This window comes from Podarcis filfolensis (assembly GCF_964270895.1).
Source record: "Podarcis filfolensis genome assembly, chromosome: 16".
NCBI lineage: Eukaryota > Metazoa > Chordata > Lepidosauria > Squamata > Lacertidae > Podarcis > Podarcis filfolensis.
Genome location: NC_139620.1, coordinates 14,198,551 through 14,320,446, shown reverse-complemented (window position 1 = coordinate 14,320,446; position 121,896 = coordinate 14,198,551). Strand labels below are relative to the sequence as shown.

Genomic DNA, 121,896 nt, shown 5'->3' with positions numbered 1-121,896 from the left:
CACTTGCCTGTTTTCAGTGAGGTGATTCCACAGCACAGGTGCCATCACAAAAAAGACCCTTCCTTCTAGTTTCTGCAAAGAAGGCTTCTGCAAGCTGTGGTAGGATTGCCTCACATATTGCAATGTTGCAGGCACATTCAAAGTCCCTAATTTCCTCTAAAAATATGGGAACCATCGTTTCCCCCTCATAGAACCACACTTCCCAGCCCCTTAGCAGCTTCAAGTTCCCTGGATCCTTTGTAATAAGCCCTCTATTGTGTGGATGTGAACTTGAGCTTGATCCAACCCATTTTTTTTGCTGTTTTGTTATGTATTTATGATGTTGTAGGGGACTGTTTTGCAGACTGAAATATTATTAAATAAATACCTTATTAATAAAGGAATCCTGGTCAACATGTCTCTCTCTCTTTTAAAATATTATTAACAAGCGTTAACGCATCAACACATAATTTTAACAAATTGACACTTACGCCAAGGTGGGGTTTATTGTTTTCGTTTGTTACTATGTTATGTATTTATGAGTTTATATATTTTAAATATATCACGCTGTAATCCTCTGATGAAAGGCAGTAAAGAAATTTGATAAATACGATATGAACAAATCATTAAATATAATTGTACAGATTAATATCTGGCCCAAGACAGCTACTATCTTGCATTTTAGTTGAATTGTTTATTTTAGTTCCCTCGTCAACCAACATGGTTTTCCCGCCAAATCTTTCCAGATTCACGCATGCGTCCTCGGCTGCTGACTCTTTGACCGCGAAATTTATTTCCCCTATGAGGGAGGATTTTCCCGTTGCGCCTGCGCAATATAGATAAATAGTCACCGTTGGTGGCGTCACTAGCAAGTCTTTCTTGTCTTTCTCTACGCGTGCGCCTTCATGATATTTGACAGCAGGGCCGGCGGGAAGAGCGTGGGAGGATTCAGGTTTTTTTAAAATTACGCATGCGCTAAAGATGGTGGCTGCGGGGCGCATGCGCCATGCCGTGGAACTGAGTGAGATGCTTATGGAAGTCGCCCTGGTGAGCTCGAACGGCCGGTGGTGCATGCGCACTTAAGTACTCCGCGGCCGCAGGCGGCAGAGGGGAAGATGGCGGCGGTGGTACAGAATGTGGTGAAGCTGTGAGTGCAACTCTCGTTCTTCCCCCCCTTCCCCTCCCCTGTTTGGTTCTAATGGTACAGCCCGAATCTCCGAGAAATGCTCGCAGGAGGGTCGTAGGAGAGACCATTCTGTTATCGGGGTGGACTTGGGGGCGGAATAGGAGGCGAGGGGGCAGCTGTTGGCTCTTTTTATTGTTCAGGGCTGAAGTTTTTATAAATAAAAAATTAAACTCCCTTTCTATGGGTGGAGGCCGGATGAGGAGAGGGGAGAGTGCCTTCGTCTCAGAGTTTTAAAAGTGGATGGAAAAGAGGACATCTCGCCTTGAAATATCCCAAATTTTGAGATGGGGGATTGGAATGAGAAAAATAAAAGGCTGCTCAAAAAATAAATAAAAAACAGAGGGCGGCGAAGTAGAGCCCTCCCCAGGGGGGAGGAGAAAAGAACAGGACCCCCCCCCACTTTCCATAAAGTCCCAAAAGAAAATGGGGAATGATGAGAAAAATGGTCCTTCTACCTCATGCCCCCCCCCGTGGAGCTCTGAAAGAGGCCGGGAGGAAGACAGCCTCCTTCCCTTGAAACAGTAATTGTGAAATATAAACGGGGTGTGGGGAAAGGGGGGAAATACCCATTCGGGGAAACAGAGATACAATTTGTGTCTTGAGAGGGGAATACACCAGGTGGTCCCTCAAAAAAGTGTGTGTAGGGTGGAGGTGGAGTGGATTTTTAAGAGGAGTGTGTGTCAAAAGAGACTATCTCATACCCTTAAAAAAAAGTCTTTTAAATGGAGGGGGGAGCAGGAAAAAAATCACTCTTGAAAAGTAGGATTCCAGTCATGGGGGTAAGAATGAGTTTCTCCCCACTTTCTATCAGAACCCAGAAGAAAATTGAGGCGGGGGAGTGAAATGGATTTAAGACGAGAACATAATATATAGATCTACCACCCACTCAATTCAGATATCCAGAAAAAAAAATGTGATGGGGGCACAGTTAAAACAACACAGCCACCTTCTCTTCCTCTTCTTTATATGGGAGATGAAGGGTGGCAAGAGATTCTGGCTACCAAAGAAGTAGAGTGGCTAGAGAAGCTAGGGCAGGGATGGGCAACCTGTGACCCTGATGGACTACGACTCCCATCATCCCTGACCATGCTTGGCTGGGGCTGATGTGTCCAATAACATATGGAGGGCAAAAGGTACCTCGTCCTTGTGCTAGAGAAAAACAGATTCCCCCCCTCGCAATGTCAGGGGCAAGTTCCAGGGGCTGGAATAACAAGTGAAGAGATGAAAGTTGCTTGCCCAGTAGGAGGAGAGGCTGGAGTGAAGAGCACGAAGACTCACCTTCTTGCAAGAGTTTAAAAGAAGTTTTCAGGTAGGGGAGAGAATGATTTGAATTCCTGCCCCAAAGAGGCAGGATGGAAAGAGGAACCATGACCCATAATGGTCAGGACTCCTAATGGGAGGTGGGCAAAAGTGCAAATCAATGGATCATTGCTCCATTGCTCTTGAATGGAGAAAAAGTGATGGGCCTGCTTTCCACATAAGAAAAGCTAAGCTTCTGAGCTGGTGTAGAATTTTAAGATGGCAACTATGGCTATACAGTACGTGGCTGGTATTGGATATCAAGAAGTAATGGATGTAGGGTGGACCCAGGTTCCAGGTGTGGTGCCTTCTGGATGTTGCTCTGGACTCCAGCTCTCATCAGCCCCAGCCAGCATAGCCAATGGTCAGGGATGGTAGGAATTGTCCCCAGGGGGGCACCATGTTGGCAACCCCTGGCATACGGTATGTTGGCACCTGAAGGTCCTATATGATACATCCTTGCAATTATGTTGTTGTTGGCATCCATCTATCTTGAGAGACAAAGGAGTGCGCCTCTGAGAGTAAAGTCAGACTGCTGCATTGGCAGCACCAAAGTTACCTCTCTCGGCACTATCCTGGGCAGTGTGTATGGAGGTCCTGGGCTGCCCAGATGACAATCCTCCCTCCTCCTTGGCCTCACTGATGTGGTCCAAAGGAAAGCAGAGCAATTTTTTTGGCACCAGCTTGGCTGCAGGAGCTGCTGGAAGGAGGCATAGAAAGTGCCCTCCAACAGTCTTAGGGACTCCACTGTGGATTTGTGTAGGGTTTACTCCTTAGCCTTTTCTTCTCCTGAAGATATCCCGCAAGGCAGTGGAGGTTTTGGATCAGAGTTTTCCTTCTCCTAGGTGGGCTACCTTTCCAGGTTGATGAGCCACAACTGCTCCTCACTTACCTCTACAGCTCCTGCAGAAACCACCTTCTTGACCATTGGGCCCACTATTGGTCTTGTTGACTCAATCCGCCAGAGCCTGTCTTCGCATGCAGGGGACGTTCCCATAGCCGTTTCCCGGGTTGTGGCAATTTTCTGTCCTGATTTGCATCCTCTAAATTTCACATAGCTGCTTCAACTGATGATAGAGCGCCAAGAGGATTATAAAACATTGTAAACAAGGTGGACTTGCAATTTAATTACCTAATTTTCTCTTTCATCCCTCCACTCCCCCCAACAAGCTTTTTTTCCTCTGGCAGCAAAGATATTAAATTCTTTCCCCCCAAAGCAAGCTGATGCCCACCAGTTTCTATTCCCTTCCCTCAGCTACTTTATGTGGCGAGATTGAAACACTAAAATTACTGTAATTATAGGCTGCTCAATTAAGGAAACTTCATTGCTGCCACACCACAGATTTTTAAAGAACAAGAATATAAATGCAAGCGATGTATTTTTTTCCTCCCTTTCCGCTTCGCTCTGAGAACTCTCCATCTGAGTCTTCACTAATGGGATTATTGAATAGAATTGGGCATTTTCCTTCTTCTGTGATTGTAATAGATTGAAAATGAGATGTGGTAATATAAAAAGCTAGCTCTACAGATGCCTCTCTTTTTTGTTCCAAGAAGGGAAGCTTAAAACCAGCTTTGTAATCAGAATTTTGATCCTGACACCTTAAAATTAAAGTACAGTGGTACCTCGGGTTACATATGCTTCAGGTTACAGACTCCGCAAACCCAGAAATAGTACCTTGGGTTAAGAACTTTGCTTCAGGATGAGAACAGAAATCGCAGGGTGGTGGCGGGAGGCCCCATTAGCTAAAGTGGTGCTTCAGGTTAAGAACGGACCTCCAGAACGAATTAAGTTCTTAACCCGAGGTACCACTGTACTTTCTGCACCCCGGTTCAACATTGTTGCAATTATTAGCTGTGGGAAGGTCCAGCTTTCTAGATTTCTATTTGTGTGATGTAGTCAATCAGTTGGTAGAGCATGAGACTCTTAATCTCAGGGTTGTGGGTCCGAGCCCCACCTTGGGCAAAAGATTCCTGCATTGCAAGGGGCTGGGCTAGATGACCCCTGGGGTCGCTTCCAATTCTACAATTCTATAGTTCTGTGAACCTAGACTCTTGGTGAAATATCTACTGTAGTTGGGAAAAACTTCTTCTAATACAGGAGTAGGCAGAAGGTATAGTTTGATGCACTGGTAGATCTTGAGGCAAGTGTTTCTGACGCCCAATGATTTAGCAATAGCAATGCAAAAAAGTTTCCCCACAATTAGATTGAGGACATGAAGAAAGCTTGAGTGAAAACCATAACAACATAAAAATAGCTTGGATTCTGGATCACACTAAAGGCCCATCTAGTCCAGCATCGTGTTATCACAGCAGCAAACCAGATGCATATGGGAAGCCTGCAAGCTGAGTATTCAGAGGTAGAATGCTTCTGACAATGGAAGAAGAACATAGCCATCATGGTTAGTTACTGCTGATAGCCTTATATTCCATAAATTGGTCTAATTTTGTAAAGTCATCCATATTAGTAGCAGTCACTAGCTGCTGTGGGAGCAAATTCCATAGGTTAGCTAAGTGCTGTGCAAAGAAGTACTGCCTTGCATCTGTCTTGAGTCTTACCACATTCAGCTTCATTGGAAATCAGTGTTTTTACTTATGTTCCTCTCATCAGTTTTATCCTCTTTTAAATTCGCCCAGGAGTGGATCAGTTCTGGTCCTGAAAGCAAATTTATGGGCTGAGCATATTATGTTCAAGAGGCACCTTGCTTCTTAATTGCAAATGGCTGGTTTGTGCATCCTGAGGTCCTTTAAGAGCAAAGTGGATTTATCAAGCCTGAAGTTGACACACCTATGTTCTAACGCATGCTTGCTTTTGCCTCCCACCAGCCTTGGCGAACAATATTATAAGGACGCGATGGAGCAGTGCCACAACTACAATGCCCGACTGTGTGCTGAGAGAAGTGTCCGATTGCCATTTCTGGACTCGCAGACTGGAGTGGCGCAGAGTAACTGCTACATCTGGATGGAGAAGCGGCACAGGGGGCCAGGTTGGATACACATAGGATGTTGTGAAAACTTGAAGTTTAGGGGCACTGTGGTTTTCTTATTTGGGCTGCAGTTTGTAACACTTTGGGGTCCGGCAGCAGATTTGCTTGTTTTTGATAAGGCACTGCACCTGTTTTTTGACAGCTCACCTGAGAAGTGGGTGGGTGGGGAGAGGTAGGTCTCTTCTTTTTCCTTCATGGAAATACCTTTACTCATTTCAGGGAGCCTATCTGCATACACTGCATTTATTGTCCTTTATTTATTGGTCCATATCAACTGTGCGGATTAGTGGCAAACTAGGATGGACGTGGGTAGCGCTGTGGTCTAAACCACAGAGCCTAGGGCTTGCCGATCAGAAGGTCGGCGATTCGAATCCCCGCAATGCGGTGAGCTCCTGTTGCTCTGTCCCTGCTCCTGCCAACCTAGCAGTTCGAAAGCATGTCAAAGTGCAAGTAGATAAATAGGTACCGCTCTGGTGGGAAGGTAAACGGCGCTTCCGTGCGCTGCTCTGGTTCGCCAGAAGCGGCTTTGTCATGCTGGCCACATGACCCAGAAGCTGTATGCCGGCTCCCTCAGCCTAATAAAGCGAGATGAGTGCCACAACCCCAGAGTCAGTCACGACTGGACCTAATGGTCAGGGGTCCCTTTACCTTTACCTAGGATGGATTGTAAGGAGTGGATGTGTTAATTCCTGAAGTGAGGGTTGTTGGGGAAGTGCTCAAGGCTAGAGCTCTGAAAAGGCTGCATTGACCTGATAATCTTACTCTTTTCTTCCTTTTCTGTCCTGGTTTGCTTTTTTTATTGGAAGGTTTGGCATCTGGCCAGCTCTATTCCTACCCGGCTCGGCGCTGGCGGAAAAAACGTCGTGCTCACCCTCCTGAGGATCCAAGGCTTTCCTTCCCTTCCATTAAACCAGGTACATATTTTCCTTTCCCTCTGAGCTGCTGCTGGGACTTCACTTGGGATCAAATTAGTTTTTCCTAGGGATTGGGGATGGGTTTGTACATCATAGCAAACTGATTAGAGAGGGCCTCTTCTGCCAGGGTGAGTTGCATCACCGACACAACTGTGCTTTCAGGAGCATCATTATCAGCATCTCTAACCTTCCAGGTAAATTCCTGTTTTGATTTTAGTAACGCTTGGAAGTCTTTGAGCCCTGTATTATTCAAAGGCTACCCCTTTCCCCATTTATCCCATCACATCTCTAATGCAGGGGTGGCTAATGAGTGGCCCACCAGAGCTTGTGGAACTAAACCTTTCATCAGCCCCAGTCAGCATGGCCAATGGCCACAGATGATGGAAGCTGTAGTTCAGTGACATCTGGAGGACCACAGGGTACCCACCGCTGTTCTATTACCACATGAGAACTTATTAAAGTCTTGATATACTAGATTGATGAACTGTTTGACTTGCATTCTGTTGTTGGACTCCAACATTTCTCAGCTGCATTCAGCATAGCCAGTGGTCAGGGGTGATGGGAATTACAGTTCAGGAACACCTGAAGGGCCACAAGTTCCACATCCCAAATCAAGGCAAACCTTAAAGTTCTTTTAACGGGTCAGAAATAAGAATTGCAATTACACTCCTGACATGCTGACTTTTCATGAGATTCACACATTGTAGCACATTTACATTGGATTTTAGGTTTCTCCAGGAATGCTTACATTTTGGCAAAACACAGGGGAAGAGGAATTTTTCCTAAGCTGGAAGGCAGAGCAATGGAGCCCCTCCAGCTTGGGAATTTTTTCCCTTCCCTTTCTTCTGCTGTGGCTGGTTCCAAGATTCCACATCTGGAGGGCCACAGGTGATAACAGTTGTTTGTATTGGCTGTTAAGGGTTCTGCTTGGGGCAAGTATCTTGTAGCCAGGGACAGATGAAATAGGAGGGCCTTTACATGCATGAATCGTGGTTTTTGTCTGGCCTTGCTGGCCGAGCCAGAAATTGTAGTTGCTGCTACCCCTGCCCACCCCACCAAAAGCTGGCCTGAGGTTGTTGGGGATGGGATGAGAGACTGAGCATTTGGCGGCCACTTTTCAAAAGTGCACAGAGTGCCTTTGAGCAGCAGAGCCCAACACTCCACACCCTGCCCCAATGGGATCACTTGGTAACAACCTTAATACTATACCCTTTGATCTTTATGAAAAAGACACACCAATCACACAGCCTGATTCTATGTGAGCCATCCACATAGTGAGTTGTGTCCTCTCATTTGCCTAAGGGGTGGTGATAGCAACGGCATGTGACTATATTGTTCGCTGTAGCATCCTCCCTTTTGATTTCTCTTTCAGTTTCAGGCCCTGCCTTCACCCAAATGTGTTCTTTCATCTCTCTGCCTTTTGCTTGTTATTCTTTCTCTTAGTTGCCTTAAAAAACCCCTCTGTATCCACTTTCTCCCTGCCATGCATAATTTTATATTTTTCTACCATGTTGCTTCTTATTCACCTTGTTGGTCAACTAAAGAGCCGGAAATGTTGCAACCTTTCCTCACAGGGGAGGTGTTTAAAAGGCTTTGTTCCACAATGGGCTCTGCTTCCTTAACTGAGGTTCACAATCCTTCCTCCAGTGCGTTCTTTCCTTCCACCATGTATTGGAGCCTCCAGTCCTTCTCCTTTGGTGACGTGGGTGGCAGTTTTAGCAACGACCAGCAGAGGCCCTTGGTTGGCTCCTGGTTTGGAGAGTTCCCTACCTGGTGAGATCGAGAGTGTCTTGCTCCTTACTGACTTCCCGGAGAAATTTAAAGTCGTTCCTGTTTACCCAAGCATTTGATGGCTGACAGATACTGACCATGGCAACCTTGAAATTAGGGACTGTGAGCATATGTGATTGCATTAAAATGTCTTTAGATGTTTTAAATTGTTTTAAACGTGTTCTTTTATTTTAAATAGTATAGCTTAAACATTTGGTGTTTATCACCCTGGGCTTCTCTGGGAGGAGGGGCAGGATACAAATTTAAGTACATAACCAAAAAATTACACAGCCAACCCTCTGGATGTTACTTCTGTAGACACTGAGCAGACCCTAAAGAAAGAGGGTTTGATCTCTCAGGATGGCAGCAGCCTGGAGGCCCTTTTGAGGACGGACTCTCTTGAGAAGCGCAGTCTGCCCGATCCTCGTACTGACGAAGACAGCCTCGGCGAGTTTCCTGTTGCCAATAGTCGCGCGCGGAAGGTAATGGCAGGCAGAGGGTAGCATTGACTCTGTTTCGAAAGGGGGCTCCATGGTAACATATGAATGGCTCCTCGCAGCTTCTTCCTACCTCTCCTCTGCTGTCCTTGCCTTTAACTACAGAATGGATAGAAATCTTGCACCACGGAGACCTAGTTTTTGTACCCACAAAAACAGAAGTTTGCTACATGAATAAATTGTTCAGATTTTTAACAAGTGCACAAACGGTTGCTGAGGTTTGAGCACTTAAATCCAGTTTACACCAGAACAAGGAGCTGTGTGGAGCTTTAGGCTCCTAGCCCATGACTTCTGGAAGTACTGCTGATCCCACCACCCCCTCCTGTTTCGCCAGCTTCTCCCCTCAGACATAAGGGCTCAAAACCTGCTTCAAATGCAGAAGAGGGAGAGAGCTGAGAGCCTCTTTTTTGCGTCTGTGTAGTAGCTGAGGAGTGCACAGCCGCACCCCTGCTGGTAGTGTCCTTTCAGCTTGTCAGACTGCTTCTGTCTCAAAGATCCTCATTGCCAGAAAAATCGTTTCATGGACCAGTGTTTTGTTCCACTGTGGTTCTAGGCATGCTTCTCTCAGCCCAGCCCAAGGTCTCTTCTGTTGTTCCCCTGCTCCAGTTTCTTCAGCTTTATTTGTTCCCAATTCCACCCTTTTACTACAAACTATTGGTTTGGATTGCAAGAGCTTCCTTTAATTTTTTTTTTTTAAAGAACCAGAGTGGAATTTAGTGTGAAATGAAAGCCAGTCTATTTTGCAAAAGCCATGCTGGGATGGGGGGAGGGGTGAAGCTAACAGGGAGGAGGTGGTGGTGCAATGACACTTTCTGGTTTTCATCAAGTTTTTTGGCTTGGTGAGATACTGAATGTCATAATACACACTGGCTGCTTCCCAGGATCAACTCTAATAGCCTAGTAAGGCAACCGAAGACGGAATGCTGTAGCTTGTCTTCCAGCATCCAGGAAGACAGGATGTGTGTGTGCGAGAGAGCAATAGAGAAAAGAGAGAAAGAGCACTTGCTGATTTTGAAATGTGGGCATGAAATGCGCTTTTTTGAGCCCATGTGTTTTCATAGAATCAAAGAACTGTAGAATTGGAAGGGACCCCCAAGGATCATCTAGTCCAACCCCATGCAGTGCAGGAATCACAGCTAAAGAATCTCTGAGGTAGAATATAAATGTAGCGACAAATAAAATTATATATGAGGTGAAGAAAGCAGATATAGAAGACTTTCTCTTGTTAATACCATGACCCAGGGTCATCTGATAAAGCTGAAAGGTAGAATCGCAGAATTGTAGAGTTGGAAGGGACCCTGATGGATCATCTAGTCCAACCCCCTGCAGTGCAGGAGTATACAGCAGCTGCATACGGGGCTCGAACCTGCAACCTTGGTGTTATCAGCACCATGCTCTAACCAACTGGAAGATTCAGGACAGAGAGCAGGAAGAATTTCTTTACAGAAAGCCTATGAAATCTGCCTCTGCAAGATGTGTAGGTGGCCCTAAATGGATAGTTTAGTAGATTCAATAAATTACTAAAAGATGAGGCTGTCAGTAACTACTTGTCATGATGGCTGTATGTCTAGATGATGAAGGGAGAACCTGTGGCCCTACAGCTGTTGTTGGACTACAGCTCCCATAATCCTTCTTGTTCGAGGCTCATCTGAGTTGGAGTCCAGTGACATTTAAAGGACCACAGGTTTTCAGTCACTGGTTAGGCTCAAAGGCACCATGCCTCTTGAGTATCGTGTGCTGGGGAACAACAGTAAGAGTCCATGCCCAGCTTTTCAGTTCCCCATAGGTATCTGGTTGAAACAATGTGCTGGACTACCTAGGGCACAGGTGAACCTTTGGCCCTCCAGATGTTGCTGAAATATAACTCGCGGGGATGATGAGAGCGGTAGTTCAGCAACATCTGGAGGGCCAGAGGATCCCCACATCTGGGAATAGGCTTTTGCTCTGATCCAACAGGGTTTCTCTTATGTCCTTAAGACAGTTTTTAATGTTACCTGAAAGCTCTGCAGTGAAAATGAAACTATTAGGTGGTCATTGCCATTGGTCTAACTAGAATGCATTTGAGGGGGTGCTTCTTAGCCAGACTTCCAAGTCTTCTGTCCGCCCCCTTGTCTTTTTGAATCTGTTTGTTTTCTCTACAGTAGTCTTGCTTCTCTGTTCTAGCGGATCCTGGAACCTGACGATTTCTTGGATGATCTAGATGATGAGGACTATGAAGAAGACACGCCAAAACGCCGAGGCAAAGGCAAGGCCAAGGTACAGCTCACATATTGGGGCTCAATAATGCTTGCTCAGTCTTGAGTCAGTGTGCGCTTTGAGTCTGCATGGAGTGGAAAGGAGCACTGGGGCTCTATGGCAGTGGCAGGCAAGGAAATTCTATGGATGTCCCAAAATATGTTGGGTGCTGGAAAGGAATGAACACTCTATGGTTGTAGAGACTAGTGAGAATGGGATGGGGAAAACATGTGGTCTTCCAGATGTCTTTGTACCTCGGTATCCATCATCCCATCCTTTCTGTGGCTGATGGGAACTGAAGTCCAGCAACATCTGGGAGGCCACAGCTTCTCCATCCCTGTCCAAGTATTTCTCAGTCTGCCTTTCTGTAGTTTTAAAAACCTTGTTGTCCCTGGGAAAAACATGCATGGACACTCTCTCCTGCCCCCATGCCCCAAGGCTAAAAGGTTGAAATTGATATAACACCATAAACACAAGGTAATTGTAAGTACTAAAGAAAGGGATGATTTATCCTTGCGGGGGAAGGGGGGATTCTGGGGCTATAATTGCTTGGCACAGTATTGGTTGTCATATGAATAATAATGAAATGGAAGAAGAAATTTGAAAAAAATCATTCAAAGCATGTGCCACTGTGGGGCAGTAGTGGATTGTCTTTTAAAATATTGCCAGCTGAGCTCATCGACTCTGCAGCACTTCATTAGTATGACTCGCTCTGCTTGGCTTTTTGATTTACTGAACGAACTGTCCTACCCTATTCTAGTGGTGAAAACGTACTGAAAGACAAACAAAACAGTTTTAAAAGTTAAGACTTCAGCCCTGAAAATGTCAATTGCAACTGTTCCCTTAAAGCATCTTGGTGATGGCTGTGTTACTTGAGAAAGAGAATATGTGTGATTTTTTCTCCTCTGAAGGTCACTGTATGTAAATAATGGAGCATCACATAAATGCATGGTGCACACCATGGCTGCAGTCTAGAGTAAACATTTAGCCGTTGTGGTGGGAAAGACATAAGTTTTTCTTCATGACGGATCTAAAGTTGAGCTGTTGGGGGTGGGGGAAGAGTTCAGTGTGGCACCAGTGATTATCTCCTGTCTCATAGATCTAAATAATGGTGGGGTCACTGTCTTCAGATCATACTTTAATACTGTTCTTAGCCATGGATAAATCAGTTAATTTAATAGTCTCATAAAGGGCTTGAAAGTGTTTTTGAATTCCCTGGACCCACAAGAACTGTCCAGCAGGAGTACTAGTAGTTGTTATTATTCCTTGCTAAATTATATGTTCATTGGTCTTCCCGCAGCGTGGTGCCCTCCAGATATTCTGGACTATATTTTCTATCTCACCCGGCATTCCCCCAATGTACACTCTCTAGATGTTGTAGACTACAACTCCCAACACCCATTGGGAGTTTCAGTCCAGGATATGTGGTCTGAAGGGTGCTAGGTTGGGGAAGGCTGGCATACACCACCTAGCCTGTATCATGTCTCCCAGTGTGGCCAGGCATATCTCTCTCTCTCTCTCTCTCTCTCTCTCTCTCTCTCTCTCTCTCTCTCTCTCCTCCAACCCCCAGCAACTGGCATTACTCAGATCCTTTTATGAATAACAGCTCATTTGCCATGAATTTGTTTATTCCCCTTGCTTCACCCTGTGGCACTGAATCTGCTTAACTTTCCTGCAGGCCTCCTTAACAGCTACTTGATTTGTTTCAGCTCCACTTTATGTCACCTCAAGGTTTTTTTGGTGAGGGGTTGTTGGGTGAGGCAGTTTTTCCCTTGCTCATGACATTCTCCTCTCTGGCTTCCTAGGGCAAAGGAGTTGGGAGCGCCCGGAAAAAGCTGGATGCAGCCATTTTGGAAGACCGAGACAAACCGTATGCCTGTGACAGTGAGTAAGAAGGCGAGCCGTGCTGTGGGACACAGCTGTCGTGAGCAGAACACCTTTGCTTTTCCTAGATAGGAGGACGGTGTGGTGGGGAGGGTGGGGGAATGGAGGATGGAGAGGTCAAAGCTTCTTTGAAAGAGGGGCTGTGTGAGCTACTTGTCCTTGGTCCCTTGCTTTTTAATTGAGCTTCTTGGAGGCTATAACATTACTTGTCTAGTTTGGGAGCATTGGAGGTCTGGCACTATCTGGAGTCTCCTGTGGGTATGGGCAGTTGCTTCGATGAGATCTTAGGCTGATAAAATGATGCCTTTTATTTGCCCGGTGTGCAAATTTTCCTGTTTCACAGAGCGCTTTATTTTGGCTGGTGAAGAGTTCTGTGAAAGTGCACAAAATTGCATACTTCTGCACCAGCTTAAGTCAGCCCAATAGGAGATAACTTTACCAATGTTCTCATCTCCTTTGGGACAGACTTGGCAGACTAACCCAGTCTTGTCCATGGAGGGTCTTAGCCCTGCCACCATTGTTCCTCTAAAATGGAGACATTGGGGATTGAGCCAGGGCTTCATGGATGCAAAGCAGGTGCTCAGCCACAGTGCTCCAGCCCTGCCTTCCTCTGGCAGATCCCAAGACGTGTATAGACCTTGGTATCGCTTTACCAGTCCATTGGGGGCTGTGTTTGTGTGCAGACACCCAAGCTATGTGACCAGCCCTGCTGTGTGTGGCTGCCTTTGCCAGTTCCATATTGCATGACTTTTCTGTTCTTTAGAGCTGCTCCCTGTGTGCCAATCTGGAAATGAACGCCCGTGCAAACCTGGTTATTAACGTAAAAGGTGGGGGGCAATTGGCCAGAATTTTCAAAATTGCAAACAATGAGTTTTTGAAATTACTTTTCTTTCTCTTCTCCTTTTACTGTCCTGTAAGAATTTTATACTCCCCCTTTTTACTTTAAAATAACACCAGTAAGCATTTTTCTTTTCTCCCTTTTAATCGTTGTATATAGCTTTACTGTGTGCATGTTATGTGTGTGACCTATAGAGTGTTTTCACCTTTTCTCTCATTATTCTCTTTCTGTATTTCAGATAGTTACAAACAAAAGCATACCTCGAAACCTCCTGACCGAGGTAGTCCATTCTCTCTGTCTTGCTATTTATTTCCTCCTGACTTTGTTCTTCTGAAATGTTAGTTTTAAAAACTCTTCTTTTTTAAAAAGCAGGTCTTTTGATGCAGGGCACAAAAAAACCCCTTCCCTCATATGATAATGCAGTTCAGGTTTTTATTTAGTGTGTGTGGCCTAATAGGGTTGGCACCCAGCTTTTTGGCCCGATTCTCTCCAAGTTGCTGTGGGAAAGGTGATAAATTTTTGTCTGGAAATTTGGATAAATACATATCTCCCTCAGTGGCTCATAGCAATTAAAATTCAATAAGCATTGTTATTGTAAGGTGCTGTGCATTGAGTTGGGAAGAAAGTACATCAGGATGTTTTGCAGTAGATTGGCAAGGGATTCTGACTCCCTATTGTCTAGCAGTAACAAATGAAAAAGCTTTCCCCTCCCTTCCAGCCCCAAATTAGGTTGCTGAAAAAGAAATGGGGAGCTGATTTTTATGTCAATGGACTTGTGAGCTTCGCTGTGCTACTGACCACACATTCCTGGACTCATCATGTGCTCATAAGCGGCACCCTGTTCTTTAAATCTTGAGAGTGTGTCTGCCCAGCTACTGTGCAGGTACTCTGATTGGTGGACCTAGTAAAACCACCACCACCATCACCAAGTATATTCCTCAAGCCTGTCTGCTCACCCCTGGCATACATGAACAAAAATAAATCTGTCTTTGCACTCAGGCTTATTTAATAGCACAATCCTATCTATGTCCACTTAGAAACAAGACCAGTTGAATTCATTACGACTTCCTCTTAGAGAAGTAGGGTTAGGATTGTGCCTGAAAGGACAAGAGACACAAGGGGAAATGGGTAGAAGGGAGATGGATTTGCCTGACCTAGAATGAAGTGGTGAGTTGCTACCAGGCATTTAAATTCTTGTGGGACTGGGATGATGTTCCCTGCCTGGTATTTTTACTGAAAAGGAAGTGATGCAGTTATCTAGTAGCCCTTAGGGTGGTGATGGGCCAGGATGTCCTTCGTCTTTCCCCTTGTAGTCATTCCAGATGTTTGGAGGTGGGAAGCAAGTGTCTTGAAGCTGTTTCTTCTCTGGTGGATCTTCTCTTTGTCTGATCCCCTTCTTGGAAAAGTGGGGGGAGACTTCCACATGGCCTTGATCTCTGGCTAGTGACAGAGGCTAGAGTGGCCTTCTCTTCACTTCTGCAGTCACAGAAATTTGTCCTTTGGTTCTGACCCACTGAGGTCAGAAAGAGAGGTGGTTTGTTGTTTTTTTACTCTGAGTATGTGACTCTTGAGTGCTTGCTTCCTGTTGCTCCCAGGGCAACAGGATCTGCCACACCAGGAGTATAGCCTTAAAGGCCACAAAAATTAGTAGCTCACAAATACTTCCACATGCCCACACATGCTGTTATTTCTGGCCTGAAAGGGTAGGTGGGTAGAAATAAGAGCCTTTTTTGTAAACTTGGCATGCTCTGATTTGCCCTGGGTGACCAGGCTATTTACAACTTTACACTGCAGGAGGTTGAGTGCTGCAGAATTGGGTCTAATAGCTAGTTTCCTTGAGAAGATGCTGGATTTTGCTTGGGGGAATGGATGTTGGCTAGTGAAACTGTTGTGTATTTTTGCCTTCTCCTGTGACTTCTAGTTTGACTCGCTTGCATGAGTCACCTGGCGGATTTGGAACTGCAGACCACCTTTTTGTGGTCTTTGCTTGCAGCACTCTGTGGTTGATCAGCAAGGGCTTTGGTGTATAGCAGGGATGAGGAACCTCTGGTCCTCAATATGTGCTGGGCTCCAGCTCCCATCTGCCCCAGCCAGCATGGTCAGTGGTCAGGGATGATGGGAGTTGGAGTCCAGCAACATCTGGAGGCCCTGTCAGGTTCCCCTATCCCTGGCACATAGGCTGAATTCTTCCCATCCTGGATAGCTGTTGAATATTATCCCCCACCCTACCTAACTAGATGTGCTAGGCAGCCAAGTTGTTCCTTCCAGAGCTAGATAATGTATTAACACAGTCCCAGGGTCCAAAAGGCCTTGAAATTTTATAAGCTCTGTTAATGATAGGCTAAGCCCTGAGTCTTCAGTTTTCTCTGCCCTTTGGACTCTTGCCCCTTCTTGTAGCCACCTGAACCAAGGGCCAATTCCACCTTTGGCCACAACCTCAACCAGTTATGTTTCAGTTTAATGTTTCATTCTGGTTTTAAAAGTATTTAAGCATCATGGGAAAAGGTACCTCAAGTATTATTGCAGGCTTCTGAGAATGAATTTATATTTATATTTTGCCTTGATTTATTGTTTTTTTTTAAAAACTCCCAAAATAAATCTAGAGTAATTTTTGTGGTATTAAAGAAGCCTGTACCCAATAATGAGCTTTATACCATCATTTTTCCTCTAGTTGTATTTTGACACAGTGCACATACACAAAAACTTGCATGATCTACTATGTCATTCTTCTTCAGCTTTGGGTCTCTAGGTGTTGTTCGACTATCACTCCTTCCATCCCTGTGATCCTTAGATTAAGGGCAGTATAAAAACAACAACAACAATAACAATACTGGGACCTGTAACTGTTCTCATAGAATTGTAGAGTGGGAAGGGACCCCAAGGGGTTTTTACCACCTTCCAAGGGAGTCTGTTCCCCTCTCAAAACAGCTCTTACTGCCAGAAAGTTCTTCCTAATGTTTAGTCAGAATCTCCTTGTCATTTAAATCCATTGGTTTGATGTTCCTGAACTAAGCCCCCCCCCCCCCCCCCCGTCATCCATGGTCATCCTTGCTGGGGCTGATGGGAAGGCTCTTACATTTGCTTGCCTTTGATTTGTCAAGCAGTGCAGCCTGATTTTACCCCTCCCTTCCCTTGGAATTAGCCAACCAGAGGAGGAAAGGGCGCTGGGCAAAGGCAGGGCGGCAGCTCAAACTGCTAATCTTGGGCACATCCCTCATGTAGCAGAGCCTTCTGAGCTTGCTGAAGAAGTTGTGGAACGGCAGGATTGTGCTCTTCTGGGAATGTTTGCTCACAACTCTGAGCAGAAGAGAAACCCACAAGGGTAACCCCTGTCCCCTGGCAATCCTGCCCAGCCCTTCATTTGAAGCCTATAGGGAGACATTTCTTTTTCTTAAAGCGCTGAAACTCAGGAGCATCCAATGAAGCCGAATATTTGAAGTTTAAGGCCAGACAAAGGAAGTCCTTCACACACATAGTTGAACTACAGAATTTGCTCCCACCAGAGGCAGCGATGGTCACCAACTTAGATGACTTTTATAAGAGGATTAGAGAAATTCATGGAAGGTCAGACTACTAGTGGCTATTAGCCACAATGAATTGTCAGCATCCTTCGGGGGTCGAGATGCAAGCTGGCTAGCCCCTAGCTGGATCATGCCCTTCCAGCCGTGACGATCCCCCGGTCTCTGGTGCGACGTAAATCAGCGACTCAGATTTCAAAAGCCTGAGCACGCTATATTAGCAGAGCATACTGTGCAAACAGAACAGGCGTGAGGCTTTTGGAAACATACTAACGGCTAAAGATTTATTAAGCATAAATCAGGGCAAAGAAAACATGTCGTCTCCCTTTCTTCTCCTCAGAGAGACAGTGAAAAGTAAAAGCTATACACAAATGGAAGTTCCCAGCATACTGTGCTGGAATGTAAACAGACATGTGACACATAACAATCCCGTGTCTGCTCCTTAAGGTGGAATGGAAATTCTCAACATGAATATGTTATTCCTCCTCTGTTGGAGGCAGTGTATGCCTTTAAATGCCATTTGCTGGGAATCGTGAGGAGAACACGGGTGCAGTCAGGCCCTGCTTAAAGGCTTCCCCTAGGGATCTGGCTGGTCCCTGCTGGCCTGAATGGGCCTTTGGCCTGTCGCCAGGTTCTTACCTTCTTACATCTATGCAAGTCTGAAGAACTAATTTATTTTAATTTTATTGTTTTTATTAACGAAAACCGGGAGTCGGTTCTGCAAAGGAAAACATTGGAAAGAAGCAAATTTGCAGAGTATATTCAGCCTTGCCTCCATTTTCTGGTGCCATGAGCAAGTGGGCTGCAGGAATGAACATAGCCAACAATTCTCAGTTAAAAATAAATAAGTCCTATCTCAAGTATCCCGACCCTTAATACGTGGCTCTGGACTGTTGGTGAGAGAAAAGCGCTCTTCTTCTGCCCAGAAGCACGCAATGGATTGTATCCATCTAAGTTCTCCTTGGAGTAGACACAATTGGAAATTAATGGCTCAGCTACTGTTGAGCATGACTGATACTGGATACAACTCAGTATTTCATGAACAAGGTCCCATTGCACTGTGTGTGTGTGTGTGTGTGTGTGTGTGTGTGTGTGAGAGAGAGAGAGAGAGAGAGAGAGAGAGAGAGAGAGAGAAGAGCTATAAGGAAAGAGGACGGAGGTTGTTTTTTCTCCTACTGCAGCAGCTCCAAAGTGAGCTTTCTTTTGGTAAGCTATGTTGAGCCTCCTTGGAAGCAGCATGTAGCAACCACTGCCTCTGCGGAGGGAGCCTGCCAGCATAGGCTCCCTACTTAATCAGCTGTGTTTACACAGCCCTTAAGAGAGCCATTACTTTTTCCCTGCAAATTGGCTTTCCAGTCGCTGTGCAAAAGACTTGCTGGACTTAATGTGCTTTAGAAAACATTTGTCTCCCTCCCCGAAATCAGAACTTGATTAGACCTGGAGTGTTTATGGGAGATTGTGTGTTTGTGTATGGTCTCCAGCCCCAGCAGGGTTTTTTTCCCCAAGCAGTGTTCCTTGCTAGATATGGCTCACTTCCTTGTTTCTGTGCCTTAGCTACTTCCAAATCTGGAGCACACTGTTTTGGTGGTTCAGCCTAGGCTGTTGAGCTGCGGGTATTAATCCCTGCTCTCCTTTAGATATCCATAATGCAATTCTAAATCAGAGCCAGATCTTCAAACAAATTGCTCTTTTCTTTTTGCCAAGGACTTGAGGGTGGAAGGTGGAGGAATGGTGGGGTGGCAATTGGGGAAGAGTGGACTTGCAGCAAGGCTGAAGAGCTGTGCAGGGCAACTAAATGCTGGCCACTAGAAATATGCTCTTAGCTTTTCCCTTTCTGAAACCAGACAAACAGGGTTTCAGGTCGTTCTTTCATGAGGGCCAGAAACATGTGCTGTGCGTCTTAAGAGTCTTCGATTACTTGGAGTGCCAGACATAGACAATTGTGTGCTATCCCCTTTGTTCATTGCTGTTTGGTTGGGGGTGTGTGGAGATGCTTTGAGAGCATTCTGACTGCAGGTCGCAAAGGGTGCTACGACATGAACTTACCACTGTGTTTAGAAATCTGGTTCTGGTGCTGAGCAACAGCAAATATTTTCCCCACCCTTGCTTTGAGATTTGTGCAGTTTCTGTAACAGATTGGCACAGTAGCACATTGAGGGGATGGGCAGTGTGTGCTTTTTGGAGTGGGGGGGGGAGAAGGGGATAAAGATTGGCTGAGAATGGGATAATTTCGTTGCGAAGGGAAGGGGGAGGAAAGCAGCTCCTCTGGGGATGGGAAGCTCAAACCTGTGTCTTGTCTGCCTTAAAATTTTCTTCCTGTTCAGTCTGTGGGAAGCGTTACAAGAACCGTCCTGGGCTGAGTTACCATTATGCGCACTCCCACCTGGCTGAGGAAGAGGGGGAAGACAAGGAAGACTCGCAGCCCCCCACGCCTGTATCACAGAGATCTGAGGAGCAGAAATGTAAGTGTCTTCCTCCTCCTTCTGGGGCTTTTCTAAACCTTAAGGTCTCTTTATGTAAGTTCTCCTCTACCCCAGCTTAAATTGGATCTCAAGATTTGCCCTGGAAAAAGGGATAGACCTAATGCGAGTCCCACACTTTACTGTCGTGTTGTGATGTCGGGATTTATATGAGCCAGTTGAAGGACTAAGGGAGTCAATTTCAGCCAAAATGGTGACATGTGCTAGCAAGTGACCAAGCCTGTCGTGCCTTGAGCAGCTGCATGTGGAACCATCACAACCAGGACTGAAGGGCTGGACCAGGGGTCAGCAACCTTTTTCAGTCGTGGTCCGGTCCACCATCCCTCAGACCATGTGGTGGGCCGGACTATATTTTGAAGAAAAAAATGAACAAATTCCTATGCCCCACAAATAACCCAGAGATGCATTTTAAATAAAAGCACACATTCTACTCATGTAAAAACATGCTGATTCCTGGACCGTCCGTGGGCCGGATTGAGAAGGCGATCCTTAGGTTGCCTACCCCTGGGCTGGACCTACGTATGTCCGAGCCATAGGTAAGAGCCAGCTGTTCTCTTTAAGCAGGCTGTGAATACAGGGTGAGCATAAAATGATCAGGACGAGATGCTATAGCCTGTATCCTGTAGTGGCAATGGGACAGTGCTACTGAGAATGTACACAAGAATCTTTTCTCTTGTGGTCACCCCTTCCCTTTCCTTTGAAAGAAGCTGGGCTGCAGTTTAAAAATAATAAACTCCCCCTAGGTCTGGGTGGAGTGGTGGGGGTGGGGCTCTGTTTTGACTCTGTCTTGTCATTGATTAAAACACCTTTTTCCAATAGCCAAGAAAGGTCCGGATGGCTTGGCCTTGCCCAACAATTACTGCGACTTCTGCCTTGGAGACTCCAAGATCAATAAGAAAACAGGGCAACCTGAAGAGCTGGTTTCATGTTCTGACTGTGGACGATCAGGTATATGAACTGTGGGGAGCGGTAGGGCCTGATCCTGCCAAGAGCTTGGGTGTCCTGCTTAAGTTTTATGGGTTTGCTTGGCATTCCACTCCTGATCCTTCCCACCTGCACCTTCCCATGCTTGTTGGTTTTGGTCCCAAGAACAACCTTTTCAAAAAGAATCTAAACAAGAAAAATGAAGCAGGCTCAGGAGGCATGTTCTTACAGCTGCCTCCTGAAGCTGCAATATTTTTTTAAAAAAAAACAAAACAGTTCTGTTGGTTTTTGTTTTTGTTTATAATATTTTTTTTTTTACTGATTTTCCACATTTTTAACATCTTTACAGTAATCATTTTTCATCTCTTATTTATCAGGTTCTTTTGACCTCTCGGACTTCCCTCTGTGGGTTCTCTCCTTGTCCCATAATTAATTGCATCTTTTATGTTTTCCAAATAATTATATAAATCACAAGTAAAATGCAGTAAAATTTCACATTAAAGTATCTTCACATTCCTGTCAGTGACTTTAAAATTTTACAGTGATCTTTTAAATAAAGTAAGAATTTATTCCAGTCCTTTTTGAATACTTGATCTTCCTGGTTTCGGATCTTTCCTGTCAATTTTGCCGCCTCCGCATAGTCCATCAATTTCGCCTGCCATTCCTCTTTCAATGGCACTTCTTTTTGCTTCCATTTCTGGGCTAGTAGTACTCTCGCTGCTGTTGTTGCATACAGAAATAATCACTTATCTTCTCTCAGTATCTCTTTACCCATAATACCTAATAAAAAGGTTTCTGGGGTTTTTTTTTTAAAAATTCCTTAAACATTTTCTTTAACTCATTGTAAATCATCTTCCAGAAGTCTTTATCACATAACCACCACATATGGTAAAAGGTACCCTCTATCCCCTTACATTTCCAGCATAAATTTGAGCTCGTTTTACACATTTTTGCAATTTTACTCAGTGTCAAATACCAGCGATACATCATTTTCATAATATTTTCTTTCAACAAGTAGCATGCAGTAAATTTAATTTCTTCCCCCCATAGTTTTTCCCAATATGACATTTGAATATTATATCCAAAGTCTCTAGCCCGGTGTATTATAATAACTGCCTTAACCTCTTCATCCTTTGTATGCCATTCCAAAAGTAATTACAATATTCTGTTTGGTCTTATGTGAACATTGTGAGAATAAAATTCAGTAGCACTTTCCCTCTTCCTGTCAAAACGCTTGCCAACCTGGTTTTCCTTGGAGAAAAGATGAGCAGCAAATGTGATGAAGAGGCGCAACGTCTTTGTTTGTTTATCCGCTTGCTGAGGTGCCCACACAACCTTCCTGTCTTAATGCCTGTCCCACTGTCTCTCCCCACCAGGGCACCCTTCATGCCTGCAGTTCACACCAGTTATGATGGCGGCGGTGAAGACCTACCGCTGGCAGTGTATTGAGTGCAAGTGCTGTAACATCTGTGGCACCTCTGAGAACGATGTGAGTACCCCTTCTCTCTCCTGCCCCTGCCCTTTGCATGACTGAATCCCTTCTCTCTGTGTCCTTTCATCCTGAATGTCCCTCTTTATATTATATGCCTAAAAGGTCTCAACAATTTGCATCTGGAAATTTAAATGCATTACACCAATTCATGCAAAACTGTAACATTCTCACAGACACCCCCCACCCCCAGTTCAAGCCTCAGGAAGCACACTTCCAGCAGAACAAAATCCACTCATTAAAAGCCTGGTGGCAGGTGGGGTCATAGGCCAAAGTGGTTGGAACAAACAATGTAAATTTTAACCTTTTAAATTTTTTTTTTGCAGTAGACCACTTTTACACGCACCCCTCGTTCCATCCTCTTTCTAGGCAAGTGACAAGTGTTTATCAGAGGTCAAGGCTACCTCCCAGCCAGGAAAAAGATTGCAAGGATAGTGCAAAGCAAAGTCAATTAGGGGCTTGGTCTGGGGGAGAGCTCTGAGGGCCAGATAGTACGATCTGGAGGGCCACATCCATTCCCCAGGCCTTTAGTTCCCCATGGTTGTCTTGAGTGCTGAAGTGTGGCAGTGGCGTGCATTCCTCTCTAAGCTCCTTGAAGCAAAGGTGGGATATAAATTGGATAGATTAAACTGCAACACCTTGATTTTTAGGGGTGCAGAGGACAGATTTTCTCCCTCTCTGAAAAGACGTGGAATAATTTGCATTCTTTGTTCTGGCTTTTCTTCCCTCCCCATCCTGCTTAGGACCAGCTGCTCTTCTGTGACGATTGTGACCGTGGCTACCATATGTACTGCCTCACTCCACCCATGTCAGAACCACCGGAAGGTGAGTACTTCTCTGCTTCCCCGTTTGCATCTTCCCACCTCTGTGTGATTTTGGGTTTCTCCTGGTTTTTGCATAGGGAATCCTGGAGGCCATAGTTCAGTGATAAAGAGTGACTGCTTTGTAGACAAAAAGCCCTGGTTCAATTTCTGGTGTCTCCAGGTAGGACTGGGAGAGAGAGACCCCTGCCTGAAACCCTGGAAAGCTGCTGCCGATCAGTGTGGACATTGCTGAGCTTGGTGGATCAAGGTTCTGACTCTGTATAAGGCAGCATCCTATTTGGGGGCATAGAATTAAAGGCTGCTCTGCACAGCTTGCTCACCTGTTTTGTAATTAACTGGCCTGCAATTTAAATAGAGTAAAAGAAGAAGAAGAAAAGTTCCTTCTGGGCCTCATTCTACTTAACAAATCAAATAGGATTTTTCTTTTTCTTTTTTAAATGCTTTGGGATTTTAAACCTGCCTTAGCGTGCCAATTATATAAAAGAAGAAAGTTTGCATGTAGCATGACATGGCAAAACGCTGGTGACTTGTAGCAGGCAGTTTGCTGACTCATTTCCTGAGCAGGCGCTGACTTGGTATTTTGAAAAGACGCTTCCAGCAACAGGCCCACAGCCAAAGGTAGCCTTTGTTAATCTTAAATCACCTGTTTAATCTTTACACCACTTCTTTTGAGTCGCAGGTCACAGCACAGGCTTTTCCGAGGCCTAGTTGGAAAGGGCTTCCAGTCAAGGCCCACAGACTGCCTGTCTACTGTAAGACCAGTAGAAGGGGCTGTAGGTTTGGGACGGAGCAAACATTTCACACATGGTAGATTCTGGTTCTCATCCCTGACACCCCTGCTGTGGCGTCAAGTTCTGCTGGTGTACAGTGTGTGTCTAGTGTAGCTATAATGCATCCCACACACTCCATAGAGGACAAGTCACATACCTGTAAACAAGGAGGTGGACAAAATGACACTGTGTGCACCACTGTCTGCTGTGCTTAAATTTAGTTTGCTTATAAGTCGCTTTTCCACTTTGACCTTGGTGGCTCACAATAAACATTAACTTATTATCAGAACATGCAACATTTGAAACAACTTTGTGTTTCAAAACATACCATTAAATTCAAAAAGGACAAAACCAGCAATTCAATAAGCATAGAATAAATTCAATATTACGCTAAAATAGCCAAGTACTTAATGGAGACCCTTTCTCAGTATGTCCCGTAGTTTACGATCAGGGAGAGGGGCCCTTCTCAGAGTATCATTGAGTGAACTTTTGAAGAAAGGGTATCACTTTTGGAGTGAACAAGACTTGCTTGTGCAGCATCCCTCACCCAAATTTAACAGCAGCTCAAAGATGGGTAACCTGGCACCTCCCAGATGTTGCTGGGCTACAACTGCAGTTCATCATAATTATTGGCCATGCTGGTTGGGGTTGTTGGGAGTTCATGTCCAACGTCCCCCAGAGAGCCACTGGTTCTCCCACTGCTGCAATAGGTGTCTTATCCCTCCCCCTGCCCTCTTTTCTGTTACAGGAAGCTGGAGCTGTCACCTGTGTCTGGATTTGCTGAAGGAGAAAGCCTCCATCTACCAGAACCAGAACTCCTCCTGATGGGCGCTGGGGCAGCAGAGAAGAAAGGGAGCTTGAAAGAGGAACCGCCAGTTGTCCACTACCTTGCAGGGCTCTTTTTTCCCCTTTCTTGGTTTAGTCTTTTTCCTATGCTGCCTCTCACTCTTGGTCAGTGTCTCCTTCACCAGTCGGATCCAGCCCCTGCCAGCTCTCTCCGTTGTCCTCTGCGCAGCGGTTTTTGGGTTTAGAACTTCTCCTTCCTTCTCTCTCTCCCTGCTCTCCTGGGAGGGAGGATTCTCCATGCCCTTTCCTCACTTGCCTCCAGGCTGGCTGAGAAGCACCAAACAGATCATCATATCTACGGCCTTAATACTCAAGGACAAATATATATATATATAGAAATATATTCCGACCGAACTGGGCTTGCTGGGAGGAGGCGACTCCTTCTCATCTCACTAACATTGTGCTATTGAATCAACAGCTGATCTGCAGGCTTCTATGTCTCCGAAAGCAGAGCCAGCAATTTTAAAAACTTTTTTTTAAAACACAAAACCACCACAAGCACTCTTGATACTACCCACAGGGCTTATAGGCTCCCTTCCAGCCCTTGACCACCTGTTCTTCCCTCTCCATAAGAAAGTGGATTTGTCCCTTATATAATTACGAATGGATCCGGTTCTGGTCTGGAGCAGCCTCCTAGACCTGAGAGAACTCTGGGAAGGCATTGTCCAATGGAAAACCTACCTTTGGCCTTCAACAGTGTGGACCAGGACTTGGCTCAGGCAGGTGTGAAAACAAAGTGACTTCGTTTACCTCAGTCAGGGAAGAGCTTTTGAGGCTTCCCCTTGTCCTGATGGAGGCTGGATCCTGACCCAAAGAACCCTCCTGTCTTTAACACAAAGCACCATTGCCTCCTTCCTTGTTTTCACACACACAAGGCTCTATATATATTTTTAACCAGGGGTTGTGTCGGGGTGGGGGATTGGGATTGGGGGAGCAGAGAGAGGGTTCCAGCACTTTCCCCCACCTCTCTTTAGCAAGCCCTTAACCCGTGGGGTGTTGACTACAGCCCCCCCACCCCAAAACAGAATTTCTGTGCCATGGTGGGTTTTAGTATGTTTTTAATTCTCGGGGGAATGTTTCCAGTCCTGGCACCATTTTACATTTTCCCTCGTATCATCCTCCCACCATACGGGCCTCTACAGGAATATGCGAGTTGCTCGGAGGTGGATGAATGGAGGGCCGGCAGCTCTTTCTTCCCTGGAGCAGGGCTTGTTGGCAGGAGTTGACCCTGGTCTCCCCGCTGTGCTGCGTGCCTCTCTGGGGACGTTGGCCACAGATCTCTGGGGTTGCCTGTGCGGGCCACTTCTTTTTTTCTTTCCCTAGCCTCACTTGATGCCTACTTGCTGAGTCCTGATTTCCCACATTCTCTGTGTGCGTGTCTGCAGGTGGAGGGCGAGCCCTTATACCTTTGTGCTGCTCTCCAAGGAGAAGTAAACAAGCTGGTATGCGGAAGCCTCCTCCCTTTCCAAGAACGGAAGCTCTCTTCTGCATCCATCCTGCCTTCCCCCTTGGTTGCCTTCTTCACCTCCCCACCCCCACTCTCTGGAGGAACCGGTCCTTAATAAGAAGTGACATTTTGAAAATCTTCCTTGGAAATTTCCACCTGTCTTCCCCCTAACCCCCTTTGTATGGCACCCCGTTTGGGGAGGAGAGGTGTTTTTCTCTGGAATAGGGTTCTGTGTAATATACTAATGATGTGCCTGTTTTTTCTAAAAATTGACTTCATACCTACCTCCAAAGCCCCTTGCCCCAGTCATACATCCTCTTGCACTCCCCCAAAATGCATCCAGCCCTTCTCTGCCCACATCTTTGCAGAGGCAATACATGAAGACTCAGGGGGACTGGCAAATCAGAGGGGGCTGGTTCTTTTTAGAATAGCTTGCCTCACCGAGTTAACATCCATCCTGTGAGTGGGCACTGCAGCCTCTTGCCTCATCTTTCCTTAAGGCAGGGGTGGGGAACTGATACCCCCCCAAAAGATATTGTTGGGCTATGGCACCCATCATCATCTCTTGACCCACTGGCCTTGCCGGCTGCCGGAGCTGCTGGGAGTCGGACTCCACACTCCCAGCCAAACCGCAGGAAGGGTCGCATCCTTGCCTTTGTTCTCACTACCCCGCTAGCTAAGGTGGGTCTTAGTAGGGCTGTATTTGGAAGGGGAAAGAGGCACTTTGGCAACCAAAACGGAAGCTTTCACCCACCCACCCCTGCCCTCATTTGCTATGCCATGTGGACTAGAGGCTTTCAGGATTAAAAAGGTCCACAGACTCCCCATTGAGTCTATAAGGGATGTCAAGAGAGGTGGAGTCATTGTGCACTTACAGCCCTGGATCCCCTTGGGGGCCGCAACCCCACACAGGGAAGCCATTTTGGTTTCTTTAACCTTGCACTTGATTTCTCTCCCATAGCTGGTTGGGATTGGGTAGGAGGGAACAGGTAGAGGCGGCCTGTTGATGAAGGGGGGTGGGGTGGGCAAACCTTGCGTTGGGGGGAGTTGCTGTCCCAACCCCAGATGGGGGCATGTCCTCGTTCAAAGCATCACACCCGTGTCTTAAAACTCACAACCCGAATAAACACCAAAATGGCTTGTTTGGACTAATTATTTTTATTGCAGTCTTTTGTCTGTTGGGGTGGGTTGAAAGTAGCTTTTCTGCGGGGGATTTTTTTTTGTAAAGCAGTGTTGCATTATGGAGATTTTATGCTCAGGTTAGATCTGTTGGTTTGAGGGAAGGGGAATTGGGAAGGGTATATGAGAACATGGTCCATGTTCTTCTTTTTTAAAAGTGGGCTTTGCTTCAGTGCTCTCTTCATCTTGGGGAGGGGTGGGCCTTGGGTTTTCAAACCCACATCCCTTCTATTCCTTGAGCACTCAGAAGCTGAACAGAATACCTCATTCCCCCCCCCCTTTTGCCACAAGTTGATTCTGCAGCTCCTTGCACCTGGATTCCCTCCTGCCCAGCCGTTGCCAGTTTTACAATGAATTGGTGGCTATGTTTCTCCCTCTCCCCAGGCAATTAATTATGCAGATAATTTTATTTTTTAGGTTTGGAATTGGTTATGGTATGCTGAGGCTCTTCACCGCCCCCCACATTTTTTTTTTAAATTGCAGCTGAAGCTAAGGTGTGTTTTACCTTTTTTGTTTTATTTTAAGGTATTGTAATAAGTATTAGCGAATAAATCATTTTTACACAGAAAGCGCTCTCTGGTTTCTCTGTCCAACAATCATCTGGCGCTCTGGGATTTTTCTGGGTTTTGATGCGATTAGGGGAGTGGCGAGATGTTAAGTTTCAGGAAGCAAAAGGGTAGGAATAAATGAGCAGTTCTCCAAATGGAGAGAAGTATTGAATCGGAATTGTAGAGTTGAAAAGGACCAGAAAGTGGAGTTCCCCCAAGGATTGAGACCTGTCCTTTTTTTAACTTGTTGATAAACGATCTAAAGTTAGGAGTGAGCAATGAGGTGGTCAACTTTGCTAATGACACTTAACTTGTTCAGAGTTAGAGATTTCAGAGCTCCAAAAGGACTTCCTCACACTGAGTGAATGAGTGGTAAAATGTCAAATGCAGTTCAGTGTAAACAAGGGTAAAGTGATGAATTCTGGGGCACCCCCCTCCTGAAATTCACATATATTTTCATGGGGTCTGAACTGGCAGTGACAGACCAGGAATGAGACCTAGGTGCATAATACCTCAATGAAGGTGTCGACCCAGTGTTCGGCAGCCATGAAAAAGGCAAATTCCATGCTAGGGATCCTTAGGAAAGGAATTGAAAATAACTCTACATCATAATGCCATTATACGAATCAGTGGTGCAGCCTCATTTGGAATGCTGTGCTCAGTTCTGGTTGCCTCACCAGTTGAGAAAGTTTCAGAAAAAGGCAACCAAAATGATTGTGGGGATGGAGCAACTATGTTACGAAGACTGCAGTTACCACCATCCCTGACCCACTGGTCCTGCTGGCTAGGGAAGATGGGAGTTGTAGTCCCAAAGCAGCTGGAGACCCAAGTTTGGGAAACACTGATCTAGAGGTTCCCACAAATGGAAACCAATTTCCCCATGTGGGTGAAAATCTGTCCAGGGATTGAACCTGGGACATTTAGCTTGCAGGCAGCAACGCTACAGCCCTTTCTATTTGCCATGGGTGCCTGTGCTAGTTCAGCTTTAAAAATAGAAACCTCAAGGGAAGGGGAACCTGTGCTGATGTGCCTTGCAGGGAAAATGAGCACGGCCTACAGCTTGGGGTTCCCCTCTGCAAAATCCCGTGTTTTTCCTATATGTTGCAAGGCTTTCCTGCAGCCACCAAGGGGCAGTGTAAGCCTTTTCCCCACTGTGTTGTCCAAACGTCTTAATCCAGGAGTAGCTAAACTGCCTTCTCTAGCTTTGCCAGAGTTGGACCATCAACTAAAAAAGGCATCCCGGATTAATTTGGCAGGACCATCTTTAACAAAAAATATGTTTTATTTTTAATATTAAAGGGGGTAAAGGGGACCCCTTACAATTAAGTCCAGTCGTGAACGACTCTGGGGTTGCAGCGCTCATCTCGCTTTACAGGCCGAGGGAACCGGCGTTTGTCTGCTGCCGCAGACAGTTTTCCCAGGTCATGTGGCCAGCATGACTAAGCCACTTCTGGCGAAACCAGAGCAGTGTACGGAAACTCTGTTTACCTTCCTGCTGGAGCAGTATCTATCTACTTGCACTGCGTGCTTTTGAACTGCTAGGTTGGCAGGAGCTGGGACAGAGCAATGGGAGCTCAATTTGTCAAGAATGTATAACTTGCTGTTGAAATGGAATACTCAGGATGAAATGGTGAAATCTGCTATGATTAAATGGGCACAAGATGTTGGACATAATATTATGATGGCTGACTGGGAACAGTTATGGACCACAGGTATGAAGTTCACGGCATGCAATGCCTTAAGAGAGAATATAATGAAAATGATATACAGGTGGTACATGACACCAGTCAAGCTTGCAAAAATCTACCATTTGCCCGATAATAAATGTTGGAAATGTAAAGAGACTGAAGGTACATTCTTTCACCTTTGGTGGACATGCCCAAGGATTAAGACTTTCTGCAAGAATACTTATTGCAAAGTGCTGGAAGACACAAGATCTACCCACCCGGAAAGAATGGCAGATGAAGGTGATGGATTACATGGAACTGGTGGAAATGACTGGCAGAATCCGAGACCAGGGAGAAGAGTCGGTGGAGGAAGATTGGAAGAAATTTAAAGACTATTTACAGAAACATTGTAAAATTAATGAATGTTAGAAGGATGTTGGAATGATGTTATGTGGCTTTAGCAGAAATGTTATAAAGGATTTGGGAAAAACTGACCGTTAATTGGTGAAAGGAGGGAAAGTAAAGTTACATTGTATTAAGATAAATTACAGGACAAAAATTTGAAAAGATGGAAAGGATTTGCTGAAACAGATAATCGAACTAGAATACAAAAAAGGGAGGTGTGAGGAGGTCAAGGAAATAAGCTAATGAAAGATAAGTTATGGGAAGATTCACTGTATTTTGCTTTTTTAATGGATTTTATTTTTTTTGTTTTTTCTTTCTTTTTCTCATCGTTTTTTCTTTATTGTGATGTGTTGTATTGTTTTTGTTTAAAATGGTGTTTTTTGCTTTTTCTTTCTGTAACCTTCAAAACTTTAATAAATATTATTTAAAAAAACAACAACAGAGCAATGGGAGCTCACCCCGTCGTGGGGATTCAAACCACCGACCTTTCGATCGGCAAGCCCATGCGACACAGTAGTTTAACCCACAGCCTAAATACAGCGCAGAAGGCAGACACCATAATAAAGCAGGCCTTTCCCATCAGGCTGGCACAGGAGGGAAGGCATTTTCTAGGACAGTGTGTGTTACAAAATGTACATGCATAATCTCAAAGCTTGCCAACACTTTTAGGCCCATGGGCACATTTGGATTTTTCAGGGAGTGCCATGGGTGCCACCTCCAATGCCATTCTCTCCCTGCTTCCTTGATCAGCCCATTCCTGAGACACAGAAGGAAAGAGTGCGCCACACTATATTTCCCAGTCATCTGGGTGAAGGTTAGAAACAATAGAATTATTCTGAGCCTTGAAAAGTACATAGAGCTGAAAGAGGAAGTGGGAACGAATGTGGCTTTTCCAACTTCCTCCTTCAGCTCTATGTACTTTCCATGGGAGCTTCCCCACCTCTTGACTAAGGGGGTGCTGGGAGGGGGAGAGGGCAGAGGCACCCCAAGCATCAGGGGAAGAACTTAAAGTTATCCTTGCGCCCACGGGTGCCACGTTGGAAATCCCTGCGTTATCTGAAGCCCAAGAAGCCCGCGTTCCCTTAAAAATTGTACATTTATGCAGGTTTGATGGATGCTCAGTGGATTAAGTAACTCACACTTCTTTCATTGGGCCACAGCCTTATTTGTAATCATGGGCGACATGAAGATTGCATGCTGTTTTGGTTTTGTTTTGAAAAGGTGAAGCAGGTTCATAGAATCGTTAAAAGCTGGAAATGGCGTTAGACGTTTATCCAGCCCAACTGCCTGCTCTGAGCAGGATCTATAACTTACTTATTTCATTACATTACATTTATACCCCACCTTTCCTTCACGGAGCTCAAAGCGGCATACACGATCCCACCCCCCACCCCCCATTTTAATCCTCACAACAACCCTGTGAGGTAGGTTAGGCTGAAAGTGAGTACCTGGTCCAAGATCAACCAGTGCACTGAAATGAATGAGTGGGGACTTGCACCCTGGTCTCTCAGGTCTTAGTCCAGCACCCTAACCACTATACTACACTGTTGTTGGATGCAGCTAAAACACCCCCTGAAATATAACTCTCCAGGCTCTGCTCAGATGTCCTCAGCAAAGGAGAACATGCCATCTTCCTGGGCAGCCTGCTCTGTACCTCTTTCCATTACCAAGTTTCTCCTAATCTTTAGTCCAAAACAGGTTCCCTGCAATTTCCACCCATTGCTCCCAGTTCTGCCTTCTGGAGAGGCAAACAACGGTAAGTCTGTTCCATCTTCTGCACAGCATGGACTTGCTGAAGACTATTGTGTCTCCCCTTCTCTTTTCCAGGCTAAATACACCCAACAACTTCCACTGTTCTGCACAGGATTTGTAAAGTACTCGTTTTTATTGTCCTTGTAGCAACAGAAATCGTGAGCAAGGCAAACATGAATCATGTGCATAGGGTTGTAGCTAGTGTTAGTGTAGCTTAGATCCATTAACTCCAGTGGGTCTGATCTGAGAACTTAGTTGGATACACCTATGGTTTTCTCTCTCTGTCTCATAAAGTCTCTGCTAATAAGCCTATAAATTCTGAAATCTGAATAACGAAGGGACACTGATTCAATCTGCACTTTCCCTACAACTTACTCTGCTTCCTTTATTCCTTTTGCAAAGAATTTGTGGTGGCCTAGAAGTTGGCAGAGGAACACTTTATTTTCTGGAACGAATTTTTTCACAGGCAGTCTACTTCTGAATACCAGATTCTGGGGGTCTAGGTGGTTGAAGCCTTTATGTCCCGTTCTAGGATGGAGTGTCCCAGTGGTTCTTATGTTCTTAGGAGCAAAATGTCTTCTGAGCTTAAAAGTATATATATATTTAAGCATCCATTAAGGGGGAGACCACCTCTGTGCCTCTGCAGTGCTGAATTCTGTAAACATACCCAGGCATATCATAGTTATCCTTCCAAAATATAAATACCTAGCCCTAAAATTGGGAAGGATCTCTGTTCCATCCCCCTCTCCGTTTGCCCTTCCTTATTTTATGCACCACGTCGGGGTCTTTGTGCCCCCTGCTCAATGGACCGGTGCCACCTGGGAGTTTCTCCCTTCTCCCTCTAGCGTCGCCGACCCCCACGACACTGCAGAAGCATCCGGAAGGTGGTCCGGAACGACCTATTGCAGAGGGCGTAGCACATGGGGTTGATGGTGCTGTTGACATAGCAAAGCCAGTACCCCAGTTTCCAAAGGCCTTTGGGGATGCATCCCTGGCAGAAAGTCGACACCAGCACCATGATGTTGTAGGGAGTCCAGGTGATGATGAAGGCCAAAAGGATGGCGCTGAGTGTCCGGGCTGCTTTCTTCTCCTTCATCAGAGAGAGCGTTTTCCTTTTGGAGACACGATTCTTCCTCCTCTTCCTCCTGAAGGCTTGGCTCTTGGCCGCTGCTGGAGTCTTCTCCATCAGTGGTGGCATCGCTGCTTTCTTGAGCTTGTTCTCCAGGACCGGAGGTTGCCTTGGGATCCCGACGAGGACCTTTCCGCCAGCCCAGTTCCTACCGGACGCTGCCTTGGGATCTCGGCACTGACCTGGCCGCGGTGGCTGCAGGACAGTGTTGATCATGGGCAGGCGGATGACTGCTGAGCAGATGGTGTGGACTTCGAAGGGCTGTTCCTCGCCCTCGGATGACGTCAAGGAGTCGGCAGAGGCCTCCTCCACTTCCTCATCCTCCGTGTTGTTCCAGCTGCCATTGCTGCTTTGGTCTACGAACAGGCCTTCGGCCCTCTGCCCAGCAGGAAAGCAGCATGTCTGGAGAGGAAGGACAACCACGGCAGAGGAAGCTGCGACAGCGTGGGATGGCTCGGAGCTGCTACTGCTGCTGCCCCCGCTGCCACTGTTTGGGGGTATTCTGGAGGCAGCTTGGGGTTTGTTCCCAAACTCTGAGCCCTGTAGTCCAGACAGTTCCTTGGCTCTCTTCTGGATCTCCTGGAAGATCTTCCAGTAGAGAGCCACCATTATGATGACGGGGAGGTAGAAGGCCGCAATGGCCGTTCCGAAGGTGATGATTGGCACGGAGAAGAACTGAATGTAGCAATCGTCCTCGGGGACTGTCCGCTTGCCGACAAAGTTCTGCCAGAACAAGATGGCGGGTGCCCACAGGATAATGGAGATCAGCCAAGCCAAGCCTATCATAACAGCGGCCCTCTTGGGTGTCCGCTTGGTTCTGTAGGTGAGTGGGCGGGTGATGGAGAAGTAGCGGTCGAAGCTGATGACCAACAGGTTCATGACAGACGCGTTGCTGGCAACGTAGTCCAGAGCCAGCCACAAATCGCAGGCCACACTGCCCATCGCCCACCGCCCCATGACAATGTAGGTGGTGTACAAGTTCATGGAGATGGCTCCAATGATGAGGTCGGCGCCAGCTAAGCTGAGCAAGAAGTAATTGTTGACGGTCTTCAGCTCCCGGTTGACCTTGAAAGAGATCATCACCAGAAGGTTCCCCACCACAGTGACAAAGGAGATGATCCCCGTCGTCAAAATGATCAAGACCACCTCCCAAAGAGAGTGCCCACCTTCTGACGAAGGCTTGGTGGGTTCCAGGGTGTCGTTTGGAGCTAGTGGGTTGCTTGAGATGTTCATGGTGTCACCGTGAAGCCTCTCCTGCCCACCATCTAGAAAAGGGTTCCAGGAAGACAGCCACATGGGTATGTGGAACAAGGTCCTTTTTTACTTCTGATGGCCACTTCAGATTAAAAGGAAGTGGCAGTTGCAGACTGTCCTTCAGCTCAAGGACTTCACCTGGAAGGAGAGGAATGGAGACAGAAGTAAGTAACATAACCCGATGCCTGCAAAGCCTACATTGGTGGTCCCAGATAAATCCCTGCTCCAACTCTGAGCCTTTTTTCTCTAGTCCTCTTAGAAAAACAGTTGCAAAGCAAAATGTGCAGGTATCCTCCTAAGTGAAATCTGTGAAATGAGACAACCTGCGTGTTCCACTTGTAAGACATTTTAGCCAATGAGTAAAGTCAGAGCTATGATTGATGCACTTCCTGTTTGGACCCCAGGCGATATAAATCCCCGATCTCCTAAAGAGCTCCTGTTTCAACCTCCCCCTTCAATGCACTTTTCTGGCTTCTGTCTTATTTTCTAAGCGGAAGCTCAACAGGTTAAGCCTTTTCTCATACAATTATGGGAAAAGCTTCACTGTGGTAGAGCATGAGGCTCTTGACCTGGGGTGGGGAGCACATTTTTCAGGGGGAAATCACACTGTGAAATTGCGCGAGATCGTGGCATCCAAAATGGCCACTATTCTCTCGTGATTAAAAAAGGATGTCCCGGTTTTTCCGGGACACTTGTGGGGTATGCATTTGTCTCAATTTGCCTGCACGGTGCTTAAGTGGAGGTTAGGCAATGCCCTGTCTTTACTAAACATTTGCAAGAACATAAGAAGAGCCTGGCTGCTGGATCAGGCCAAAGCCCCATCTTGTCCAGCATCCTGTTCTCAGTTTCCAACCAGATGCTCGCAAGCAGGACCTGAGCATAGCAGAGAAATCTCCACTTGTGATTACGAGCAACTGGCACACTGCCTCCAATAACAGAGGTAGTGTATAGCCATTGTGGCTAATAGCCATTCATTCTGTTTGGCTTGTGGGAAGATTACATGACATGGATCATTCATCTTGATTTGCTTGCAGGGCATTTACACATCTTACCAATCATTCGCTCATCCATCCATCCATCCATCCATCCATCCATCCATCTCCCCATCACATTTCCAACTGCAAAAAGTCTGGTGTGTGTGTTTTTTAAGTGGGTTTGTTGCATCAAAGCACTTAAATGTACAAACCTTAAATTCCTCCTGCAAAACATTTATTAATTTTTACTTTCATAAAAGTAAAAAAGCAGCATTACAATATCTAAGAATAAAACCAGCAAGAAGCATCCACTGTTAAATGCCAATGAGCTAAAAAGGAGAAAATTCATATTGCAAAGGAGGCCTGCGTTGAAAAGGGTGCCATTCCAGACCCTCCAAGTGCCCCTATTTTCCAGGAACAGTCCTGGATTTACAGAAGCTGTCCTGGTTTCTGATTTGATCCTGGAATGTCCTGCTTTTCCTTAGGGCATTCCTATTTTCATCAGGTAAATGTTGGAGAGTATGGCATTATTGGACCCCCGAAACAAGGAGATAAGTAACTATACATCTGAAGCACCCCCCAACCTTTAGAAGACATCTGAAGCAACCCAGTCAGATGGGTGAGGTATAAATAATAAAATTGTTGTTGTTGAGTAGGATGTCCCTATTTTCATCAGAGAAATGTTGGAGGGTGTGCCATTCTCAGAAGGCATCTGAAGGAAGAAAGGGATGGTTTCTGCCAAATCGTCTACTGGCAGTGAGTTCCACAGGGCAAGGCTTACCATCCTAAGGCTCTGGACCCTTGCAAAGGTGAGCCGAACCTCAGGGGTATGGGGAAACCCCTAGAAATGCCCCAACAGAGGATCTCAAGGCTCATGGTGGAGCATAAGGAATCAGGAAGGATTTTTAAGGTCTTTTGAGCCCCAGTTGTTTAGGCTTTGTGAATTAACCCAAGTACCTTGACCCAGTAGCAAATGGCAACAGTCTGCAGGTGATCTAAGAAAATAAATCTAGCGTACCTGAAGGCCTGCCATATGGGATATGGGGGAAACAGCTGCTTTGGTCTACAATGTCCTCACCTCACCTCCTGTCCCTCCCTGGGCAGCTTGGAAGGTCTCCTTTGGTCTTTCTCCTCCTTCCTTTCTCCTTTCTTTCTCTCCCTCCTGTCCACCAAGGGGCAGCTGAGGGTGACGGCGGCAGTGGGGGGTTTCTCAAGCAGAAAGAGCCGGCCGCTGTTCCTTTCAAAACTGCTCCTTGTGGGGCTTCCCCCACTTCTTCTCTGTCTTCCCCTTGTGTCAATATTCCATAGTCACGAGTTCAAACAGAACCTCCTGGCACCACAGAGGCACCTTGGGAGAGAAGGAAGCTGAGGCCTGATTAAAATAGGGAGGCTTGTGGCTCAGGGGCAGGACCTGCTGGGTATGCAGGAGGTTCCAAGTTCAAGTTAAAAAAGAACTCGGGTAAGTGATAGAACAGGGGACGCGGGTGGCGCTGTGGGTTAAACCACAGAGCCTAGGACTTGCCGATCAGAAGGTCGGCGGTTCAAATCCCCACGACGGGATGAGCTCCCGTTGCTCGATCCCTGCTCTTGCCAACCTAGCAGTTTGAAAGCACATCAAAGTGCAAGTAGATAAATAGGTACTGCTCTGGCGGGAAGGTAAACGGCGTTTCCATGCTCTGCTCTGGTTTGCCAGAAGCGGCTTAGTCATGCTGGCCACATGACCCGGAAGCTGTACGCCGGCTCCCTCGGCCTATAAAGCACGATGAATGCCACAACCCCAGAGTTGGCCACGACTGGACCTAATGGTCAGGGGTCCCTTTACCTTTTCAAGTGATAGAACAGACTCTTCTGCCATTGAGATCTTGGTGGAACTGCTGCCATGCAATAGAACAGGAACAGATAGCCCTCCAAGCCTCTCCATCTGGTCCTAAGGATTCTCCCCAGGCTGCACTGGTCTTGCTTTGAACCCCCAGTGTTTGTGCCTGGCTGGAATGTGCCCTTAAAGATAATGCTTCTTGCTTGCATGGATGGAAGATGGAGAGAGGGGTGCAAGTGTGTGGAAACTAGCTTACTGCTCAGAGGTAAAATGCAGATGTACTGCTCCACCCAGTTTTGCTTTGACACCCTGCACCCACCCTGCTGTGGTCCTAATCTGGATTACTCCAAGCATGCAGTGGAAAGTGTTGTTGTTGTTACATTTTTATTCCATCTTTCCTCGAAGGAGCTCAAGGTGATGTACATGTTATCCTCACAACAACCTTGTGAGGAAGGTTAGGTGGAGAGAGAGGCAGTGACTGGCCCACAGTCACCCAGGCAGCAGGGTTACATGCCACCCCAATCTCCAAGCGGTGTGAAATCCCAGGGGCTCACTCAGGGTTTGTCCCTTCCTCTCCAGGGTTCCCCCCATGCAATCTGAGACAGCGTCTGTGCGAAGCTAATTCCTCCTCTGCTCTTTTCATACCTTTCCTGGTTCTGGTAGACCAGCAGGGATGGGAGCTTGTCGCAGCAGGAGGGAGAGACTCCCGTGATTCATCCCTGCCTCTTGGCCCCCCTCCTTGCTCTCGCCTGCTTCAGTTTCTGCTTCTGTTTCTTCTTCAGCTTCAGGCTCCTCCCTCTTCTCCCTCTGACCTCCCCTTGCCATCCCACCAGCACTCCCCAGGCCCTGAGCCTTCTTCCCTTGAGGGTTCCCCAGCTGGTTCCCCTCCCACCATTCCTCTGCACCCAAGCAGTCCGTGAGACATCCACATTTTTGCCATTTCCCCTAATATAACACACCGTTCTATGTCACCTTCACCAATGCATGCATTTCTGTACCCATTGCTCTCCACTACAGTGGTACCTTGGGTTACATACGCTTCAGGTTACATACGCTTCAGGTTACAGACTCAGCTAACCCAGAAATAGTGCTTCAGGTTAAGAACTTTGCTTCAGGATAAGAACAGAAATCGTGCTCCGGCGGCGCGGCGGCAGCAGGAGGCCCCATTAGCTAAAGTGGTGCTTTAGGTTAAGAACAGTTTCAGGTTAAGAACGGACCTCTGGAACGAATTAAGTACTTAACCCGAGGTACCACTGTACATGCATTTTTGGTACACATTTTTTGCTTGCAGAACTGCATCACCAAATTTGAAGCAGTGCTGTCTTTGAAGGATTGCATGCCTTGTTTTGCGAAGGGCAAAGCAGGGAGGCTTCCTTTTCAACATGAACCAGACTGAAATCCACCCCCCCGCCCCCAATTCTCTAGACCCAGGTGCCAGGCTTACGGCACCAGCCTGCTCCACCCTCGTATTTCTGGGCCGTGATTTTTCTTGCCTGCTCCAAATGGTTTCTAAACCTCTACCAAGGCAGGGAGGAGAGGGGCTTGCCAAGTGAGGAGGCCAGGTGCGCGTGTCTTGCGGATCGGGCCAAGAGCGGAGCGTGGTCGAGAACGCTGCCTCTCTTAGGCATCCGTCCGTTGGCGGAAAATATTTACATTAGCTTTTGATGAATGGAGCTCTGGATGTCATCATGGAGGTGCTGATGGGGAAAGAGCTGCTCTTGCCACCCTCCTCCTCGGTCTGTACATCTTTGGGCGGCGAGGCTCGAGAGCGCTAAGCCATCTGGAATATCCTGTGCCTCTGTAGGTGCTCCAAGACAGAGGAGGCCTGCCTTCTATTTGTCAACAAGAGGCAATCTCTCGGGTGGCAGAATTGGGAGACGGAGGAATTTGACCCTGAGAGAGGGGGTTCTCCTGCCCAAACATTAGTTCTCTGTGACATTAGACGGACAAAATTAACCTGACAAACAGGATCGAAGCTCCAGGAAGTTTGGGAATTGTAGTACGACGCAGGCAGCGGAAACCTGCCCTAAGCTGCGACTGCTGTTGCAATTGGGAAAAGGAAACAGAAAGGCTGGAGAAGGGAAGACAGAGTTGAAAGGAGAATCAGGGGGCCTTTCCTGTGACTTGCCCAGCCAGGGGCATAGCGTGGGTTGCCGGTGCCCAGGGCGGGGCAAGTGTTGTGCCTTTGTGATGAATTGGGCAGCAGCTCGTCCCCTTGCTGGCCATTGTCTAATTAAGGGAGTGTCTCCTTGCAAACTGGCCCCAGCCTGGGAGTGGAGATAATGCAGAGAAACATGGAGCCAGGAACATTTTTGTCCCCATCTTCCGGACTTCTACATGATGGGCTCACCCACACTTCCCTTTATCCCGCAGTTTCCAGGCATGGGTATGAGACGTTTTTCTTTCGCCCCACGGCTCTCCCTGTGGGAAAGGCACTCTTTTTGTTTGTTTGTTTTTAATTTTGTTTTCATTACTTTTTGTGATAGAAAACAAACAAATAAGCAAGGAAAAGTACATGTAGCGTCTCCACTTTCAATTCATAGCATCTTTTCTCACAGTTCATTTACATTCAGTATGAGACACTGGACTCAACTATACAGCTGCAAATGAAACGTTTTACGTGTGTTGTAAAGTGCATTATACAAATGTGACACTAGATGGCGATGGCGAGCTATGGCAAATTCAATATATATTTCAAAACTTTTTTAAAAAAGCATTTTCACAACATTTTTAATATGTGTCTACATTCTGCCACTATTGTCATAGACGTTTTGGGGGGGAAGAGGTGGAGGGAGAGGGAGGGGGTTGTGGGGGGTGTTGATGACATTTTCATTCTATTGCATAGTGTTTGTGGCAGGGTTTTTGTGTCTACCACCCAGAGTGGCTGGGGAAATCCAGTCAGGTGGGCATGGTACAAATAATAAAGTTCTTCTCATCATTATTACCGCTGAATCGGAACGACGCCAATCCGTAACAAACCTGATTGACTTTTGTTCTGATTCAGTGGTAAACAATGGGCTTTCCTGGGGAAAGCAGTAGGACAAAAGGAAATACCTCTTGGACCCATGCCTAGGAATCATGGAATCATGGATGAGCCTTGGGACTAAAGAACCAGCGGCGTAGCTAGCCGCTCGGGTGCCCAGTGCGGTGCACGCATCCTGCAGCCGGAGGTGGGGTGTGCTGTGTGGAGCCTCTCTGCCACCTCCCCCTCAGCTGTAGGGCGGCTGAGAGAGAGGCGGTGGGCAAATGCTCCACACTGCCGTTTCAGGCAGCACCAAGCCTGCAGTCGCTCAAGCCACCACGTCACTCCCAGGAGAGACGCGTGGCTCGGGCATGCTGCAGGCCCCGCGGTAAGTGCCAGCCCCCACAGTGTGGCGCCCAGTTCCAGCCACGTTTCGTTGCATTTCTTGACTTATTATTTATATTATTATTTATTTTTAAAAACTCATATTTTTGTCATTTTGTCACACACCCCTCAGTGATGACACCCAGGGCGGCCCGCACCTACTGCACCCAACTTCCTCCGCCACTGTAGAGAACAAGAAGCTGAGAGGGAGTGCTATCCCTGGGATGGGTTGTAAGTTCAAAAACGGGCAGGTGGGTGGCTGGGTGGGGGCTGGCTAAGGGTAGAGGGAGGTTTGTTGGGCAGCGAGCGCCCCTTTTGCCCTAATACAACAGCCTCAACTGGTGTGTGACTCACAATACCGGCGTGCATTTGTGGGAACGTTTCGCGTCTCACTTTCTTGAACCCTCTGGAATCTGCCAAAGCGTGTTCTTACTCACACTGTGTTTATGGAATAAAATCGCAGAGTGACACCTCCGCGCTGCCTGCCTTCCTCTCTTTCTCTGCCGCTGTTGTAAGTCAGCGTGCTGTTCTATTTTGGGGTTTGGTGCATGGAAAGGGAATGTGTTGCATGGATGCTCATGGGAGAGCGGGGAATGTGGCACCCGATTGGCTGCGGCCAGAGGTGGTGGCATTCCACAGCTGCACGGGCAGGGCGCTAATCATTACTTTCAGCGTCACAAAGGTTCGTAATGTACATCGAAGCTGTGTGAAGTATTTCTCCAGTACAGTTCCAACAGTTGCTATTTTCAGGTGCGATTCAGTCACAAATTCCAGTTAGTGCAGGTTGTGCAATGAGTCAAGTTGGTTTGGAGGTCTTGCGCAACAAACCAGCATGCCCTCCAACATTTCTCTGGTGAAAATCGGGACGTCCTAAGGAAAACATTCTGGAATCAAATCAGAAACCAGGATGGCTTCTGTAAATTCGGGACTGTTGCTGGAAAATAGGGAGGGTCTGAGCTACCTCCCATTGGACATTTTGTGATAAGGGGAATGTATACCCTCCAACGTTTCTCTGATGAAAATAGGGATGTCCTATTCAGTGATGATGATGCTCCACACAACCACTCTGGGTAGCTTCCAACATATATAAAAACATAATAAAACAGTAAACTTTTTAAAAAGATTCCCTATATAGGACTACCCTCAGATGTCTTATATAGGTTGTATAGTTACTTATCTCCTTGGCTCAGGGGTTGCATAACTCCATACCCTCCAACATTTATCTGATGAAAATAGGATTGCTCTAAGGAAAATGGGGACATTCCAGGATCAACTCAGAAACCAGGACACTTGGAAGGTCTGGAATGGCACTGCTTTCAACTTAGGCCTCCTTTGCAATATGAATTTTCTTTTTTTAGCTCATCGGCATTTAACAATGCTTCTGTGGATGCTTCTCACTGGTTTTATTCTTAGATATTGTAATGCTGCCTTGAAATTGAAATTAAATTGAAATTGAAAGTAAAAATTAATAAATGTTTTTGCGGGAGGAATTTAAGGTTTCTACAATTAAAGTACATCAAAGCGTCAGGAATACACATGGGAAAGTGTGGGATAAACGATGGCTTGATGCAGCCTCACCTGACCTCTCTGCAAAAATGCTCAGTAAATAGCTGATGACGTCTAGCCGCCCCACAGGCGTTGCCTGCAAACAAATTAGGAGGAATGCTCAATAAACAGGTCACCTGACGTGGCCTACGTCTGAGCACGAGCAGAGAAGCCTTGCCGTAAAAGAGGAGTGGATAAACTTTGTCTGTCTTTATTTTTGCAGGTGGATGACATAAATTGCTCCCTCCAGCACCAAGTAACAAAAACCTCAATGTCGAGACACAGTGTGGTGTAGTGGTTAGAGGGTTGGACTATGAGCTGGGAGACTCAGATTCCAACACCTGCTCTGCCATGAAGCTCACTAGGTCAAGCACCTGTCTCTCAGCTTCACCTTAGTTGTAAGGATAAATGGGGAGAGGGGAAAGAATAATCTCTGCCATATTGAGCTCCTTGGGAGGAATGGTGGGATGCAAATAAACCCTTAAAAAGGTAAAGACTAAGGACCCCTGACAGTTAAGTCCAGTCACAGACGACTCTGGGGTTGCGGCGCCCATCTCGCTTTATAGGCCGAAGGAGCTGGCGTTTCTCCGCTCCACAGATAGTTTTTCCGGGTCATGAGGTCAGCATGACTAAGCCACTTCTGGCGCAACAGAACACTGAAACCAGAGCAGTGCACGGAAACACCGTTTACCTTCCCGTCGGAGCAGTACATATTTACCTACATGCACTTTTTAGTGTGCTTTCTTACTGCTAAGTTGGCAGGAGCTGGGACCGAGCAACAGGAGCTCACCCTATTGTGGGGATTTGACCCACCAACCTTCTGATCGGCAAACCCAAGAGGCTCAGTGGTTTAGACCACAGCGCCACCCTCATCCCTCAGCGTGACCTTAACTCCTCTTCTGTTCTTGCAGTGGATGAATGAATTTGAACAGTTTGTTTGCATTTTGTAATTTTGACTATAATATTAATAAACATGATCTGTTCTGTGCACATTGATGTTCAAAGGTTGTTGCCGTCTCAGCCTGACCTACCTTGCAGGGTTGTTGTGAGGGTAGGATGTAAAGGGAGAGAACCATGTCTGCCACCTTGCAGGAAAGGTGGGCTTATCAAGTACAAATGTCCAGTTTCATAGCCAGGATCTGACTTTCCAAAAGCACCAGCCTGGCTGCAGTTAGAAACGAGTGGCGGTGCAGATAGACCTAGGATCTGATGCATTACATAATGGTGTCTTTTATATCTGCAGACGCATCCATTCTCAATTGATGCCCAGAGTCGGGGACCGTCTGCCTGCTTACCCTTATTTAATTTCTCTCCTTCTAAAAGCCTTAATTTGAAACAGAAGGCAGTTGTTTACAACCTTGCCAGGGGTCCAGCAAGGCCCCTGAAGGGAATCTAACACAGGGACATAAGGAGAGCCTGGCTGCTTCTGCTGGACCACACCAAAGGCCCGTCTAGTTCAGCATCCTTTCCTCACAGTGGCCAAGCAGGCGCTCCAACGGGAAGCTGGGAAGCAAAGCCAATGGTCAAGAGTAGGGTAGGGGCGCCATGTTTCTAGAAGGAAAATTCAGGACACAAAAGTTGTTAAGCTTTTTTGGGGGGGAATGAAAAATCGCACTAAAATGCTGATGGAATTTCACGAAGACTTAAAAACAAAAGATCAGAAACTGACGTAAAAAAAGTGGAGAAGTGAAATTAAGGCTGGAAAATTGAGAACCAGGAAAATCAAAACGGACAGATTCACCTGTCCCTTGCATGGGGTGGGGTGTCTTGACTTTTCCCACTTTTTTTTGCTGTGGGAAAGAGAAACCAGATCTTCCAAAAGCTATGCGAAGAGAATAAAACGTAGCACACGTGCATTGCAAAGCTTGCAGGAAACTATTGAGGCTGCCTTTGCTGGCAGGTGGTTAGTGTTACTGCTGGGGGCGGGGGGCGGACTGGGGAAGTGAGCCCCCACTCAGCTCTCTCCAGAGAAGTGGAACATTTGTCTCATATCTTCCCCATATAAGCTCTCCCCGTCTGCTTAAGCCACGTGCTTGCAATTCCACATAACTTGCGAGAGCTTCTAAACACTGAAGTGTTTGGAACTTTTCATTTGAGCGTGCAGGATTGAACCCCTGAACCTCTTTCCAGGGCCATGGCTTGGCCCAGAAAGACATTTGATTTGACTGATTATCTGTACACTGCTCCCCCAACAACGACACCGCGCTCAACGCAGCTCCAGATAATTACAAAGCACTGAAAATTAGCAAGCAACCTTTCTATCAGAGTAACCGTACTGAGCACAATAGCACAGAATTAAAGCGATGCGGGTGGCGCTGTGGTCTAAACCACTGAGCTTCTTGGGCTTGCCGATCGGAAGGTCGGTGCTTCAAATCCCCACCATGACGGGGTGAGCTCCCTTTGCTCGGTCCCAGCTCCTGCCAACCTAGCAGTTTGAAAGCACGCCAGTGCAAGTAGATAAATAGGTACCGCTGCGGCGGGAAGGTAAACGGCGTTTTCCGTGCGCTGCTCTGGTTTCGCCAGAAGCGGCTTAGTCATGCTGGCCACATGACCCGGAAAAACTGTCTGCGGACAAACGTCGGCTCCCTCGGCCAGTAAAGCGAGATGAGCGCTGCAACCCCAGAGTCATTTGCGACTGGACTTAACTGTCAGGGTCCTTTACCTTTACCTTTTAAAGTGATTCAGTTAACATGGAATGTTTCTTGGGGTGGTATGTGGGGACAAATTGTTATATGCATTTTCAGAAAACGAAAACTCAACGCTCCCTTGCAAGCAGCAGCACATTGTTACAGAAAGTAATGGTGACAGTGCCTCTGAGCATATAGTCACCTTGCTTTGGGGAGAGGGGGGATCCCATGCTTCTCTGTTCTGAGAATCCTTTACATTATAATGACACTTTTCCTTCTTGGACTGCAAGGGGGCGTACATTGTTCTCTTCCCCTCTCCCAATTTTATCCTCACAACAGCCCTGAAAGGTAGGCTTGGGCTGAGAGATACTGGCGGGTCCAAGGTCCCCAGTGGTCTTCCATGTCTCAGGCCAGGGATGCTGAGTTGCGCCCAACATTGGAGGGGCCCATTGCGCATGCATGACGTCACACGTACGATGTCCCCCAACCCTTCTTGAGCAGGGGCAATGGGTCCCTTAATCTGGAAAAGGTGAGGTACACATAAAACAGTCTTCTTGGTACTAATTCTGGGTTCTCTGTTCAAATGAGAACCAATTTGCTTGGAAGTAAATCCTTCTGAAATGAATTGGAAATGCTTCTGAGTGAGCACGGTTAACAAACAGGCCTTCTCTTGCCCGTGGTTCCTCATTGTAGCCCACAACTGTTTCTCTTCTGCCATCTGACCTACGCTTGGGATGCAAACCATCCCCTTCCAACCTCCAAGGGCACAGGATGGGCAGGAAGCATTTCTGTGTGTCTGTTGAGGAAATTCTTTCTGTTGTTAAATAGCAAGCAAAATTCTTTCCCACAATTTTTCATTTGATGGGTGAATGTCTCAGTTATGGTTTCCCTCCACATTTTCACGGCGGTTTGTGAATGCTGTTTTTAAAGGGCTTGTGAAAATTCAATTTAGGATGAATTTCTCCTGCTATGCACATTTTGTTTTGGTATGCAATTTTGCCCATCATACACATTTTTCGCAAAGCAATTTCCTCTAATATAGTGCAATTTTTCTGCATGCTAATTTTTGGCTTTACATGCATAGACACACATTTTACCCCAGTGCTTCTGTTTTGGTACATGTCACTTGGCCCGAGAACTGCATTGCCATATTCTGAGAACCGTCAAGGTTTGCTGGGTTTGAATGAGGTAGGCTTGCCTTCAAATGCAAACAGAATCAAATTTGTCTTTCATTTCTAGGTGAAATGTGTTTATTTCTAATGAGCATCTAGTCTATATTAAATCTAACGCTACGTTCCAGAGAGGCAGCTGTGCTAGCCTATTCAGGCAAACAAACACAGAAAGAGCCTTGTGGCGCTATAAAACTAGACTCTTTATTGCGGCTGAAAGCTTTATGCCACTGAATAACTGTGGATGTTTAGGTCTACAATCCACCGACCATCAGTGATTTGACACAGACAGATAATATCAAAAGAGCTCAGTGGGTAATGAGGCTGGTTTTTAGGCCTGAGAGTCAGTGTCCTGGGTCAATTTGCCAGGATTTGTCCCCTTACATTGAACAAAAGCATTTCCCAGGCATTTGTAATTTCCCATTACATTGAACAAAAGCATTTTCCAGGCAGTCAACAGTTTTGGTAGGAATCAGCCACATGCTGGCAAATTCAGGTTGCGCAATTCAGGCTGATTTGGAGCATTTGCACAACAAACTCCCCCCCCCCCCGCAATTCCCCCCCCAGACTTCTTTTTATAAGGAAAACGATAGGGAATGCACAATAAATTGTGGGATAGCCGTTGCTTTGATGCTACGCCATCTAACATGCCCATAAACAAATCAGAACAAGTGCTGGATAAATTGCCACGGTTGTCTTAGCCTCCCCGTAAACTTTGTGCAAACAAGACAGGATGAATGCTCATGAAAACAGATTGTCTGGAAATGGCCTCAGCTGTGCCTTAGATCGTGTCGATCTCTAAAGGCTACAAGGCAGTTGACATGAATGCCTCACTTACCTTCCTGAGTCCTGACTCAGATTCTCGGATCATAGCCCATCCAGGTGAGATGCCTGCTGGCCTCTCTGGTTCCTTTGAGACTCACTGAAGACTTGCCTGGTCTCCAGCCGAGGGCTTTTGCTCTTTCTGGGAAGTCTGGTAGTGGGAGCAAACAGCAGACTGGAAGAAGAAGGGGAAAAAACACCCACCCAGCACTCCAATAAACCATCCTCCTCTCCTTCGCTCCCTCTGCTGGATACGAGACCAAGAGTGAGACTCCTGGCTTTGTGGGAGGATTTTAGAAGGTTGTTATGGAATTGACAAATACGAAATGGATTAGTAGCATAGGAAGTTGCCTTCGGCTGAGTCAGACCATTGGCCCATCTAGCTCCATATTGTCTGCACTGACTGGCAGCAGATCTCGTCAGGGTTTCAGGCAGAGAATCCGATCCTAACCCTATCTGGAGATGCTGGGGTTGAACCTGGGGCATCAAGCATTTAAGCTCCATCGCTGGCCTATGGCACTTTCCAGCTTTTTAAAAAAAATCCTTACTGTAAAAAAAAGAAAACCACAAATATACCTCTGCTTTGGTAACTGGAAGCAGAAAGGCTGACTTTTGTTTAGAAGGCTGGGTGTGAGAAGGGGTGTAGCCATGGGCTTAGTGTATTTTTATTTATTTACTTTATTTGGGGGGCAGCTGCCCCCCTGCCCCTGGCTACACCCATGGTTGCAGCTTTGCAGTTGAGCATCAGTCGGAACTGGGACGTGGGTGGCGCTGTGGGTTAAACCACAGAGCCCAGGGCTTGCCGATCAGAAGGTTGGCGGTTCGAATCCCCGCGACGGGGTGAGCTCCCGTTGCTCGGTCCCTGCTCCTGCCAACCTAGCAGTTCGAAAGCACGTCAAAGTGCAAGTAGATAAATAGGTACTGCTCCGGCGGGAAGGTAAACGGTGTTTCTGTGCGCTGCTCTGGTTCACCAGAAGCTGCTTAGTCATGCTGGCCACATGATCTGGAAGCTGTACGCCGGCTCCCTCGGGCAATGAAGCGAGATGAGCGCCGCAACCCCAGAGTCGGCCACGACTGGACCTAATGGTCAGGGGTCCCTTTACCTTTATCAGTCGGAACTGACACCGATGCTAACTTGAAGAGCTAGACCTTGAAGAAATTGTGCTTGAGCTTGCTTTTCATAGAATCATAGAATTGTAGAGTTGGAAGGGACCCTGACAATCAACAACAACAACAACAACAACAACAACAAGTATTATTATTATTATTATTATTATTATTATTATTATTATTATTATTTATACCCCGTCCCAGTCACTCTGGGCAGCTTCCAACAGAACACTAAAATACAATCTAGTCCAACCCTGAGCAATGCACAAATATGCAGCTGTCCTATACTGGGATCGAACCTGCAACCCTGGTGTCATGAGCGCCACACTCTAAGCAGCCCATTCCTTTCCCCTCAAGTGCCATGTTTATTTTTAGTTGAGAACAGTCTTAATGCTACCCCCCCCCCGTGAGCCTCTTTGAGAGCCTTTGGCTAAAGGGGCTATTGATTTAAAGAAATTAAATAAATATGGCTAGGCTTTAGTAGGAATCATTACAGTCAAACCTTGGTTGTCGAATGGAATCCGTTCTGGAAGACCTTTCGACTTCCAAAATGTTCGACAACCGAGGCATGGCTTCAAAAAGCTTCTTGCACTCAAGCAGAAGCCGTGTCGGATGTTCAGCTTCTGAAAAATATTCAAAATCCGGAGCATTTACTTCTGGGTTTTCCGTGTTCGGGAACTGAAACGTATGATAATGGAGGCGTTTGGGAACCGAGGTATCAGATTGCTTCATCTTATTAATAGGAGGTGTTTGTTCGCTCTAGTGATATTTGTCTGGCTATTTACTTTTTGTTATGTTTTGTAACTGCCGGTGTGTTATCCTGGAATGTTGCTGCCTGACATTTTATGGTGGAGAATTTATCTGATGTTGTGAGCTGCTTTGAGCATAGCTTGCCATGGAGGAGCAGCATTCAATTAAAATGAGGCTTCTGGTGAATTCCTTGTAAACTAATATGCCTGCCTTGGTCTAGGCTACGCTTCCCCTATGTCGTACCCTCCAGCTGTACTGGGGCTGATGGGAATTGTAGTCCAAAATATCTGGAGAGCACCAGGTCAGCACAAGCCAGGATATGCTGAACAGGTGCGACAGAATATGTGACTTGTCTGGTCTTTAACAGTTGTGTCAGTGGAAATTTCGGCCCATGTTAGTTGCACTTCCTAAAACAGTACCATTAGGTCCAGTCGTGACCGACTCTGGGGTTGTGATGCTCATCTCACTTTATTGGCCGAGGGAGCCGGCGTACAGCTTCCAGGTCATGTGGCCAGCATGACTAAGCCGCTTCTGGTGAACCAGAGCAGCACATGGAAATGCCATTTACCTTCCCGCCGGAGCGGTACCTATTTATCTATTTGTACTTTGACGTGCTTTCAAACTGCTAGGTTGGCAGGAGCTGGGACTGAACAACGGGAGCTCACCCCGTCACAGGGATTCGAACCGCTGACCTTCTGATTGGCAAGTCCTAGGCTCTGTGGTTTAACCCACAGCACCAACAGTACACAAACCAAAACTTGGACTTCTGCAGGTTTCATGATGCAGTTCTCCATCCAAAGACTGTGTACAAAAATATTTAGTTTTGTTTTTAAAGAAATGCTTTTAAAGAAACAAACACAGGTAAGGCTGGAACAGTGGGAAACTGAGAGAAACCAAAATCGGCAGACTTATCAGTAATGTGCCAAACTGAACTAAAAACTGGGAAAATAAGAAACCGAGTGAAACTGAAATGGACATGTCTGTCCATTCCTGAGGACAAATGGATCTGGCTTCAGCTTCTTTGGGGAAGACCTTAGCTTGGCAAAGCAAACCATGGTGCCCTGTGCATTTCCAATCTTCCAAACCATGGTTAGCTTAAGTGTACGGTGAGGTGTAGCATCGGTGCCACTGAGACAGAGAAACAACAATACAAAGTTAGGTGAGTGGATCTGCAGTCCAGAAGCCCATTTCCATAGTCACTGTACAAAGCAGAGCAGACAGGAAACAGCTGTGAGATTTAAAACATCTCTCCTTTGTACAGAGTAGTGCTGTATGTGGGAACTCGCTGGAACACGGGCCTAGATTAATGGGGTGAGCTTGCCATAGAACACAGCTGGGCCTTTCATGGGAAGAAAAAGGTCTTAGCCGTAGAGAAGGGCTGCAGAAAACAGTGGGGATGAGAGTGTTTTATTTTCTCCTACGTTTCTTTGCTCATTTCCCATTGGCAGGGCCTGTGTGCTCTATTCATATCCAGGAGCCTGGCTGGATGGAACCCCCAATTTGGCAGGCAGAAAAGCTCCGCTTTCTTTTATTTTCACCAAAGCAATTTTTCCTGGCCTTTCTGCCTTTGTAGAAAGTTATTGGTGGAAGAGAGAAGAGAGTTTTAAGGTTTGATTTCTCATGGTTAGGAATTGGGGGGGGGCGGCAGCGGCTTGATTTTGCTTGCATTTTAATGAGGAACTATCTAAAGCACAACTATACTCGAATTCCACATATCTCTGAATTTTGCAACACACTTCTCCAACCCAAACATGTGTGCAAAAATGCACATGTTGGGGGACTGTGTGCATTGAAAAATGCATACATGAGTGAAAAATCATACCCAAAAAGGTATTACGTTAGGAGAAGATTGCTTGGTATAAAAGTGCATATTAGTCAAAACTTCACACAGAAACATTATTGGGAGAAATTTGCACTAAAATGCTGACGAATCTTCATGAGCATTAAAAACAAAAATTGCAAATCACTGCAGCAATGTGAAGAACAGAATGTGAGATGGGGGGACGGAGAATGAGATACTGAGAAAAACTGAAATTGATTGATCCATCCGTTCCCTCCTCATGGTCGAGAGTAAAATATCTGAATGTTGCAGCACTTCCAGGCTCCTCTGTGGCTGAGAGATTTAGCCAATGGTTGGTGGAGACGTTTGAGAATGTAGTTTGATCTTATTTTTTCAGCAAACCAGCCTGATTATTGGGCTACTAGATTGGACTAGCCCAGTAGTCCAATAGTAGTCTTCAGCTTCCTCCAGCCCCAGCATTGCCAGTGTGGTGTAGTGGTTTAGAGCGGTGGACTCGTAATCTGGTGAACCGGGTTCGCTTCCCCGCTCCTCCACATGCAGTTGCTGGGTGACCTTGGGCTAGTCACGCTTCTCTGAAGTCTCTCAGCCTCACTCACCTCACAGAGTGTTTGTTGTGGGGGAGGAAGGGAAAGGAGATTGTTAGCCGCTTTGAGACTCCTTAAGGGGAGTGAAAGGCGGGATATCAAATCCAAACTCCTCCTCCTCCTCCTCCTCCTCCTCCTCTTCTTGCCAATGTTCAGGGGTGATGGGAGTTGTAGAGTCTTAGAATTGTAGATTTGGGAGAGACCCAAAGGATCAGCTGGTTCAACCCCCTGCAATGCAGAAATCACTGCTAGCCCTGAATCTCCCAACATTCAGTGGTACCAAATGACCCAGCTGTGGTTTAGTATTATCAGGATGTGAGGAAACTGGTGGTTGTAGTCCAACAACAAGTGGAGGTCACAGGTTAAGAATGTAAGCATAGCCCACAACTGTTTCTGTTCATTGCAACTTAGGAATTAGTAATGAATGTCCACTGTGGGGAGCTGGATGCTGACGGCCTGGCAGTTTTTATGCATCTGTGTTCCCTGGTAGGGAGGATGGTGGCAGAGGTCCCGAGTGGCACTGCCCAACCCCCTCTGGGTCCTGAGATATGCCCAACCCTGCCCACTGCTGGTGCCAGCTTTGAGATTTAAAAAAATGTTTTAAAGGGGCTGCCCAGTTAAACTGCATGCCCTTTTAATCTCTAAACAGGTTTCCTTTGGTTCTGCTGATTAATTGACTCAAATTTACAGCTCTGGAAATTAAGGTCTTGCCCCTACACCGCAAGCTTCAATCCCTTGCCTTCCCCCTTCAAGCTTGCAGGTTTGTTGAGACAGCTTAGAGTTTTCTGTTCACTGACCTTGACCACCTTTGCAGGACTACAAGTCAGCAAAGTTTGTGATGTTGTCATGACCATCACCTGTTTGACCAGCCCCTGCACGCAACAGAGCAGGTGGAAGCCCTGATCCCTCAAACTGTGCATGGAGGTGGCATGCCTTCACAGAGAAAGGACAAAAAAGGACACCAAATAACATCTCTGTTTCCCATGGGTCACTTTTGTGAGCACCAGGCATTGGCCCCAGGTACTTGAACTCCCTGCCTTCATAGTGGGGCTAGGATCTTGCTGCTTTTTTGTTTTAAAAAAATTGATTTGAATTAATTTTATAATGAAATGATTTTAGAATGTTGTATTATTTTATTGTTGTTAGCTGCCTTGAGCCCGGCTTCGGCTGGGGAGGGCGTGATATAGATAAAAAATTATTATTACTATTATTATTATTATTAAAACAAAAGCCAAGAACCCATGGGCGTCTTTGAACCTACTACAAAAAAAGGCTCTGCTCATCTGTCTTGCTCAGCCATGCACAACTTGTACTATAGAGCGGTCATTCAGTACCTTGCGGAGAGTAAAGACCCAGCTAAGGTCATTGATGGCAGGGGAGATGTGCTTTCTGAGCATGCACAGAAAAACTGCATTGGAAAAAAGGAATTTGAGAAGGAAGTGCTGAAAAGGTTTTCAGCAAATCCAAGAAAACTTGTTCTAGTTTAATTAAACAAACAAAAAGATGAAAAAAGGCATGTTCTTTGTAATTTTACAAAATATACTTGACAACGACATGAAAGCTACTCCCTGATGTTAATTTTTTTATTTAGCTTCCCAGTTTTCAAATGACTGAATATTTTTACAGATTTTTTTCTGAGCACTTGGGGTGAAAATAAAGAAATTTAAAACAACTGTTGTTGAGACGTTTCATTCCGAATCTGCTAGACAGAGCCAGAGAGGGTGATGACAGGTGGGTGTTCCTGGCCCCCTAACATAAATGCTGGCTATGCCCATGCAAGAACATCTGGAATTTTGCACCCCAAATGCCGGTTTCTGCATCGTTTTGCCACAAGCAAAAAGGCTCGGCCTGATCGTCTGCCTGTGCCCAGAGAGAGATGTGCTGCAATTGATTTCTTTGTTTTATTTGGTCCATTCATGTCAATTTCTGACGCTCCCTCGTCCCTCCCTCCAGAGGATGCTCAAGGCATGGCGATTCCCAGCAGATGGCCAGCGGCTTCCTCTGCCCCCGTCTTAGCACAGTCCAGGTTCCTGGGGCATCTCCTGGCCCACCTTCTGCAGCAAAACCTGCTCATGGTCCTTGGTAGGGAGATGTTGCTCTGGCACCTGTCTGTTGGGGGATAAAAAGGCAAGACATTGTCAGAGCAACTCAAGGTAGCTGCAGACTGCAGGGGCCATAGATTTGGACCAGGATCTCCTGCTCCTCCCCACTCCCTCCCTTTCAACTCAATTTTATTTTTGTTTTACTTTCCTTACATGGCAGCTTTCCCTCTGAAAGTCAGCCTTCATTTGCATCACTCCACATAAATGAGCAAATGTGAATTTTCTGCAAAGTTGTGTCAAATGGGTCTGCAGCCAGAATCAAATGGGCCATGTTTGCCCCTTTTCATGCCGCTTCTGGGTATGTGGCGATGCGTGCTGTCATGGTCACACATGCCTTGACTGTGCATAAATGGGGAGTTGCCTGTGTCAGTTTGCATTTCTTAGTGCAGAAAGTATTGATCTGATGCGTGGAGATCTTTCCTATTCTGATTAATACAAGAGGATTCTAGAAGCTACTAGAAGCTTCTCTGTGTGAGAGAAACAGGCAGAAGGGTCATGATTGTTTGGGTTATACCTTCTGGGAAGCTGGTTTGAACTGGTTCCCTTATGTCTTTCAATTAAGGTCATGCTGACTATAAATACAGGCCAGAAGGAGCCTGGGTTTTACTTTATCTTTCTCTCTTCCTTCTGGTGTGGTGTTCTGTACATAGTATGCTTAGTGTTAAGTTTCAGTCATGTTATAAGTTTTTGTAAGTGATGCAACTGAGTGTCTTATGGACATTGCCAATCCTGAATGTACTGGATTAGTGACCATTACACTGCCTTCAGTAGCAGTCAAGCTCTGCTGGATGAAATACAATTGCCGCTGGTCTATTTTTTGGAATCTCTGCAATGTGTGAAGGTTTTCCTCCACACGTATGACAGCCTGTGCATGGCATGGTTTATTCCCTTCTGTAAGCCGCTTGGAGGCGTATAAAGAAATTTAACAAAATTCAAATGTATTAGGAAATGTCCACTTTGGAAGAAAGTATACATTTAGAAATGCATAAAATTTTGTGAGGAAACAGGCTCAAAAACATGCATTTATAAACACAAATTGTGCTTTTCATTATTATTATTTTTAAACGGCAGAGAAATGCGAAGATGGGATGTGCTGTGGACTCATGAATGGAGACTTGCGAAAGTTTCCTGACCCCCTGGCCATGCCCTTCCAGGAGGCCACAAAGAGGGACTCACCCACTCTCAACTTCTTCGATGGTATCTGAGAGCGGTCTGTTGCGTGTCTCTGGCAGGAAGAAAGCGGCAATCCCAGACAGAATTGGGGCTGTCCCGTATATGAGAGGTGGGAGGTATGGAAAATATTCCCCGGTCATTTTTACCATCGGCGCCACTATGCCCCCCACACGAGCCAGGGTGCTTCCTAGCCCCATCCCGGTCTGTCTGCAAGTGTAGAAAACAACCTTTAAAGGAGAAACCATAAAATGGTAAAAAACAAAAGGCTGGTTTATCTTGGTTCTTTAAACAAGTATACAAATCAGAAAAAGGGAACCAAGATCTGGGTGTCTTTTTTTGGGGGGGGGGATATTTTTTGTGGGACTTGATTATTCAGAGAAGCTGCTTTGGGGACTGAGCCACAAGTTGCTTGGCACTGCTTCTTTGGGCTGAATGTCTGAACAGGCACCAATGAGCATTAAAGGCTGTAATTTAGAAGCAGAACATCTGCTTTGTATGCCAAAGGTCTCAGGTTCAATCCTTGACATCTCCAAGGAGGGTTAGGAAAGAGAGAGAGACCCCTGCCAGAAACCCTAGAGCAGCCTTTCTCAACCTGTGGGTCCCCAGATGTTGCTGAACTACAGCTCCCATCACCCCTAGCTAGCAAGGCCAGAGCTCAGGAATGATGGGAGTTGTAGTCCAACGACATCTGGGGACCCACAGGTCGAGAACTGCTGCCCTAGACAGATATTTCTGGTCAGCATAAGGCGATACTGAGCTAGCTGGACCAATAGGCAGCGGCATGGCATGGGGGGCACAGGGGCGGTTGCCCCAGGCACAAAATTGTTAGGGGTGTAAAATGTCAGCACCCTGTGCTGCCTCAATACAGCTGCATGCTGCCGTTGCTGGGCTTTGTTGAAAACAGCTTCTCCATGCAAATCAGGAAGTGACCTCTCCAGACAATGGGGCAACTCTTCTTTTCTTTTCTTGGCAGCTATGATCCCCTGGGTGATGTGGATCGCAAGCATAGTTCGTCTGTTTCCCTCCCTTCCATCCACCCCTTTGGTGTGGCCCTGATCGCTGGCAACCCACGCTACACCACTGCCAATAAGTTGTGCCATTTTAGGGGGGGTGAAGCTTAATTTTTGTGTATTTCTTCAGTGAGGGGCCTTAAAAATATGTTTTTGGGTGTGAAGAAATCAAATCTGCTATGATTTTTGTGGTTGGACATTTAGTCCCTATGGGACTAACTCACTGTAAGACAGCCTCCTGTACTCCTAAGTTATATGAGACAGCATTAAGTGAATGTTTGTGGTCTTTGATATCTCTGATCTCTCTTTCTCACATGCAAATAGGCACCTTGCTCACGTGGCATCCAAGTAACAAGCATATTCTTAATGAACTTTTGCTACTGCCCAGGCAATTATTTCTGTGACATGTTGGGAATGGCTTTGTGCTGCTATATTAGGAGCCTGGATTCAGCACTGGTACTTGGTGACAGCTGCATGTTCGGATGATTAAAGAGATATCATACTCTAGCGATAAGAAGCCCACTGGCTCCAATTTTTCTCAAATGTTGCCATTTGTTCCATATAATCTAAAGGGGAGGTGACAGTCCGAGGTGCAGACTTACCTGATCACGGTTGGGTAGAGCTCGCCTGTGTAGAGATAGAGGCAATTAAAGGATGAAGCCAAGCATCCTTTTCCAAGCACTGCCAGGGAGGTCCTCAAGGTGTATAGATCTTGTGTGGAAAAGAGAGTCAGGAGACACACATGGGGTCATGATGAGTTTTCCATCCCTTACACCTTGATGGTTATTTTATTTTTCCTAGCTACCAACAAGTCCAGGGAACTGCAGGAGGATCTGCAGCTAAATCACAGAAAGCGTGGTGGCTAGATAGTCACCAACAGGGGACTCTACGATGTCACAGCCTCTAAACATTTGTTGTGGGAAGGAGAACAACAGAAAATGCTGGGAATAAGTTATTATCTGGGAATGTCCCACTGAATATAGTGGGAATTTTGAGTAAACTTGCATAGGGCTGCGCTGTGAATTCTGCTGATTTGAAATTATTTCTGAGTTGCTGAAACTCTCTAGATTAATACCCATTCTTTCATTGTACAGTGGTACCTCGGGTTACATACGCTTCAGGTTATATACGCTTCAGGTTACACACTCCTCTAACCCAGAAATAGTGCTTCAGGTTAAGAACTTTGCTTCAGGATAAGAACAGAAATTGGGCTCTGGCGGCGTGGCAGCAGCAGGAGGCCCCATTAGCTAAAGTGGTGCTTCAGGTTAAGAACAGTTTCAGGTTAAGAACGGACCTCCGGAATGAATTAAGTACTTAACCCAAGGTACCACTGTATACTGTGTTAGTTTTATGATGTTAGCCGCCCTGAGCCCGGCTCCGGCCAGGGTGGGCGGGGTACAAATAAAGATTTATTTATTATTTATTATTTTTCCTACCTGCAATGTGGGAAGACATTTCTTTGCTGTCCTCCAGAGAGCAATCTCCATTTTGAACTGGACTATTGATATTTTTAAGGATTATTGCCTGCCTATTTTTTTATCATGGCATCTCTTGAATCCTGGCAAGACTTCAATGTGAGTAAACCTCACATTTTAAGTATTCCAGAAAGCTCTCCCATCCAATTGTTCCCATCAAGGAAGCATCTACCAGAGTCATTCTGATGGATTAACCAACAAGCAACCCTAAAAAAGGAAAGCTATCTGGTGACTGTAGCAATATAAAAGAGAAGAGGGGATTTACCAACTAAGTGCCATCGGCCACCAAACCACCTCATGGGACTGATTTTCAGAGCAACGGGTGCAAGTGGTGGCTATGCACAGTGCCAAGCAGTGATGACGTTCACCACTTCTGCTTGACATCAGCTTACCTTGGGGCACAAATATATTGGCCAGGATGGCTAAGCCAGCCAGGATGACAGAAGAGGCCTGTGTGGTTCTCCGTCCGATGTAGCTCATCCCGATGGCGGCCCCCAGCTTGGCCGGGATGTCGATGCAGCCAAATGCCACCTGGATCAGGTAGATGCTGAAGCCAAAGTTCTGGAGGTCCATGACGAGGCCGTAGTAAGCGAAACTAGTGGCAAACCTGGAAACGGGGTGTAAAAAGGAGATGGCACAGAAAGAAAGGCAAGGGATATGCAGGTTCTTGTTGTGGTGGGTAGCAAAATCCACACATCTCTCAGCTCCAAAAGCCATTACTTCTGACACAAAGTAATGGCTTTTGGAGCTGAGAGCTGTGTGGATTTTGCTTGTTACCAATTTGACAGAATGCAACGAGATTCCAGCAGGACGTAATCTTGCGTCACTCACACTGTTGATCACTCCATAGCCCTAAGATACAACCTGCCCTGGAAAAGATGCTACAAACACCAAATACAGTGGTACCTTGGTTGTCGAACTTAATCCGTTCCAGGAGTCCATTTGACTCCCGAAACGGTTCGAAAACCAAAGCGCGGCTTCCAATTGGCTGCAGGAGCTTCCTGCACTCAATCAGAAGCAGCGGAAGCTGCGACAGATGTTTGGCTTCTGAAAAACGTTTGCAAACCTTAGCACTCACTTCTGGGTTTGCGCCGTTCAGGAGCCAAAACGTCCGAGTACCAAGGCATTTGACAACCAAGGTATGACTGTACCTTCTTTCTAAACTCTTCTTTTTTATATATGTGGCACAAATATATCATCTGATTTGGGGATAAACTTGTCTTCTAAAGGATCAAAGTGTTGGTTTAACTCTATGAGCCGTAACATTTATTCCATTTAATCTACGTAATTTTTCATAGGACTAAAGCAACTGTTCTGGAGCGGGGGTCTGGGGAGGAGGAGATCATTTGTTTTGGTTTTAGACAATGTACACTTATGTCACAGTGGATATGAAACTGGAGAGAAAGTTTTGATATATAATGCAGTAGAAAAAGGGGTTGAACAAAAACACTCTGGAGGTGGGGGTGGGAAGTCAATACATGAAACAATGTAACTATTCAATTTGAAAACTTTTTTGGGGGGGAATTGGAAATTAAATAAAAAAATTATATCGGAAAAAGGAAACTGGAGCGAAAGTGTGTGACAGCCATAGCTTAGTAAGCAGTTAGGTTAAAAATAATGTACTACTACTACTGTGGGGACACGGGTGGCGCTGTGGGTTAAACCACAGAGCCTAAGACTTGCCGATCAGAAGGTCGGCGGATTGAATCCCCGTGATGGGGTGAGCTCCCGTTGCTCTGTCCCTGCTCCTGCCAACCTAGCAGTTCGAAAGCATGGCGGGAAAGTAAACGGTGTTTCCGTGCGCTGCTCCGGTTCGCCATAAGCGGCTTAGTCATGCTGGCCACATGACTCGGAAGCTGTCCGTGGACAAACGCCGGCTCCCTCGGCCAGTAAAGCGAGATGAGCACCACAACCCCAGAGTCGGTCAGGGGTCCCTTTACCTTTAAAGCATTGCAGTCCTAAAATTTAGTAATTAGGAATTCAACCTCTTGATGATTTTAGTGTTGCATTTTGAAAAGAATCTTAAAACCAAGTTTCTAGCCCTGGTGAGAGTATTTGAATTTTAGGAGCGGAGGGATGAAAAGTAACGGTCAAAGCGTACCAGACACTGGAAATACAACAGGAGATCCGGCGCACGGTGGGTGTACGAACTAAGCTGACGGCTGTGTAGGATGATCGTGTCAGAGACAATTCTTTCTGCATGCTAGCTTTTAAGACCTACAGGAAGAAAAGGAGAACAAATGGTTGATCTTACTCATCACTGATGCAGAAGCTTTCCTGGACTGCCCCGATTTAAGGAAAGAATGAAGGCAAAGGCTGGCAGAGGCACTGGCAGCAGAGCCTAAAGGACCTCAGGAAGTCTGCCATTGGCCTTGGGTGACTGACAACCTTCACCAGTCCTATCTCTTGAGTTTCTGAGGAGTCACAAACCTGCTTGGGATTGTCCGTGTGTCACATAGTGCAATACTCCCTAAGAAGCGGCACGTAACCGCCAAACACTAGTACAGGGAATGATTCCCGTTTGCAAAGGTGGATAATGTTGGGTTCACAGTTTTTAAAAATATGTGCACTCCAGTAAATACACGTGTACTCAGCTGAGAAGAAGAGAATGATAGAGTTTAGAACATGCCCAGAAATCCTGTGCTGGAGGCGTTTAAGTAGAATGTTGCCTATCTGTTAAGGTTGTTGCAAAACTTCGGGTGGGGGGGTGGGCAGGAATGGGTGGACCACTTTGAGCAGCAGGCCAAGCTGTGCACCCATCTGTCACCTGGCATCATATGACCTCAGGTTCCCACCTTGAACTGCAAAGGAATGCTCCTTTCCTTTTTAAATTGGCACCTTTCCTCGCTGAATTTAAGCTCCAACTGCAAAAGAATGCTCCGTTGCCTTTGCAGATGCATTTGGTGCTATTTGAAACTGTTGCTTTAACTGTCCTGTGCGTGTCATCATGCGATGTCAGGTGATGGACAGGTGAGTTTGTAAGCTCAGTGACAGATGCCCTGCATGCAAAATGTCCCAGGTTCCTTCCCTGGCATTTCCAGGAAGGACTGTGAGAGACCTCGTCTCTGAAACCCTGGAGAGAGGCTGCCAGTCAGTGTTGACAATATTGGCCTAGCTGGACCACTGAGTGTTTTCTATTGTTCGTTTAATTTCTTTCTGGTTCTAACTTGCTTTTATTTGTTGTCTTTCATTTTGTCAGGTCACTTTGAGACTTTATCTCTTGTATAAAGTGACCAATAGATGTGATATATAAATAATGCTGATACTAATGTTGGCAATGAAGTATTTTCATTGAAGTATTCCCCGTCCCCCAATATGTTAATACAGTCATACCTTGGAAGTCAAATGGAATCCGTTCCGGAAGTCCGTTCGACTTTCAAAACGTTTGGAAACCAAAGCGTGGCTTCCGATTGGCTTCCAAAAGTTCCTGCAGCCAATTGGAAGACCTGTCAGATTTTCGGCTTCCAAAAGAACATTCGAAAACCGGAACACTCACTCCTGGATTTTGATCGTTCGGGGGCCAATTTGTTCTGGAGCCAAGGTGTTTGAGATCCAAGGTACAGCTGTATTGTGTTTCTGCTAAAGGTGCCCTCCAAATTGAGTCACATTCGAATATTTCAAAATTCAAAGATTCACATTAAAAAACGACCACAAATCCAGCCAACATAACAGACACGGATTCACAGAATGTACGCATCCCTTGCTTGTGAATTTGGTTGCATCAACAACCTCAGTTCGTCTTTGTACCTCTGTGCTGAGTTTCTCTCCCTCTTCCATTTTCCTGTTGATCTGCGCTACCCTCTTAAGAACTTTCACAGCCTGTTCCAGTCGGTTCGAGAGTATTAACCACCGTGCGGATTCTGCAAACCACCTAGGCAGGGTTAAAAAAAAAAGTCAAATCTCAAACTGTGGGAGACACAATCACAGTAGGACCAGTACCCTGGGCAACTTCTGCTTTCTGCCTTAAGCATATCCAGCGCCGTGGTGCAAATATCTCTCTGGTCCCGCCCCCCCCGTTTCCCAGAGTTGTTGACCTTTCTTAAGGGGGGCGGGACTTCGGTCTGGCTCGTTTACATCGTGTGGTCCAAAGCATGCTCGGCGCTGCATGTAGGTAAGAGATACCCGGATCGCAGCCCAGATGGCCTCCCGCACTGCCTCCCTCTAAGCGCCCGGTGCCCCTTACCTGCCCCCATCTGGGGAGGTCCGCGCAACAGAAGGGCCAGCAAGCAGGTCAGGTGGCTTGCCGGCTGTCCCATCCTCTCTTGGTGCCAGGATTGCACAGGGTGCTTCCCTGCTCTGCTCACAGTCTCCCCAGGGAGGCATGCAGGCAGCGACACGGCCAGAGAGGGGCAGGAGAGACACACCTGCCCTGCACCCACCCCCGATTGCACCTGCCAGGCACCTAGGCAGCCCCGGCGGGAGGGGATGCAAAGAGGCTTCCCTGAGTCGGACGCAGTGCGTTCTGATGGGTGGCTGAGAGGAGAGGAGCGGGCTGCCCCAGAGCTGGGAAGGGAGCAAGCCCTGACTCTGCTTCCTGGACACTCAGCCTGTGGCACCCTCCAAAATCTGGCTCCCCGGCGCCCCGCGCCGCTAACATCTGTGGGCAAGACGCCCCTGGGTGGACCAGCCCTGCTTGTAGCAGGACTGCTGTGCAAACGAGCCATTTGGCCAAATGCTGGCATAGCAGCAATTCATGGCAAAAGTCACAGGAGCTGTTGGGTGAAACCCTGGCTGCTCTCTAGGGTTTAAGGGTTTAATTAAGGGTGTTTTCTGCAAAGGGATGATGTGTGCTCACCAGGAGTAGACAAAGAAGGCGAGAAAGGGCACTGAAACAGCAAACTGGAGCCAGCGCCAGTCTGGGAGGGCGTAGGCCAGTCCAGGAAGGATGATTTGCCCGGTGGTTGCAGAATAGCCCACCACAGTCCCAGCAATCGTGCGCACTTTGGTCGGTACCCACTCGAGGACTAAAGGAAACACAGAGAGAGCGAAAATCAGTCAATCATTATATAGCAACAGGCGCTGCATCTACACAGCTATAAAAAAACACCCTGAAAATGATCTGGAAAAAACGTTTTACAGCTCACAATGTAAAAATTCATTCAGTTCTAACTTCAGCTCTACAGCGCCCTCTGGTGTCACAGTGTTACAACACACATATATATTCCACTGGGATCCATACATCTCAGTGCTGTCTACACTGAGTGGCAGAGTCTGCCCAGCCTCTCCCACCTTTATCTGGAGATGCCATTGGCGAATGAACCTGGGGCCTTCTGCAGAGATGCTCTGCTACGGAGCTATGGTCCTTTTCATAAAAATAAAGTAAGATTGTAGTCTTTGTGTTTCTGGATAAAGGGCTGATCTAACTAGGAAGATAGGAATCATAGAATTATATGATTATTCTTTGCAGAAGTGCATTTTTATTAAAGTAGGGGTGCAGCAAGGGTTGCCAACTCTCTTCCTGCCCTCTGCTCCCCTGCTTTTAACAGTGACTGGTTCTGCAGATATTACAAGCCGAGAATGCTGCTTTTTCTTCATCCCATAGAAAACCTCCTCTGCTCCCTTCTGCACCTTGTCAAGCTGCTGTTAAGGAGCAGAAGAGCAGGCCAGGTTGTGTGTTTTTCCGGTCAGTTGGCAAATCTAGCACAGAGCAGATCAAATGAGATATTGTTTTGCATTAATTATTCCCATATGACCAAACAAGCCTGGCATTTCTCTCCCCCCACAATCCGTCTCCAATGTTTCCACATCATGTGACCCACCCACCCTTTGCGCTTCTCCTCTCTGCGTGTGATAAAGCAAATGAGAGCCAGGTATGCCAAACCAGGGGGATAAATATTTGTACAGCTCAGCAACATGCTGAGGGCAAAACACAGCTAATGGAGTCAGGAATGCAAGAAAATGCAAACATGAAAACACTCTTCCACATGCCACCATGCAAAAGCAAGCTCTCCCCTGCACCTCCCGCAGCTGCTTGGCAGGCAGAAATCCAGCAGGTCTAGCTTCAGCCACTGCTCCATTTCCACACTGGAGTAAAAGCTGCACCCGTCACATAGCGACCTGTCTTGCAGGTGTTAAAAGCACCAGCCTCTAAGTCTGTGAGCAGAAATGTTTGGAATTACAGAGCAAGGGGCAGTGTGATTCAGTGGGTAGAGACAACCATGAGGCTCAATGGGTGAGCCTGATTCAGTCTCCCCTCTCTCTAACCTATCCCCCCGGATTTTTGTGGGGGTGGGGGAAACAGGGAGAAGGATCTTCACATTTGGGCTTAGGGTAGAAATGGAACAATGTTTTCCAGGATAGTCATTGCTGAAATTCTTTGACAACTTTTCAAATGGTTAATTCTCTTACAAGAGAGCCAGCAGTGGTTAGACAAGTGTAGAAACAGGACCAGGGAGTTCTGGGTTCAAATCCCCACTCACCACTGAAGCTTACCAGGTGACACCCAGTTAGTCACCATCTCTTAGACTTGTCTCCTTCACAGGGTTGTTGTGAGGATAAAATGGGGAAAACCATGTGTACCAATATGGGGAAGGCTCAGAATTGTGGAGTTCAGAACCAAGCTTCCAAGTCATTTTACATAAAAATCCACTCCTGGTTTTCTTCCAAGCATACTCTTTCAGCAAACTGATTTTGGAGAAAAACACCTGCAGCTCTTTGTTCGAACTGCTGGGAATCAGAACTGCTGGACGACCCACTGCAAACCACCCAGAGGCCTATTAATCGATCCCAATCTATCTTCTGCCCATCCCTGAATTGTGCACCAACTTGAGCACCTCAGAGGAAAGGTGGGGTGAATCTAAATGGTAGATACTGCAGGGTTTTGATGCTTCGTTCACAACAGGGGGCAGAAAGAGCCAAGGTGATGGACACCAAAGCTCTATTTAGGGGACCGCCTCTCCTGGTATGCCCCGCAGAGGAACTTAAGGTCCATGAATAATCATAGTTTAGAGGTCCCGGGCCCTAAGGAAGTCAGATTATCCTCCACCAGGGCCAGGGCCTTGTCAGTGATGGCTCCGACCTGGTAGAATGTTCTGTCTCATGAGACCAGGACCCTGCAGGACTTAACCTCCTTCCGCAGGGCCTGTAAGACAGAGCTATTCCACCTGGCTTTCAATTTGAATTTAGCCTGATCTTTTATTCCCCTTCCTTCCCTCCCCCTCCCCTTTTTATGAAGATTACCCGCTCTGGGATCCCACAGCTAATTCTCCCCGGCCTCCTTGCTGGCCCAAATAGGATTAATTTAGCCAGCTAGCCCTGGTGATCACCTAATGTTTATTGGATGGATTTCCCCCTAAATTGATTTTAGAACTTTGAATTTGTTGTTATTCATGCTTTTATACTGTTTTTTATGCTGTTTTTTGTTGTATCACAATTAAGTGTTTTAAATTTGTTGTTCGCTGCCCTGAGCCTGGTTTTCTAAACTGGGAAGGGCGGGGTATAAATAAAAAATTATTATCATTTATTATTATTTCTCATTGGTGTCTGAATCAAATGAAGCCATTGGCCCAGTGACTGGATTTTAGTGGTGGGATGGGTGAGGGCCAATGAGCTGAGACTGAATGCTTACAAGATGGAGGCCGTGTGGGTGAGTAGTGCCAAGACCAGGAATTAGATAGGAGGCCTGTTCTGGATGGCATTGCACTACCCTTGAAGGCGCAGCCTCGTAGTCTGGGGCTGGGGTGTTCTCCTGAATTCAACATTGTCACTGGAGGACCAGTGGCTTTGATGGCTAGGAGTCCTAGGACCAACTTTCAGGAGCTTTCTTGGATTTGCCACCTATGGCTGTTCCTGAACAGTCTGGCCACAGTGATAATCTCCAAGATAGACTACTGTAATGCATTCTGTGTGGACCCTCCCTTGAAGACACCCAGAAGCTGCAGATTTTGCAAAATGCAGAAGCTCGATTACTAGCACTTAGAGACATATAACACCAGCTGCAATAACAGCTAGTTTGTTCCAGATTCAAGGTTCTTCCCAAACACAGCCAGGTGATTCTAAGGAAGTCTGCAGAGTTCCCTGATTCTCCTTCCTAGCGGCTTGGGTGAGGGTCTAAGCAGGTGTGGGAAACCTTTGGCTCTCCAGATCTGCTGAACTACAACTCCCATCAGCCCCCGCAAGTATGGCCAGTGGCTGAGGATGATGGCAGTTTCTCTCAGTTCCTCATGCTTCCACGTTCATGCCCAGTTCTCCACATTTCCACATCAGTTTGTGTGTGTTTGCATTTTAAGCCCGCATGAAAATTCAGCAGCATTTCAGTATGAATTTCTCTTAACATACACGGTTTTGTACACACTTTTGACTGATACACATAGTTTTTATGGTCCATTGTTGTGCACATTGGTTGGAGAATTACACCACAAAATTCAGATAAGTGCTTGCTTAGAAGGATACTTTGGTTCATATATTAGATTTTTAAAAATGAGGATTTGGTAGGTTTTTTCATAATTAAAATACAAACAAAATTGAATTTCTGTAATTGTGACCCATATTCAGTGAGTCTATGATCCAGTGATTAAAGCTAATAGCATAGTGGGCTGGGGAATTTTAAGCCCGGGGCCAAATGTGGCCCTCCAGACCTCTCTATCTGGCCCTCAGTCCTCTAGGCCACACCCCCTCTCCAGGCCACACCCCTCGCTGTTCCTGCTTTGCACCCTGCTTGAATGTTTTTGCCTGGCTGAATTGTGCCCTTGAACTCTGATAATGCCTCTTTGCTTGCCTGGGTGAAGGATAAAGAGAGGGGTGTTTGTGTGTAGAAACCTCTGGTTTTTTGTGTGGCTGGAATGCAGTCTGTTGTGCAAAGGTAAGAGACTCACCTGTTGCTTCACTGGTCCTCTGGTCCCTACCCCACACTGGCAGGCAGCCCCTGGTAGGTGGCTCACGGAAGAATGAGACCCTCAGGCAGAATAAGGTTCCCTACCTCTGGTGCGGAGGAATCAAATTTACCTAGCTGATGCTGAACATCGTAGCCTTAAAGTCATGAAACAAGATTGAAAGGGCCCGATCCGACGATGTTGCTGCACTAGTGGAAACCTCTGCAACTGGCCTCCCCTCCCCAAATCTGCTTGGGAGGATCAGGAGAACCCCAAGATCAGCACATTAGCAGAACAGGGTCGAGATGTTCCACCTGGCAAGCAGAAATACTTCCTTGGATGGAACTAGCACAAAGTTGAATTCCATCCAAAGTGACCTTAAAGTTGCATTTAAAAACGGAGGGTTGCATTCAATGGAAGTCCTACTCGGAGTTCACCCACTGAAATGAATAGACATGACTAACTTAGGACCATTAATAGTAACATGTCTACTCTGAATAAAGCTTAATTGGCATCAACCCACAAATCTGAACAAAATTCGCAAGGTCCACAATCAAATTCTGAAATCTTACGAAATTTCTGATTTGTACCATTCCATCTACCCTGTCCCAGCTAGGGAATGGGTGAATTTGGCTGTTTGCATTCTGTGTGAGTTTGCATACATGCAATCACTTCCACTCTGGGTTTGTGTGCGTGTTTTAATAAATGCACTTACTTTTTCTTTTCTTTTTGGCGCATTTCCTGTAAAATGCGCATTGTTTAGAACCAAAAATTCCTTTGGAAATGTGCATCATCGAATTGATAGATGCTTTCTAATCCAGGCACCCAAGAGCTTTGAATTGGGATGGCTTGCTTCAAAATGCAGGCCGAACCAGTTTCTCTGCCATCGCTGGGACTCTGAGCTAATGGTGCTCAACTGGCCCCATCGGTCTGGGCCTTGTGACGCTTACCTAAGGACATGCAGTTCAGGATAATCCCAGAGTACGACATGCCGACCAGGAAGCGGAAGACGCAGTAGGCTGTGAGATTCGGGGAGAAAGCGGTGCAGAGTCCCGCAACGGCCATCTGCAGGTAGGACCAGCTTAAAACTGGCTTGCGCCCAAATCTGCAACACGGGACGCTGCATGAATATATTGCCATTGCTACAGTACCAACAATCTGAATAGTAACAGCAGGACTGGTCCCAGATTCCATTTTTATGGGGGGGGGGGCAGAGTCTAGCAAGGTGCCTCTCAAGCTGCAGGTTTCCTGGATGCTAGCAACTGATTTGGGAAACGGCCTGTCTGCGGCCATACTACCCTGAACACACCCGATCTTGTCTGATCTCGGAAGCTAAGCAGGGTCAGGCCTGGTTAGGACTTGGATGGGAAACGGCCTGCCAGTTTGATTTCCCACAATGCCCCTTTGCGGGAATAGTGCTGCTGAGGCCAGCGTTTTGTCAAGTCTAATTGAGACAGCAGTTCATGTCTTCATCAGTTCCCCCACCCTCCACCTGAGTTGTTTCGCCCACCAGGCCTGAGTTTCTCCACCCCTGAGCAGATATATTGAACCATAGATACCCACCTGTCAGCTAAGCTCCCAAACACGAGCGCGCCCACCAGAACTCCCCCCATGTAAATGGACTGTGCCATCTGTCTCCGGGTCCGCAGGTTACACACCAGATCCCACTGCATGGATGGAATGGAAGAGCGTTAAAATGCAGGCAAAGCAACCCTTTCGCACAAGAAGAGGAATCGCAATCCACCTGTGTCAGTCGGTTAAATGCTGTAGGTATAACATCCCGCCACTAGGGGGAGGTGTGGTTCAGTGTGCCGCCCCCTAGAGGAGAAGCTGGGTGGTGGGAGGTCTAAAGCAGGTCTGGGGAATCTGATGCCATCTATGATATTGTTGAATTCCCAACTTCCATCAGCCCCAGCCAGCATGGTCAGTGGTCAGGGATTATGGGAACTGTAGTCCAGCAATACCTAGAGGGCCTGACAAGCTTCCCACACCTGATCTAAGCTACTACACGACTTTTAGAAGACATCCAATGGCAGCCCTGTATCTGGAGGTTTTTAATGTTTGATGATATGTGTTTATGTGTTGGAAGCCGCCCAGAGTGTGGAGGCATGCCTCAGCACACACACCGCTGGCCATCTGGATGCGGTCTGTGTGAGCGCAAAAGAATGTGATGCGAATATTGTCAAATGGAGAGCTAGCAGTGACAGTGCCAATCATCTGGTTGGGCAGGTGGGGCTGATGCTGAGCTGGTCAGACCTCATAGCGCTGAGATTCTGTTTGAAAGGAGAGAGCCTCACACAGAGTTGTGTGCTTGCAGGATTCTGCTGTACGGTGGTACCTCGGGTTAAGTACTTAATTCGTTCCGGAGGTCCGTTCTTAACCTGAAACTGTTCTTAATCTGAAGCACCACTTTAGCTAATGGGGCCTCCCGCTGCTGCCGCACCGTCGGAGCACGATTTCTGTTCTCATCCTGAAGCAAAGTTCTTAACCCGAGGTACTATTTCTGGGTTAGCGGAGTCTGTAACCTGAAGCATCTGTAACCTGAAGCGTCTGTAACCCGAGGTACCACTGTAGTTGATGATCTCTGGGTCTGCAGCAGGGGGTGCCAATTTGGCACTTGAGGGCACTACAGCACCTCTGAGGTCTTCTCTCTGGAGAAGCCCCCACCCCGCCTCTGTGGTGATGAGATGGTGAGGACCGCTATCCATTTCTCTGTCAAAAAGCACAGAGAGCTAAAGGAGGAAGTTGAAAGAGTGACGCTCTTTCTCACTTCCTCTTTCAGCTCTATGCGTTTTTCAAAGCTCCGGTCAATTCTGCTGGATGGGACTTTTGCCCTGATCCTTTGGAAAAGCAAAGTAGGCAGGTGCTGATTTGGTGGAGCCGCCGGGGGGGGGGGGAGCAGTGATAAGAACAACCGATGCTCGTGGCAGTTGCACAAAAATGTGCCCAAAGGCCTAAAAAGGTTGTCACCCTCTGACCTCCCATGCTTCCCCCTCCTCAGTGGAATTTTCTGCATGCTATTACCTGATATCACATCCCCTTCCTCTTGCTTGTTGAATTAAGCTGTGAGAAAAATGGTGAACTGAAACACAGGGTTGCTGCTGCTTTAGTACATTTTACCATTTTGCCACGTTAACCTTTTTTATATATATAAAAAGAATTGCTACATGAAAAACAGGCAGATGGCATGCACAGAAAACATCAGTGTGCATCAAATCAGTTGAAACATTAACCTTCCTTCCTACGCTGTGGCAGTCAATGTGGCTGTTCCCGGCAGCATGTAAGCAAGTGTCCTGCTGAAAGAGAGCAGTAATATACATCTGGCCTAGTAACCTACTTCCAACGCTGGACAGCCAAAGTGCCTATGGAAAGTCCAGAAGCCAAACATGCAGGCAATAGCCCTCTTTCGCTGTTATTCCCGGGCCTCTGGTGATCAGAGGTAGACTGCTACTGACCTTGGCAGTTTCACTTTGCTCTTGTAGTTAGCAACTGATGGTGGCAGGATTTCAGTAGCCAAGCAAAATAAGATATAAAGCATGATGGTGATTGTATTTGCTACCTATACCAAATACGCCCCTCCTCCTTTTAAAAGCAGCCTAGCCCCCAGCCCTCCAATGTTAAGTACAGTTCTCCATATTTCCATGCCAGGCTGCAATTTTTTTAAAAATAGTCCTCCTGAATATTCATCAGCAATTTGGTGCTAATTTCTCCCAATATTATTGATTCACGTATACAAATCTTTCTGTGAAATTTTGCCTAGTATACACATTTTTGCAAAACAATGTTCCCTAAGATAACACATTTTTACATGCAATCTTCACAAGCATGTATAATTTTGTATGCAAATTACTCCAGTATATATGTATTTGTGTGCAGGCTGCATGTCTGGAGAACTTCACTGTAAAATTCAGAGATGCATGCCTTTCAAAGGATGGTGGCTGTGATTCAGTTTGCACACTGCTTTGGGACGTGCGAAGTTGGCAGGCTCACTTATAAATACGAACAGAATTGGCTTTCTACCCCGTGCCTACACTGGGGTCCCAGATTAGGAGCCTGTGAGGGCCAGCTGCTCCTCCAAGCCCTTGCCACGCCCTGTCTGCTTGGGCCCAGGCTGAAGAGGAACAGGCTTGCAGCCTTGAACCGGGGAAGAGAGAAGAGAGGTCTGTTCTGAGGTTTGGCACACTCCCCAAAAAGGCCACTAGCCACTTTCAGCACCCAAATGTTCCTTGCCAGCACATTGGGCTAGGACATGGGTAGGCAAACTAAGGCCGGGGGCCGGATCTGGCCCAATCGCCTTCTAAATCCGGTCCGCGGATGGTCTGGGAATCAACATGTTTTTACATTAGTAGAATGTGTCCTTTTATTTAAAATGCATCTCTGGGTTATTTGTGGGGCATAGGAATTCGTTCATTCCCCCCCTTTTTCTTTTCAAAATATAGTCTGGCCCCCCACAAGGTCTGAGGGACAGTGGACCGGCCCCCTGCTGAAAAAGTTTGCTAACCTCTGGGCTAGGAGATAGTTAAATTCTCTCTGACACGGATCCTGATAATTAGCAGCTAGTTCTAGTGGGAGAAAAAACCTGCCCATTAAATGTAAAGACACATTCAACGCCATGTCCGCCTTGGCCCTCGGATGTCTCCAATTAGCAGAGACTGAGCTGGGGGGGGGGCTGTGGCCCTCAGGACTACAATCATCACCAGTCCCAGACACCATGGGGCTGCAGGAGGATGTGGTGCAAGTCATTTATTAAATGCTTGCCTTGAAAAGCTATCCCCTATGAAACATCACTGCACGTGGAACCCATGTGGAATGCCGCGGCAGCCTGACCCCCACCCGACCTGCCGCCCAGGCCCTCTCACCTCCATGATGATAGTGTTGACAAAAACACTGTTGTCATAGATCCACCCATCATAGCATGGCTCCGTGTCCATCTGTGTCACATTGTGGCTGTCGTCGGCGCTGGAATTGAGGAGGTGCCAGCGGGGTGTAACAAACCGGCGACACTTCTCCGGCTTCCCGGCCACGTCTTTGGGGATGTAGATCCACAGGAGGTCCTCCTCTACCCCTGGCTTATGAGTAGTTCTGTTTGCATGGCCAGGGTTGCTGGCGTTGCCGATCAGCCGGATCCGGCAGTGGTGGTCCGGGATGGCGGCGGAGAAGTTCTGCAGCAGGTTGTGGCTGGCGACCAGCAAGACAGGAGTGACCAGCAAGGCCACCTGCAGGACCTGGAAGCGGCCCATGCCCCCGATCTTCTCAAGTAGGTCGGCAAACGCCATGGTGGAAGAGGGAGGAACGTTTGGAGGGGGACGACTGAGTGGCTGGGCTCAGGAGCGATCTTTTGTGGCCGGGATCTCCGGAACGCATGCCAGCCCCAGGCAAACCCTTCCCACCCTCGCTGGAAGAAGTTTCCTCTCGCTAATTCAGGGTCAGGATCTTTCTCAAGGCAAAGCTGTGACGGCCCCCATCTTGGCCGCAGCTGAAAACATCGCAGGCCGGCCTGGCGGGGGAAATAAAAAACACATTTCCAGCAACCTGTTTTGTGAACTCAAGTCATCCCTGCAAGACTGTTCCGCACACAGGCTGTAAACTGCATGGGGTGTTTATGAGTCCCTTTTTTTCTCCTGTGTGTGTGTGTGCCATAGCCTTGAAGGGGGAACCAATGGGGCTAGGTTTCAGAAAAGGGGGGTTGTTCTCTTCTCCATGGGATTATGCAAGCCCTAATCACTTTACTTGGGTCAAAGTTCTAATGAGGCTTTGAAGGATTAGTCCAAAAGGGATAGGAAGGAGGAGAAAATGAAGGCATTCAGTAAATGTGGGGCAGGGTGTTGCATGGAACAAGTATTAGGTTTTTTTTGGGGGGGGAGGCGTGTGGAGAAAGGAAAGAGGGGGAGCTGGCTGTGTTCTCTTGGCTACAGGAAGCATCGTTTTTTGTTTCTTGTTCCGTGCTCATAATCTTAAAAAGCGGACCGCTGGAGATCGCCTGCCCTGGAATGACAAAGGCAGGAGATGGCACAGCACTGGAAAGAATGATTGTTCTCATCAGGCAGTGGGAAGTGGCTCCGTGGTAGAGCATCTCTGTTGCAGCAGGCAGAAGGTCCCGAGTTCGATCCCCAGCATCTCTGGGTAGCACTGGGGGAGATTCCCTGTCCAAAAACCCGGAGGGCTGCTGCCAGTCAGTGTGGATAATAGTGAGCTCCATGGACCATTGGCTCTGACTCAGCAGAAGGACATTTCCTATATTCCCCCATCAGGCTCTGATTGGTGTGTGTGCAAGCTTTTGAGCTACACAGAGCGCTTTATGATTTTGCCCCTTTCTGCCTGGGAGGCTGAAAAGGTGCCAAGAGGCAACCCAGGTGAGGCAGCTGCCTGCACCAGTGTCACAAAGGGCCCACGTGGGGAACAGTGCCAAATTCTCGTGCATGACAGTGAAATAAACAGGAGCTGCACAAATAAGGGAAGTTCATTAGCATGTGAGGCCTTCAAAGTTGGTGTGGCTGTATCAATTTAAGGGGAGTGTGTGTGTGTAGATACCAGCCAGAAACTAGCCCAGGGGGTAATGTAGCCCCCAGGCTAAAAATGCTTCTGCAACCTTGTTTTATTCCCTATATTTTTATTTGCTGGCTGAAGACACTGTACAAAGAACAGAGTTGTGATTATTAACAACCTGTCCGCTTTTTTGAAGGGGGAAAAACGGTTTCTAGCTTTCGTGGCCGAGATGCTAATGTGTGAAAAATGTGACTGCCGTGTTCTTGACAGACGCAGCCCAAAGCAGCCAAATAGTGTGGTAAGATTACGCAGCAGGGCAGTGTGCTTCATAATTTCTGCCTTTGGGGAGCACCAGCCACGTTGACTTCACCCTAAGTGTTGAAGCGTGGTGTTCCACTGTGTGTGGCAAAGGATTCTGGGACGTGTTCTGGGGTGTGCACTCAACACAAAGGGTACCTTGCCCAGGCTAGTTGAAGCTTCCTGTCGACTCAAGTGAGTGAAGAACAAATCCCCCCAGTACAGTGGTACCTCGGGTTAAGTACTTAATTCGTTCTGGAGGTCCGTTCTTAACCTGAAACTGTTCTTAGCCTGAAGCACCACTTTAGCTAATAGGGCCTCCCGCTGCTGCCGCACCGTCGGAGCACGATTTCTGTTCTCATCCTGAAGCAAAGTTCTTAACCCAAGGTACTATTTCTGGGTTAGCAGAGTCTGTAACCTGAAGCATATGTAACCTGAAGCGTCTGTAACCCGAGGTACCACTAAGAGTCGTCAACAGGCTCATCACAGCTATCTGCCAATCACCCATTCCCACCACCCTTCTGAGTAATACCCCTCCCCACCTTCTCACTATATAGAAGGATCTGGCAACTTCTGTTTCAGTGTATCTGAAGAAGTGTGCATGCACACAAAAGCTCATACAGTACCAAGAACTAACTTAGTTGGTCTTTAAGGTGCTACTGGAAAGAATTTTTTTTTTTTGTTTTGACCGAGGTACCACTGTACATTTAATGCTGCTTTGCAATGTGTGCTTCAGGGCAAGACTGCCCTGTCCAATGAACCATGTTCACCATTTCCAGTCATCGTCTAGAGCAGGGCTAGCGGTGGAGCAAGCCGATCGGGCACCTGGGGCAGCACACATGCCCTGCACCTATGGGTGGGGCCAGCTGCCCTTGGGGGCGGGGCGAGCTGGGGCAGGATGCTCCGCCCTACAGCTGAGGGGGAAGCAGTGGGCGGACCGTTTGGGGCAACGGGGAGCCTGTGGGCACCCAAGCCACCGCGTCACTCCCAGGAGCGCTGCAGGCCCCACGGTGAGTCACCTCCCTCAGTGGTGACACGTGGGGCGGCCCACCCCCGCCGCCCCCCCTTCCTCCAACCCTGAGCAGGGCTGTGGGCCCTCGAGGCCAGAGGTCAAATGTGCCCCCCCAGGAGTTCTCTGCCCAGCCCTTGGGACTCCTCCCAGGCCACGCCCTCTCGCTGGCCCTCCTTCAGGGCTTTTGCTTGCCAGGATGTGTCCTTCAAGTCTGACCGTGCGTCTGCTTGCCGGGATGGGGAAAGGAGAGGGGTCTGCGCAACCTCCTGGTTTCTGCCTGGCTGGGAAGTTGCCCATTGTAACACATTATTTTTGCCTCCCTCATATGCCGACTGCGATTATAAAAAGGAACACCCCCCCCATTTATTTCACCTCGAGCTCCTTGGAGGAGAGTTGAATCATAGAATTGTAGAGTTGGAGGGGGTCACCCTGGTTCATCTAGTCTGACCCCCTGCAATTAAGGACTCTTTTGCCCAGTGTGGGGTTCGAACTCACAACCCCGAGATGAAGAGGCTGATGCTCTGCTGAATGAGCAATCCGTCGGGATGTGGGCCGAGTCTGAAAGTTCGTCAATCTTTTAAGCCATATTTTTAAGCCATCTTGCCGGGTGCGGGGGGTGCCTCTCCTTTTTGACAATTTCTTAACATTTTGGGGGAACTGGGTCGTGTGTTTTTTGTTGTTGTCACTGTCTTCGCTTGCCATTGCCCTCACTCGCTCTCAGTGATGTCATTATCAAGTCAGATTTGACAGGCTGCACAGAGTTGCGATGTCATTCTAAGCTAGGGTTGCCATATTTCAAAAAGTGTAAATATGGACACAAAAGTTGTTGAAGCCATCACGAGGAGCTCCACGCCCCCCTTTCCCCACGCCCCTCCTTTCCCTTCTTCCCTCTTCTCCAGCCCTTCACACCCACCACTGAAGCCTGTCTCCGAAGCTTTCCGCCAAATGTGTCCAGAGAAACGGAGGAGGCGGTTGTTAGGCTGGACCCGGGAGCTGCCTCCACGGCCGACCAAACCTCAGCTGAGCCACTAGCTGCAATACGGACAGGAGAAGCCCCATGTGGAAGCTGAGGCTGCAGTAGCGTGAGAGTAGTGACGGGGTGGGAAGATGGTGTGTGCTTTTTGAGCTATTTTAATGGGAAATTGGCAAAAACGACACTGCCAATATGGGCTGCCATATGTCCTGATTTTCCAGGACATTTTCTTACTTATTTCCATCTGGATGCTGCTTCTGACCACAAAATTACGGGCATGTCTGGGAAATTGCAGACATATGGCAACCCTATCTAAGCAGTACACAAGTCAGAAGGGGACCTTGAAGGGCTGAGGTGCTTCAGTTGGAGCTGGCACTGGAGGCTGGTCCATTGGGGCAAATGGGGCACTGCTCTGAGTCTGCCCTCCGCCAGCCCCCACCTCCTGCCTTTTTTACTTACAAGCAGCCAAAGGGGCAGCCGTCTTGCAGAGCTCAGGAGGCAGGCGGAGGATGGGGACGAGGGATGGAAGGATTCCGGTTCTCCCAGTTTCTCATTCTTAAATCCAGTTCCCCACATTTTGCAACGATTTGAAATTTATTGATTAAAGAAAATTCCCTGTGAAAATTCACCAGCATTTTTAGTACGAATTTCTCCTAATAAACACATTTTCATATGCAGTTTTGGTGAATGTACACATTTTTGCAAGCAATTTCCCCTAATGCAATGCATTTTTGTGTCTTTTGTGTCTTTTTTTTTTTACAAATTTCTTAATTTTTTTAAATGCATGCTTTCCCTTAAAATGTGCATTAAAAAAAAAAGGTTGGAAATCTGTAACCCGAAATTGGGAAAAGTGTGAATTTTGAAGGATAGCTCTGTTTCGGTTCACACGTGCTTTCAGAAAAGGCAAGTTGGATAGATTTGGCTTTGAATGCATACTGAATTGAATTCTTCCTCTGTCCCTAATGGGGCAGAAACAAGAGCTCCTTAGCTCTGCCTGCCATTGGCTGTGGCTCCAGCTGTCATTGACTCTGGCTCCGCCTATTTTGCCCTCCTTGCTTTCTGCTCCACCCAATGGGCACCAGCTGCCACTGGGAGCAGGCATGGGGAACCAATGGCACTCCACAGGACTGTGAGTATGTTTGTATAGTTCAAGTATTTCCCGGCAGAAATGAGCACCCTGCTGAAAGTCCTTGTTTGACCCCAAAGTAAAAACTGGACACTATTCCACCCTAACCTGACAATAATTGAGAGTTGGCGCTCTGTGTGCTGTTGCATTGCTTTGATGGCTTCCAAATAAGTCCTGTTGTTTTGCTGAGCCTCACCTCCAAAAAAAAACCCACATGATAAGGCAGGGATGGTGAATGACCCACTGGATCTGGCCATGGCTGGTTTTTCCCTCTGGCCTTATTTGCTGCCCTCTTTCCCTTGCTCCTCCTCACCTGCTGGCTTCCTCTGCCCAAGTAGGGAGAGCTCATTGCTTTAAAGTGTTGATCTGATGGCACCTGCAACCTCCACTTGCACCATAATTTGAACCAACCTCATCTGCACATTCTGAAACAATATGCAACCCAAAGCACAGGGTACCTCCCCTCCCCCAAAATGCATATAACTAGGAAAATCATGCCTTAAAATGCATGTATTTGTGTCCCTAGTATAACATCAACAGTGCGTTCTATTAGGGGATATTGCATTAGGATTGGGGAGAAATTAGATTCAGTTCTCATCTGAAGCTGAATCTATCAAATCTGCACTGTCTGAAACCCATGCGTGAACCAGAACACAGCTATCTGTTAAAATTCACCCTCATACGAAATTTGCCTTGCAGTTTTCCAAGTAAACAATTGTAAAAAAAAAAAGCACATGTAGAACCAAAATTGACAGCTCTTTCCATCTTTCTTTAGGAGTGCACTAAAATGCTGTTGAATTTTCAGGAGGACTTTTTAAAAAACACCAAAATGTTGTAGACATGCTAGGAACTGAACTGGTAAACTGGAGAAACGAAATTTGGTGGGTCCCTGCAGCAGACACTAGCTTAAGCCCCTTCCACCTTAAAGTGTCCTTGCAGGGTGGAGGGCATGGCCGGTCAGATCCTCAAACACAAGAAGCCCTTTAAGGAGATGAGGATTCCCCCCCCCCCGCTTTTTTGCAGGTCCCCAGCTGTGAGTTTTTCACACTTGGACATGTCAGCCAGGCTAGAATGGTGTCCTAGCCTATTACGATTAACAGAATGCCTTGACTTTGCTATGCTGGCGGAAGAAGGCACTGAGGGTTTTTTTTATTGTTGAAGGTGGTACATTGCAGGCAGTGGAGGCCCTGCTGCCCATGGGGCTACACCTTTGATGCTCAGCTGCTTTTGGCTGGGTCAGCGGCTCCCCCATCTCCTTTTCCTGTGTTTTCAAGTGGCCTGGGATCTTTAAACATTCTCATGTCCAGGAAAATGTCGTCCTGATGGGAAGGGGTTCCTTTGCAGCCCTCGTCGCCTTTCTGCTGCTCCAAGTTCCTAGAAGAAGACAAAATAATGAAGCTGGATGGGGATGGGGAGAGAGAGAGAGAGGATTGAGGGAATATTATGGGTTCCTGCAAATCCTCCTGCTTAGGTCCAGGTAATCTTACAAACTGACTCCTCCCCAGCTCAGCTCAATAAGAAAATGAGGAGCTGGGGATGGAGGGTGATGAAAACCCGCCAAGCCAGCTAATGTTTCACTGCTGCTGCAGGGCTGCTGCTCAGGACATCGAAGGTTCATGGGCCTTAGCTGTACCACCTGTACCACAACTGAAGGCGGCCCTGTTTAGGGAAGTTTTTTATGTCTGACACTGTATTGTTTTTAATATTCGGTTGGAAGCTGCCCAGAGTGGCTGGGGAAACCCAGTCAGATGGGTGGGGTATAAATTAATTTTATTAATTTTATTATTATTATTATTATTATTATTATTATTATTATTAGTCTGTCTGCCTCTGCAGAGGGGAGCCTGGCCGGCTGGCCCTTGGCGAGGAGACTTGGGACACGGCGGGAAGGCTAGGCTCCAGGGTCCAGAGTCCTCCGGCGGCAGGCAGGGTGGGGATCCCTGCATGGGGGCGCCTGCCTCGTACCCCTTCAAAACCATGGGCCTGGGGCTACGGCCCCCTGGCCCTCCCCCTGGATTAGAAGGCCCGGATGGGTCTTTAGAGCAGGTGTGCCTTAGCTGGTTTAACCTTCGTTCCCCCACATGGTCCTACTGGATTTGATACTAAAGGCCTCTGAACTCCAGGCTTGCGTTTCCGTTCTTTAAAAAGTATTTCGGAAGACAGGGGATGTTTTAACAGGCACACAGAACCCTCTTGTCCGTGTAATCCAAGCTGACTTCAGCTGGAGATGCTGTTTGCTCAAGGGAGGTTGTTCTGCCATAAGAATGTAAGAAGATTCCTGCAGTATCAGGCCAAAGGCCCATTAGTCTCACAGTGGTCAGTCAGATGCCCCCGTGGAAAGCCCCCAAGCAGTACAGCAGCACTCCCCCCCCATGTGATTTCCATGAACATGCCAGGTGATGTGTTGAAAAGCTTTCCTTGATTGACTTCCATCGCTTGCACTGCACTTCCTATATACATTTTAAGGAAGATTGTATCTGTTATTCCGTATTATTCCCATACAATCTCACACAAATCAGTCAATGAAATTTTACTAATATTTTCATATTGAGATATTTATAGAATAAATTTGGAAGAAATTCTTCCAACTTTTCTTCTTTTCCCTCTCTATTTTTTCTTCTTTTTTTCATTTTCTTCTTCCCCCCCTTTTGTTCTTTTTTTATATATGTGTACTTATCTGAAATATATATGTATGTATTTGCAATATTTTGCTTATATTTTGTAAGAATCATGTTAAATAAATTAATAAAAAAGAAAAAGAAAAGCTTTCCTTGAGTTCTGTACTGATCTGGGGTATTTTTTTTGGTTAAGGGGTATGTGCAGCCGACAACTGGACTGCTTCCCCTCACAAGCTAGTCTTTCAGCTTGCGGAGGAGCTGGCGACTGTTCTGCCGCACCCTTGGATTCAAATGTCAAGATGCTGATCAGCAAAGAAAAGAAAAAGCAAGCATCGCTTCTCTTTCAGGAATATGCAGCCATTCCCCCAAATTTGCAGGAGCGGACCTGCGGAGGAAATTTTCGTTGGGTCCAAGGTTATTCCGTTTTTAGGCACCTTGAGTTAATCATTTGTCCCTGCAAATTAACGGAGGTAATCCAGGGCCTGAATGCAGACTTTACCTTCACGCCAAATTGCTCAAAGCAATTTTAAACAGAAGATAAGAGTCACAGTGGGGTTGGATTAGATGACCTCCCTGTAGCGTTGGGTAGAAATTCGATTCCGTTTGCACTTAAAGGGGAATTTACCTTTCGAAAAACAAGATGCAAATCAACCCAAAGCCATCTTTTGAAATGCACGCTTTTCTGAATTTTGCAATGCTGTTCCTCTGCTAGGCAATGCGTACCGAAATGCATATACCGGTACTTCTGTACAGCATGCATATAAATTTGTATCTTAATGGAAATGACATGCAAAACTGCATGGTAAAAAGATGTTTTAAAGCAAACAAACCCGATTTATCTGATTGCCAGATCTGGTGCTAAGGGCAGCAGCTCTTGGTCCCTAAACTGTGGGAACCTATCCCTGGGCCTTTTTGTGGGAGTTTAATATCATGTCTACCATGTGACAATGGCAACAGCAAATTCAGCTTCTTTGCGTCATAAGCCAGTCTCATCTGTGTAAGTTGATTATCTGCACACTTTGTGGGTGATCTGCATGATATAGGCAGATAATTTATGCAGTTACGATTGGCATACATTGACAAGCCAAATGATGTCCATTCCATGTTTTGAATTAAGAGAGGGGGTAGCCGAAATGATGACAATTCCTGTGTATGAATCATGACATGAAAAGGCACAATCTCTTCTGTTTGTATTATAATAGCTCTATAAATGTTGCTAGCATAATTACCTTCACATGCCCTTTGACTATTTTAGGTAAAATGCAGGAATGTTGTGTTTTCCTTGGTGCAAGTCACTTCTCCCCCAACATAGACCTTGTCCCAGGCACTTATGGCTTACTAAATGGAAGGAAGGCAGTGTGGTGCAGTGGTTAGAGTGTCCAACTAGGACCTGGGAGACCAGGGCTCACATTGCCACTTGGCCATGAAGCTCATTGGGTGACCTTGTGCCAATCACTCTTAGCCTAGCCTACCTGATAGGGTTGTTGTGTGAATAAAAGGGGGGGCAGTTATGCCAACTTGAGGTCATTGGATGAAAGCTCTTGGATACATGTAATGAATACATCTACTTTATGTTGGCTACATATTTGAACACCTTAAGATTATCATAAGCAAAGACCAAGGAGCAGGTTTCTGTCTATGTTTGGATACAGCTTGGTGCCATTTTGAGTCAACATGGAATAAGAGCCGAAGAAGAACCTTCTGCATTAGGCCAAGGATTCATCTAGTCCAGCAACCTGTTCTCACAGTGGCCAACCAGATGCCCCCCAGAGGATAAGAATTTAAACTCAACTCCTGGGGCTTTCTGTGTGTAAGCCCTGCACTTTGGAAGACAGGCTCACAGCCATTTTTTCTTTGTTAATTACAGTGGTACCTCAGGTTAAGTACTTAATTCGTTCCGGAGGTCAGTTCTTAACCTGAAACTGTTCTTAACCTGAAGCACCACTTTAGCTAATGGGGCCTCCCGCTGCCACCGCACCACTGGAGCACAATTTCCATTCTCATCCTGAAGCAAAGTTCTTAACCCGAGGTACTATTTCTGGGTTAGCGGAGTCTGTAACCTGAAGCGTATGTAACCTGAAGTGTATGTAACCCGAGGTACCACTGTATATAGAATGAATATGTCCCCTTACCAATTCCCATCACTTTTCTGAACCTTTTCCAACTCTCCAATACCCTTTCTGAGCTGAGGCAAACTGAACCTTTCGAAACTGTGCCAATTTTAGCCACTGATTTTAAAACTGCACTGTTGTGAAGTTTTTTTGGTCTCTCAGAATTCCCAAACAATGGCAGGTACCAGGGGTTGGTGCTGATAAGCAAACAAATGTGGTTAAGGAATGAGGAGGGGAGAAGGCAGATCTACTTACTGGTTCTCCACGTCTTCAATGGTATCAGGCAGTGGCATGTTCAGGGTCTCTGGAAGGAAGCAGGCGGCAATGCCAGAGATGATGGGAGCTGCCCCATAGATCAGAAGGGGGAGAGATGGGGAATACTCGCCCGTCATCCTCACCAAGGGAGCCACGATCCCGCCGACACGAGCCATGGTGTTCCCAAACCCCATCCCGGTCTGCCTGCCATGCAATGGACAGAAAGTTGACAAAGGGGGAAAGCCTTAAGCCTGGGAAACCTGTGCTGCCCCCACAGATAACCCCAGACTTCAACTCCCATCAGACACAGCCAGCATGGCCAATGGCCCAGGATGATGGGAGTTGCAGTCTAGCAATGTCTGTAGGGCCACAGGCTCCCTATTGCTGGCCTAAATAAATTGGTGCCTGGTGCTCATTGGGACTGGTAGGGCAAAAGGCAGGGAGCCCAACACTAGGGGGAGCCAGAGCCAATGACAGGCAGGGGCGACTCATTCTGGTTTTGCTCTCCTCTTCCTCCCTGCTGAGTTCTACATGGAGCAATACTGAGATTGAGGAGGAGGAGGAAGCTACCAGGCAGTGCCAATCCCTGGGGTGGCTGGGAATATGAAGACTGGTGGAAGGCTGCTGGCGTATGGCAGACTGAGATTGGCAGGGCAGCGCCCCATTCACCCGAATGGACCAGCCTCCACGGCAGCCAGGTTACTTGAAGGGTGGCTCCACCTGCCTGTTTTAAAAGATTGGCCTGCCTTAATTAGCTTGGGTCTATGGGGCTTCCGCAGCCGTGTGTGCTCAGGCCACAGAAGCCACTTTAGAAAGTAAAAGGAATAGCACTGGGCAGCATTGTATACCCATCAACTGCCCTGGAAAAGCTGGGACATCTCATTTCCCTACATCCCACAAGAGTGCGGTGGCCATTTTGGGTGCCTCGCTCTCACATGACTTTGGGCTGATATCTTGCGCCGAAAACAGCATTTCCGGGTCCGCAAGATGGGGCTCGCTCTGATCAGAGCCCCGGCCTGGTTCTGACGGTATTCCAGGATAACCGCCCATATAAAATGGCCCACAGTTAAGAGCTTCCGCTAAGTCTGAGGTACCTGATCACCGTGGGGTAAAGCTCTCCCGTGTATAAGAAGACACAGTTGAAAGAGGCTGCCAAGCACCCTTTCCCAAAGACGGCAAAGACAGTGCGCAGGATCTGCATATCTGGGGAGAAGATCAACTCGAATGATTTTGCAAACAACTATTGTTCAGAGCCCTCCAGCCCCCCGACAAATTCTGTTACCGTTTCGACCTTTGGTTTCTCGCCATTATTTGACTTCCTGTTCCACTTTGCATTTGGCATACATTTCCTGCCCCCACCACCTCAGTCTTAAGATAAGGTTTTCTCCTTCTGTCTCCAGCCAAATGACCTTTCGCAGTTCGTCAATGTGTCACCAGCAGTCTTCGCCTCAGAACCATTAGAGCATTTGTGAACATTCTGTGTCTCACCTGCAACTCAGCCAATAACAAGGGTGGCAGCCTGAAGGTGGCAGGCGACAGCCACATTTTAACCCTTGTTAAATAAGTTTTCGGCAACCTTTGGTGAACATTGGCATTTATACTGTGAATGTTGATGCTCCCATCACCAGCAGAAGTGAAGTCAAGGCACTTTCCTTGAGTGAAACGACGCATTATGTTAAATAAGAAATTGCATTTAACATGTCTGTTTGTGGTTTTAAAATAACAGCTGTTGGGATGGGGCTGGGAGCTGATCAGGGCTGGCACTGTGGTTTAATCCTTTCCCACTATGCTGTGGTTTCAACAAAAAGTTCCTCCCTCACCTGCTTGTTTTCTGTTTTATGGTTTTAATTTTTGCCTGTAAACCACTCAAAAAACTTTAGCTGTTGGGTATTGTGCACATATGTAAAATAAGCAAATAAATTAATGAATTAAAATTTGCCTGGAGGAAGGAAGCTGTTAGTAAGAAAAATGCACCCTGCATACGCTCAGGGGCTCTTTCACCTATTCTTCCACATGCTTTTGAGCCAGAAGCATGAACCTGTAGTCACAAGGTCTTATGCCACACAGTTCTAGGACTTAATCCCATTTCACACTGAAAACAAGCAGCCTTTCCTCCTCCACAGGAAACCCTGCTGGGAGCCTATAAACCTAGGAATCTGCTTTCAGCACCCTCACCAGACTACAGTTCCCAAGAGGTCTTTGGAGGGCGCCCAAACACCTCAAGCAGTAGAAAACCAGACTGTTCTCTATTTTGTGGGAGGAACTTAAGCACATACCAGGAAACATAGGTTTGCAGAAGCATGTTTTGTTTTGTTTTGAATTGTATTGTTTTGCTGCTTGGTGGTTTGCCACTCTGGGCTGCTTTAGGAAGAAGAAGGGCAGAGTGGACGTTGAATAAATAAATAGGTGGATAAATAAATAAAGTGGATGAAATAATTCTGTATCCCTAGTGCAGCATACTTATGTCTTTATATATGTTGGAAGCTGCCCAGAGTGGCTGGGTCAGCCCATCCAGATGGGTGGGGTACAAATAATAAAATTATTATTATTATTATTATTATTATTATTATTATTATTATTACCCACTTGAAAAAATAAGATGCCGTGGGATCTTCTTAGAGGAAGAGCCATGGGATATAAATTTAATGCATAAAGCAAATAAATAAGAAACAGACTGTTTGCAGTTTGGAAAGTGATGGGGATGTACATTGAAAAGTATGGTGTGGAATAGTGACTAACAGGAAGATGCATGAAAAACCCTGCAAACAAATCAGGATGAACATTCGTTGTCAATGTATAACCTCCCAGGAAACGAATTGGAGCAAGTGCTCAATAAATCCAACCTCCGCATAAACTTTGTGCAAGCAGAACAAACGCTCAATGGTCTGGAGGAGCCCCTAAACTGTGGTTTATCTGGAGTCTCACCTTGGGGGACAAAGATGTTTCCAGCAATGGACAGGCCTGCTAGGATGAGAGTCAATGCCTGGGTGATCCTGCGGCCAAAGTAGCAAATCACAACGAAGGCAATGAGTTTGGCTGGGATATCGACAGCCCCAAAGATCACCTGGATGAGGTAGACGCTGACCCCAAAGTTCTGCAGGTCCATAGCCAACCCATAGTAGGCGAAGCTGGTGGAGAACCTGGTGGCGGATACAGGGAAAACACACAAATAAGCCGAGGGTTGTGGCTCAGGGGCAGAACATTTGCTCTGCGTAAAGAAAGTCCCAGGTTCAGTCTCCAGCATTTCCAGGTAGAACGGAGGGACATCCCCGTCAGAAACCAGGTGAAATCCGCTGCCTGTCAGTGTAGATACTGAGTTAGCTCAATGCTCTTCAACTTTTGACCCCCCAGATGTTTTTGGACTCTGTTTTCCATCATTATTCTTTATGCACCATTATTTATTAAATTTGTTAGTCGCCTTCCAACCCCAAATGACTTACAACCAACCACCTACCGTTCCATGTACAGTGGTACCTCCGTTTTTGAGCATTTCAGAAGCCGAACGTTTTGGTTTTCAAACGCCAAAAACCTGAAAGTAAATTCTTCCGTATTCAAATGCACCTCAGAAGACAAATTGGCTTCCACTGCGTGTTTTTCAATTTTCTCCATTGAAATTGAAATTCTCCCTTTGTGCCTCAGTTTTTGAATGTTTCCGAAGCTGAACGGTCTTCTGGAAGGGATTACATTCGAAAACCAAGGTACCACTGTTTATCCCAACATTTTCTCCACAGAGCTCAAGGTGGCACGTGTGGCTTCTCCTCTCATTTAGTCCCTCACAACAACCCTGTGAGGTAGGTTAGTCTGGGAAGGAGCCTGTGGGGGGCTGGTTGCACCCCCTCTCCAAAAAGCACCCGGGGGAATGGCCCCCCCAGCCCCCCACTCTACACCCCTGCTCTAACCAACTGGGCTATTCCCCCCCAATACTGAGCCAAGAAAACGATCTAGCTTTTCTTCTTCCGCTTCTTTCATTCCCTCTCTTGCCTTCCCCACCAGCTGCTTCCACCTCAAACTTACCAGACGAAGCAAAGGCAGCACGTTACCCGTCGCACAACAGGCGATCGCACCAAGTCAGCTGCCGTGAAGTTGGACTTGGCGGAGGGTGCCTCTTTCTGTAGGCTGGCTTTCAAGACCTGCAAGAAAAAGACAAGCAAGGGGTTGCCTGCCGCCTGCTGTGGTCTCCGGCCAAATTCCGCACATTTAGGGATGGAATCACGAGACGCCTGGAAACTTCCTTAATGTTTAAGGGGAAGGACCATAGTTCCACGTTTGAGTGCATGCTTTGGATAAAGAAGGTTCCACATTCAATCCTCAACCTTTTCCGGTAGAGGTAGGGGAAAAGCCCCATCGGAAACCTTACAGATCAGCAGGCGAGTGAGGGTGGAGGCCAAACAGGCGAATCCACAGTTTGCACCCCGATTGCAGAATTCGTGTATCCTGACTGCAGAATCAAGACTGCTGCAAAATACGCACAGCCATTTCTTGGATGGCTGGTCCACCTCATCTTCTTCCTAAGGTTGCTACCATTCTTCACCTGCACTCCCAGGCAGGCTCCTGTTCCCTGTAGATGTTTGGCAGGCAGATATTCAACTGGTGCTGATTTTTATTTTACAGCAGAGAGGTGCGTTTTTGTGTGTGTGTGTTTCGGGGGGGGGGGGGGGAGCTGGCACTGCTGAATCACTACCTGTTGTGCAGATGCTAAAAGCTTAGGAGCATAAACCAGGAAGAAAAGGAAGGAATGTTTCTTTCTCTCGCTACCTCAAGGCTGAGCTTCTGCCCTTGCTCCTTCTGCCCATTTATCCGTGCCACTTTTTGCAGCTCCTTGAGTGCCTGGTCCAGTTTGCCAGCTGTGGCATACCACCGGGCAGACTCTGTAAACCACCTGGGCAAGAGAAAAACAGAGAGGCAGCAAGGTGGGGGAACAGGGACACGGTGAGGTGAAAGCAGGTATATACAACCCCTAGGTAATGCCCATCCTGCTCTACAGAAGGAGCCCTTGGGTATTTGTTTAACAGCTCTGCCCTGCACCCCAGCATCTCTTCCTCCAACAAGCCCCTCCCTAGGTTCAGCTAGCTTCCCCCCCCCCTTAGGGCTTATACTTCTGTGCCTCCAATGGCTGTAAGCAGGTTGAACCCCTTTCAACCCCCACCCCAATATTTGTTAGCGGGGGACAGAGTCCCCACAATGTTTGTCCGGGATACGGTGGCTCCTCCCCCTTCCCCTTCCATGGTGGGAGAGCAGCCCCCGGCTCATGGCAGTGGCAGGAGGCGGCGGCAGAGGAACCGCCCAGACACCCAGACATTTTGCATGATGGCGTTGTGTCTTGGTGTCATGTCCGACGCCTGGGCATCATGTACAGCATCACAACATCGCTCATGATGCCCGGATGCGACTCGTGACATCACGGCATCACACGCGATGTCAGCTGCGTCAATCACCCTCCCAAGTCAGCATGCTTGGCTGTAGGAAAGGCAGGAAACCAACAGTTGAAGCTTCCCTCTGATAATGTGCTGGGGAAGCTTTTACTGTTGAACTGCTGTTTGTCAATGATGCAAACACAGGACCTGCTCTTTAAAGCTGAATCGGAGCAAATGGCAGTCTGGGTTTTCTGCAGATCGCTGTTTGCTCCGATTCAGCTTTAAAGAGTTGTTTTTTTGTGGGAGAAGCTTCAGAGAGAAAGAAAGAGGGTGCCCGGACACAGAGCTTTAAAGCGTGGGTTGTTCTTGGAAAGCGTGGATAAGCCCTATATCTTTATCTTTAAAGTGGTATCCTTAAATGGGGATTGCGAGAGAGGAGAGGAGACATCCCGTTTTTTCCTCCTTGCTTATCCAGTCTCCCCTTACAGAAGCTTCCTTGTGACACTCCCCCCGCTCCTCAAATGACCAGTGTCTGCCTTTGCAGTGCCCTCAAGGCACTCCTTCCTCCCCAGCTCCTTCCCCACAACCTCAGCTTTCCTCACCTTCACCCACCAGTCCCCAGCCTCCCCACACAATTAATGTCAACGTTTTGGGCCAGGGACTCCCACCATTGCCACTCACAGCAGACAAGAGAGCAGAGCCACAGCGCCACCTACCAGCCGTACAGGAAGAAGGCGAAATAAGGGAAGGAGACGGCCAGTTGGAGCCAGCGCCAGTCGCGGATGGCATAAGCTATGCCGGCGAGGATGAACTGCCCGACGCTGTAGCTGTATCCAGTTACCATGCTGATGGTGGCCCGGGAATGCATTGGGGTCCACTCTACCGCTGGAAGAGGAAAACCCCATGTTGCCGTCTAGCAATGTTCAAAGGAGTGAACACCCACCTAACTGATTCTGGGGTTTCTAACAAGAACTTTGACCTAAACTCTGTGTCAAACAGAAAATATAAAACCAGTACTTTTTTCCTGGAAGTACTCAAGGTTACACAGTACTGGCACCTTCTGCCCCCCTCCCCATGTTAAAAGTGTGGTACTTACTGTAACAATTTCATGGTGAGTACCTCTCCCCACCTTTTTATATAAAAAACCACCGTATAAAACATCTGGGACAGATTGAACTTCTCCAGTTCCTCCGGGACATAAATGTACATCAAAAGGAACACCTGAAAACCTTATTTGCATCAGTGGAGAAGTTAAAACACAGACCTAGCTAACGGTAAGGCACTGCTATATTTAGGAAGATTTATCACTTCTAAATATTTTGACAGTTTAATCCCATGATTTGAATTCACACATGTAAATAATGAAGAACAGGTTTTGTTAGTCTGATATCGTATGCTCTAAATGAGTGGAGATTTAAACCCAGATATCCCTTATTCTGTGCAACACTCACTACAACACAACATACTGCCTCGGGGTGTGTGTGTGCACAAATCACACTTGAACCCAGATCACAAGGCTGGGAAGTAGTCATCACTCATTTTACCCCATTGGTAATGAGGGATGAGTGAATCTGTCAATGATGATTGGCGTTTCTCTCGGGTTCTCATTTTACCAGTCTTAGTCCTCCTTGTTTCCACATCAGTTTTTCAAGTTTCTTTTATATATATAAAAAAATCCTCATGACAATTCACCAGCATTTTTGTGTGAAGTTTTCCTAATATACAAATGTTTGTATGTCATTTTGCCTAATATGCACATTTTTGCAAAGCGATGTCTCCTGATACAATGCATTTTTCCATTTATTTTTCATGAATATATGCGTATTTATGTGCTTTTTTGTACCTAGGTTTTAGAGGTGTGGATGAGATAGGATGCCTCTGGTTCAGTTGTTTTATTACGTGTGCAGATTAGATGGTCACGAGGCACCAGAAGTTGCATCGGAGGCCCCACGGTGTGGGTGCCGAGCACCCATAACAAAAAATTTGTGGGTGCTTGGGCCCCCAGGGTCCCCTATAGTTGGCGTCAGTGGCATACTCAACATACAGGTGAAAACAGCCCTTTGATTTTCTAGGAGATCTGTGTAAAAGTCAGATCTAGCAGAATTAAGCAGAGGCTTGAAAAATAGAGCTGAACAAGGAAACGACAGCACATTTCCAACTTCCTTCATTGTCTCCAGGTATCTTTCAAAGGAGAAAGGGGCAACTACCTTCTCCAGCAGGGGGCAGTACCTGCGTGGTGGTGGTGGTGGGCCTCAGAGGCTTTGTGAGCTCCAGGGGAAGTCCTCAAAGGTGCCCGGGTGCCCAAGGGCACCATGTTGGTGACCCCTGATTTAATATCATTGTAAGAAAAGGCAGTGTGCGTGGGTGGCCATTTTCTTAGAAAAACAACAACTGAAAAAAGAGATTCCAAGACTCAAACTCTCTCTCATCTCTAACTGGTTGTCTTTGGTGGATATGACTGCCTGTGATTAATGGGAGAACAATGCCCTTTGCACATGCCCAGAGGCCTCAGGCAGATTTGCAGCATGCTTGGCTAATGTTTTAAGTCTTGGAACCAGCCACTAGAGGAAACTTACTTACACAGCGACACGCAGTTCAGCCCAATGCCTGAGAGAGCCATTCCTGACAGGAAGCGGAAGATGCAGTAAGCTGTGAAGCTGGGGGCGAAAGCAGCGCAGGACCCCGAAACAGCCATTTGGAGACAGGACCAGATCAACAAAGCTTTCCGGCCAAACCTAAACCGGGGAGGAACGAGTCTTGTTATAGACAGGGTGGTGGTCTCTGTGTGGGTGAAATCTGGAAGCGGTGGGAATGGAAGAATGATCTGGAAAAGGAGTGGGGGAGCTTTTACAGCCTGAGGGCCACATTCCCTTCTGCGCAGCCTACCAGGGGCCACATGCCTGTGGTGGGCAGGACCAGAGACAAAAGTGGGATATTATATTTGTACAGTGGGCTGGTTTCTGCACATGCCTCTCTCTCCTCAACCCAGACAAGCAAGAGGCGGTATCAGAGTTTGAGGGTGCATTCCAGCCAGGCATAAACACTCAAGGAGGGTCTGGCTGGGGTGGCCTGAGGAGGATCCTGAGGGCCAGAAAGAGAGTCATGGAGGGCAGAATTTGTCCCCCAGGGCTGAGACTTCCCACCCCAGAGCTGCTGGAGAAGCACCAAGGCGATAATGGCTGGAGAATGTAAAGAGAACACACCATAGCTGCCAGCATCCTGGGAGGGCAAATCAGAACATGACCTCCCCCCGCATCTTGCCGCCAGCCGCCCTTACATGTCGCTGCCACCCATCGCCTTGGGCTTCCCCAAGGAAAGTGGCAGGATAAAACTACAACCTGTGAGGATCATGGGATGAATTGAAGAAATTACGGGGCAAATGAAAATGTAGATGAGCCCAGAGTCTGATACTTTCACTGGCCCTGAGCCCACAGTCTGTACCTCAGGTTACAGACGCTTCAGGTTACAGACTACCAGAAGTAGTACCTCGGGTTAAGAACTTTACCTCAGGATGAGAACAGAAGTCGCGCAGCGGCATCAGCGGGAGGCCCCATTAGCTAAAGTGGTACCTCAGGTTAAGAACAGTTTCAGAACGAATTAAGTTCTTAACCCAAGGTACCACTGTAATCCGGATAAGACTCTGGGACTGGGGGAAAGTCAGTTTCTGGCTAGGAAAAAAGTGGTCCTCTTGCCTGCACACACACACACTGAGTTGACCCCAACATGGGGGGGGCGTGGCGTGACATCACACATACGCCGCCCTCCCAACCCGGCCAGGCCGACTTGACCCATCATGCCCCCCCTACCCCAAACAGCCAGATTAGCTTCATGAAAGGGATGCGCCAAGGCAAAGACTCTTCATCCTGGCTCATCCTTTTGAGGATTGTCACGAAATTCCCTTGAAATTCCCTTCCTTTGATGGTGCCCCTGTCCCCACAACCCGCCATTTGCCATTTTGCTTCTACTAATCTAGTATGATTTTTTTAAAACAAACAAACAAAGGATTCCTTGGCCCAGCTAGAACCAACCGCTTTGACGTGCATTCGCGACGTGCTTTCAAAGCACGAAACGCCTTACTTGTCTGAGAGGCCGCCGAATGCGACCGCACCCACCAGCACCCCCGCCATGTAGATTGACTGGGCCATCTGCTGCAGCGTCCGAAAGTCACACACCAGGTCCCACTGCGGGAGGGAAGGGGGTTAACACAGAAGCATCACCATCGCTTGGCTTTTCCAAAACGCGAAGCAGAAAAGTTGACTTTGGGATATGTATCTATAAAGCTCCATTTCCTTTTCCAACTTTCCATCTCACACAGAAGATGGTGTGTGCTCAAGCTCCACAGCTCCAAAAGGCATTCCTAGAACCATAGGTGGCCGAGGCAGTTTTTACTGCAAAAACTTTAATCCTTAAATCCCGTTGGCAAGAACAGTGGTACCTCGGGTTACAGACACTTCAGGTTACAGATGCTTCCGCTAACCCAGAAATAGTACCTCGGGTTAAGAACTTTGCTTCAGGATGAGAACAGAAATTGCACGTTGGCTGCACGGTGGCAGTGGGAGGCCCCATTAGCTAAAGTGGTACCTCAGTTTCAGAACAGTTTCAGGTTAAGAACGGACCTTCAGAGCGAATTAAGTTCTTAACCCAAGGTACCACTGTATTGTGGAAATTGTGTTGAGTAGGAAATTGCTGAATTTAGACAAACGCAGGAGACCCCAGATACAGAACCTGGGATTTTCTTCCTACAAAATAGGTCCTCCACTTCTGAACCATAGACCCCCCCCAAAAAACCCTACATTTTCAAATGGAGACTCTTTAGGAGATGGTGGGGTTTTTTTGCAGGAGGGGGAGGGTTATTTAAATCACTAAACTTTTGCAAATAGATAATCACAATTTAGCTACTCAGTCTTGGACATAGTCATATTTCATAATGAATATGGACATGTGACCTATCTCCCCCTTTCCCTTTATTTGTGCAAAGTTTTGTTACAGGAAGTCATCTACATCATTGATGGGGACCCTCCGGATTATTTAATTATTATTTGTATCCTGCCTTTCCACCAGGGAGCTCAAGGGGCCAAACATGTGTATCCCCCTTTCTGCTTTATTCACACACAACAACCTTGGGAGGTAGGCCAGTCTAAGAGAGAGTGACTGGCTGAAGGTCACCCAGCTGTGTGGGGATTTGTACCCTGGTTTCCCAGGTCTTCTTCCCACACACTTAACTTCTGCACTGACTGCGATTCCCATCACCCCAGACCAGGGACTGTAGTCTAGCAGCAAGTTCCCCCCGATCTACACAAATCCAGCATCCGGAATCCCACTTCAGTACCAATCCAATCCCAAAAAATGTGGCGAGGCATTGCTGATCCTCACCTAAGGCCTCCCTACCTCTGTCACAATGGTCGACGTGAAGACTTGGCCATCGTAGATCCAGCCATCAAGGCAAGGCTCCAGCTCTGCCTCTGTTCTTTCCAGCTCTGTGGAATTGGGCTCGAGGAAGTGCCACTGGGTGGTGACGAAGCGACGGCACTTCTGCAGCACCTGGTTGCTGTCTGTCGGGATGAAGGCTCTCAGGGGATCCCGACAGTCTGCGCCTTCGGTGATGTTGCTGCCGCCGCACGTGCCGTTAATGCCAGTGCGGCAGCGGTGCCCGGGGACGGCTGCTGTAAAATTCTGCAAGAGGTTGTGGGCTGCCATGAGGACCATCGGGAAGCAAAGCAGCAGCACGTTGAGGACCTGGAAACGGCCCATGCCGCCAACCTGATCCAAAAGTTGGGCAAAAGTCATCGCGGCCCAGAGACGCAGGACGGGCCCGGCTGAATCGGACGAGGCACGTTGGCCGATGTAGATGCAGTGGCAGCAGGGGAAGGAGAAAATATATATATACTTGCAAACGTTAGGTGTTTGCTTGGCGATCTGGAGGTGCAAATCACAAAGGGACTTGCTAAAACGTAGAGATGGAAACCTCCAAGAACCGGCCCGGTGGAGGCTGTCAAAATGATTCCACGGCTGATTTCCTTTGCAGTGGTCGGAGCTGTACTGAAGGAATGAAACAGTTAAGAAGGACACTTCCCATGCCTCCTGCCGATGGGCAAACAGACGGGACCTCTGCCCTCCTGCGTGTGCATTTCATATTTGAGCCTGCTCCAAGGTCACCCAGAAATGTGTTGCCGCTTATGTGCAGTTCCTACGAAGGAACCAGTAGGGCACCTTTCCCTCTCCCCCTTCTGCCTGCAGGAACGAAAGGTAGAATGAGGCTGAAAAGGCCAGAGCTCGACGAAAAGGCTCTGGAGAGGGGCTTGTTTTTCTGTGCTTCTGATTAAGCTCCTGCTGAGTTTCAGACGGCTTAGTCGGTTCCATTAGACCCACATCTCCTAAGAATGGAGGTATTAGTGAAAAGGGAGGGGTGCACATTCGCTTCCAGCGAACTTGGGCGAGATGGTGGTAACAGGCGAAGGAATGAGCTGAGTCAGGCCTGGAATATGAACTTTTCCCCTTGAAGTCATTTGCATTCCTGGTATCAAAGAAAACATCACAACGATAAACTTTATTTATGGGGGCTGTGCAGATCCAGGGAGGGGGATCGTTTGCTGCTCTGGGTGTTTGGTAAGACTTTTTCCACCCTTCCCTTGGTCTGCGATGCTTCCCACTGAGGGCGCGTCATGAATCCCCAACCCTCCGATGAATGTATCAGTCTGCACGGTGAACCCTTCTGCCTTTGACACATCCACATGTCACGAAAAATGGGGCTCTCTCAAGGGAGACCCTGCAAGGTCCGCTATTGGTCAGTGGAAGGAAACAGAGTTGACAGCCAGCTAAAATGAAAGGAAACTGCCCAGCCCTGTCAGAAAGACCACCCAAAATGTAATGAAAACATCAAAAAGAAAGAGGAGGTGTTTAGTGACACCGGAGCACACATGAGTACATAGTTTCGGAACTTGTCAATCACAATACTTTGTGAATTGCCTGTCTTGAACCGCCATTCAAATTCAGACACATTTTATTCCCCTCTCCAGGCATCTAAACGCCCACTCTCCTTCTCCCTCCCAGATCTATTCTTCTTGCTCTTACCCACATTCCCCTCTTTGATAAGCAAATGACAGTTCCCTCTTCTGTGGACAAGAAACCCTCTCCAAGTGGTAACACATTCACAACTAGCTGAGGGGTTTCCTAGTTTCCTGGCTGTGTGACTTCGGAGGTGGCTGCTGGGGTGAGGTGTGGGCCAAACACTGCTCACTTTTGGGTTTTACTATGTCATTTGACATGAGTTTCATTCATAAACAAGGTTTTCCATTCATAAAAAAACCTTCATAAAAACCTATTACTTCAGAGGAAAAGGTTATGAATTTATCCTTTCTGGGTGGTGCGTGTGGGGTGGTGCATGCCCTCAAGTTACAGGGCAACCAATAATTTCCTTGGTGTGTGCTTGATGGGAGGTGCTGATGGGCATTAATTTGGTGTCTATACAGCTCTGCAAAAGTGCTCACAACTGCAAGGAAGAGGTCTCAAATATAAATTAAATGTTCATAAATGTACAAGGCAAACACATGCATAAGTATATAAACCACGTGTCTGAAATAGCACAGGACAGCAATCCTGAAGCCATTTTGATTCTCCCAAATTGACCTCAAATATTTCTCTGCAAGAAGGAAGGAAATGGAAAAGCCTCCCCATTGTCTTTTGCTTACAAATCCTGTCTTAAGGGTGTATTTGTGTATGAATATGGTGAGCCTGTGACCTCAATTCAGGAACTAAAGTATTAGCCATCACAAAAGAATGGCCAGACTGCCCAGGTAATGCAACCAGTGACTATTATCAGGTATCCTGGCAGACAGGATTTCTGCTGTAGGTTTCAATTATACGCAATTTCACTGATGCGCACGGTGCCTCGGAATGTAACCCCCACATAAGGGGGGGGAGAGACTGCCTGTACTTCTGAAGATGATGTTACCTGTGTTGTTTCTGCTGTAGCATTGGAGAATGCATGAGCAAAGCATTTAAACTTGCTAACGTTTATGGTCTATTCACTCCAAAAAGGGGGGTGGGGAGAATTTTAATTGCTTAATACTGGCACATTTTATAAAATGGCAAATGTTATTGAATACATAAATTGTTCAGACCTTGGCAGGAATCCACCCAGCACTCTTGGGGAAATGTGGCGTGATCTCTTGGAGTAATCAAATGAAACTTTAACATGTGGCATGATAAAAGCATGCAATTTTATCAGGACAAGTTACTTGTTGCTTACTGTTGTAACAATTGTTTTCTCAAAATTTATCTTCTGAACCATGAAAATAAATAAAACCAGTTGTTTTTTTTAAAAAAAATTAGTGGCTTATTTAAAGCTCCAACAACGTATATTTCCCATGCTTTGCAAATGTTGCATAGATCTGTGTTTTCAAGTCTGCTAGGTACTGTTTTTGCTAAAGAGTGAGTCAAGCCTCGCACCCTTTTCCCCCCAGCCATTTTTTCTCTGTAGTTCCCCAAACATGGGACTTCAGGATTAACTGGTATTCCTCAGTGATTTCCAACCAAAACAACAGTCCACCAGTTTGGCGGCAGCCCTCCATATCAAGTACCTTTCTATGTTTCTGTCTAGATCAGCCCTTTATCCAAAGCACCAAGGGCTGCTGCCATGGATTGAGCTAAGAGTCCAGTGACATCTTAACGGATTTATTATCACAGTTTCCAGAGGAGTAGCCGTACAAATCGAAAATGCTGTCTGCTGACTGCAGCTACTACTATGCCATAAGATCCGCTGTCCTGTAATATCACATATGAGCTTTAACTATTGATGAAGCCCAGGACGGCGAAACAAGGCCAATATTCTGGAAATCCTTGTCTTAGACTCTGTGAGAGGATTTTGTGGAACTGTAACAACCTTTCATGTGGATGGTTTGGAGTTTATGGAATAGACACCATTACATGGATGGACCTTATGCATGAACTGACTAGAGAATGATCTGATCCACTGGATCTTCTGCTTCGTTTGTTTGTTGAACTTTATGAGTTACTTCTGTTGAAATTTATAATTTGATACAATGAATAGTATACTTTATTTATCTAAGAACACAGCCGGTTACGTCTTGTGTGTTTATTGAGCATGCTTTACGTGACCATAGGTTTGTTTGTTGTTGCTCTGTTGAAGCAAAGCAATGCAAAATGAAATAAAGAGCCTTGTGGCACTTTAAAGGCTAACACATTTATTATGGCATTATATGCATGAAAAAGCCTCTCATGGCCGACACACACACATATATATAGGTATAGAGAAAACTGTAAACAGTGGGGCCCAAAGGCCACAGGATGCAGAAAGTACAGTCTGACATTTCTTCGCAAATCTCAGATGTATACAACAGTAACCATTTTCATCAGTAGCAACTGGCAATCTTCCAAACTTTGTTCCATTAATTACACCCTAGGTACGAGAGGAAACCCTGGTTCCAATTGAGCCCCAGACACACAGAATCAAACTCGCCGCAGAAATTCTAGTTCAGTCAGAGACTGCCTGGTGTGGAGTCAAGTCAAGTTGCAGAGCGTATCCCTGAACAGCTTTGGCAGGCGAGAAGCCTGCGGTCCTCCAGATGTTACTGAACTACAACTCCCATCATCTCTGATAAGGGATGGGGAAGGAAACTGAATCAGTTTGTATTTAAAGACAAACTCTAATTCACACTTTTCAAAACAGTACATGAATCATAACACAGCCACCTTTTGAAATTCACACTTCTCCAAATTTTGCCGTGCAGTTCTCCAGCGAAGTGATGTGTACAAAAATACATATACTTGGGCAAAGCATGCATAAAAATGCATATATTAGTGAAAGTAGCGTACAAAAACACATTATACTGGAGAAAATTGCTTTGCAAAAACTATCTATTTTGCCAAAACTGAATAAAAAAATGTGTATATCAGGATAAATGCACAATAAAATGCTGATGGGTTTTCAAGCAGGCGTTTGAAAAATAAATAAATTGCACGCTGATGCAGAAATGTGGAGAACTGAATTTAAGACTGGAAAGAGTGCGCTGACATTTTGCGTCCACGCGAGCACATGAAATTTACATGCCTGTACCGTAGGTGTATGCATATCCCACTGCTTCCATCAATTCCCTCCCCACTGAGATTTAACTTTGAGAGGACCTGGGGAGGGGTCTGAAGACTGAAGACTGGGGTGGGCAGGTGAGGGTGGAGTGAAAAAGCCCCTGTGTCTTTTGTCTTCTTAGCTACCATCTTTGATGGGATCAGACTTGGTGGAGGCAAGAAGAACCTTCATTTGTTGTTCATCCTCTCGGAGGGGTCTTGACCTTAAAAGTAAAAGCGATTGAACAGAAATAAGCAATACAGGAGGTAGTGATCATGCCCTATGCGGAAATGGCGGAAGGAGATGGGCATGTTTATCTAACCATCTTAGAGACTCCACTCTGGATTTGTGTAGGGTTTACTTCTTTGCCTTTTCTTCTCCCAAAGATATCCCACAAGGCATTTACTGTTCACTAAATGTGTATAGGCTCCTGCCAACCTAGCAGTTCGAAAGCACATCAAGTGCAAGTAGATAAGTAGGTACCGCTACAGCGGGAAGGTAAACGGCATTTCCGTGCGCTGCTCTGGTTCGCCAGAAGCGGCTTAGTCATGCTGGCCACATGACCCGGAAGCTGTGCGTCGGCTCCCTCGGCCAATAAAGCGAGATGAGCGCCGCAACCCCAGAGTCGGCCACAACTGGACCTAATGGTCAATGGTCAGGGGTCCCTTTATCTTTAAATGTGTATAGGATTCCAGCCTAAAAGTCTTATAAATTCGTCAGTTAAAGAAGGGAGGGGGTGCTTTTTTTTTTTTAAGTGTCTCTGAGTAGTATATAGAATTCTGTTTTCTTTCTTAAAGGTAAAGGTAAAGGACCCTGAACAGTTAAGTCCAGTCGTGGGGTTGCAGCGCTCATCTTGCTTTACTGGGCGAGGGAGCCAACATTTGTCCACAGACAGTTTTTCCGGGTCATGTGGCCAGCATGACTAAGCCACTTCTGGCGAACCAGAGCAGCACATGGAAATACCATTTACCTTCCCGCCGGAGCGGTACCTATATATCTACTTGCACTTTGACGTGCTTTCGAACTGCTAGGTTGGCAGGAGTTGAGACCGAGCAACAGGAGCTCACCCCGTCATGGGGATTCGAACTGCTGACCTTCCGATCAGCAAGCCCTGGGCTCAGTGGTTTAGACCACAGCGCCACCCGCGTCCCTGTTTTCTTTCTTAGCCAGCCCAATGTGAGGGCAGGGCCACCAGGGCAGAAACCTCCCCAAAGCATTAGATATATCTTGAAACTCACCGTCTCTCCACTTCCTCAATTGTCTCTGCAAGCGGGACATTCCGGGTCTCTGGTAGAAAACAGGCAGCAATGCCAGAGATAATGGGAGCCGTTCCATAGATTATCAGCGGCAACGGTGCGAATATTTCCCCAGTCATCTTCACCAGAGGGGCTATCATGCTACCCACACGGGCCATGGTACCCCCCAGGCCCATCCCCGATTGCCTGTGGCAGGAGAGGAAGCAGACGTGAAGATCTGCAGTTTTCAGCTCTTTCTAGAGCTTTTGGTTTGAATGTGGATTGCATGACCGTCAGTTTGCTTAGAGTTTTCTAGGGCAGCATCACACGATACAAAATCAAAATGCAGGGCTCTTCCAGATGACCAGTTTGTTGAGCAGTCATCCTGATTTGCTCACACAAAGCTTAAGGGGCAGCTAGACAGCTTTACTGAACTTTTCATTCTGATTTGTTGGCAGGGAGACTATACAACAATGCATTCGCCATGACTTGCTTGTGAGGCGTTTGTGCGTCTTCCTGTTAATCCTTAATTAACTCCACACTTTTCAATAGGGATAAAGGAGAAGTTCTGTTTTCATTTAAAGGCAAATCTACCTTAAACACACTTTTCAAAACAATACACAAACCGAAACACAGCTAGCCTTCACAGTTATCTGAATTTTGCATTGTAGGTTTCCAGGACTCCCTTTGACCCACCTGACCACAGTTGGGAAAAGCTCTCCGGAGAAGATGTAGGCGCAGTTGAAGGAGGCCGCAAGGGAGCCTTTGCCGATCACAGCAAAAACCATTCGCAGATTGCTCAGATCTAAGAAGTAAGAGAGAATTGTCAGTTGGAAGCAAAAATTCACAGAGGATAAGGCTACCAATGGCTTCTAGCCATGATGGCTATGCTGAAGCTCTGCTGTTGGAGGAAATATGCATCTGAACACCAATAGCTGGAAACTGGAGGTAGGGAGAGTTGCTTGGGTCTTGCTTTTGGGCTTCCCATTGGAACATCTGTCGGGCTGCTGTGAGAACAGGGTGCTGGGTGAACCATTGACCTGGGCTCTTCTTATGCCTGGGATTGAGGTCAGTGGGGAGGGGAGACACTATATCTTTGCACTAACCAATTTCTGTGCCGCTCTCATAACAAGATCCTCACCTGCAGGCACAAAGATGTTGGCCAGGATGCAAAGCCCTGCCAGGATAAGTGACGAAGCCTGGGAGAACCGGCGGCCCACAAACGTGATGGTCAACACTGAGGCCAGCTTGGCTGGGAAGTCAACAGCGCCAAAGACCAGCTGGGTTAGGTAGATGTTGAAGCCAAAGTTCTGCAGGTCCATGGCCAGCCCATAATAGGCAAAGGCGGTGGAGAACCTGGGGTGACAGATCACAAGTCAGGATGCTCAACCAACACGCCCCCAACTTCCTTGCTTCCCAACAATGCAAAAGCTCTTTCTGTCTTGTCTGAAATGGATTCCAATAATCTGTTGGTTTCAGTTTCTGACAGTTCTTTCTTTAAAATCTTACATTCCGTTCTCCACATTTCCATATCAGTTTGCAGTTTTTATTTTATTTTTAAGCAATCTTGCGAAAGTTCACCAGCCATTTAGTGTGGATTTCTCCAAAGAGTCACATTTGTATGTAATTTTGCACATCTTCGTAAAGCAATTTCCCCCTGGAAAATACAGTGTTGTATGTGATTTTCACTAATATAGGCATTTTAGTGCACACTTTGCCGTAGTATATGCATGTGTGTACACATTACCCGGCTGGAGAACTGCCTTTCAAAATTCAGAGATGCGTGAATGATGGTGTCTGGCACCATCCCTAGGGAAAGCATTGCTCAAACAGGGAGCCAACACTGAAAAGGCCCATTCCTCAGACTTCCTTCTTGAGAAAGATATGCATCCACCCTACACCTGCCACTGTGAAGACAGATGCAAATAATTCATTCAGCCCCTCTGCATTCTCCTTATTCCACCCCCTCCTTTTTTGCATCCCCTATTTGTTTGCTTGCATGTCAGGGCTGGGTCATTGGCAGATTAGAACAGAGACTCAAAAGTAAAGCTGGCTTTTGATTCAAGAAAATAGCATACAAGCAGGGAGCACGCAGGCATGGCTGCTCTCAGTGGCAACGTTGCCAAGACTAGCTCTTGGCGCCTCCTCCTTCCACCTAAATCTCCTCCTCTGGATATCTCCCAAACTGGCTCAAACTCTGATGGGCCCTTGGGCTTCCTGAGCTTTCTGTTCGGCTAAATGTAAAACCCTGCATGGCCTTGGAGTCAAAGCGGGAGGGACGCTCAACACAGAGGGACTGGGCAGCTGCTGCAAAGCTGGTGCAGCTTTTGTCCTTTCCACCTTCTCTCTTTCAGGTCCAGGGCTTGATTTGTCTCTCTCTCTCTGTACCAGTATATCTGTACCAGTATATCTGAAGGAGCGTCTCCACCCCCATCGTTCTACCCAGACACTGAGGTCCAGCCCCGAGGGCCTTTTGGCAGTTCCCTCACTGCGAGAAGCCAAGTTACAGGGAACCAGGTAGAGGGCCTTCTCAGTAGTGGCACCCGCCCTGTGGAATGCCCTCCCACCAGATGTCAAAGAGAACAACAACTACCAGACTTTTAGAAAACATCTGAAGGCAGCCCTGGTTAGGGAAGCTTTTAATGTTTGAGGTATTACGGTATTTTAATATTTTGTTGGAAGCTGCCCAGAGTGGCTGGGGAACCCATCCAGATGGACGGGGTATAAATAATAAATTATTATTATTATTATTACCCTGTCTTGCTCTCAAAGGGCTTTCTGCCTCAGGCTCTTCTCTTTCCCTCGAGCCTGTTGCTCCTTGCGCCTCCCAGCCTCCCTCCATCTCTGACCTGTCTCCAGAGTGCCACCACCACAATCTTGGCTGTGAGCCTTCCTCCTCTGCTGTTTTCCTGGGGGAGTTCTTCGGCTGAAGCCTCCTAGCGCTCCTCTTCATCCAGCCAGTCCCTGACATTGTATTGGGGAGGGGCAAAGTTTGTGTTCCTTTTTTTTTTTGCCCCAGCAAGAAGAAGAAAAGGAGGCACTTGCCAGACAAGGGAGATCCCGGAGGAGATTCTGCGAATAGCAGGTGTCCACACCAGGTCGGCCATGCCGTGGCTGGCTTTGGTGGCGGAGGAGAGCTCCTTTTGCATGCTGGATTTCAAAACCTGAGCAGGAAGAGAGCAAAGTTGGGATAAACCAAGCAGGGGACAGAAGGTCACCAATGCAGCCCTGCAGCTGGATCGGGCCCAAGGTCCATCCAAGCCAGCATTCTTTTTTCCCAGTGGCCAATCAGATGCCTCTTCTGGAAAGCCCCTAAACAGGACCTGAGCACAGCCACAACTCTCTCCACCTGCGATTCCCACCAACTGGCATTCAGAGACATGCTGCCTCTGACTGTGGAAGCAGAACATAGCCATCTTGGCCTATAGCCACAGATAGCCTAATCCGCCAACACTTTGTCTCCCAAGACTTGTTGCAGAATGAGAAAACAGGGTCATGAAATGCTTTACAGCTCCCGACAAAAGTTGGCTGACAATGAACCTGAGCTGTGCAGCAAAGCGTTTTGCTTTGGAAATCAAATCTTAATCTAGCAAGCTCATGCATAGCTTATATAGAAAGGTGGTACACAAATTAAAAGTGGAATGAAATAGTTGAAAGGCATCAAAATATGTTGGCAAATGAGGGACTCGCCAGCCTCCCAAGCTGGATTCGTAATGGCCAAACGATCTCATGGTTAGCTAAATATGAGTTTATTTGGCAACATTCATGAATGAAAAATGAATAACTGAATGAAGTGAACTGAAATGGCTGAGCCCTAGGGATATATGAAATAATACTTCTGAGCATGCTCAGAGTACCTTTCCATCACAGCCAACTGCAGCCAGTACTCAGGTGTCTCGGGATGGGAGGCCTGAATTTGAACTCTACCGATTAGTTTGCTAGTGCTGTTGCACACACGGCTGCTTCCTAATTTTGTGCCTGTGCAAGAAGTTGCATTTCTTCCTTGTCCTGCATCCCCAGCGTGATGTACCTCCACACTAAGCTTGTCTCCTTCGTTCTTCTTCCCGTTTATTTGGGCGGCTCTCTTGAGGCCTTTCACTGCCTGCTCGTGTTTTCCTGAAATTGCCAGCCATCGTGCCGACTCCACATACAGCCTGCAGACCAAACACAAGGAAAGGGGGTTCTTTCAGTAGCTCTCTGAGGGAAGGAAGGAATGGCTAGAGCAGGGAGCAGTTAACTCTTTATCAGAAGAAATGCCTGCTCAGGGGAGCCAGGCCTAATGTGCACAGCAACTCTTTTCTATTGGTCTTGCCTTTATGAGGCAGTTGTGGAGGCTGAATGTCTCTGCCTTCCCACAGCTGCCTAAGTCCCCTCCTCTCCCAGATCCTTCCCAAACAATCTGAGGCTACACCAATGTGCCTCTCTCTGCTCTTCCCTCTTCATAGCGCTTCTGGTCCTGGGAGCCCATGGGGGAGGGGGGTTTGGTGCAGCAGGAGAGAGAGAGAGACCCTGAGTTCCTCACCAGCCTGACTCATCTCTGCCTTTTGGGCTCCCTCCACTCCTGCTTCCAATTCTGGTCTTCTCTCTGCCACCGAATCTCCCTGCTCACTAAACCCTGTTACCTCTTCTGCCTCCGACACCTCCTCCTCCCTGTCTGCTCCCTCCATCCACCTCTTATCATCCCACCACCACTCCTCGGTCTCTGAGCCTTCTTCCCCTGGGGGTTCCCTTGGGGATTCCCCAGCTTGTGCCTCCCACCATTCCTCTGCGTCCCACCATTTCTTGACTGCCTCTGCCTGCTAGTATTTGTCCTCAAACTGTGATTGTGCCTCTTGCTTGCCTGGATGGAGACGTCTGATTTTGGCGTGGCTGAAACATAGCCACCTGGAGAAAGGTGCTCCCCAGTGCTCCTGCTCCTGATTCCCTGACAGGTAAGATTCACACCTGCTGCCACGCCCTCTTTTCCCTTTGGCCCCGCCCACCACTGTCATGTAGCCCCAGGGAAGTCGTTCACAAGGAATGTGGCCCTTGGACCAAAATGTTTTCCCACCCTTGTTGGAAGGATATACTGGGACCGATTTAAAAATGCAGAGTAACCCACGGTGAGCTTGGAGCACCTTCCACTCTCCGTGTTTGGGATTGGGACCTGCAGCGAGCAGGACCCAGCCATGTGTATTACTTCACTTGCTGCAAAATGTGTCAAGCCAGCCCTGATGTACGGGGCGGCCTGAGCCCTCCTGCTCCTGCGCTTTGGGCTTCTCTGCCCCAAAGTCCTGCCCTGGTGGCGCCACTGCCAGCAGACCACATTGACCTACCAGGAGTAGAGGAAGAATACAAAGAAAGGCAGGGAGACTGTCAGCTGCAGCCAGCGCCAGCCAGGGATGGCGTATGCCAGTCCAGCCAGGATGAACTGCCCAGAGGTGTAGCCGTAACCGTTGATGGTGCCAACAATGGCACGGTACTTGGTCGGAATCCACTCCATGCCTGGGGAAGGAGAAAAGGATACATTTTTTAAAAATGCTGCTTTTTTCAGGATGGCAACTGATGTCAGAGGAGCAGGGTGAGTAAAAACGATAAAAGTGCGCAGGTATGGGTACCACTTTCTTGCTGCGATTCTTGCTGTTCAGGGTATGAGTCATACATTAGTTGCCTAGCTAGGATATCGTTTTCTTTTCCCCATGATGCACCTTTTAACCTGAGCTGTTGACTCAAATTCAAGTTGATTAAGTCCCATGGGAGTTGATTGAGTGGACAGGGCACCGAAACACAGAGCTGTTATAGTCATGTAGATTAAAAAGGGGTAGGTAGTTCTTTTCAAATTGGGAGAAATGTTTCAAAATACAAAAATAAAGTGTGTAGAAGTGCTGGCTTAGTACAGTTAAAATATAAACTTTTACCCTTGTAAAGTAGGCTTGTTTCAAAATACACACACACCCTCTCCATTTTCCATCCGGACAATCATAGAATTATAGAGTTGGAAGGCACTACAAGAGATTTACAGAAGATTGGAAGAAATACACAAACTATTTGAAGAGCAACTGTAATCAACAAATTACGCTAGTAGGACTTCAAGAAGTTTTGTAAGGAGGAATATATGAAATATTGCAAAGAAGATATAGAAGAGAGACATTAGTTATGATTCTTAAATGTAATAGTGAAAGTAAGAAATGTAAATTAAGTGGAAAAGATTGGAAAATTTTCAAATGTGGTTGATGGAAGTCAAAAAAATTGTATAAGATAAAAGTATGTTTAATAACTGTTGAAAATGGTATGTTAAAACACTAATATATAATATAATATAATATAATATAATATAATATAATATAATATAATATAATAATATAATATATATATATATATATATATATATATATATATATATATATATATATATATATATATGAAAATAATATAGAGTTGGAAGGCACCACAAGGGTCATCTAGCCCAACCCCCTGCAATGCAGGAATCTTTTTGCCCCATGTGGGGCTCGAACCCACAACCCTGAGATGAAGAATCTTATGCTCTACCAACTATCCACAAGCCAGATGCATTGTCAGAGTGCAAGGGCACGTTCCCTCCAGGCAAAAACCCCTCAGGGCCAGCGAAAGGTATTTCCTAGGGAAAGGGGGGGAGGTGTCTGAGGAGAGTCATGGCGGCCAGTTAGACAGGCCTTGGGGGCTACACTTGGCCCTGGGACCTGAGGTTCCCTATCCCTGGTTTATAGGATGAGATGGAAGTGGGCCTGGTCTTCTCAGGTGGCTTGTGAAGGGCTGCTTGAGGACTCGGCCAGCGAGAGAGGAGCGTCGAAGTACTCACACAGCGAGACGGAGTTAATCGCTACCCCCGACATGGCCATTCCACACAGGAAGCGGAAAACGCAGTAAGCCGTGTAGTTGGGGGCAAAGGCAGTGGAGGTGCCAGCCGCCCCCATCAGCAGGTAGCTCCAGACGATGAGGGCTTTCCGGCCAAACCTAAATGATGGGGTTGAAGATGTATTAATGTGAAGCTAAGGAAGGACAGATCCTGAAGTTGAGGCTCCAATACTTTGGCCACCTCATGAGAAGAGAAGACTCCCTGGAAAAGACCCTGATGTTGGGAAAGATGGAGGGCACAAGGAGAAGGGGACGACAGAGGACGAGATGGTTGGACAGTGTTCTCGAAGCTACCAGCATGAGTCTGACCAAACTGCGGGAGGCAGTGGAAGACAGGAGTGCCTGGCGTGCTCTGGTCCATGGGGTCCCGAAGAGTCGGACACGACTAAACGACTAAACAACAACAAACTGCCTTATATACCACATCAGGCCATTGGTCTATCTAGCTCACTGTTGTCTCCATGGACTAGCTTTGGCTCTCCAGGGTTTCAGGCAGGGGAGGTTCCCAACCCTACCTGAACACACCTGGGATGAAACTGGGAACTTAGGTGTGCAAAACAGATACTCTTCCATTTGGCTACTGCCCGTCTCCCTTCTTCACTGCAGGGATGGGACCCTCCTGATGTTTTTGCCAGTTTGCATTTCTTAGTGCAGAAAGTATTGACCTGATATCTAGAGATCTTTCCTAGTCTAATTAATTCAAGAGGGTTCTGGAAGCTTCTCTGTGTGAAAGAAACAAGCAGAAGGTTCATGATGTTTGGGTTATTCTTTCAGAGAAGCGGAGTACAGCTGGTTTAAATGGGTTCTCTTATCTCTTCTGTCAAGGTCATGCTGACTATAAAAGAAAGGTCAGAAGGAGCCTGGGTTTCATTTTCTCTTTCTATCTCTGGTGTGTTCTGTATACAGTGGTACCTTGGTTCTCAAATGCCTTGGTACTCAAACAACTTGGAGCCCAAACACTCCAAACCCAGAAGTAAGTGTTCCAGTTTGTGAACTTTTTCGGAAGCCAAACATGCTCTGTTTTGAGTGTTATGCTGAGGTCTGTCTGTTTTTGCAATTTATTTTGCATTTTTGTGGCTCTTTTTGGTTGTTTTTGTGACTGCGTGGAACCCAGTTCAGCTACTGATTGATTGTGTGACTGCAGTACATTGTTTGTTGCTTTCATTTTATGGATCAATGGTCTCATTAGATAGTAAAATTCATGTTAAATTGCTGTTTTAGGGGTTGTTTTTAAAAGTCTGGAATGGATTAATCCATTTTGCATTACTTTCTTTGGGAAAGCGTGCCTTGGTTTTGGAAAGCTTTGGTTTTGGAACGGACTTCCGGAATGGATTAAGATTGAGAACCAAGGTATCACTGTATAGTGTTAAGGTTTAGTCTTATTATAAGTTATTGTAAGTTTAAGTTATGTCTGTTGCAACTGGATTTCTTATGGACAGGGCCAATCCTGAATGTATTGGATTTGTGACCATTATGCTCATTTGCCTTTAGTAGCAGCAAAGCTCTGCTGGATGAAATATTAATCGCCTCTGGTCTATTTATTTATTTATTTCTGGCAATCCTGCAACGTGGTTAAGTTTTCACTCTGCTAACTATATGTTGGAATCTGCTCTGGATCAATACTGAGTAGAATTCTATGACAGTTTTGGGGCTACCATCGTCCCTGCCCACAGTAGCTATTTAGGATTCCTAGAGGTATTTGGACTTGCGGAGAGTTTAAACTTTCAGCATTGCTGGAGCCTGATAGGTCCACTGGCTTCACCATAATACCTGATTTAAGCTCCACCCCTTGACCCAGGTGGCCACGCAACAGGCCACGCCCACATCCCTCACCCACAACCCCAACCACATTGATTTCAAGAGCTGTTATTATACCCCAGAGGAAGGGGACAACCAACCCCCACAGATTGAACTGGGGAATGGAGGCGGGGGGGGGGGTCCACCCAGCTTTATTGTTCGTAGCCATGGCAACCGGCCTTGGACCTCACCTGTCCGAGAGGTTGCCAAACAGCACCGATCCGATCAGCACTCCGGCCATGTAGATGGACTGGGCCATCTGTCTCAGGGTCCGGGAATCGCACACCAAATCCCACTAAAAATCGAGAGGGGCGGGGAAGCAAAGACTGTGTGAGAACAAAGGTGGACATAACATTTGAGGCAGCCTCACAGCGGGGCTTAATTTCTGAGCCTTGAAATCTATTTTCAGTGCCTCGCAGAATCTGTTTCCGGTGTCCCAGAGGAAAAATTCTGTGACTGGTGAACTTCAGGCTTTAGGCGAAGGCAATGAAAACAATGACTCATTACAAAGGTGCTGAAAACAATGAATCATTACAAACCTTATCATACTTAAATACCCCCCTTTAGATAATATAACTGTGAACAAGGTAGAGTGCTGAAAGGGGATAAGGAGTAACTTAGGGAAGTCATCATTTAAAGAAGCTGCTTATTTGTTTGTACATTTACAAATAGGTGCAAACGTTTTATGTCCATGTTTCTGATGCTACCGATTCATCCTACCTACTAATAGTAACCTCGCTCTCTCACGCATCCAAAATCCATGCACAAGGAGGGAGGAATCTGGCTCAGAGGAAAACCCCCCCACAATAGTCCAATTTGCACTTAGCATGCTAGCTGATGTTTGGAGGGTATATTGGGAAATAATAATAATAATAATAATAATAATAATAATTATTATTATTATTATTATTATTATTATTATTATTATTATTACACTGCCCATCTGGCTGGGTTTTCCCAGCCACTCTGGGCAGCTCCCAACCAAATATTAACAACACAATACAGCATTAAACATTAAAAACTTCCCTAAACAGGGCTGCCCTTCAGACGTTTTCTAAAAGTCAGATAGTTGTTTATTTCTTTGACATCTGATGGGAGGGTGTTCCACAGGGCGGGCGCCACTACTGAGAAGGCCCTCTGCCTCGTTCACTGTAACCTCACTTCTCGCAGTGAGGGAACCGCCAGAAGGCCCTTAGAGCTGGACCCCAATGTCCAGGCTGAACAATGGGGGTGGACACGCTCCTTCAGGTATACTGGACTGAGGCCGTTTAGGGCTTTAAAGGTCAGCACCAACACTTTGAATTGTGCTCGGAAATGCACTGGGAGCCAATGCAGAATGGATGGGATCTCTGAGGAAAGGCATGGCTGGCAGGAAGCTTGGACATTTTGCTACAGATCCCACTTGTAGACACTGAAATACAGATTCTTAGGCTTGGAAAACGCCACAGCATTATGTGCCAGATGTGAAGAAATCCCTCCCTTTCGCTGTTACATTTTGACTCCACACACTCTGAACCTCTGGCTGTTATAGCTGACACCCCTGACAGATCCGTTGCTATAAGGTGCTTTGGGTCTACAAAATTTAATGAGGTGGACAAAAACTGATTTGCTTGCACAAGGTTTATGCCAAAAATATAAAATGTTCAGTCTTGATTGAGCATCTGTTCTGATTTCTTTTGTCTTTTAAAACGGCTCTTTAGAATTCAGCATTTTGGTGTGACTCTCTCTTCTAATATACATATGTGTAATTTTGCCCAATGTACACATTTTTGCAAGCAATTTCCTCATATAATGCAATATTGCATGCTCTTTCTGCTAACGGATGGATTTTTATGTGCCCCTTCCCCCAAGTCACATATTTTTGTTCACGTTATTTGGCAAGCGAACAGCATCCAAATCTCTGGAGAAGTGCGAATTTTGAAGGACAGCTGCTTAGGGGTTTGCATATTGTTTCGGGAAGTGCAAATTAGGGTGAAAGGGTGAACGCAAGCCTATCCTCCAGCACTATAACTCTTTTCATCTCTATGAAAAACTGTTGCCTCATTTGTCCATGGCAGGACAGGAGCCTGCCTTACTTACACCAAGTTACACCATTGGTCTATTTGGCTCAATATGGTCTACACAAGGGTTTCCCAAACTTGGGTCTCCAGCTATTTCTGGATTACAGTTCCCACCATCCCTGACCATTGGTCCTGCTAGCTAGGGATGATGGGAGTTGTAGTCCAACCACAGCTGGAGACCCAGGTTTGGGAAACTCTGGCTGCACTGACTGGCAATGGTTTTCCAGGTGCCATTGGGAATTGAAGCAGGGACCTTCTGTATGTAAATAATATATGCTCCTTTTCCTTTTTTAAAAAGTTAAGATTCTAGACCTCATGGTTCTTAACAAAGGAGCTTGGGAAGCTGCCTTCTACTGAATCAGACCACTGGTCCATGTAGTGGACTTGCAGTGGCTCTCCAGGGTTTCAGGCAGGGGACACTCCTTCTACACTCCAAGCAGGTGCACAATGGACCTCCCAGCAACTTATCCTCAACCCCACTCTCTCAAGGATGGTCCAGATAGAGGGCTGCTCTCTCTCTCTCTCTCTCACCTCGCTGATGATGGTGTTGGTGAACATGCTCCTGTCGTAGGTCCACCCATCGACACATGGCTCAGTGTCCACCGCGGCGTTGCTGGGGAGGGTAGCGTTTGGATCCAGGAGCCGCCACTGGGTGGTGACGAAGCGGCGGCACTTCTCTAACTGCTTGTTCTCATCCATCGGGATGGAAATCCGGAGGGAGCTCTCAGCTCCCAGCTGCTGGGTGAGGTTGCTGGCATGGCGGGTGTGGTTGGCCGTGATGCGGGGCCGGCAGTGGTGCTCGGGGATCCCTGCCGTGAAATTCTGCAGGAGGTTGTGGTTGGCCAGAAACATCAGAGGGATGGCCAGGAAGGCGACGGACATCCTTTGGAAGCGGCCCATGCCTCCCAGGTTGTCCAGGATATCTGCAAAAGTCATGGTGGTGTTGGTGGTCAGCCGAGTAGAGTTCCCTGGAGGAGAGGGGCTCCCAGGAGACCCTGATGGGATTCAAGCCTCTGCACGCTGGTTGGAGTTTACAGAGAACTGGCCTCCTGTGTTTCAGAAGGCAGCAACGTGGCAATCCACAGTTCCCAGATGGCGTGGCCTGAAATCACCAAAAGCCCGTTGTCGCCCCTTGCTTTTCTCTTCACCTATCAATAATATTGCTCTTCTCTCCAGCTCTCCGTTATTCCCAAGAGAATTTAAGAACAGGGCCTCTACGTGTTGATGCTGAGAAGATGCCTTCAGTATATAGGACCCTCCTGGCCAATCCACATGCTTTGAAAAGCCAGCACTTTGTATAAAAGCTTCGGGCCGGTTAATTTTTTACCTCTGAGAGCAGTTTCCAAGGGGGTGGTGGCAGCTTAAATGGAAGATGCTCCATCTATTGGGAAAGGGGGAAGTGGACCGGAGCAGTGGACCTTGGCGTGTTACATCACACGGGTGACATAACAAGAGCTATCGCGCTAAGTCATTCTCAGAGAAGACCTACAGAGATGAATGGGATTCAGTTATTCCCATTAATCTCAGTGGGTTTGCTTTGAGGACTACTAGTGGTGGCTACAAAGCAGAGAGATGGAGCTAGGGATTAGATCTAGGGCTTTGCATCCAGTCTGGATGAATCCTGGATCCTGAAGCTACCAGGGGCTGGTCCATGGATGGGTTGAAACAGCCTCTGATCACCCCATTGAGTCAGATTCACCCAGAGTGATCTGGAGCTGTGAAAATGGAGGAGGATATTGGGCACTTAGGGTGCAGGAGAGACCCTTTGTGGCAGTCTTCCCTCTCTCCTGACTCTCTTCACCACTGAACCCTGAGGTTCACCACCCCTGACCTAGAGTGTGTCTCCTTCCAAACTTGGATCTCTGAGGTCAGGGGCTGAAACTGGGGGCATCAGTTTCAGCTGAGATGCTTTGCAAAGCTTTGCACCTGAAATTCAGGAAGAAGAACACTGCTCTCTTGGCCAGGCTTCCATCATTTATAACATGCCTGGCCAATGCTAAGTCTTCGTGCTGCCAGCCAATCACAGGATCTGGTGTTGCCCACCCATATTCCCTTGCATGCTTGAGCAGAGCTCCAGAAGGTGAACATAATGTGTGCCAGGTAGCACACTAGGTTAGCCATAAGATTCCTCGTTCTAGATCCAGAGACCCCCTGACATCAGTAACCCACTGACCAATGCCTTCCCCAACCTGGTGTTTTTGGACTACAACTCCCATCATCATTGGCCACATTGGCGTGGCCTGCTGGGAATTGTAGTTCAAAACATCTTCAGGTTACCAGGTTGGAGAAAGCTGACCTAAATCAAGGGTTGGGAAACTTCTTCAGCCAGGGGGCTGCATTTCCTTCCAGGAGCCACATTCCAGTGGTGGGGCTGGGTCAGATGCAAAAGTGGGTGGGGCAATGGATGTGACCCTTCCTTTTGCCCATAGGCAACTTTGCGGCCATGGGAATGCCAGAGGGTTCAATGTACACAGGCCACACTCACCTCTCTGTCCTCCAGCAAGAGGCATTGTCAGAGTTCAAGATCTGGTTCTCAAAGGTTCTGTGGAACCAACTCAATAATGCCCAGGCTTTCCAAATGGCAATACCGCAAAGACTGCCTCTCCCCATATGAACCAGCCTGGACCCTGCAACCATCACCTGAGGTCCTTCTTCATGTTCCTCCTCCTCCATGAGAGGTTCTGAGGGCGGCAACAGGAAAACGGGCCTTTTCTGTGGTGGCTCCCCATTTGTCCCATGCTCTCTCCAGGGAAGCTTTCTGGGCACCTTCATTGTACACTTTTAGGCACCAGGCGAAAACGTTCCTCTTCAACCAGGCCTTTGGCTGTGTCCTTTTAGATGTGTTTGTGGGACGGAGGGTTCTTGTTTTGTTCATGTTCTTGTTTTTATTATGTGTTTTGTGTTTTTATTTTGTATTTTTATTCTATGAACCTCCCTGAGATCTTTGGATGAAGGGCAGTTATACACATTTAATAAATCCATCACAAATATGGCATGCAAGTTTATTCACATATCCAGAGATAAGCAGGTACAAACATAACACACCATGAGGAAATGAGCTTGTCTGTTGAAATTCTTTTCACCTGTGCTGGCAAGCTGTTTATTAATCTTACAGGGATGTCATACCACACACCTGCCTTTCTTAAAAACAGGAATAGGTATCAGAATAAAAAATACATATCAAAGGGGAAATCAGAGCACCAAAATCAATGTCTACAATGGGGCCAGAGGTCACCAGTACTTAGCCCACCATAGAAAGTGGTCTTTGTTACCACCCTTCCTCAAGGAATGTACAGTGGTACCTCGGGTTACAAACTTAATTCGTTCCAGAGGTCTGTTCTTAACCTGAAACCATTCTTAACCTGAGGTACCACTTTAGCTAATGGGGTCTCCCACCACCGCCAGCGTGCAATTTATGTTCTCATCCTGAGGTAAAGTTCTTAACCTGAGGTACTACTTCTGGGTTAGCAGAGTTTGTAACCCGAGGTGTTTGTAACCCGAGGTATCACTGTATCTTACTGGTAAGAAGTCCTGAGATGTTACATTCATCGGAAGTCTTTCTTTCGCAGGCATAAACACACCTCTCATGAGGTGCAACTTTGTCTTCATTGGTGCCTTCAGTGTCACTTGCAGACACTAGTAACATGCTCTAGGACGGTGGTAAAATTGCCCTGCCCTGAACACGCACCGCCAAAATCTTCATGGGCCCAACTGTAAAACCTTAAACGGCACCTATTGCGCCAGCGCTTGTAACCACCTGGAGTCCTCATTTAATATGAACAAGGCTGCCCACGTTTCATAGATTTATACGATCTGAAGAGAAACCAGAGTATAGGCTGCCCACGTTTCATGGTGACAGCAGCACAGAGCCAGCTTTCATCAGAAGCATAGAGTTAGAAGGGACCACGAGGATCACCTAAACCAGTGATGGCCAAACTCGGCCCTCCAGCTGTTTTGGGACTACAAATCCCATCATCCCTAGCTAACCGGACCAGTGGTCAGGGATGATTGGAATTGTAGTCCCAAAACAGCTGGAGGGCCAAGTTTGGCCATCACTGACCTAAACCAATACTGTGCGGTGCAGTGTCTCATGCTCTAACAACTGAGCTATCTTTAGAATCTATCCATAACCCAGTGTTTCCCAAACTTGGGTCTCCAGCTGATTTTGCACTCCAATTCCCATCATCCCCCTGACCACTGGTCTTGCTAGCTATGGATGATGGGTGTTGTAGTCCAAAAACAAAACAAAACTGGGCCTTGGAGGACTTTGCTGTAGGATTGTAAAAAGTGCTTCTGCAGGAGAACATGGGGCAGGGCCAGTGAGGGGTGAATCCTGGGAAGGTGTATGGCCCTTGAAGAGTCCTGGGGGCCAAATAAAGATCAGGCATGAGAGCTGCATTCATCCTGCGCACCTGACGTTTCCCACCCCTGACCTAAATCAATAATCTATCAGGAAACAGAAGGAAGCCAGGCTAGTGGACCTGACCCATAAGCGAAGTCAGTGACAAATAAAATCTGTTATATACCTGGAGTTCAACTTTTATAACTTGGCTACAGTCCCTAAGAAAGGAAGTTGGGTTGATCATTTCCCTCCTGGAGACTGTGGGCAAAGTTCAGTTACCCAATCATCGAGCTCAACAAGATGGCGGCCTTTCACCAGGAATGTTTGCTGGAATGCATGGCACGGGTTCAAGGAGCAGCTCATCTGCACTCATCTGTTCATGCGCAGCGAGCTGTATTTGTGCTCTGCGGATCACTGGTTTGGGCATGGAGTGGAAAATCAGGAATCAGCTATTTCTTCCACCAAGTTTGGGTGCAATGTGGCATTCAGTGCATGGAAGGGGCAGGTGGGATGAGCATCCACTGCTTAGTTCCTACAACAGCAACGATGGGGGACCAATGGCCCTTTAGGTTCTGGTGGACTCCCATTCCTTTCAGCCTCACTCTGCATGGCCAGATGTCTGGGATGGTGGGAGCTGCTGTCCAAAAGCATCTCAGGGGCCAAAGATTCCCCATCCTTGTACAGCAGGGGTACTCAATCTGTTTGGAAGGCCAGCCATCACCTCTCAGCTCACAGGCCGGTTGTGATTACCGATGGAGGGTAAGGCAAAGTCATTCTCAGAATGGAATCATAGAATTTCACGAAGAGACCTCCAGCTAGTCTAACCATCTACTCCAGCCTTTCTCAACCTGTGGGTCCCCAGATGTTGTTGGACTACAACTCCCATCACTCCTAGCTAGCAAGGCCAGAACTCAGGGATGATGGGAGTTGTAGTCCAACAACATCTGGGACCCACATGTTGAGAACCGCTGCTCTACTCAGTGCAGAATCTGCAGTGGAGAATGCAACTGTAGCTAGGGGTATAGGGCGGAGTTTGCTGATGGTCTTGGGAGCATTTTTCTGAGTGACACTGCACATTTGACTCCTCACATCACCCTGCCAGCCCTGCACTGTTTTGCAAGGCTGGGATCTGATCTGAATGATTCGCCGGGAAAATCCTGTGCTTCCTTTTCTTATGACCCAAGCAGAGGAGGCAGCAGCGGTGGTCCATGGGGTGGAGGCCAAAGGCAGCGGCAGCCTCTTGGTGACAACACTACGCTCATCATAAGAAGGATGGAGTGGGGAGTTGTGGGGTGGCAGCAGCCCCACAGGGGCATGCACACCTGTGGGGCTCCCAATGCCAACCCAGAGTAAGCATGGGGGGAGAAATTAGACCCAGTTGGTGCATCATCCTTGCGCTACGGCCATGCTGGCTGGTGCTGATGGTGCATATTGGGGAGGCCAGGTAAGCCCTGCCCCACATGATCAATCGCAAAATGCGGCACATGTGCACCATTTGAATGGCAGTGTCTAGCAACCTTGAGAGGGGTCCAGCCCCCTCCAATATTTTATTGGAGAGGGCCAAAGGGACCTCAGCCCCTAGGAGTTGGCTCCTATGCTTAGAAGCTACGTCTGCCAGTTGGAGATATCTGAGAACCAAAGTAGATGTGACAGTAAATGCATCTTCATATTTCACATGCAGGTTTTTTCTGCCTCCAGCAGCTGGAGGGGTTGATAATGATCCGGATCTGGCAGAAGGGGTGGGGGGGAAGAGAATTTAATCCTTTCCTAGCCTGCTGCAGTGGAAAGGAAAATCTGGGCTCTGAAAGTGCTTAAAGGCCTTTTCCAAGAGTGTGCCGAACCTCAGAGCAGACCTCTTTTTTCTCTCGCCTGATTCAAGGCTGCAAGCCTGTTCCTTTTCAGCCTGGGGACCTGGCCCAAGCAAACAGGTTGTGGCAAAGGCTTGGAAGAGCCACTGGCCCCCATAGGCTCCTAATTGGGGATCCCAGTACAAGTGTGGGAGGAGGTGATTCTGTTCATATTTATTGGAAAGCCAGCCTACTTTGCACTTCCCAAAGAAACATGCAAACTGACTCACATCCCTTGAAATGTGCACTTATCTGAATTTGGCAATGATGCTCTCTTGCCAAGTAACGTGTACAAAAAGAATTATGCATATGTAATGCATATATATAACATACCAAAAGGCATTGTGTTAGGGGAAATTGCTTGGCAAAGATTTGTATATGAGGAAAAGATTGCACTGCAATGTTGATGAACTGTTTAGGAAGACTTTAAAAAAATAATTCACAAACTGTTTAGAAATGTTGAGAACTGAGCTTAAGAGTGGGGGGTGGGGAGGAGAACCTGGGAGAAACTGAAATTGGCAGATGGAATTTTCCACCCCACTGATCTTATTTGCCCCTGCACCGCATTCCCACCATGCAAAGACGCCACCGCCTCTGTCCCTTCTCATGAGTAGTGACTGGGCAGCACAGGCTTCAGATAAGAGGTGGGGGAGCCTGAGCACCTCACTTTGGGATCTCTTAAAGTTGGTTGGTAAGCAAGCAAGCAATGGAGTCCCCACTGAGACACTCGCAGCCTCAGTCACATGGCTGTGTAAGAGAGCCCTGCTGTTCCATAACGCAAGAGCGCAAGAAAACAAAGGGAAGACAGAGGGGGGAGGAAGAAAGGGTGTTAACCGATCTGTGTGAAGTGCCTTGGAGCCTTTAAAAAAAACCCCACTGAGCCTTTTTTCCCCTTGCATTGCATTTCCGTCTCTGTAGTCTCCAAACCACTGGCCAAGAGCAACAGGGCCAGAGACTAAGCTGAACTGTGTTCTTATTTGTTCCAGGGCTTCATGAAGGACAAGCAGATCCTGGGAGGGAAGAAAATGAATGTGGAGGTGGCTGCCTAGGAAGCAACTTCCAGGTGGGAGGAAGAGGCCCAGGTGGAAAGAGGTGGAAGGCAGGATTGGGCTCACTGTTTTGGAGGAGGGATTCAAGTGCATACTGGACGGCTCCAGGTTTGCACAGTAGAAGTGGATCAAAGTGCTCTGTTGCTTGGGCGCAACAAATCCACTGACAGTAACAAGAAGAAAACAATGAGACTTTTTACAGTGAGGAAAGCAATGGGGAAATGTGCTGGAACATGTGGGATGGACTGAATGATGAACAGGAAGACGTATGAATGCAAATCAAAACAGGATGAATGTTCAATGAAGAAAGATAATAGGAAAAAATAAGCACCCTTAGATGTACTGCTGGGTAAATGTTTCGTGGTTATTGTATTTGTATTTGTTTAAAAACCAATAAAAATTGTGTTGGGTTTTGTTGTTGTTGTTTTTAAAAAAAGACTGGACAATGGGGTTCCTTCAGACAATATGTTTATTCAGGATTTATCCTGACTTGCCTGCACAAAGCTTAAGCAGAGCTTAGATTATTGCAGATCTTTATTGCGCATTCGTTATTATTTGTCTGCAGGGAGGTTATACAAGGTCCTGCATTCATCCCGATTTGCTCGCATGGCAGTTATATGCCTTCCAGTAAATCATCTGTTCGTCCCACACTTTGCATTTCCCTGGCCACTGAATACACTACAGCCACCATCTCATTAAAATGCAAACGATATTCATTTCCTCTGCTAGCTCTCTTCAGCATCTCCTGTTAAGGCTGAGGGTGGGAGGAAGCCCTGCCCCATAGCTCTGCTGTTCTTCAGCGTAGGTCAGCCTTCACCAGCCTGGGTTGTCCCCATCCCCCCCCCCGATGTTTTGGACTCTGAATCACCCATTGCCCCTGGTCGTTGGCTGTGCTGATGGGAGTTGGAGCCACAAACATCTAGAGGTGTCCAGTTTGGCAAAGGCTGGTGTAGACAATACTGACCTAGTAGGATCTGGCTTGGTAAGAAGCAGCTTCCTATATTCCACCTCACATTTTAGAAAGGAAGTTTCATCAGCCTGGAGGAAAGCAGGTCAAGAATGCAAGCAAAACAGCATCAGAGTCCAAATACCATCAAGTCCACCCATTACAGGAAGTCCAGATTTTTGCCCCCTTGAGTGATGCCATCCAGTCTGCCTTTCTGAACACAGAGCACGGAGCATGCCAGACTTTTTCCAAAGGGTAAGATTAACCTCAAGCAGCAAGAACTGAACATCCCCCAAAGTCAGTCCACAAGCCATTCTCTCCTCTCCTTAAACAGCATCCTTTGTGGTTTCAGGCTTGGTGGTGTTGAGAAGGGCCTCCATTTGCTGTTGCTGCTTTGGGTCCTTCTGGCCCTGAGATCTGAACAAGACAGAAGGTCCATGAAAGACAGTTTGCTACTCACCCCAATAATGATATAATGTATGCCTGTGCAACTGACGACACTTTGTAGATCAAATGGGGCAAACCCATAAGTAGGGGGTGCTGTGTGTGTGTGTAAGGTCCACAGCTCAGTGGTAGAGCATCTAGTGGAGTAAGAGCTGAAAATAATGCCAATGTATTTCACAACTGGCAACCCATGCACCCCTTTGGTAAACCAAAATGCTTGCGCTACCAACCTTACTGTATGCTTGTGAAACATGGACCACTTATAAACACCATCTCCAACTTGAAAGATTTCATCAACAGTGTCTCCAAAAAATTTTACATATCACTTGGAAAGACAGGCAAACTAATACCAGTGTACTGGAAGAAGCAAACATCACCAGTATCAAAGCAATTCTTCAACATCAACTTTGCTGGACTGGTCAAGTTGTTCAGGTGCCTGATTATTGTCTTCCAAAGCAACTACTCTATTCTGAACTTAAAAATGGAAAGCGTAGTGCTGATGGTCAACAAAAGAGGTTTAAAGACTCTCTCAAGGCAAATCTAAAAAAATGTAGTATAAACACAGACAATTGGGAAACACTGGCCTGTGAGCGCTCCAGCTGGAGAGCAGCCTTTACCAAAGGTGCCGTGGACTTGGAAGATGCTTGAACTCAGCACAGAAGGGAGAAATGTGCTAAGAGGAAGGCATGTTTGGCAAACCTTCACCGTGATCAACTCCCACCCAGAAACCTATGTCCCCACTGTGGAACGATGTGTGGGTCCAGAATTGGCCTCCAAAGTCACCTATGGACACACCATTAAGACCATGTTCATGGAAGACAATCTTACTCAGCTATGAGTGATCGCCAAAGAAGAAGATAAGGCAGCTTCTCTTCCTCCTATGAGGAATGTTGGGAAGTGTCCTGACAGCTTCAATGCTCACCTGTTCTCAACTTGCTCGATTGTTTCTGGCAGCGAGGCATTGCGGGTTTCTGGCAGGAAGATGGCAGCGATCCCAGACACCACGGGGGCAGTACCGTAGATCAGGTGCGGCAGGTAAGGGAGGTACTCCCCGGATATCTTCACCAGGGGGGCTGATATGCCACCCAAGCGAGACAAGGTGTTGCCTAGACCCATGCCAGTCTGCCTGCAAGTCAAGAAGCAAAAGTATTATCCACACAGCTTAGTGGACCCATCCAGCATCCGCAAAGGAGGCACAGTAAATGCAGCCCCACTCCCTGTAACAGGAACTGGAAAACCCACACTCTTCAAGGTACCCAGCAGAATAAAGGCTCAGTCCTCCCTCCCCTTCAACAGGGGGTAGTTATCAGTCTTTTTTTAACCTTCAGAGCAGGTGTGATGTTGTCATCTGCCCGAACGCAGTGATAATGAGGCCTTCAACTTTGCTTATGACGGTTTAGCCATAGAGGAAGTCAGCAAATGAAGCAAGTAACCAAACAGAGGCTGGCTGCCCTTTTCTTTGATGGGGTTCCTGCTTCATGCTAGCAGTTGAAATGGTGGTGCTTCTCTGCAAGATTACTTGCATTTCTACTTAAAAGCTAAAGGCTGCACTTCAGCTGGTTGTGGCTCTTTTGTGAAAGCTCCTTGTATTTCAAAGCATGCAGTCAGAAGAAAGTACCATGGAGGTTAGTGGAGCTTGCACCTGCGAAACTAAGCATAGGACTGTGGCCATCACTGATCCTAACAAATTGGATAACTGCTGCTGTTTGGTGTGTGCATAATAATAACAGACAGAATTTTTGGACTCTTGTGAAGTGTTTGGCTACAGTGAGCTCTTGCACCTCAAAATCTCCCATTCTAGTTTAGTGCAAGGGTGGGGGGCTTCTGCCCCAGAGGCTAATTGTGACCATCTTCCCAGACCACCCCACTCACTGGCCTGGCTTTACATCCTGAGTGCCTTTGCCTGGCTGGAATGTGTCCTTGGACTCTGTTAATGCCTCTGGCTTGCCTGGCAGAGAAGGTTGTGTGTGTAGACATTCACCTACCATGCAAAGGGGGGGGGGAATCACATTAATTGCTCCGCCCACTTTTACCTCTGGCTCCATCCACTACTGGCATGTGGCCCCCAGAAGATTTTCCAGAAGGGAATGTGGCCCCTGGTCTGAAAAAGCTTCCCCACCCCTAGAGGAAAAGGGTAGCACTGAAGAGGAGGTGGTGAGTAAGGGATGTGAAAGGGCCACACCCCCAGGCCACAGGTGTCCCCTGCTTTTTGAGGCCAATCTATTCTTCGCAAGCTCCCTAGAAGACATGTCTCTCTCACACACCTATTCTCCTCACTTACCGGAGCACCGTTGGATAAAGTTCTCCAGTGTACAAATAGATGCAGTTGAATGCGGCAGCCAAACACCCCTTCCCAAAGACAGCCAAGGCAGCCCGTGTGGTGGGCATATCTGGGGGAAAGGAAGGAAAAGCTTGGTGATACATTAAGGGTTCTCCACTGGCCCATTTCCTGGAATGAAGCCTCACACTCTTCTCCGTGACTGACAGAAGCTACGCTGGGGAGGCAGCAGCTCTTCATGAGGTCTTCCGTGGACCTATGTGGAGACATGAGGGGTTGAACCTGCGACTGTCTGCACTCTGGCATGGAGCTACAGGCCTCCATCGTGCAGGCTGAATGAGGCCTTCCAGTCCTCTCTATGCCCTGGAACTCGGATAATGGGTGGTTGTCAACTAATTTTTACGCAGAGCAGACTCAGTGAAATCCATGGGCCTACTCTGGGTGAAGAATTAGTTGCCTACCACCTAATGTCTCCTGCTTACCTGGTTGTTAGACGTGTGTATGTGTGGAAACTCCCAGCTTCTGTGTGGCTGGAATGCCACCTATTGTGAAATGGTAAGGGTCAGATCTGTTGCTCTGCCTCCACTTTGGGGCTGCAGCTCAGTGGTAGAGCATCTGCCTTGCATGTAGAAGGTCCCAGGTTCAATCCCTAATGGCATCCCCAGGTAGGACTGGGAAAGGTTGAAACCTTGAAGAGCCACTGCTGCTCAGTGTAGTCAGTGTTGACATAGATGGAGCAATGATCTGACTTGGTGTAAGGTAGCTTCCTGTTGCTTCTGACCCACTTTTGTCTCTGGCTCTGCAAATGTGGCCCCTGGAACGCTGCCCAGAGAAGAATGCGGCCTTCCGGGTGAATAGGCTCCCCAACCGCTAACATCAGCCCTCAATTGACTCCAGATTCTTGCTGGAGCTACATGCTGGGCTACCTCAATTCCTTTTCTGTATCCATTCTAAATCTACCCTTCTCCACGGGGAACTGTCTGAGGTCCTGAAGATGAACACAATGTGCAACTTCAAGCCCAGAAGAGACCCCTGTTGTTCCATCTCCAAGATGACACAGCAATTCTCCATTCCACACCATCCATTGCCAATTGGCTTGATGTGGTGTGCTCAGATAATTCTTAGCACCACCCACACCTCTAGGCAGAAGAAGAACCTCCTCTCTGACCTTGTGGAACAAAGATGTTAGCCAGGATGGTCAGCCCTGCAAGGACGAGTGTGGCAGCTTGGGTGAACCGGCGCCCAATGTAACTGATGGTGAGGACCGAGATAAACTTGGCTGGGAAGTCAACCGCTCCAAAAACCAGCTGGATCAAGTAGATGTTGACGCCGAAGTGCTGGAGGTCCATGACCAGCCCATAATAGGCAAAACTGGTGGAGAACCTAGGGGTGGAAGAATGAGAGAGTTGGAAGGGAACTCAAGGGTCATTTAGTCCAACCCCACGTCAAATGGCTCAGGACTGAAATACCTCAAGGGCTGCCTCTCTCCATAGGAACCTGCCCGGAACCTGAGATCATCTTCCGAGGCCCTTCTTTGTGTGCCTCCTCCATGAGAGATCTGGGAGTGGCAACACAAGAACAGGCCTTTTTTGCAGTGGCTCCCCCTTTGTGAAATGCTCCCCCAGGGAGGTTCAGCTGGCGCCTTCATTATACACCATTAGGTGCCTGGCGAAAACGTTCCTCTTTAACCAGGGCTTTGGCTGATTGGCATCCAATGCTCTTTTAAAATGTGTGTGGTGTGAGTCGGTGGAAGAAGATTGGAAGAAATTTAAAGATTATCTACAGAAATATTGTAAAATTAATGAGTGTTAGAATGATGTTGGATTGAATTTAAGTGGTTTCCAGCTGTAATGCTTTAAGAGATTATGAAAAAAAGGATTATAAATAGGTAATAATATAATGGTAAGGATTTGCTGAACTAACAATTTGGGGTGGAATACAAAAAAGGGAGGTATGAGGAGGTCCAGGAAACAAGTTAAAAGAAAATAAGTAATTGAAAATTTATGGGTTTTTTTTTAAATTTTCTTTATTCTGTATTTTTGTTATTTTGTTTTTTCTTTTTTTCTTTTATTGTAATATTATAAAAAATCTTAATAAATATCTTATAAAAAAATAAAATAAAATGTGTGTGGTGTGTGGGTGTGTGGGTGTTATTTGGTTGTTTTTGTTATGTATTTTGTGTTTTTATATTGCGATTTTATGTTGTAACCGCCCTGAGACCTGTGGTTATAGGGTGGTATGCAAATTTAAGAATTCATAATCACCATTCTCATGCTAATGATCCTTGTTGTCGTTGGCTAGGCTAGCTAGAAGCCTGGTGGAAGCTGGAGTCTAACAACACTTGGAGGGTGAAATTTTGGCTACCACTCTGGTAACGTACAGAAGGACATGGCTAGCTGGAATGATGAGCCAAGAATGCTCCACCCTCCAGCATTTTCTTTCGAGTCCCACTTTGCCTATATCTGCAACTGTTAACTAACAACCACATTTCATGGTGCTGACAGTGGGTGGGTGCAGGTTTTGATAATTCTACACCTGCCACTGCCATTCAATGTAATTTCATGATTTGAGGGCTGGAGCCTTTCAGTGTGGTTTTACACTACTAGAAACTGCACAGCAAAGGGAGACTCCACTAACTGTGGGATTGCACGGCCCATGGACATCTCTCCTGTCAGAACTCACCACACAAAGCAGAGGCAGCAAGAGATCCTGCGCATGGTTGGAGTCCGCACCAAGTCCACAATGGTATAGCTGGATTTCAGGGATGCCATTTCTTCCTTCATGTTGGATCTCAAGAGCTGGCAGGGAGGAAAAAAGAATTCTCTGGCTACTGGGCACAAGCAGGAAATATCTGGAAGGGGAACTGAGGTTTTGCTTCTCCCCACTCCCAGTTTTTATAAGTATCAAAGCTGGAAGGTTTGAAGGTATAGCAAGAAGATAGAAACCACTATGGGCTCTTGAATCTTTGCCAGAATCAAATAGTTGGCCATTTCCTCTCTTTGCCTGCACTAAGAGTACTGTTAGCCAAATCTATTTTGCAGATAAGAACACTTGCATTTGATTCCGTTCTCATTTAAAGGCAAATCTACCTGATTCACATTTTCTGAAACAATATGTGAGCAAAAACATTGCCTTCCTTTGAATTTCACACCTCCAAATATTGCAATTCGCTTCTCCAGACAAGTAATTTGTATAAAAAATGCATAAGGTGTCCATAGAAATACACAAATTAGTGAAAATAGTTTACAAAAAAAGCATTATTTAATGGGAAATTTATTTGCAAACAGTGCAAATCAGGTCAGTTCCAATCAAAATGCAAACCCAGCCAAATTTCTTCCCCATCCTTATCTCAGACTGGTCTACCACTCAAGGTTATTGTGGGGACAGAATTTTGGAGAGAATTGTGTACACAGCCTTGGTTTCCTTAGAGGAAAGGTCGGCTACAAATGTAATACATGAACAAGTTAGTTGGTGTGTGTGTGTGTGTCCGTCCTCCCAATTTCACCTCGACATTTAGCTTGTCACTGGCTTCAGGCTTCCCGTTCATCCTGGCTGCCCTCTTCAGCTCCTTCACAGCCTGCTCTGGCTTCCCGGCCAACACCAGCCAGCGGGCTGATTCAGAAAACCACCTGTTGGGTTGGGTGCAAGACAGTGAAGTAAGGGAAATAAAGATGAGGTACACATTCCAGAGTCAACAAGGGCCCCTCCAGACTGAGGGACATTTAGGCGAGGCGTCATGGCTATGGGAAAATGTGCCTTTTAGGTATCAGAGAAATC

The 121,896-nt window shown here is 47.0% G+C and overlaps 5 protein-coding genes across 7 annotated transcripts in view; 1 reads left to right on the top strand and 4 right to left on the bottom strand.

Moving 5' to 3' along the window:
- The first annotated feature begins 891 nt into the window (after positions 1-891).
- Positions 892-27,632, top strand: DPF2 (double PHD fingers 2). Of its 2 annotated transcripts, XM_083591877.1 has the most exons (12): positions 907-1,126; positions 5,288-5,448; positions 6,255-6,362; positions 8,451-8,614; positions 10,793-10,885; positions 12,670-12,748; positions 13,825-13,866; positions 19,429-19,566; positions 20,404-20,532; positions 21,885-21,997; positions 22,741-22,822; positions 24,340-27,632. In XM_083591877.1, the coding sequence occupies exons 1-12, from the start codon at positions 1,095-1,097 to the stop codon at positions 24,414-24,416; spliced, it is 1,218 nt and encodes a 405-aa protein (XP_083448003.1). In that variant the 5' UTR covers positions 907-1,094; the 3' UTR covers positions 24,417-27,632. The 2 variants fall into 2 exon arrangements, with proteins under 2 accessions (XP_083448004.1, XP_083448003.1); XM_083591878.1 differs by lacking the exon at positions 13,825-13,866 and having other exon boundaries at positions 892-1,126.
- Positions 27,633-31,549: 3,917 nt separating this feature from the next.
- Positions 31,550-46,230, bottom strand: CHRM1 (cholinergic receptor muscarinic 1). The gene is made up of 2 exons (XM_083591835.1): positions 46,134-46,230; positions 31,550-33,956 (listed from the first exon to the last, which is right to left on the bottom strand). Exon 2 carries the CDS (start codon positions 33,858-33,860, stop codon positions 32,277-32,279), a length of 1,584 nt encoding a protein of 527 aa, XP_083447961.1. The 5' UTR covers positions 33,861-33,956; positions 46,134-46,230; the 3' UTR covers positions 31,550-32,276.
- Positions 46,231-51,931: 5,701 nt separating this feature from the next.
- LOC310752087 (solute carrier family 22 member 6-A-like) lies at positions 51,932-70,534 on the bottom strand. Of its 2 annotated transcripts, XM_083591820.1 has the most exons (10): positions 69,792-70,531; positions 66,496-66,599; positions 65,883-66,037; positions 60,918-61,086; positions 59,870-59,993; positions 58,224-58,339; positions 56,515-56,729; positions 55,250-55,358; positions 53,641-53,844; positions 51,932-52,471 (listed from the first exon to the last, which is right to left on the bottom strand). In XM_083591820.1, the coding sequence occupies exons 1-10, from the start codon at positions 70,206-70,208 to the stop codon at positions 52,375-52,377; spliced, it is 1,710 nt and encodes a 569-aa protein (XP_083447946.1). In that variant the 5' UTR covers positions 70,209-70,531; the 3' UTR covers positions 51,932-52,374. The 2 variants fall into 2 exon arrangements, with proteins under 2 accessions (XP_083447946.1, XP_083447947.1); XM_083591821.1 differs by lacking the exon at positions 51,932-52,471 and having other exon boundaries at positions 53,695-53,864; positions 69,792-70,534.
- A 5,410-nt stretch (positions 70,535-75,944) lies between these two features.
- Positions 75,945-108,149, bottom strand: LOC310750933 (uncharacterized protein; the record flags this gene model as incomplete). The annotated part of the gene is made up of 20 exons (XM_083589330.1): positions 75,945-76,200; positions 79,811-80,014; positions 80,905-81,013; positions 82,736-82,950; positions 83,825-83,940; positions 84,566-84,689; positions 85,881-86,049; positions 87,745-87,899; positions 89,242-89,345; positions 90,553-91,289; positions 95,395-95,471; positions 96,487-96,690; positions 97,180-97,288; positions 97,625-97,839; positions 99,529-99,647; positions 100,514-100,637; positions 101,799-101,967; positions 103,301-103,455; positions 105,345-105,448; positions 107,745-108,149. 20 exons carry the CDS (start codon positions 108,147-108,149, stop codon positions 76,044-76,046), a joined length of 3,771 nt encoding a protein of 1,256 aa, XP_083445456.1. The 3' UTR covers positions 75,945-76,043.
- Positions 108,150-114,902: 6,753 nt separating this feature from the next.
- The window catches only part of LOC310752092 (solute carrier family 22 member 6-A-like), a 15,388-nt gene continuing 8,394 nt past the window's right edge, over positions 114,903-121,896 (bottom strand). Inside the window, exons 5-10 of the mRNA XM_083591829.1 lie at positions 121,625-121,748; positions 120,802-120,917; positions 119,288-119,502; positions 118,123-118,231; positions 116,764-116,967; positions 114,903-115,814 (exon numbers count right to left, since the gene is read on the bottom strand). Coding sequence (XP_083447955.1) covers positions 115,724-115,814; positions 116,764-116,967; positions 118,123-118,231; positions 119,288-119,502; positions 120,802-120,917; positions 121,625-121,748 — 859 coding nt within the window. The 3' untranslated portion in view covers positions 114,903-115,723. The remainder of the gene's footprint in view (positions 115,815-116,763; positions 116,968-118,122; positions 118,232-119,287; positions 119,503-120,801; positions 120,918-121,624; positions 121,749-121,896) is intronic.

Coding starts and splice junctions, on each gene's coding strand:
- LOC310752087 (XM_083591820.1), bottom strand. CDS start 70,208: ATGGCGTTTGCCGACCTACTTGAGAAGATCGGGGGCATGGGCCGCTTC. Junction 56,730..58,223: donor TGTTGTATTTCCAGTGTCTG/GTACGCTTTGAC, acceptor CCCCGTTTCCAG/GTTTGCCACTAGTTTCGCTT. Junction 55,359..56,514: donor CAATATATTTGTGCCCCAAG/GTAAGCTGATGT, acceptor TTTCCACACAAG/ATCTATACACCTTGAGGACC.
- CHRM1 (XM_083591835.1), bottom strand. CDS start 33,860: ATGTGGCTGTCTTCCTGGAACCCTTTTCTAGATGGTGGGCAGGAGAGG.
- DPF2 (XM_083591877.1), top strand. CDS start 1,095: ATGGCGGCGGTGGTACAGAATGTGGTGAAGCT. Junction 6,363..8,450: donor CTTCCCTTCCATTAAACCAG/GTACATATTTTC, acceptor TTACTTCTGTAG/ACACTGAGCAGACCCTAAAG. Junction 13,867..19,428: donor CTCGAAACCTCCTGACCGAG/GTAGTCCATTCT, acceptor CTTCCTGTTCAG/TCTGTGGGAAGCGTTACAAG.